The following is a 144,179-nucleotide window of genomic DNA, read 5'->3' on the forward strand; positions in this document are numbered from 1 at the left end:
GGCTGGAAGGAGCTGCAGGTGTGTATCAAATAGAATCACAGCCAACAATATATCCGATAAGGGGTTAATATCCAAAATCTAATACAAAGAATTCATACAACTCAACATCAAAAAAAGAAACAACCCGACTGAAAAATGAACAGACATTTTTCCAAAGAAGACATACAGATGGCCCACAGGCACATGAAAAGATGCTCAACGTCACTTGTTATCAGGAAAAGGCAAATCAAAACCACAATGAGATATCACCTCACACCTGTCAGAATGACTATTATCAAAAAACAACAAATAACAAGTGTTAGTGAGGATGTGGAGAAAAGGGAACCTTTGTGCACTGTTGGTGGGATTATAAATTGGTTCAGCCGCTTTGGAAAATCGTATGGAGATACCTCAAAAAATTAAAAATAGAACTACCATATGATCCTGCAATTCCACTCCTAGGTATTTACCCAAAGGAAATGAAAACACTAATTAGAAAAGATATGTGCGTCCCTATGTTCATTGCTGCATTATTTATAATAGCCAAGGTATGGAAGCAACCTAAGTGTCCATTAATAGATGAATCGATAAAGATGATGTGGTATATATATACAATGGAATATTACTCAGCCACAAAAAAGAATGAAATAATGCCATTTGTGACAACATGGATGGACCTAGAGGGTATTATGCAAAGTGACATAATTCAGACAGAGAAAGACAAATACTGTGTGATCTCACTTATATGTAGAATGTAAGAAACAAAACAAATGCACAAACATAACAAAACAGAAACAGAGTCATGGATACAGAGAACTAACAAGTGGTTTCCAGAGAGGAGGGAAAGGAGAAGAGAAATAGGTGAGGGAGATTGTGCAAACTTGCAGCTGAAAAATAAATGAGTCACAGATATGAAATGTGCAATGTGGAGAATATAGTCAATAACTATATAATATCTTTGTATTGTGGCAGATGGTAACCAGACTTACCATGTGGTCATTGTGAAATGTATAGAAATATCGAATCATTATGCTTTGTAACAGAAACTAACATAGTGTTATAGGTCAATTATACTTCAAAAACAAACAACCTCATAGAGAAAGAGATCAGACTTGTGATCACCAGAGGCAGAGGTTGGGGGGAGGGGGAATTGGATGAAAGCAGTCACAAGGTACAAACTTCCAGTTATAAGATAAATAAGTACAACATAATAAATATAATTAACACTGCTGTATGCTATATGTAAAAGTTGTCAAAAGAATAAATCCTGAGTTCTCATCACAAGGAAAAATATTTTTCTACTTCTTTAATATTGTATCTATATGATACAAATCTCTCCTTCTTATAAGGGCACCAGTCAGTGGATTAGGGCCCACCCCAACTCATTATGACCTCATCCTAACTTGATTACAGCTACAAACAATTAGTTTCCAAACACTGGGATTCGGAACTGTATGTGCCGGGTGGCAGTATCGGATCCCAGGTGTCCTCAAGAGCTAGAATGAAGGAGTGTTGATAACAGCATTAATTTTAAAAGGGGCAAATGACAAGTGCTTTACTTAGGTTCCCAAACCTCAGGTCTGGGAGGGCTGCCCGGGGCCTGAAGTCCGTGAACCCTGCCAATGGCAGGGACCTCACCGCTACCCGAGACAATCTGTGTTCCGCCTTTTTCAGCAGCTCTAATCATTTTTTTAAAAATTTTTGTCATTAGTACATTATCTGTGTCCCCGCCTCACCTTTCTTCTGGCCCTCCGACACCACATATGACGCCTTCTTTCTTCGTGCCAGCCCCCCAGTTTAAAGACAACTGAGCATCCTCTTCCCGAGGCTGAGAAGCCCCCTCCCTGCAACCAGCTGATGGCTCCTGTCACACTTTGTCACTTGCCCAAGGGACCCCATGCTTCCCAAGCAGCCCCCCGACCACTCGAGTGCTGTGATTCTATTTATTTTATTTTTAATTTTTTTCTTCCAGTTTTATTGAGATATAGTTTACATACAGCACTATATAAGTTTAAGGTATACAGCATAATGATTTGACCTGCATACATCATGAAATGACGATCACAAGTTTTGTGAACATCCATCACTCATATAGAGATTTGGACACAGACACACAGAATGTCATGGGTGATGGTTGATTTTAGGTGTCAAGTTGACTGGGCCACAGGGCGCTCAGGTATTTGATCAAACATTATTCTGGGGTGTCTGTGAGGGTGTTTTGGATGAGATTAACATTTAGGTAGGTAGATTGAGTAACGTATTGCCCTCCCCAATGCAGGTGAGCCTCACCCAGTCAGTTGAGGCCCTGACTAGAACAAAAAGGCTGTCCCTCACTGAGTAGGGGGGAATTTTTCCTGCCTGATTGCCTGGAATTGGGACATTGGCTTTTTTCCTGCAATCTCTGGCTCCATCCTCACATGGTGCAGCAGTCAGAGTCCTCCAGAGAAACAGAACCAACAGGATGTATATGCATAAAAAGACTTATTATAAGGAATTGGTTCCTATAATTATAGAGGCTGCAAGGAGACCCAGGAGAGTCGATGGTTTAGTCCAGTCTAAAGGCTGGCAGGCTTGAGACTCAGAACAGCCTAAGTTTCAGTTTGGGTCTGAAGGCAGATAAACAAAAAAACTTCCCTGAAAATAAATTCTCTTTAATATTTCAGTGACTTAGTGATTTCTCATCCTCAGCTTCATAGTTCTATTTGCCCTGGTATCTCCTTTGCTCCCTCTGTCTCTCTCTCTCTGTCGCTCTCTCTGTCTCTCTGTCTCTCTCTCTCTCACATACACACACTCTCATTGCCTCTCTTCATACATATGGCGATTTTATTTCCTGTTGAATGCTCTAATTTCACCATCAAATTCAGCCATCACCCAACTATCTCTCTTTCGCATCCACTTCATCAGAAGGCAAGAGGTAGATTGTAAATAAAATATTTATTTATTCTTTTTACACTTAGTTCTTTATTCCATATCAAAATTATTTCAGTGTATGGTAGAAGTGAGTATCTATCTTTTTTTTAGTTCAAATACTTGGTCAGTTTTTCCAAATCCCTGTACTGAATAGCCTCTCTCTTCATCTTTTGTTTTATGCACAGTACTTATATAAACCAGGATTCTTTTAGATCTGTTTCCTTACAGTAGCTTGTCTGCTGATTCTTGTACTACCATCTTATTCTTTTAATTTTTAATATTGCCTTAGCTAGTCTCATCTGTTTATTTTCCAAAGACCTTTAGAAATATTGAATCATGGTTAAAATCAGATTCAAATTGCATTAAACCAACAAATCATTTAGATCCAATGATAGTGGTGTCTAATTTATAATATTTGATTTTTTCAGCCATGAACTATTTCTTTCAATTTGTCTTATTCTTTTCAGTAATAATTTTTACTCACACATTTCTTATTCTTGGAGAGTATAGGCTTGTGCTGCCATTGTTATTTTTCCAGTACACTTTATATCTGGCCATTCTATTCATTAGCCGTTTAACAAATGTTTATTGATCACGGACCAAGTGACAGGCACTGTATGTAATAGGTGCTGATGAACAAGACAAATATTTTTTGAAGAGAGTTCAGATGTGCTCTGACATGTATAACAGGAGTGCTTACCTAATCTCAAGACATTTCTTAATGAGATGATGCTTAAACTAACTTATCTCAAATGGACCCCTAGGTGGCATTTTTGAAATCCGCATGGGTAATTGTAGTTGTCACAATAAATGGGGTGCCTCTAACATTTTGTGCAGTGTGGTTTCTTACTGACATTTTGTATTCAAGGAAGTCTAGTCACTAAGTACAAGGATGACAAAACCAGATTGGAGGCCATGAGGAGGTGTAGATAGAAGTAACTGAGGATTTCTGGAATGAGCATATGGATATCTAATATTAAAACTCAGGAAAAGCTACAGTAATTGTAAGTAGGCATCACTGGCACAGGAATAAACAGAGCAGTGAAATGACCAAGTACACAGTGCATTCCTGTAGAGTATAAAGGTGTCATTTTTAATTAGTGGGGGAAATATGATTGATCAGTCATGCTGAGATAATCATCTAACAGTATGGAAAAATTAAATTTGATTTTTCCCCTTAGAACCAAATTCATCCAAATGAATCCTAAATAGATTAGAAATTCAAATGGAAAAAAAAAAATACAAGGGCAAGAATACAGATAAGTATAATAAAATATTTTTAATTTTTGAAATAGAGAACTTATTTTAAAGCATATTATCAAAGAAAAAAGTTCAAAGGAAAAGATTGATAGTTTTGACAATTTAAAAATTTGAATGTCAAAAATACATCATATTTGAACTGGATATTGGGTGATATAAAATTGTTAATTTTATTAAGTGTAGCAAATGGTATATGGTTATACATATATACATTTTATTTATATAATTCAATATTTTTACAGATACATTTGGAAGTATTTAGGGGTGATGTATTATGATTTCTGCAATTCATTTGCCAATGGTTTAGGGAAATATGTAGAGAACACACCAAATAAATAGGGAAAATTGTTCACAGTTGTGAAGACAGGTAGAGACTATACAAGTATTCACTGTGTTAGTTCAGTGCTTCTGCATGTTTGAAAATATTAACAGTAGAGTTTTGGAAAAATACACTGTAAACAAAATTAAAAGGCAAATTATACACTGAAAAATTTTATTTGCAACTTACTGTGCCAGAGAACCAAAAGAAATCTTGCCTTAGCATGAAAAGTTTTGGCCATTTACCATAAGAAAAATTTGTCCTTCCTTCCTCCAGGAAAAAACTTGGAAACTGACATCAGAGGACTGCTATACCACCAGACTCATATAGAAGTTATAACCAACAGAAAAAACAGAAGTATGAGGTAAAAGTAATTATAGCTTGCTCTGTATCAGAAAATGTTCTCATGCTGGCTCTACTGTGTTTCTGCTGGAGTGTAAACGAAGTGCAACTTTGTACCCATTAGAGAATGAAAAAGCTGTAATTGGATACCATCCCTGGCAATCATCCCACAAACTAAAGAGGGAGGTGTGTCCCTCACCCAGGGAAAATGTAGTGACTAGATTGTGTCCACAAAGGTTTAACAACTGACCAGCCTCATCTTTGTCCTCATCTCCTAAGATACAATGGATCTAGGGAACAGATCAAAGAAATATACCTTGCCAACAGAAAGCTGTAGATCCACTGCAGATTGAATTCAATCATAACTACTATTTGTCCAGAAAGTAAAGGGGACTTAAAAATACAAAAAAAACCTCTTCTGACTAATGTCGCCCTCTTGAATTCTCTCTGGCTGTTACAGAGACTCAATGAATAAACTAAGAGAAGGCAGTCTCCTCTAATCTTTGGTGTGGAATCCCCTGAAACACAGACAGGACATAGAAAAGGTTAACTTTGTAAAAAATATATAAAGAGCTCTTACAATCCAAGAAGAAAACTATTTTTTAAGAATAGAAACGTAGGGGCTTCCCTGGTGGCGCAGAGGTTGAGAATCTGCCTGCCAATGCAGGGGACACGGGTTCGGGTCCTGGTCTGGGAAGATCCCACATGCCGCGGAGCAACTGGGCCCGTGAGCCACAATTACTGAGCCTGCGCGTCTGGAGCCTGTGCTCCGCAGCAAGAGAGGCCGCGATAGTGAAAGGCCCACGCACCGCGATGAAGAGTGGCCCCCGCTTGCCACAACTAGAGAAAGCCCTCACACAGAAACGAAGACCCAACACAGCCATAAATAAATAAATAAATAAATAAAGAGTAGAAATGTAGAGAAAAGTCAGAATCATGAAATTCACAAAGTAATAAATACAAATGCAAGTAAACAAAAAACAAGCTCAATCCTACATTATTCAATGAAAAGCAAATTATAGCAACCAAAAAATATATAATTTTTATCTATCAAAAAGGCATACATTCTTGAAAGGATGATAATATATAGCAATAGACATTTCTTATATACTATTCATATATGAACAGTTGTAGACATAAATTTGAAAAAGGCATTTGGAAAACTATCTTTAGTAGGAAAAAGTCATGAATGTGCATAAATATGCATCTATGTAAAGCAATAGCTGATTAGTGAAATAAATTCCGGTACATTCCTAAGATGCAGTCAAGAAAATAAAGTTGAATTAAAATATTTGTAATTTAAGCAAGTAAATACGTATAAACTCTGATTCTAATTTTAATTTTCATGTGTAGGCAAAGAAAAAACTTTGAAGGTAGTCACATCAAGTCCCCTCTGTAGTGGAATTCTGAGACATCACCCCCTTTTTTTGGTGTGTTTATTCATTTTCTATGAGTATGAATAACTTTCGTAATTTAAAAAGAAAAAAATGATGTGAAAACAGGGGCTCATGCAGCTACCCTCACTTAACAAAAATCAAATTGGTGATTAATGGTAAAACCAAAATTCAAACATGTATGGTTTTCCCTCTAAAGTCCATGGTTTTATTACTATGACATTTAACTAGCTAGTTGAAAAAATATATATTAAACAGTGGAGCCAGAATGTACAAGACTCTTGAAAGCACACAGGGTGGCCTTCCTGGGTGGATGGATTAGAAGTGTCCCCTTCCTCCTGGATGATCCTGCTCAGTGCCAAGGCCCCCAGCTCTGACCAGTGGATGCCCCAGCTGGCACCTTTGTGCTGTACACACTGTACCACCAGTGGGCTTGGGAACAGGAGAGACCTGCAAGGTCATTCAAAGGACACTCGATTTAAGATTTACAATCTCTTCAAGTTCCCCGTTCCCTCAGAAAATAGTAGCAGAAAATAAGTCAGAACTTCACTGGCACCAAGTAAGATTCTCCTGAACTCTGGGGGAGCAAAGTTCTTTATCGTATGAAGTGTTAATTATGTACCTCCAGCTGCACTGAGAAGTAAATCACAAGGAACAAGCAAGAGAGCAGATATTCATCAACCAAGGCAAGGATGAGGGAGCATTTCCTAATAAATAATAATAGACATTTAATAGGACCTGAAAATCAATATTTTTCTACAACAATGCTGAAGCAATTCAGTTAAGATGAAAAAGTATATAAATATGAGCTTCTTGTTTAAAGATGTGTGCAGCTGCATTCAAAGTAAGAAGAATTTATAAGAGAGATTCTGTGAAGTAACTATAAATATGGAGTTCTAATAATACAACGTGGCCCACAAAAAGTATAAGGAATCTAAGGTACTATGACTTAAACAAGGGATACACGATATTCATTTTAGAAAAATCTTTCCAACTTTAGGTTGATCATACAGTATTCTGGTTCCAAAATCATGATTCAGTCATTTCATTTCTAAGCTTCTGGCATTGTTTTAACAACATGGCCAAAATTATACCATGTGGTTTGTCCCTCTATTCAAAATCTGATTTTTTTAGTATATCTAAGGGGCTTGGGTTATAGCCGGAAAAGGTACATCCTCCAGTAGCTCCCAACCAGATTTCCCCCAATCTTCTCACATGACTTGCCTTCATTAATTCCTTGACAGCGTTGTCTGTGGTCTGACATTCGGGTGTGCATGTCCCATTCTCACCCCACTCTGCTCTATAATTAGCTTAAGAGGTGCCCCTGGATAGAACCAGACATAGGGTTCGTTATATGGTCAGCTCCCAAATTTTATCACTTACTCTCTCTCTGTTCAAGGATGATGTGATGGTTAATTTTATGTGTCAACTCGACTGGGCCATGGGGTGCCCAGTTAAACATTGTTTAGGGGGGTATTTGTGAAGGTGTTTCCAGACGAGGTTAACACTTGAATCAGTAGTCTGAGTAAAGCAGACTGCCTTCCCAGGCAGGCTGTGCTTCTTGTCCTGTATTTTTCTAAGTAATTATGTTCTAAGAGTAGCCTTTGGTAATTCTGTGAGTCTGAATGTTTAATTGAGCTTAAGAAGAAGACCCTTTGGTGGGTGTTGCAGTACCATCTGAGCATAGCACTCTTCCCCAGGATCTTAATGTAGCTCACTACTGGCACCCCTACAGACCACACTGGTGACTCTAAGTTGGTGAGTACATGCCTTAGAGGACGCTACTTCTTGCTGCCTGCTTCCACACTGTCAGCATGCTGTGCAGGCTGGTCTTTGTGCTGGTTGATGGTCACTCCAAGTCACATTTCTGCTTCTTGTGGTAGGGCTATCTCTGCTCCTGTCTGGAGAACTTGCAGCTGTCTTGAGAAATGGCCATCCCTCCACAGTGACAGGAGATTAACCACGGCTATTGTAAAATCTTTACCTAATAAGTTCAATGTCTCAATCACTTATGGTTTTATTTTTACTGTCTGACATTACTTTTAGTTATCACTCACTTGATCTTGTTTCCCAACATGCCTGGTGATTTTGTTTGAATGCCTGAACTTTCAATTTAAATAACTACATTTCTGCATTTCTAGAAATCCCACTGGCTACTTTTCAAATCTCTGTTTTTTGCATTGTCTTTTTCTTTGGTTATAATGCCCTTTCCTTCTTTTACATTTATAATTATTTAAAAATAGAGTTTTTAAATAAAATAATCAACATTACACTTATTTGACTTTCAGATTATCCTTTATTTAAAGTTCTTTAAGTACTATATTTTAAATTGTTTGTTAATAATTTCCTTGTATATTTTATTAATTATGATATGCTCAGTTATGCCACGGAAGCATATAATCTCCAAATTTAAATGTTTTTAAGATGCACATCTATCAGGCCTCAGGTTCAAGTTACTCTCTAAGACAGTGTCCTCAGTAGGAGGGCTCAGAGTTGCATCTTCATTATCAACATATACGCGTTCACAATCAATCACCAAGGTAGAATGAGAGTATTACAGATAATAGCACACACACTCTTAAATGCGCCCAGCAAGAAATGACACATGTAATCTCCACTCACAATTCGTTAGCCAGTCGTGCCATTCCCATGGCATTCAAGGGAACGGGGAAATGCATTAATACTGAATACCTAAATGGGAAAAACACAGAAATGTTGGTGAGCAGCCTTAGGAAACTACCCTCTATGGTGACTAATGTTTTATTGTTAGCTCAACTTTTGGGGTTACTTTTTTTCTGTGGGCACTCTGTGCCCTATAAATGTGAGGTGCCCGTACGGAGAAGATTTGTGTTAATTTCTGCCTGATATCCCAAGGATTTTACAGATTTAACAGTTTTGTGTTAATTTTTCAGCTTTGGTTTTCTCACAAATTATTGGCTCCATGCCCATTGGTTGCCCAGGTTTAGTGTTTCAATATTTCACTAGGTTGTTCAGGTAGAAATTTTAGACCCTTTACATGAAAGATGCAGCAGTCTGTTTCCATTCTCCACCCTTCCTCTCCCTGGACACCTTCAAACCCTGGCCTCTAGCCTTTAAAGCTTATATCCTGTTGGATGTCTTTATAAACCCCTGTAGCATCACTTTGCACACTTAACGTGCTTTAAATTTTATCCTCTTTATTTGTGTCACTGGAAATTTCCTGGCTGTGCATTCAAAAATTTGTCAAAGTTTATTCTGCATTTTTATATTTTGTCTGTGTTATTTAATCTGCCATGTTGCCAAAAACACAGGTGCTGTGTACTTGTTTAATTGTCGATCTTTTCTACAACACTATAATTATCACAAAGATAGGAACCATGTCAATTTATGGACTCCATCTCCATTTTGTTTCCCAGGGCTCAATAAATGTTTGCTATCTGAGAAATAAACAAATATTACCACTCTAGGGTAATAGATAGTGTTAATGAAACAGCCATTAATTCCTTCTGTTCATGTACATGTATGCCTCTCATCTCATCAACAAAGGAAATCTGTCTTCCCTCCCTTGAATCTGGAGTGGTCCTGTGACTTGACTTGTCCAATAGAAAACAGTGGAAGTGATGTTCTGGGGCTTCCAAGCCCAGGCCTGAAGGGGATTTCAACTTCCACACTCTTCTCCTAGAGCTCAGCCATTTGGATGTAAGGAAGCCCAGACCAGAGCCCTAAATGGAGCTTGGCCCTGTAGAAGGAGAGGGCACCTTGGATATCCGCCCCCAGACCAAGCTTTCAGCTAAATGCATATGTATAATAGACCTCATGCAGAGAATCACCCAACTGAGCCCTGGCCCATGAAACTGTGAGAAATAATAAATTGTGCTGTTTAGGCCACCAAATTTGGAAATGGTTTATTACCTAACAATAAATAACTGAGACACTTGGCTAACAAACAGTGATTGGATGTGCCACTGAAGGAGACAGCGGAGGAGAATTGGACACTTACTTAAAACTTACATTTTTTAATTTTTAAGGGAAAATTTCTAGAGAGTAGAATGACTGTCTTTAAGGTAACATGACTAAAAGAAAAAATTTGAATTTAAGCAATTTGGAAGTTTTAAAAACTTCTAAAACTCAGAGGCATTGGTCTTTTCTTGGGTTGAAAGGTAAGCAGTTAATCATTTTGACTTTGCCAACTGGTTTCTGAAAAGGTTTGCTGAATTTGAGGTTGGTTTTATTATATGTGCATCACTTCTCAGAATTTCTTAAGAAGAAGAATATAACCTACAGATTTCCAGCTGAGGAAACCCACCAAGGGCTTTCTTTTCACATTCAAGTGAATACAGTTCTTTACTGATGTGTCTTAAATCTGGCATTTTAAAATAAAAGAAATAACACCCCTCCAGAACCAATGCCAAACAAAAGCTTCAGCAATAATCACCACGAAGATTGTAACTGTTCATGCTTTTGGCAGTTCATAAATTCTCACTCTAAGTTTTAGAGAAAATGGAAAAAATTCTAAATTAACCTACTTTATTACAAATACAAAACAACACGTTTTATATTATAGCACAATAGTTTTTATTTTATGAATGTCTAGATCAAGGAAATAAAACCATTTCCACGTATCTCAATAGAACTGTCCAAAAGATGTGTCAGGTGTGTGGATGCACTCACCTTGGGCAGGGCTCACACTGAACGGAAAGTATGTCTCAGCTTTACCCTGGGTGACTGCTGTACTTCTGCAAAGTTCCTAAACAATAACAAACTGAAGCACTCTCTAAACTTAACATGCCTTGTGTGATAAAGTACATTTATCATCCATATCATTTGTGTTGATGATTGCTAAAGCATGAAATAAGAGAAAAGAGAAGAAAATTGGCTGCTACTCACTGTTAAGCCCATGTTAATGATAACCCTACCTTCTGTGTGAACTTTTTGCATAAAACTGTCCTTTGCTCTTAAACTAGCTCCTCCAACACAGTTCTTCTGACATTATCCTTTCATTAAATAATCACTCAGGTAATTGCATCCTATTGATGAAAGAAATCTACTGATACTCTATTTCCTTTTTATCTAATAAAGGTCACATGAAGCAAACCTGGCTATTAAGTAAACAGCAAATAAACTGAAGGCTGTAATAAATGTCTTCATCTGTATACACTACAGAGAGGAAGAAAAATACTGTAAATATAGGTTTTAAATGAGTTTAAGATAAATATAAAATATTGTAGTATCTTGAGGAAATACTGCATAAATGAAAGTCAGACAGCTCATAAGCAATGGATTTCAAAGTGTGGACAATTTTTCATTACTATAGAAAACTTTACTGCTAGCCCAGTAGGACACTCACACTTTTCTCCTGGTTTGAAAAGCAGATATGTAAGTTGTATCTATATAATACTAAATAACTAGAAGAATAATGAAGGATTATACAAATTTTCTTTCCTTTATCCATAGTACATATTAGGAATTTTATCTGGACTTAATTATTAACCAAGAATCTGTCAGCTGTACAATGCACACACACACACACACACACACAGTAATTCTTGAAGCTCAAAGTCAATTAAATAAAATATCGATAGTTACACTTTCTACCAACTCATGAAAAGAAGCAAAATATCTTCCTTTTAAAACAAAATATATTCAGTAATTAGAAGTGAACCTAAATTTTGAACTAGCATAAGTTTCAAGCATCAAAACAGTCCTTTAAGCAAGTCTTCAAGGACTTAAATCAAAGGTGATTATTCGAATTTCCTGATACAGGGATGGTGGCATCAAGATAATGGTACTTTTCACTAAACATTCACAAGTGTCTCATCATGTATGCAAATCTTAGAACCTCAGCATATATTTTATACAATAAAGTGACATTGGGAATGCTACAAGACAGGATCAAGATGAAACACTGCAGTAAGGAAAGAGACTGATTAACATAAGATGTGTTTGTGACAAACAGATTAGATTAGAAGAGGGATCATGGGTTTCTATTTTGCCAGAATGAGAAGGTTGAAAGACTGAAGACCAGTTTGTACTACAAATGACAGGAGAAGCAGGACTTCCATGTAAAGACTATGTTAAATTTGCAGTGCTAATGTTGAGAGACTGACTTTACAGGACACCAGGGAGTCAGGGCTGGAACACCTGAGTGTTGAAACCACTTCTTCCTCAAGTGACAATGTGGTCTTAATGAATTTGACTCAAGAACCAAACACATTGGGACTTCCCTGGTGGTGTAGTGGTTAAGAATTCCCCTTGCCAATTCAGGGGACACAGGTTCGAGCCCTGGTCCGGGAAGATCCCACATGCCACGGAGCAACAAAGCCTGTGCACCACAACTGCTGAGCCTGTGCTCTAGAGCCCTTGAGCCACAACTACTGAAGCCCGCGCGCCTAGAGCCTGTGCTCCACAACAAGAGAACCACCGCAATGAGGGGCACGCGCACCGCAACGAAGAGTAGCCCCCGCTCGCTGCAACTAGAGAAAAGCCCATGCGGCAACAAAGACCCCACGCAGCCAAATATAAATAAATAAATAAAATTTTTAAGAAAGAACCAAACACATCTAGATGTCTGTAAGTATTTTCTATTTAGGCCACAAACTAGTGATCTCCATCATATATAATTACACATGCCCCAATTATACAAATGTGTGTGGCACCTTATACAATTAAGATTCTCCCACCTGACAGGACCCTTACCTCAATGCTGCCAACAGCCAAAGGCCCTACAGAAACACTCAGGCCCTCAAGCAGCTGCTCTGAACAGGTTTTCCTCCTACTCTTAGGGGCAGCCTGGCTTTCAATATGTATTGAATAAATCAAGAAGCTAATCCAAATTTACTTGATATGCAGTAGGGAGGGAGCTCTTTCCACTGATTTTGAGGGCTTCATTTAAGATTCTGACCCATTATAAGATAAAAGTAGGTTTAAGCTTGGTATTCAAAGCTGCAGGGGATTAAAATTAGCTCAGAGTTTTAAAATTAAGACCCAAAAATCTGTTGTCAATACCAGGTCACCTGAGAGATCCATCCATCTGTGCCCCCAAAAGTGGGCAGACTGGACCTCAGAGGCTGCAAAGTAAGGGGAGTGGCAGCAGAGGCGGTGCTGGGTCAGGCACCGCGTGGGACAGCACGACCTTTCTGGCAGAGGAGGCGGGGGTAAAGGCAGTGAGTGGGGGTCTGTCCTGCCGTGTGTCCTGCAGCTGGAGGGACCTGTTCTCTCTGAGGAGAGACTTGGTGATGGGGGAGGGAAAGGAAAGGAAAGTAGGCAAAGAGATCTGAAGGGAAGCTCTCCTGCTGTCTCCCCGGATTCTGACCCAGACCTCTGGGACCCCCTCCCCACCTGAGGATCCGTTACCAGCCATGGACCCCCCACCCCCACCAAAGCTCCAAATGCTAAGTACACACCTCCCCTCACTCTGCCCCCAGACTTTCTTTTTACCATGTTCTGACCTTAGCGTCATCAGCTCCTCTAAGAGAAACCAAAAACTTGTGGACAGCGCCACCTTCTGGAAAACAAAAGGAAGGCTCCTAACTGCCAGCAGCCTGTTGAACTGTTAGAATCAAAATAAACAAAGCTTTACCTGAATAAGAAAGGCTTTCACTACTTCAAATGCAGCAGCAAAGGAAAAACTCATCAAGCAGCATAGTAATTGGTTCCACACACAAAAACTGACAATTTTCCAGCAACTAAACCCAAAGACAGAATATCACGATATAACTGATAAAGAACTCAAAAGAGCTGTTATGACAAAATTCAGTGAGCTACAGAAAACTCATAAAGCTAATACAATGATCTCAGGAATAAAATTAATGAAGAAAAGGAGTACTTTACCAAAGAGATTGAAACTCTAAAAAAGAACCAAACAGAAATTCTGGAGCTGAAGGCCTCAACAGATGAGATGAAGAATGCAATGCATTAGAACACACTGGAAATAATCAGATCAGATGGAAGAGAGAGTTAGCGAGCTGGAAGATCGAATCTAGAAATTATTCAGATGGAAGAGAGTGAACTAAGATTTTTTAAAAAGTGAAGAAATTCTACAAGAACTATCTGATTCCATTAGAAAAGCCAAAATAAGAATAATGGGTATTCCAGAAGAGGGAGAGAGTGAGAAAGCAGCAGAGAGTGTATTTAAAGAAATAATAGCTGAGAACTTCCCAAACCTGGGGAAGGAACTGAATATACAAGTCCATGATACTATTAGAAAACCTTTTATCTCAATGCAAAAGAACTTCTCTAAGACATTATATTAAAACTACCAAAAGTCAATGATAAAGAATTTTAAAGGCAGCCTGGGGGAAAAGACAGTAACCTACAAGTGACCCCCATTAGGCTATCAGCAGATTTCCAGCAGAAACTCTACAGGCTAGGAGAGAGTGGAAGGACATATTCAAAGTATTGAAAGATAAAAACCATCAGCCAAGAATACTCAATCCAGCAGAGTTATTATTCAGATATGAAGAAGAAATAAAGGCTTTCCCATCAAACAAAAGTGAGAGAATTCACCACTATGAGACCTGCCTAACAAGAAATGTTGAAAGGAGCTCTTCAATCTGAAACAAAAGGTATACAAAACTCTGATCAAGGTGATAAGTAGATAGTCAGAATTAGAAAACTGTAACTCTTTTTTAGAATAGTACATTATTAAACTCTTAACTACAACACAAAGGTTAAAGGAAAAGAGCATTAAAATATGTATAACTACTACAATTCAATAACAAAATCATAACATAAAAAGAGATAATTTGTGACATCAAAAATACAAAAGGGAAAGAGTAAAAGGATAAAACTTTTATAGGCAAATGAAGATAAATTACTATCAGCAGAAAAAGGACCATTTTATCTATGAAATGTTTTATGTAAACCTGATGGTAATTACAAAGCATAAAGATAGAGAAGAGACACAAAACATTAAAAAGGGGAGACTGAGCAAATCACCATGGGAAACCACCAATTTAAAGGTAGAGAGAAACAAAAGGAAAAAGAAACAATGGAAAGACAAAATAACCAGAAGGCAAAAGATAAAATAGCAGTAGTAAGTCCTTACATATTAATAATCACTCAACTGTAAATGGACTGAACTCACCAATCAAAAGGACAGAGTGGCTGGATGGATTAAAAAAACAAGACCCAACTATATGCTGCCTACAAGAGACTCATTTCAGCTCTAAAGACACACATAGGCTCAAAGTGAAAGGATATAAGATGATATTACAAGCAAATGGAATCCAAAAGAAGGCAGGTGTAGCCATATTTATATCAGACAAATAGACTTCAAGCCAAAAAAGGGTAACAAGAGACAAAGAGGTCATTATATAATGATAAAGGGATCAGTACGCCAAGAAGATATAACAATCATATATATAATATATATATAAATATATATTTATATTTATATATGCTCACAACACCCGAGCACCAAAATATACTAAGCAAATAATAACAAATCTTAAGGGAGAAATAGACAACAAAACAGTAATTATAGGGGACTTCAATATCCCACTCTCAGCAATGGAGAGATTGTCCAGACAGAAAGTCAACAAGGAAACATTGGGATTGAACCACACTTTATAACAAATTGTCTTAATAGACATATATAGAATATTCCATCCAACAGCAGCAGAATACATTCTTCCCAAGTGCACAGGGAACATTCATCCAGGATAGATCATATGATAGGCCACAAAACAAATCTTAGCAAATTTACGAAGACTGAAATTATACCAAATCTCTTCTCTGACCACAATGGTATAAAACTGGAATCAATTACAAGAAGAAAGTAAGAAGATCAGCAAATATGTGGAAACTACACAACACACTTGTAAACAGCATTTGGGTCAAAAAAGAAATCCAAAGGGAATAAAAAATTACCTTGAAACAAATGAAAATGGAAATATAACATATTAAATACAGTGGGATGCAGCAAAAGCAGTTCTGAGAGGAAAGTTTATAGCAATAAATGCATATATTAAGAAGTTAGATCTCATATAAACAACCTAACTTTACACATCAAGGAAACAGAAAAAGTAGAACAAATTAAATCCAAAGTTAGCAGAAGGAAGAAAATAAGAAAGATCATAGTGCAAATAAAATATAGACCTGAAAAACAATTGAAAGAATCAACAAAACTAAGAGCTGGTTCTTTGAAAAGATAAACAAAATTGACAAACCTTTAGTTAGACTAACTAAGAAAAAAAAAGAGATAAGAGTCAAATAAATAAAATTAGAAATGAGAGAGGAGACACAGTTGATACTACAAAAATACATAGAATTGTAAGAGACTACTGTAAACAATTTTATGACAACAAATTACATAACTTAGAAGAAATGGATACATATCTAGAAATGCACAACCTACCAAGACTGAATTAGAAAGAAAGAGAAAATCTGAAGAGACGAGTAATGAATAAAGAGATTGAATCAGTAATTTTAAAACTCTCAACACAGAAAACTCCAGGACCAGATGGCTTTACTGGTGAAATCTACCAAACGTTTAATGAAAAATTAACACCAATCCTCCTCAAACGCTTCCAAAATGTCAAGGAGGAGGGAACACTTCTAAACTCATTCTATGAAGACAGCATTACATTGATACCAATACCATATCAAAATACCAGAAAAACGAAAACTGTAGACCAATATCCCTGATAAATAGAGATGTAAAAATTCTCAATAAAATATTAGCAAATCGAATTCAAGAACACATCAAAAGGATTCTACACGTGACCAAGTAGGATTTATCCCTGGGATGCCAGAATGGTTCAACATATGTAAATCAGTAAATGTAATACATCACATCAATAAAATGAAAGTTAAAAATCACATGATCATCTCAACAGATGCAGAAAAAGCACGTGACAAAATACAACATCTTTCACGATAAAAACCCTTAACATATTGTGTACATAAGGAACATACCCCAACATAATAAAGGTCATGTATAATGAACCCAACAATAACATTATGCTCAATGGAGAAAAATTGAAAATGTTTCCTCTAAAGTCACGTGGCAAGGAAGCCCATTCTCACCACCCCTATTCAGCATAATACCGAAAGTCCTAGCTAGAGCAATTAGGCAAGACAAAGAAATAAAAGGCATCCAGATTAGAAAGAAAGAAGTAAAATCATCAGTATTTGCTGATGATATGATCTTATATATACATTTTTTTAATTTACCCAAAAAGTCAGTCCAAAAAACTGTTGGAATTAATCATCAATTTAAAAAAAGTGGCAGGATACAAAATCAACATACAGAAATCAGTTGCATTCCTTTATACTAATGATGAAGCAACTGAAAAAGAAATAAAGAAACCTTCCCATTCACAATAGCGTCAAAAAAATAAAATACTTAGGAGTAAACTTAACCAAGGAAGTGAAAGAGCTATACAATGAAAACTACAAGACTTTGCTGAAAGAAATTGAAGACACAAACAAATGGAAAGACATTCATGTTCATGGATCGAAAGAATTAACATTGTTAAAATGGCTATACTACTCAAAGCCATTTGAGTATACAGACTCAACACCATTCCCATGAAAATACCAAAAACATTCTTTACATAAATAGAAGAAACAACCCTAAAATTTGTGTAGAACCACAGAAGACTCTAAATAGTCAAAACAATCCCGAGAAAAAAGAATAAAGCTGAACATGTCTTGCCTCTGGATTTCAAACTATACTACAAAGTCATAGTAATAAAAAGTTTAGTACTGGCACAAAAATAGACATACTGACCAATGCAACAGAATAGAAATCCCAGGATTAAATCCCAGTATATATGATCAACTAATATTTCACAAGTGAACAAAGAATATCCAATGGAGACAGGATAGTCTCTTCAACAAATGGTGCTGGGAAAACTAGAGAAATGCTTGAAGAAAAATAAAACCAGACTTCTATCTTACCCCACTCACAAAAATTAATTTGAAATGGATGAAAGACTTAAACATAAGACCTAATACCATAAAACTTCTAAAAGGAAAGGTAGGGAAGAAGCTCATCTATATTAATCTTGGCAATGAGTTTTTTTTAACATGACACCAAAAGCCCAAACAACAAAAGCAAAAATTAACAAATGGGACTACATCAAACTGAAAAGCTTTTGCACACGAGGAAAAAAAAAAGAAATCAAATGAAAAGACAACCTACAGAATGGGAGAAAAATTTTGTAAACCATATATCAAATAATGAGGTAATATCCAAAATATATAAAGAACTCAGTTAACTTAATAACAACAAAAAAATAAACAATCTGATTAAAATATGGGCAGAAGAACTAATAGACATTTTTGCAAAGAGAACATCAAAATGGCCAACATACACATGAAAAGATGCTCACATCACTAATCCTCAAAACCACAATGAGATACCACCTCATACCTGTTAGGATGACTATCATCAAGAAGACAAGAGACAACAGGTGTTTGTGAGGACGCAGTGAAAAGGGAACCCTTGCATATACTGTTGGTATACTCGAGTCATTCCTCCCTCCCACCTTATTCCTGGAAGACTTTATTCCTGGCTTGCTCTCTCCACTCCCCTATTTCTAATGTAATTCTTGGTGATCTTAATATCCACAAAAATAATCTTTCCAATACTTTTGCTTTTTGTTTCCTTCCTCACTTCCAAGGATCTGGATTTTCACCCTACCTTAGTTGCTGTTTCCCACGGTCCTTCCAGTGTTATGACTGGTCATTATCAATAACTATAACCCCTCCATAATTTAAATTCAAGCATTCTACTTTTCAATAACAAACTCCTATCTTTCTAGTTCACTCCCTCCAAGACTTCAATTTCAACAAAGCTTCAACTCACTGGGACCCATAATCCATTGTCCCTCATCCAACTCTTGTCCTCTGTTTCTTACCTGGCTTAAATCCCATGGCACATCATTATATCACTCTCTGACATGTACCCTCAATCCACCTATTTATTTCCTCACTTGGAAAAAAATCAATTCTATATGCATATGCTCTTTCTTCCTGTTAGCAAGGATGAGGCAGTCCCACTGCTTGGGCAGTAGATCCCCTCTCTTCTCACCCCAGCATTAAAATTTTTCCCTTCTCGCCTGGACCATTCCTACCACTATAAAAACACATTACCATTTCTCTCATCTTAAAAATAAACCCTCTCTTGACCCCACTACTCCTTTCAATGGCCACCCTTTACAGAAATCTCAAAAGACTCATCCATAATTCATTTCTTGTATCCCTAGCCCCTACCCCACTCCAGTCAGGCCGTTGTCCCAACACTCTCCTAAAACTGCTCTTATCTAGATCACAAATACTCTGTACATTGCCAGATTTGTCATATCTCAACCCTCGTCTTACATAACCTCTCAGCAGCACTGACTCAGTGGTCACTTGCTTTCTGAAGCTCTTATCTTCCCTTGGTTTCCATAGCACCATGACCCCCAGGGTTGTTTCCTACCTCACTGGCTGCTCCTTCTCCCTCTGAGTCCTCAACATTGCAGTTCCCAAGACGCTACCCCAGGACTTCTTTTCTTCTCTTGCTACCTTCATTCCTTTGATGATCTTATTCCATCTCAAGGTTTAAAAAACATTTCTACCCTGATGATTCCCAAATTTATATCTCTAGCAGAACATCTCCTGGAAACACCAGACTAGTATATCCAACTGCCTACTCAACATCTCCATTTGACTGTCCAATAGGCATCTCGAAGTACCATGCCCAAAACCAAACTCCCAATTATCCTCCAAATCCACTCCTATCCTAATCATTCCCATTTTATTAACTGCAACCTCATCACGCCTATATTTGTATGGGAGTGATTCTCCAGGATTTGTATATAATTGTTCAAAAAGGAGAACTATTTTGATGTCTATGTGGTCTTCAGGTCCTTTGGGATTGAAATATAAAATATTTAAGGTTGGCAGGGCATGATTTTCAATTGGAATTCATTCCTCATTGGAGACAGGAAAGGTTTGAGGTAGATAATGCATTGACTGTTGCCTTAAAAAAGAATCTAAATTTCAAAATTTTTTATTTTACTGACCTCCATTGCCCTCTGCATGGTTACCTGAACTAAGCATTTAATAAACTCAGTGTGATAATTGCGCAGTTCTAATTACTTTAGAGGTGTCCCTATTTAGATATGGCCGTCCATACTACTGAGTTCTTACGTGAAAGTCACACCCACCCATTCACACACTTTTTTCTACTACAGAAGTTGTAATACAACAAGGTGGTGACTTCCAGCTGGGAGCTCTGGGTTTCAGCTGGAAAGATGAGCCGTACAGGCTGGGCAGCATTTCTCAATCTTGACTGATGTTGGTACCATCGAAGGACATTGTTTAAAAGGAGGGAATCCCAAGCCCAAACCAACATCTACAGATTCTGATTTGGGTAACGTAAAGTGGGGCCCCAGGATCCATATTTTTGACAGATACCCAGGTGAGTCTTAGTATTTAGGAAAGTTTGGAAAGCATTGGTGTCTGAAGATAAGACTGGGTAATCCTGTAAGAATCCAACAAATTAATAATAACAGTAAACAGATACAGGAAGTACAAACGTTAAATGAATTTATCAATATATTCAAAGATATCACCATTAAGAATTCTTTCAACCAAAGATATGATAAAATTACTGTAAATGCCTGCCACAAACAGAAGATAGGGACAACATTTAACACCAGAGGATGTGGAGCAGGAGAGTCTCTTGTGGGTGACGTGAGGAGGAATTAGCAGTCACTTCAGAAGATGATGGCCAGTACCAAGGTGGAGTGTGGACATACTTTTGAGCGTGTAATTTTACTCTTAAGTATGACCCAAAAGAAACGCTTGTACAGGTACATGTATAAGCACACCCTTAGCAGCGTTCTTCTTAATAGCACCAAAAAAAAAAGAAAGAAAGAAAGAAAAGAAACAATCCAAATGTCCATCAACAGTAAAATGAGTAAACAAGTTGTGGAATAATTTTACAAGGGACTGTTTGTTACACAGCCCTGAGTATAAATGGACTACAGCTAAGTATCAATATACATGAATATCAAAAACACTATTTTGGGTGAAGAAGGCAAGTCATAGAAGAATACAAACAGCATCTTTCCATTTACATGAAGCTCAAAAACAGGCAAACTAAACAGTATATTGTTTATGCACTCATGCATGTCGTGTACAGCCTAAAGAAAACTGAGGATAGTTATAACCTCTGTGTGGGTGGAAGGAGAGAAATACAACTGGGGAGCATATAGGATGCTTCTGCTTGGATTTGATTTCTTAAACTGGGTAGAGAACACATGGGTATGTGTGTTATTATTCTTTAAACTGTTGAATCACTTGGTATATTATGTCTGAATATAAGATTAACATTAATGTTTAAATAATAACGACCATTTATTGAACACCTACTTTCTTCCACCCACTGTGAAATAAACTCCTAGACATAATAGATTGAATATTTACCACAGCCTTGCATGGCAGGCATTTCCTCCCTGTTTTACAGATTAGTGAACAACACAAACTTGTCCTTATGGTTACTGAAAGCCCAGGGCAGGATTTGAACCAGTCTGACCCTGAAGTCTTCTGATATCCCCTTTCTCATAAGGTTAGTTACTATTGTGCTGGGAACACTTCCAAGCACTTTACATGCAACCTTCACAAGCACCCGGTTTTGAAGATGAGGGCATCAGGCACACAGAGACAATATGATTTATCCAAGATGACACAACTGGCAAGTACTGAAGTTGCCTCCCTTCACACTCTATTGCCTTCCAACTCTAACCTCCTCAATCTCTCTGTAATCCATTTCCCATCCTCTCCTTTCCTTCTGACTAGTGCTCTTCACTCAGGATAATCTCATCACCTCTTAGAACCTTAGACTGCAAACTACCTTCTGCTTTCAGTTTTACTCACTGTTATTACCCCAATCAGTATATCCTCTGCACTGCTCCTACTATGGTCTTTCTAAAATGAAATTCTAGCTAGTCCCAGCAACAAGATGGATTGACCTAATGCAGACACCTCACACTATAAATGCAAAGAAATACTGGATAATATATGAGAAAAACAAATTTAATGTACACCCTGGATTGAAGAATGATGCTGAAAATAAAGAGTCCTGTTCCCCTTTCCCACTATAGGCAGAAAAATCGCAGACAAGTGTTTTTCCCCAGACAAAATAATAATAAAATAACTTTATTCCAAAGATGGATTGGTCCCAGAAGAATACTTCCCATCCTGGTGATTAGGAGTCTCCAAACATAATGGCCAGCTACCTGCCACCATAGGTTAATTTTGTTGGTCTACAAGCTCCTAAGATTTGTCAGTAAGAATCCAGTCAAGAAAAGAGAATATACTCCATGTAGCACAGACAGAAAATTTAATACAAGGAGCTAGTTTCAAAGTTGTAAAAGTTAAAAAGGAAAGCGGGAATGGTGAGAAAACACCCAAATTAGTAAAATCAGGAAGCCACTACCATGTGTAGGTCTGAAGGAATAATGGGAGAAGGGGTGTTCCCTGAGGCTTGGAGCCAAGGCCACCAGTCGGAGCAATGTCCGGGAGCCTAAACCAGAAGGAAAATGCAGCACTGTGGCAAACTTTACCTGGAGCTGAAAGAGAAAAGCAGAAACAATCTAGGCTCTTCCCTCCTGCAGCCAGTGCCTCCCTATGGCTGAAACCAGTCACTAAGAGAGTCTGGAAATCTAGTTTGCAGAGTCAGCCACTAGGATGAATCTTAGAGCAAACAGGTAAATGATTAGCCCAAAGAACTCTCAATGATATTTTTATGCCTTATCCTTAAATATGAGCTTAAAAAAAAAAAAAATGACACAGCAGGAAAGATAATGCAAAGAATGGGAAAACAAATGTTTTTAAAATGAGAAACAGAAAACAATTCTCTTCTCAAAAAGATGTTGAGATGTTATCGCATCCATGGAACAATAATATGATGCTATTAAAAAATCAAAACAGAAAAGAAAGCTTAAAATTTTTAAATCATTGCTGAAATTTAAAAATTTAAATTTGGAAGATTAAACTCTCCCAGGAAATAGAACTCCAGGACAAGGAATTTTACTAACTAGAGTTCTAGAAAAGAAAAAGAAAGAAAACAGGGAAAACAGAGGAAAGAACATTTTCAGAAATAATTTCCTAGAACTGAAAGACACAGGTCTTCAGATTTAAAAGGTCTAGTAAGTGCCCAGCACAAGAGATAAATCACACCTAGGCAATTCTTTGTGAAATTTATCAAGGTAAAGGAAAGCCCCTAAAAGCTTTCATAATATCAACAATAATAGTAATAATTACAACTATAATAACAAAAGTAACCAACAAAAAATGAGAATCACACTGAAAATGTATCATAAGCAGTGTATTATCAGAGGCAATTATCAATCTCTTCAAAGTTCTGAGGGAAAAATATTTAAGTTATTTAGAACCTAGTTTTTTATATGCAGTTAAACTATCAGTCAAACATGATATAAGACTAAAGATATTTTGACCTCATACATTTTATTTAGGAAGTTATTTGGTGATATACTACAGTAAAATAAGAGAACAAAGCCAAGAAAGTGAAAGAGAATCAAGAGAAGAAAGATCCCAGGGTGACAGCTGTACATCAGGACAAGAAAATGATCAGTCTGAATTGGAATGGGAGGACAGGCTTTAGAGGGAGGTGGGAGGGATGCAGAAAAGGGAAAATGCCATACATTTGATATTCCTTGAGAGATGGTGATAAGGCAGGCAATGTTAAGGAAAATAGAAATAAAAACATCGACACACAAAATACATACAACTGGTCAAAAAAGGAATGTAATCGTGGTACATTACTTGGCTGGAAAATTAGTAATATTTACTTGTTATAGTAATGTAAACACCAGCTATTAATTTTTAACTTTTAGAATCTACCTGTATACAAAGCAAAAAATGACAAAAAGGACATAGCATCAAGTCTGAAAACATAAAATTAAAAGCTGAGATGACAAGAGATGAGAGGTGATGGAGAGGGGCCAACTGAAGAGAAAAGCAAGTCCACAAAATCCTCATCCTCACGGCGGGGAGTTGAAAAGATAACCTTCTACACTTGTTAGAACAAGAAATAGAGGTGTGAATATATTATTTAAAGATACAAAGGTAGTCAGAGCAATTAAAAATAGTGGTTTAGCTATGTTAGGAAGATGGAAAAGAAAAAGTGGCAGGTATGTGAGCTAAAGTATCATAACAGAATATCAAGAGTATATCTAAATAGATGAATCTAGAAATAATTTCTACGATTTTGAGGTTAAGATAATTATCAGAAGAAACAGCTAAAATAAAAGAGTATGCTTCTAGGGAGTGGGACTGCCAAGTTGAAGGAACAGAAAAGGCTGACGTTATTTATAAGCCTCTGCAACACTTGAAAGTCTTGCTCCTTATTAGTTTGATAAAATGTACGTGTGGGAGTTGCAAAGGTTTAAGTTACAGAATACCCAGGTATGAATTTTACACCATAGACTAGGATGCAAGAAATTCACATTTTCTCCTCTAATAAAAGTTAATCTGTTCCAAGATCTCATCCTACAGGTGGTCAGGAATTCAACCTCAGTGGTTTGCAAAGACCTCCCCCCAGGCCCGATGTTGCACAGGCCCTAAGGGTGCACGACGTCTTCAGCAGTCACAGTCTCCCCGGCGTTAGGTCCATCCAGCTGGCTGTCAGTAAGTTCATCATCTAACCCCTCAGCCCTCTAGAGGCAGCAAGCAGTAACCCTCTGCACTTCTACCTCATAGAGTGCAAGCCTTTGTTTTTTAAAAAATGAAATAGAATACATTTAATAGAAAATATAAGAATGCACAGTGCACAGTGAAAGGGTAAGTATTGTTACCTAAAACTTTCCTTTCACGCATATGTTCATGGACTCCTGTGTGTGTATTTTTTATTGACCCTAAACAATACTCCTTACTGACATCTTTTTCTAAATATCTTGTCTCGTTATAGAGCATTCAGATAATAGCCTAGTTTACAAGCGGAGTTTTGCGACTGCTGGTTCCAACAAAGGCTTAATCTAGTTCAAGGCACATCAACATTAAGACCTATAGTATCGACAGATAAAACATAGACGAGAGAAAGAACCCAAGCCTCCTAGGTACCCTAACTGTGCTGAAACTAATCAGGACGATCCAGGTCAGGTAAAGGCAACACAAGCAGAAGGCCAAAAAATAAATATTTAGCAAGAGATGAGTTTTCAGGATTTATTACTTTTGTTTTTAGTATAATTTTTAATAATGGCAAATTTAAAGACAATAATGAATCATAAACCATTGAAAAATATGAATCAATGAGTCCAAGTAAAGCAAGTAAATAGAAAACTGAATAAGGCAGGGCTCTTGCTCAGAGTAGAATTCTAAGGGCCAGGAGTGGGGGAGTGTCCGCTTCTATAAAAGGAGAAGGACTTGAGGATCTCCTGTGCTTTTCAACCTCTACCATTTTTCCTTCTAACTTTACGTGCTTTTAAGGTTATCTGTAAAATCTTTTAAATGAAACATGTTATTACTGAACAACAATGGAATGGGGAAAGACCAATATGTAATAAATATTGAAAATAGTCAACACGTATTTCTTTAAACATATAGCATATAAATACACACATATTATTTACGTATATATATATACACACACACACATATATAACTGTAATCGTTAAGTAGATGACTGACCTGGGTTGTAATTCATTCTAGTGAGTTATTGAACCTAAGGACGGTTGCAGAAGCCCCCCGATTTGTAGCCAACTGTCAGAAGTGGGGGTCGTCTGGGGACCCGACTTGCAGTCGGCGTCTGAAGTGGGGCAGTCACGTGGGACTGAGGCCTTTACCAGGTGGGATCTGAGGCTACTCGAGACAGTGTCAGGATTGAGTTCAACTGCTGGACACTCAGTTGGTCGGAGAACTGGAGAATTGGGGTGGAAAAACGACACATACTTGGTGTTAAAAGAAAACCATTACAGATCCAGGGAGTGCCCCTGAACTGAAGGCCAGCTTTGGTGGGGTGGGGACACTTTCAGACAACCTAGAGTCCCCTCTGAATACGCCAGATCACAGAAAAGCAACACTAAAAGACACCTGAGAAATCACCTCTAATTTCTTCACAGAGACTAAACAGGTAGTGAGTCGTGCACAATTTTTAGATGTCTTGAGGTAACTATTTTGCAGCTTCCTAAAACGACTAATCATGCGTTTTCTATTGCCTACAGTGGATGTAATTCTTTCTACCCCAGGCTGATTAGGGAAGTGGTCAGAATAAACTGCTACCAATAGGACTTTCTGCACCCTCTGTATACAGACACACTTGGGAGGTTACACATGTTCTTCTCGCTTCTTAAGAAGGCATACCTTAGTTACCTTCCTGCTACCACCGAAACAGAGCAGGACTCTGTGAGGCCTTCCCAGATACAAAAGCCCCCCCTGTGTCTCCTGTTTCTTGTTTGTGGAAAAAAGGCTTTAGTCTTCTAGGCCTTCCCTAAGTTCCAAAGAGGAGACTCTAGCAGTTACCAATCAGGGAAGTGAGGGGATGTAGAAACAAAGGAAAAGCAGTCCAGCAAGAAAAGTAATGGTAGCTTCAACACTAGTTCATCAATAAGACAGAGTCCTAGTTCTTCCTCACGGGAGAAACATAACAATCTGATGCCTATCTTTGAGGTGCTCTGCAGAAACTGAGAAGACCCCCGCCCAGGTGGAGGATGGTGACCACATGCTGCCCACAAGCACGGAGACCCCAGGCAGGCTGGAACCAGAAGGCGGATGATTCAGATTCCCGTCACCTCACCACCAACCCATCAGAAGGAAGTCCACAAGCTGATCACACACCCTGCAACTCTCACCCCTAATGTTGCCTTTGAAAGCCCTTCCCTGAAAGCCATCTTTGGGTTTGGAAACTGATGACGTGAGAAATTTTAACAGGACTGTGGACAAGCTGCAGGGACAAGGGACAATGCCATATGAAGATAATCAGCTCCACCTGTGCCAGGGAACCCTGCCGCTGAGGTGAAAGGGTCAGGGAAAAACAAGATCTAACGCTAAAATACCTATGTTCCAGGCACTGGGCCGGCTTCATTCACACATACTTTCTGACCGAAGGTAATTCAGCAACATTGAAAACTGAGCATTAATGTCTCTATTTTGAAGATGAGGAGACCGTAATTCACATGGGTTACGGAGGCTTAACCTAAGGCCACGTAAACAAAGAATGTGGCCCACCATTCCACCTCTAGGAATGGTGGGATGAAGGATTAAGTTGCAATCCACTGCAGTTGCCCACCGACAGTGCACGCTGGGAGGAATTCAGGTTGGAAAAAGCAGCAAGCACTCGGTGCTCTGGCTATATGGCCCCCAGATAGTGAAGATGCACGTGTAAGGAAGAATTTCAATAACCCGATTCCTGCATCTTCCTATACATACATAGGAAAAAAAAAAAAAAAAAGGCACTAAAATCATTCACTTGAGATGTCTGTTCTCTGTGACTAGCAGTGATCTTTTTTATGCTTGACTACGTGTGTTTCCCAGCCAAAAACACTGACATGTATGCTGGCTTCTCCCCTACCTCTTCAGAGCAGTTCCTCAGAGCTCCCTGAGAGGCTGCCTCCTGGGCTAGTGCTCAGTGAGGCCCGAACGAAACGTGGCTCACGGCTGTCGCGTCGTGCGTCTTCTCCATCCGCAGCCACACGTCACACAACACGCTGCCCCCGTTTGTGCAACTGCTGCTGCCCTTCCGCGACAGCCGCATCAGCTGGCTTTGTTACTGCCTCGGTTTGCTGTGACAAACGTCCGGACATATTTCCACTTGGCTCTGTCCTCTTGACCTTCCCAAAATACATGGTAGAAACAGAAGTCGGTTTCATGTCTACACAAGTTTAGCTTCCAAAGCCATCTTACGTCCACGAGGGTAGCACTCTCTCCTACAGGGAGGGCAGGGCCTTTTACCCCCATTACAGCTGGGAGAACGCTGCCAGAAGAGTTGCCGGTTTTCCTGCCCCTCCAATCTAGGCTGTGGGGGGTGGGGGAGGGGTGTTATTTCTTTTGTCTTTTGTTTTTTCACAAGGCCTCGAAGACATTCAAGAAAAGGCAGTGCTACCCTAGCTAGTTTCAGAATCATCTTTTCCAAGTGTAAACGCTTTCTTTCAAGGTTAGTTAGTCCTGAGCTACCTAAACAGGTGGCCCCTGGAACATCATGTGCAGCCCTTAAAGCAGGGAAAGAGCCTTGTAAATTATACTGATGAAAAGGCTTAAAATTACTTTGCCCTACAGAGACACAAGAGGGAACCCTAAAACACCACTGAAGGTGGAAATACTTTTCTATGGAGGCCAATGAGAGGGAGGCGGTAAGAAGGCACGGCAAGTTAGAAGTCCAGAACTGCCACTGTCCCAAGTATGCAAGTAAAAGCCAAAACACACACACACACGTAGGTTTATGTGTATTCTGATTCCAGAAAACTAATACACACACACACACAAAATATTAGTTTTCTGATACTAGCTTACTAGCACCAAAAAAGTTGAGAATTTGCTTAGTGTACTCTACTAAGCCAGTGTTTTAAGTTATCATGTTCTGTGTTGTACTCACAAACCAGCAATGGGCACTTCAGTCTCATTCAACATAACAGAGTGGCGAATACGTGCCAACACTGCCCTAGGCTCTTGGGATACAGCAGCAAATAAGACAGACAAAAACGTCTGCCTTTCCCTGCACTTGTACTCCAGTGGGGTGGACCATAAAGTAGTAAAATATCGCTTTGAAATGTATACAAATACCAAATCACTGTGTTGTGTAACAGGAACTAATACTGTTGTAGGTCATTTATACGTCAAAAACAAACTCATAGAAAAAGAGATCAGATTTGTGGTTACCAGGGGTAAGGGGGAGGGGTAAAAAAAAAGCAGTCAAAAGATACCTACTTCCAGTTATAATACCAGGGATGTAATGTACAACATGGTTAATATAATTAACACTGCTGTACATTATGTATAAAAATTGCTGAGCTCTCATTACAAACTAAAAAATTCTACTTCTTTAAGTTTGTATCTACATGAGATGTTGAATGTTCACCAAAACTATTGTGATCATCATTCCATGATGTACGTAAGTCAAATCACTGTGCTGTACACCTTAAACTTACCCAGTGCTGTATGTCAATGACAACTCAATAAAACTGGAAGAAAAAAAACAGAAATATCCAGGTGGGACGGTAGTGGTGGTGGCAGTGGGAAGGGTGGAGGGGTAAGTAGTAAATTGTGGATACATTTTGAAGAATACAATCCCTACATTACTTACTACACAGGGTTATTGAGAGGATCAAGTGAGAAGGAACATTAGTTTGAAAACAATAAAATCTTATATAAATTTCATTAAACCGATAAAGTATATGCTCCAATCTCTACTACTGAGTCAACATTTGTGATACTGTTTAGAAATTCAGTCAGTATTTGGTGGGAAGAGAATGCAAATCCATTTTGATTAAACTGTAGTTAGTGAAGTGTCTGATGTTCTATTTTAATGAACTTTACTAAATCACGGAATCAAGCTATCTCAGGAGCCTTTTCCAGGTGTCGTCTAAAAAGCCTACAGAAAAGCTACAAGCAAGGCTGATTTAAAAAAACAGCAAGCTCTATTAGGACCTCAAGATCATGAGATAGGCATATACACTACTATAATAGTGGTTAGGGAGTGAGAGATGCTACAGGTAAAATAAGCCTTACAAAACTGCATCCACAGAACCTAGAAAATCTGCCACAAGACTTCTTCTAGAGCACACCACTACGACATGCGTAACTTGCAGTAGATTGCAGCTCCTCTTAAGCAGGAGCTTCCCAATGTGAGGTGCACCCTTTAAACACGAAACACCATGGTGCCTCCCGCACTCAGGTGAAACTAAGTACCCTTCCTTCCAGGCAGACAAATGGGAGACAAATGCCCCAAGAGGGACAGAGTCTGGAGCAAAGCACTGCTTTCCAGCAGTAACAAAGACACTGCAATAGGAATAGGGCTTTACTTCCTACCCTCTCCTATCAAGACTCTGCCATCCTGTCTGGACCGTTAACTGCCTCCCTCTTTGACGTGTCTTTCTGTTGTTAACAGCAGGTTTTAGTCTAGGTGGCCAACCACTTGGTTGTAAGGCGTAGGGGTTCATGGAAATGCCAGAACTGCCACAAGGGCATTAGTATGTTTTGGTGCAGGTATTAAGACACCAGAAAATTATCAAGAGCTTTAAAACCTTGCCACTGTGTGTTCTGCGTACCAGAAGCATCAGCAGGGAGACAGAAATGCAGACTCTCAGGCCCACCCAGACCTGCTCACTCAACACTCTTCAGGTTGGGAAGAAACTCCCTCAGGTGATTCTTAAACTTGCTGAAGTTCAAGAAGTACTGTTTTACAAAACAAACGCACTAGTATATCTTAGATATACTAGGGGTATGGTTAGTAAGAAAAATCTAGTTATTTATTCTTTCCTATTTAAGAATTCAATTGTTGAGTGTGAAGGTTATTCTGTTTTATCACCACAATCCTTGGTCAGCCCTCACTTCACATTTATAAATACAAAATATTTATGTAATGCCTCACCTAGCCACGTGTCAGGAACCAGTAAGTCAGCAAAATAAAAAACGAGCTACGCAAATGTAGGCTATAGATAGAGATTCATAATTATCTTACATCAAGTCAATATTAATGTTCAGATCATTTTATCCTACAAGAAAATACACACATTTGCCAGAAGCAAGTCTGACATTTTAGCAAGTCTACATTTTAGATTTCTACCGTAAGTACTCAATGCATATGTGTATATATGTAAACGTGTAAATACATGTATAGGTACACTATATATGAGTGCTTGTGTAAACATATAGACAAACATACATATGCACACACGCACGTAAACACACACACTTCTGGCCTTTAAGGAGCTACATAACTCTCAAACGTAGCTATATGGTCTCCTTAAGAGCACAGATGGCCAAGGCTTTATTTCCTTGAAGACATCAATTCATTCAAGACTGAAAACAGTTATCAGTATTTCAAAAATAGGCAGAAAATCTGTTACCATCACTATGAAAACAGACTTTGCTCTCTGAACCACAGACTTTGCTCTCTGAACCATGGATCCCAAAACTGAGGAATACTGCCCAACAATACCAGTTAGACACCTGTCTACCTTATTCACTAAGAATCAGAGGACACTTACCAAATGTGTGCTGCTAAACAAATTTTTTTTTAAATATTATAACTTGAGAAATAAAGTTCAATAACTAAACAATGAATGAACAGATTAATAGTTTTATAAATAAAACTGAGAATAGACTGTCTCAATTTTATACCAGTATTTTTTTTAAAGGGGAAAGAAGGCCCCTTTTCATCTCACATTTAATTATCAAAAAAATTCTTTAAAATATTTAGAACGCCAATGTTTATGACAGTGTAACTAATTATAGTTTACCTGAAGAGGAGCTCTCACTTTAAAGTTTTTAACTATGATTTTCAGGAAGCTATTTCAAGTAGCACATAAACTTGTATATAGGAGCTCTGACTACCTACTTACACTTTCAGTGCTTAGGGACAAAACTCCTACCCCACCTTCAAGCTCTCTCTCACTATCTCTACCATCCTTTACTTGCTGTTTCTTCCTCCATGATGGGAAAACACTGATCTGATAGAGGAGTACTCAGAAAGTGCAATATTCCACTGTGCCCTTTAATTTCTCCTGTAAACCAAAATATAAAGGATTGAAGGAAGGAAAGAAGGGAAGAAGGGAAAAGAACCCATTACTTTCTACCACTAAAATCTGACCAATATCTGTGATGGAAAAAAGAGAAATTTGTCTATTTTGAAATTATTTTAATTTACAAATAGAAAACATCTTGGAAGAAAAAAAATGAAAGAAAAACACAAAACATATAGGCAAATTTTTTTTACTCCATGAGCGTCTCAAATCCTCACTTGTTCACCAAGCCCCAAGATGAAAAACACTTTTCTAAAAAGGTATTCAGCCACCACTGTAAAAGAAAAAAAGATGGTCAATTGTGAGTGTACATAAGATTTTAATAATAACAAAAATTTGAAATGCTATATGCTGTAATTTTACGGAACCAAAACCAGTTATTTGAGAACCACGCCTACGTTACTCCAAAACAGCACCAAAGGGAAGAAACTGAATTTTAAAATCTTGGAACTGAAAAGGTCCTTACAGAGGACGTGGCTGCTGGAACAGGCTTAATCTGTTAAACCTCAGAATCCTCATTTGGAAAACACGCTTAACAGTCTAGCATAACATCTTTCTCAACAAGACGAAAAATATGAATTACGTAACAGGGCGGTTAGTTGAGAACTTTTTCAATTTCATGTACAATCAGCCATCTGAAAATCAAGAGTGCAGAGTAGTGCACTGGTTCTCAACCACTATATCTTCCCATAATCACTCAAAAACCTGGATTAATAATGAAAATAAAAATCACCTTCTCTACAGAAGACCTTCCAAGTTGCAAAAGCATAAACATTAAAATTGTATACTGAGATACACATTTTAAAACTGTGATGTTAAAGGGAGAAAATAATTCCAGTACTAGATGAAAGTTATACTCCTAAAAGAAACACTCCTGCATCTATACTTTAACGTGAAGTGGTTTAAATGCTTATATCATTAAACTGTATTGCTGCAACTAAAATACCCAAAACTATAAAACTCCTTTAAATTATAACCCTGTGGATATTCTGACTGTTGTAATTGTATAGAAGAGGAAAAAATTTCATCATTAAGAAAAAAAATGTGATAATTCAGCCTAGTGAAAGAGAAGCTTGTGTTTATACTTCACTTGCTACCGTCTCAAAATGATTTAAACAGTGATTTATGCTCTTTCAAGCAGGAAAAAAAGATTTCTTTTAGTTTTACAGCTGTCATGGCGTATCATGAAAAGAGTTAAGTTTTCTGATAGCTTTTCTCACAAAATGTTTTATTTAGCCTTCATTTTAATGTAAAAACTATCTAGAGATATTTTTAACTCTTTAAACACTGAAAACAATTGCGTTACTAGAAGAAAAGTTCTCTAAGCAACTAGCTTCCAAAAGGTCATAGTTCAACAATCTCTGACTAGCAAGGTTGGCAAAAGATATATTGTGCCTGCTGCAGAAATGAGAATTAAGAGAAAGCAAATTTTTAACACGTGTTTCAAAGACCCATTGGGAACAACTGGACTAATGAATCTCAATCCCAAAAGGGTGCGCTAAGAGTTCACTGTCCTAAAAGGTACTTTAGGCCACAACTCAGATAATGAAACAAAAGATGTTTGAACACAAAACTAGGATAAATATCAATGTTGAACAGATTAAAAATGCAAAAGTCTTCCATAAGGGAATCTAGCAAAAAGGAATTTAACAAGGGTAATGTTCCATTCTTAGGCTAAAAACAAACCACACCAACTATGTAAACCCAGGATAAAGGAAATTTATTGTAGCCGTTATCTGTGAGAAACTGAAGATTTTAGCCTTTAGCAAGACAACATCCACAGTAGGCACTGGACTCTAAGCACTGGATTTTAAGAGGGCTTTAATGAAATGCAAACGGAGCCTGAGACGAGGCGCCTGGCTCAGGATGAGTAGAGGTCTCCAACCGAGCCGGAACGAGAGACGGCCTGTACGATGGCTACGCACACAGGCTCCCGAGCCTGGGCTTCACATGCTGCTTTACCACTTACAGGCACGCGACGTACGTACTTACTCTCCATGCCTCAGTTTCTTCATCTATAAAATGGAAATAATAATACTGCTACCTCACACAATTGTCATGAGGGTTAAAAGAGTCAGCTCACATTAAGCTGCGTGTCCTCGGCACACAGCAAGTGCTCAATAAATGTTAGCAATTATTATTACCATCATAACCCTTAGAAAAAGGTTAAGAACCTGACGTTGTTCACTTAATTCAACACTTGACTCAAGTGTCTTCAATGTGTACAAGAATGCACTGGACTAGGTTCTGTAGTGCATATACACAAACTACAGAATATATATATATATATATATATATACAGTGACGTATTAATATTACCTTATCAATTAGTTGACATTCCTAACAATTTAAAGCAATAACTCGGTCAGTTACACCTGTCTGACAATGGACCGGGGAGCAGGAAGCAGAAGCACTGAGCTTACGTCCCAGGCTCCACCCTCCCTCCTCTGTTTACTGGTTAGGTAGGGGCTGTAGCCCAGAGACACTGAGTTCAGGTTTCCCAATTCTACTTCAGGGTTCGCTCCGTGATTCCACTATTCCAGAAACGGCATTCCTCACTAGGAATATAATAGAGATTTCTGAACTGATGGAGGAGGTTTGAGAGACTTGGTCCTTTCCAGGTCTAACTTTCTGTGATCCTAAAATACCCCTTTGTGGCATGTCTGCATAATAGCTATGAAAACCTACTTAAGAAAGCCACCTGACAATACTCATCCAGTCTCATCATTTAAAAGACAACTTCCACCATCATCCATAATAAAATATCTAGTACTTAGAGAGACTTATAGTTTACAAAGCATCCCCACCCCATAAAATAAGCCTAAAAGGCTTCTCTCATGATTATCTCACTGGCAGGTAAGGCTCAGAGATTAAGCGAATACAAAATCACAGAGCAAATAAGTACTGCAACTCATACTAACTCTTTACACCGAACAAAATGGCCTAAAACTGACTGCTCTAATTGCACACTGCCGTAAGGTGTTCCCAACAACTTGTAATGAATCTTGCAATGAATCTAAAAAGCAAAAGCATTTAGAATAGAATAAAGTAATCCCAGTGTTCCTCTGTCTCTTCTCCTCCTCTCTAATATACCTAAAGGTATATTAGTATCAATGGCTCATTACAGTAACCACAACTTCCGTTTAGGTTCTCACCCAAATTGTTTTTTTAGGGTTTTACATGACCTAAGTCATTAATCTTTCCATAGCCCTAGTTAAGAACTATTATCCTTATTGAATAAACTGGGCACAGAGGAGCTAAGCAAGTTGTCCAAGGTCATGACAACTATTAAGTAACAAGAAAGAGAATCTAAACCTAAGCAACCTGGTCCAGAGTTTGAACTCTATCACTATAGTGATTTTCAGATGGGGAGCATTTTCTCTGCACCTTAAAAATCTTGTTGACAAGTTAATATATTGCACAAAGAGGACCTGGATTTGAATATTGGTCCTGTCACTGAATACTTGTTTTGTCTCATACTGAGTGCCTTTAACTCACTTCCTTGATCCTTTAAAATTTTACTTATTAAAAAATTAGTGCCTATCTCACAGAGTAGCTATAAAAATTATATAAGATTTAAAGTCACTTTGAATCATCTGGTACTCAGTAAACAGCAGTAGACTGTACCAACATTAAAAAGTCAAGAAACATATCTGTGTATTAACGAAATAGCAGGCTGTTAACTCAAATGGTTTGCATTTTCATTCTATCCTAGATATTGTCTATTTCATAAAGTTTACTTACACAATGATGTTATTAATAGGAATATGGATCAATTTCACAAAAAAGCCAATGAATCCCATTATAGCAAATCCTATTGCAGTTGCCATGGCAATCTTCTGGAATTCTGGATTTAAAAATACAAAATTTACATTATTTTTTGCATTGTCACTGCAAGTATAGGTGGAAAAAAATTAGCACCGACATAAACTTACTGGTGTACATTTCTCATGATAATAAGTATATAATTTTAAATAAAACAAAACACGACAGTATTAATAGTAAATAAGGTATTTGACAGATTTTTTAACTTTCATATTTTATTGATATTTAATGATATATAAAAATAAAGTGCATGTTCAGGCTAGTGATTCCATCAACCAGCAGTGACATACTTATCTTCCTAGCAAATGACCAGAATACCAAAAAGAAATGAAACATAGACAGAATACACAGTATCGGTCTTAAAAATTTTGCAACATTGCTAAAAGTATTAATTATAAAAGCACAGAACATCACTTTTTATAAATAACAGTTCAACTGTCTTTGATATTATAATGAAGCCAAAAATAAGGCTTGAAAAACAGAACTGGGTTGAGCACAATTTTATGTAAAGATTCCAGACCCTGGTGATATTTCCATTTAAGGTTATCTCCTCAGGGAAGCTCTCCCTGACCTCCTGACTTGGTTAGTCCTCCTATTACATGCTGTCAAACATTCCTCTATTTACCTTCCATAATACTTACCATAGCAGTAACTAAACATTGTAATTGTCATTATTTGTTTGACTATCTTCCCTCAAAGAATCTAAGGCCCATAAAAGCAAGGACTGCTCCTTATTGTATATTTTTATATATTATGCTATATATGTAATATAATACATCATATTATAGTCTCTATTATATTCCCAGCTCCTAACTCAGGCAGCAGTGAATAAATGAATAGAAGCAGACACACTGTGGTACACCTTTTAACACGTGAATTGTGATAAACAAGAAATTAAACTTCCTAGGTTGGCACCAACTATGCTGTTGATTTCAAGTTAAGGCCTTTTTTGCTTGGGGGAGGCTTGGGGAGGGAGTGGCATCGCAGGAAGAGCTCCAAAAGATTTTCCAGAGTAGAAATGTGAAAGATACTAAAAACTCTAAAGTCATTAAATACGACTAAGGCAAAAGCAACACAGAAGGTAAGGCTGTAACAAATAATCTTATACGATTTGAAAATACATATAAGAGAAAAATTTATAAGGTGTGCAAAAAGTATACAAAGTTTAGGAAAAAATGACAATGTTAAAAAGCAATAAAGCGAAATAAATCAATAAAAATGTTGATGAAAGACCTGCAACAATTATTAAACAGGAAGACATTAATCAAATAAAGGGCTTAGAGAATGCAAAGATTTACTTTTTTTCTCTCATTCCAAAGCTATTTACTACCTTTTCGGTCCGGTTTGGTGCATCTTTTAACCAGCCGAATCGAGTCCTTCACAAACTGCCGACTTGGCTCAACGAACTGCATTACCTGATCCATGATGCCTGTGTGAAACACAAAAAGGGAAAAAAGATACTCACTGATGTTATCTATTATAGAGCAAGGACTTGTTGAGTTATATCAAAGTGTAAATGAGACCAGCCTGATATGGGTGGGTCGGTATCATCTCACCAAAAAAACAAAAAACAAAAAAACACACAGACTCCAAGAGTAAATTGACATTATTTTTTGCAATCTCCAGCCAATCACCAAAACAAAGGCAATAAGAAAACCCGCAGGTTTTGCCCATGTTCACACCACTGACAAAGGACGCAAGCTCTTAGTATAAAAGGGCTCTCACTGCGAAAAGGCTAATGAGCACTTGACAACAGATCCGCCCCTCAACCACCCTGCAGTCCTCCCGCTGTTCCTGCTGGGGAATCAACAGGGTTGGGACCCAACAAATATTTGCTGTATTTTATTTTAAACTCCCCAGACCCCAGTGTCTCGTGCAGTGAATGGCAACTGTGATGCTTCAAGGGCCTAGAGTAGAGGTAAACGTGGACTCCCATCTGACTGTTCCAAACCATTGCCACACAACGTTTTAAGAAAAGAGTTTCTCTGCATGGGGCAGATCATCTGTACAATTTTCAAAACCACAAAAACTGGCTAAACCAAGACCCAGACTCTCCGAGGCTGTCCGCTGAAGTCTGACTCTTTAGGTCTGGACACACCTTTTAAGGAAAAGGGCTATATGTATGTCACCGATGGGCTCTCTTGTGGAACCCATCACACAGTAGAAATGTCATCCAACCTTGGCTCTGACAGTCACTGGTACAACAGCCAATGAAGCCGATTTGCTGCTTGGACTTTACTGGATTTCAGGTGCTTACAACCGTGGCCAGGCATCCAGATACTCGGTAAGCTTTTGTTGAGTTAATGCCACCCGCAAGAGGTGGTGGTTCAAATCCCTTTCTATGAAATGCAGCCTCTCTAAGCCCCGGGTTTCTCGCCCAACAACACTGAAAGGACGTCCGCAATTCTATAAACATCCCGGGCCAGGTGTGCTGGGCCCCTGCAACACACAGGAAGTAATGCCTGTTTCCTTAGTCTTGCACTTAACTCTGTTCTGCAAATCCACTGAGCCTAAACTTTACAGATGTCGTGATAAATGCGAAGGGTCCTTTCAGGAAAAAAAACACAAAAAAACCCGCGCAACACCCAAAACACTGTACTGAATGTCAGGGGAGGGAATCCAATAACCCACTATGGCCTCCTGATCCAGACTCTAGACCAACCTTTTCACCCTCACAGCACAGGGAGGAGCTCCCCGAGACACGCTCCACACACACGGCCCCAAAGCCAACCCCGAAAGGACCCTCCGTGACCACAGCACCGAGACGGGGGGAGCGTTCCCAGAAAGGCGGCCGAGGCCGCGCGGCCGCAAAGCCGGCCCCGAAGGACCGAGGCCCTGGAAGCCCTTCTCCCTCGGGCACGCGGGCCGCGGCCCCGGGTCCGCTTCCCCCGACGCCGTGCGGGCAGGCGGCGGACGGCCGGAGGGCACGCCTACGTCCGCCGCCTCCGCGAGTGACCAAACCGTAGCCCGGAGCCCCCGCCGGACGCAGCCTTACCTGCCCGCCGTCCGCTCGCCAAGGCTAAGACACGTAGCACAACGGCCGACACACAGGCGCCGACCGGAACCGGAAACCGAGCCCGCCTACTACCCGCCCACCCCTCCGTTCATTGGTCCTTCGGGAAGACGTCGGCGCGCAGGCGCAGTCCGACGTGCGTCTCGGCCCCGCTTCCGGAACGGGCTCGCGGAGTGCGCGTATACGGCGTAGGCCACGGCTTGGGCAGCTCCGTGGAGAGCGCGAGGCATGGGGTGTGGCGTTGGCCCTTCCGCGGCGTGGGCGGGGCGTGCTCCCCGCCGCGCTCCTCAGCCGCGCTCCCTAGCTGGGTCAACTCTGCTGGACGGGTCCGGAAGACAGGCTCTGACAGGCTTCGCCTTGGGCGGTGACCTCTTGACTGCCCGTGCCTTTGTACGTATTTAATTGTAGTCGTCAACAATGAACCTTATAAGCAACATAGTGTTTTGTGACCGACCTCCCTCGAAACGGTCTCCCACCCGCAAAACTTGGCCTTCCTCTGTGTCCATCTTTGGAATTCCCCAGGAATTGAGGCCATGATCTGGGTTTGCCGTGGGGACATGGTACAGTGTATACGTGTTATCCGACTGTGGGTTTTGCTGAGACTATTATGAACCCCGACATTTGGTGCTAAATGGCGAGCTTCTCAAGCTGCGATGTTATGTTTTGGGAATGAATCAGTCCTCGATTTTTTATCGAGCACCTACGGTGTATAACGCTTTACTAGGTGCTATGAATGAACTAGATATGTCATACCCTCTTACTATGTCTAGTAAGGGAATTTACAGGGTAGGGAAGGGAACAGACAAGAAAGCAAAATAATTATACGTTAATAAAAATACTATATGGCAAATAAAAAGTGTGTTGTGAAGAGAGAAAAAAGTAAAGCACGGTGGGATAAAGATAGCATTCCTTTGGATGATTACTGTAGGACTCTAAGGCCATGTCACCTGAGCTAAAGGCCTAGGGGTGAAGAATTATTTAAACACCCCAATCTGTCCAGAATTTTAAAATTCTTAAAACTAAGGCCAAGTACCCATGTGAACTTTACAATATGTACGGACCACCTGCAGTACAGTGTATGAAAACTGTTAAAAACGTAAATTCCTGACCTTTAACCCACTGAATCAGAATATTTGGACATTTAGGGATTAGAAATCTACATTTTTTAAAAACTTACCAGGAGCTTTTAGGTACTGAAGATCACAGCCCTGAGGGTTCTAACCTCTCTCTGAACTCTGCTCTATCAGCTGCTCCTGAGTTACATTTATTCCTCTGGTACCTTTGTCATGCTCCATTGTTAGGCAGAGAGAAGAAGTATGTTTTACAGACCTCTGGGCTTTGGAAAAGTTTTTACTCTGCTTCATTCCCAACACATCCTGTAGTCAAATATTCTGTGCAATTACTATTAACAGGCTCCAGTATTTTGCCTTGACATGAGATAAAAACCCATAATCATATCATCACATATTTGGAAAACCTAGGTTCTTACCGAGAAAACAAGTGATGCCCATCACCCTGACAATATATATATTACAGCAGACCGCTGAGCTTTGTGGACACCACATTGAACCATCATGCCTTGATATTTAGGTGAGACTATATTTGTATATCCACACTTGAGTAATTATAGAGTTTCTCCTTGAATTCTGAACTTACGGACATAGATATGGAAATGCCAAATGTCATACAAGCACAGTACAGCCTTTTACCATGGAAGGGGTGCATGGAACTATACTATTGCAACATTCTTATATTTCTCATGAAGTGGTGTAGTATTAAGACTATGTTAAGAATGCAACCACTAAAGAAAAAATTAAAAACTGCAAAGCTATATAGCTAAAAAAAAATCACGTATTAGAATGGCATTCAGAGAAATACACAACCCAAAACCCGAAAGGAGGAAGGGAGAAAAAAAAAAAAAAACACAAAAAACCAAACAAATAAAACAGAAAAACTAAATATAACCACATCTGTAATTTCATTACATCCAAATGTAATTTTTATGTTTAAAAACTCCCGTTAAAAAGCAGATGTCAAAGTGATTGAAAAGAAAACAAAGATTTAGCTATATGCTGATTGTATAAATACACTTTAAATATAAAGACATATAGGTTGCAAGTAAATAGATGGAAATGCAGACAATAAGAAGACGTCAGAATTTGGTACCGGGGTTTGTTGATATCAGATAATATTAGATAGTGTAGACTTTAACATAGGAATTACTGGAGATAAAAAGGGAGCATTTTCATAACAATAAAAGGTATATCAATCATAATACCTTCATCAGGAAGGTATATCAATCATAAATTTGTGTGCACCTAGTAACTGAGGTTCAAAATACAGGAAACAAAAATTAGCAAAAAGACACCTGTACAAACAAGTAGGGGATTTTAACAGTCTTTGTTCCGCAACTTACAGCATTAGACAAAAAAGAAAATCAACAAAGAAATAGAAGATCTGAACAACATTGTCAACTACCCTGACCTGATTAGTCTACAAGTGGAACACTACCCCCCAAAACTGCAAATACACATCGTTTTCAAGTGCACATGGTAACTTTACCAAGGTAGAACATATACTGGGTCATAAAACAAGTCTTATATAAGAAAAGGTTCAAATCATACATTGTTTTTTCTGACCATTGTGGAATTAAATTAGAAATCTATAACAACCAGATACCTGGAAAAATCTGGAAATGAAATAACATGCTTCTAAATAAATAATCCAAAAGGTTAAAGAAGAAATCAAGAGGGAAATTGGAAAATTATTTGAACCGAATGATAATGAGAATGTAGTATATCAAACTGCAATATATCACTACACACCCTGAGAATGCTTAAAAAGGTTGACAACATCAAATCTGGGTATAAATATTAGATCAATCAGAACTGTTAATCATTGTCAACAGGAGTGTAAAATGGTACCCAGCAGTTTTATAAAACTAGGTGTACACCACTCTATAATCCCTCAATTTCAATTTTAGGTATTTACTGAAGAGATATGAAAATATATTCACCAAAAGACTTGTACAAAAATATAGCCAAAAAACTAAAAGTTAGTCGGGTCCATCAACAAAGAATGGATGAACAAAAAGATGTATTTCCACAATGAAATACTATTCCACAATTAAGGGAAAAATATATATATATATATTTATGTAACACAATTGATTAATATCAAAAACATTGTGGTGAGTGAAAGAAGTCTATGCAAAAGACCGCATACTGTAAATAATATTTGTAAGAAGTTCTAGACAAGGCAAAATTAATGTATGTTGAAAACAGCGTTTGGGCATAGGGATTAAGAAGGATGAGGGAACTCGGGTGAAAATAATGTAACTTGACAAGGATTAGGGTTACACAGGAGTCTTAGTTCAGACTGCTGTAATAAAATACCATCAACTGGATGGCTTAAACAGTAAACACTTATTTCTTGCAGTTCTGGAAGATAGAACTTCCAGATCAGGGTGCCAGCGTGGTTGGGTTCTTAGTAGAGAGTGTGGTCCCGGTTTACAGACGGCTGTCTTCATGGCATCTGCACATGGATGCTAATCCCACCACGGGGGCTCCACCCTCATCACCTGATTACTTCCCAAAGTCTCCACCTCCAAGCACCATCACATTAGCACTTCAGCAAATGAATGTGGGGCGTACAGACATTCAGTCATGGCAGCAGGTGTGTGCATTTCTCACACCTCATCAAATGGTACTCTTAAGGTCTGTATTCTACTTCATGTAAAGTTTACCTCAAAAAATAAAACACCGTACACAAACACTGAACTCTCGCTCTAGTTAAATGATATAACCGCTGACAGGAGTGGAGTGTACAGGTACAAGTATACAGTCATTGAAAGATTCTTAGGTGTAGTTGTATGGGTATTCACTGAACAATTCAACTTTTACGTATGTTTGAATTTTTTCATAATGTGGAAAAGATCTATATGCATATCACTAAATCAAGTTTTTAAAATTTTGTTTTGACATAAATAATGTTGACTATAAATTGAAAGTATACATAGTAGAAATTTTAAATTGCCCCTCAATTTAAAAATATCAGTGAAATATTGATAGTGTTATTTGAGATAAGCTGAATTAATGCTCCATTTAGATTCCTGAATCTCTGCTTGAAGTAAGAAAGTTTAAAAACCCTTGAATAGATACAGGATTTTTTAAAAACACACCAAGCTTAAATAATACACCCTCCAAGTAGTTTAAGTAATATTTTACCCAGAGTTCTAGTCTTTTGTTCCTTAAAGTAGAAAAATATAATATTTAATTGAAAATGGGATATATGATTTTTTTTACATTTATTTTACTAACAAGCAATATCTCTGTGCTTCTCTGAAAGAGAGGTAAAAATTGTACCTCTATATCTTCTTTTTATAGGTTTTCAAAATGGGTACAGGTGTACCTCGGAGATATTGTGGGTTCAATTCCAGACCAGTGCTATAAAGCAAATATCACAATAAAGCAAGTCACATGAATTTTTTGGTTTCCCAGTGCATATAAAAGTTATGTTCATACAATATAGTCTGTTGTGTGCAGTAACATTATGCCTAAAAAATGTACATTACTTAAAAAATATTTTATTGCTAAAAAGCGCTAACCATCATCTGAGCTTTCAGTGAGTGGTCATCTCTGTGCTGGTGGAGGGTCTTGCCTGGATGTTGGTGGCTGCTGACTGATCAGGGTGGTGGATGCTGAAGGCTGGGGTGGCCGTGGCCATTTCTCCATAAATACAGCAATTACGTTTGGCACATCAATTGACTCTTCCTTTCACTTGAACACTTAGAGGCTGTTAATTAGCCCAATTTCAATATTGTTGTGTCTCAGGAATAGAGAGGCCTGAGGAGAGGGAGAGAGATGGGGAAACAGCTGGTCAGTGGAGCAGTCAGGACACACACAACATTTACAAAATTCTCTGTCTTACATGAGTGTGGTTTGTGGTGCCCCAAAACAATTACAATAGTAACATCAAAGATCACTGGTCACAGATCCTCATAACAAATATAAAAATAATGAAAAAGTTTGAAATATCATGAGAATTACCAAACTGTGTTACAGAGACAGGAAGTGAGCAAATGCTGTTGGAAAAATGGTGCCAGTAGACTCGCCCAACGCATGGTCGCCACAGATCTTCAATTTGTAGAAGTGCGGTATCTGCGAAGCACAGTAAAGTGAAGTGCAATAAAATGAGGTATGCCTGCTTTAAAACATGTAATTCTCTAATAATTATATTCTCGTTGCAGTAATTGAGCTAGTTCTATATTGGGTTACAAAATAGTAAATATCATACCACAAAATAGTAAATATGTACCACATTGGGTTACATTATAGTAAATTTCACATCTATGTATTTATATATGTCTAAGGGAAAGCCTTTAAAGATATAGATTTGATATAGATTTGATGATGTTTGCTACTTTAGGTTTGATAATGTTTAAATTTTTTTCCATTGACAATTTTTACTAGTTTAAATTTTTAAAAATTGTTTAAGTCCTGTTTTTTTAAGGTAATAAGATATTTGATAAAACAAGAGATAGTAAAACTCCACAGATGACTTAGTTTTCTAAAAAAATTGCAAGAGAAAAAGAATCTATGAGTCAAATATATCTAAAAAGCATATTAACTTATGACAGCTTATATTTATCTTGATTCAATAAACAAGCTGCTATTTTATACATACACTAATTATAATATTAAAAATTATTGTTAACAATTTAGGAGTGAAACTGTTATTGTCCTAAGCTTTAAGGTATGTGAAATAAGACTTGCTAATTGGGGAGTGGAGAGGATAGTCCACCAATTTAGTCGTTTATTCATAAAGTAGACTCTACATAATAATTAAGTCTGGTTGTACAGTTTTTGGTTGATGTAGCATTTTAATCCCTCATGTAGAGGCAGACGGGAAAGGTTAAGACAGTGATTGCTACCTAACCCCCTAAGTTATGTTACTGCCTCAGAGGGTAGAACCTGTGTAAACATGATGTCAAAAATTCCATCCATATTTGGACATATAGCTGTTATCTTAATTTTTTTGGTTGTTGAGTACATCTTTTTTAAGCATTTGTGATTATATTTTTGAAATAACATTTTTAGCAAAAATAATACATGCTATTATTTTAAAAATTCAGATAATACAGACAAGTACAAAGAAAATGTTAAAAATCAACCACTATCCTTTATCCAGTAAAATGCTTCGTTAACAGATGAACCCCACTCCAGTTCTCTCTCTGCAAACATACAGGTAGAAAGATATCTAGGTAAATAACTAGAAAAAGTATACAGATATATAATAAAAATATCATATTAAAATTATATTTAAAATATTAAGTTTCCTTTATCTGAGTTTAACAGAAGAAAAATGAACTGAAATGAAAATGAAATAATTTCCAAATTTCTGAATGTAAGATGATAAACATTTCTTTACCACATGCTATATTGCTCCTTAATTATAACTCTTAGATTAAGAGAAAACATTAGGTTGGAGTTATTATAAGATATATATTCTTGAAATGTTTTAATTTTAGTAAAATTGGTGCCGTGCTATGATGAGAAATTTAACACACTTCCTCCCTCCTTATTCCTCTCCCCTCCAATTTCTGTTAGTGTATTGGAATAGTCCCTACATAAGGAATTAATCTCTTGGTGAAGCCCACTTTAACTCTTTTAAAACAATAAAGTAAAAATTATAAGAAAAGTAAAAATTGTAAGACCCTCACACTCCTATTAACCATCATACTAGATGTCCTTACTCATGACATAGAAAAGGGGAGGGGGGGAAGGCATATAGATGGAGAATAAAAAAAACTTGTCTTTTTTCACAGATGACATGATAGTCTACGTAGAAAATCCCAAAAAATCAACAAAAAAATCTCCTGGAACTAATAAACAATTACAGCTAGATTACAGGATTACAGGATACCAAGTTAATATACAAAAGTCAATTGCTCTCAAATTGGAATTTGAAACAAAAAATACATCATTTTTATTAGCACCAAAAAAAAAAAGAGAGAGATAGATGGACAGGAAGGAGGCAGGCAGACATAGGTATAAATTTAACAAAATATGTGCAAGATCTATACTAAGAAAACTACAAAATTGATGCAAGAAATACAAATGTAAATAAATGGAGAGATATTCCATGTTCACAGATTGGAAGACTCAGTATTTTAAAGATGTCAGTATTTCCCAACTTGGTATTCAACACAATTCCTATCATAATCCCAGCAAATTATTTTGGGTATCAACAAACTGGTTCTAAAGTTTATAGAAAGACAAAAGAGTAGCCAACACAATATTGAAGAAGAATAAAGTTGGAGAACTGTCACTCCTAGGCTTCAAGACTTACTATATATCTGTAGTAATCACGACAATATGGTATTGGTGAAAGAAGAGATAAATAGATCAATTGAACAGTAGAAAATCCAGAAATAGACCCACACAGATGAGACAACTGATCTTTGACAAATGAGCAAAGGCAATTCAAAAGAGCATAGATAATCTTTTCAGCAAAAGGTACTGGAATAACTGGACATCCAGTCACAGAACTTAGACCTTTTGCAAAAATTAACTCAAAATGGATCATAGACCTAAATGTAAAATGCAAAACTCTAAAATGTCTAGAAGATAACATAAGAGAAACAGAGGTGACCTTAGGTTTGGTGATGTATTTAGATACAACACCAAAGGCATGATCCGTGAAAGAAAAAAATAAGTGTGACTTCATCAAGATCAAAAACTTCTGCTCTACATAAAGACACTGTTGAGAGAATGAAAAGACAAGTCACTGACTGGGAGAAAATATGTGCAAAACACATGTCTGATAAAAGACTTGTATTCAAAATATACAAAGAATTCTTGAAAGTCAGCAACTAAAAAAATTCAAAAAGAGGCAAAAGATCTGCACAAGATACCTCACCAAAAAAGATACACAGATGGCAAATATGAAAAAGTGCTCAATATCAGGTCATCAGGGAATTGCAAATTAAAACAATGAGATATGCCTATTAGAATTGCTGAAATCCAAAATACTGACGACAGCAAGTGCTAATGAGGATGTGGAGCCACAGGAGCTCTCATTCCTTGCTGGTCGGTATGCAAAGTGGTGCAATCACTTTGGAAGATTCTTCGGCAGTTTTTACAAAGCTAAACATAATCTGACTACACTATCCAGCAGTCACGCTCCCTGGTGTTTAACCCAACGAGTTGAAAACGTACACAGGGATTTTTGTAACAGCTTTATTTATCATTGTGAGATGTGGAGGCAACCAAGATGCCTTTCAGTAGATGAATGGATAAACAATCCGTAATACGTCCATAGAATAGAATGTTATCCAGTAATTAAAAAAAAAAAAAAAGAGCTATCAAGCCGTGAAAAGACATGAAGGAACCTTAAATGCGTATTTCTCAGTGAAAGAAGACAATCTGAAAAGGCTACACACTGTATGCTTCCAGCTATGACATTCTGGAAAAGGCAAGACTGTAAAGACAGGAAAAAGTTAGTGGTTGTCTGGGGTGTGGGGACAGGGAAGAAGGACTGTCTAGGTGTAGCATGGGATTTTGAGTGCCTGGAAACTATTGTGTATGAACCACAATGGTGGCTACATGATGGTATGCATTCGTCAAGACTCAGAGAACTGTACAACACAAAGAGTGATACCTAGTGTAAATTATGGACTTTGGTTAATAATGTATTCATCAATAGTAACAGCTGTACACTAGTACAAGTTGTGAATAATAGGGGAAACTGTGCAGAGGGAGTGGGAGGAGGAGGGTGTAGTTGTTTTCTGTACTTTATGTTCAATTTTTTCTGTAAACCTTAATAAAGTGAGTGAAAATAAAAAATAAGACTCTAGGAAATGGGAAGAAACTAGTCATTCTGCTGTTTTCTTTATGCTTTATCAAAACCACTGTTAAACAACACTGAGTGTCCTGTGCTCTTTCCCTCTACTACTAGTCAGTCCTTTTTTCCCCCAAGATCATAAGAAGTCCAGCACCTCTCCCAAGACAAAGTGGATGACATGACTTTGATCCCAAACCTAGCTATAACCAGTTGACTTATTTCAAGAAGGCAAGGGGTTCTGACCTTTTCATTGCATTCCCTGGGGCTTAAATAATGGAGCATGATGACATTCAATTGCACTTTCTTTACATCGAGCCATGGAGAGCGTTAGGGGCTGAATTGTGTCTCCCCAAAACTTACATGTAGAAGTCCTAAGCCCCAGGGCCTCAGAATATGAGTGTATTTGGGGATGGGGCCTTTAAAGAGGTAATTAAGTTAAAATGAGGTAATTATTGTGGGCCCTATTCCAGTGTGCCTGATGTTCTTATAAGAAAAGGAAGTTTGGACACAGATGCAGAAGGAAGGTGGTATGAAGATACAGTGAGAAGACAGCCATCTGAAGTTAAAGAGAGCAGTCTCACAAGAACCCTGCCCTGCTGACATCTTGATCTCAGAATTCTGGCCTCCAGAATTGTGAGAAAATAAATTTCTGTTTAAGCCATCCAGTCTGTGGTGCTTTGTTATGGCAGCCCTAGCAAATTGGGGCAAGTTTTTATTGCCTTTTTTTCTTCCTGTTTTCTAAAAGAAATAAAAGTTCAAGCAGGTATAATTTTTGGACACAGTAACATCACAAGAATATAAAAATCATGAAATGTTGTTTTCCATTGTTGCACTGTAGAATTAACCTTTTAGGAAGATGTTTATAGAGCTTTGTGAAAATTTATATTGAGAAAGGGATTGCAGATTTTAAACTATGTTTTTAAAATTATTTCTTGATCAGTTAAATTTCCTTGTCAAGTAGTTTTATTTTTTTTAAAGGTTCTTATAGACAGTACATTTCCTGAGTTCACACATGTTTGAATATATCTGTCTTTATATTTTAGTGACATGGGTGGGTATAAAATTGTCCCTTTATTATTTTAAAAAATTTGGCTGAAATTAATTACTCCATTATATCCTAGCACTAAGTGTTACTAAGGAGAAATTTAACACTAGCTTGAAATATTCCCATCTTACTTTGTCCCCTCTATGCGATTAAAGAATTATTTCTCCATTCCTGAAATTCAATGGCAAACAAGATCTGTCTCAATAAAAACTGATATTCTGTATAATTTTTTACACAGACTATTTGATTCTTACTTCAGGGAAATTTTGTAGTAAGTTTTCTGCTTGATCTGCTGGGGCATCTGTTTAAGGAAATGACCTTTTGTTAACTTTTCTTTATATATTATATTTTCTTGTTTTACCTTGCTTGTTCCTCTGTTCACCGTGATTAGCTCAAGCCTTTTTGTACTTTATTATTTCAGTTTTTAACTCTCTATTCTGTTTCTTGCTGTTTCTAATTCATTCCCTGATATTATATTGGTTCTCAATTTTTTTCTTCAGTAGTACAGTTTTGTCTTTTTTATTCTGTTTTTAAAATTTTACTGACGAGAAATCATTTCCTGGAGTTCATGTCCTTATTAAGGTTCTTTTGTCACAGAAAGTTGTAGAGAGTTTCCTTCTGTTTCTTTGAGATTTCTACTCTTTGTCTTCTTATGCTATCTTCATATCTCCTTGTATTTACCTTTCAGTAGCATGCTTGTATAATTAAAATTTAAACAATCCTTTAAAAATATTTATTATAAAAAATTTAAAGCCACAAAAATACAGGGAATGGTATAATTATGTCCTTTCTTTTCATCTTGCATATGCAGAACATAGGCTACTCTGCTTGACTTGCCCTTTGTTCTCTATAGTGTGGCTGAGTTTTCCCCAGTGTCCTTCACACTCAGAGTCCTGATTGTTTCCTTAGAACTGCAGCTTGGAAGATGAGCATTGCTCCTGTTGCCTTCTCTGTAGCCTGAGGATGCAGGGAAATGGCATAGGCCTGGCTCCAGCTATGTTTCCTTTGCTTAAGGATATGGATTCTGTTTTCACCTCTGACCCAGTGCCTTATCCTAATATTCGCTTGGCCCAAAGTGCACCCAGTTATTGTGTGGGTGATCCCTTGCTCTCAGACTGTTCTTCCAACCCGCACAGGTCTTATAGCTCTTCTGCCCCTGCTCAGTGTCTTGCTGTGGATGCTTTTACTTCTGAAGATTTTGTTACCGAGCCCAAGCTCATACTGCTCATCACATGACAGGCCAATAAATTGAGAGATGAGTTGTTGGGATAAGAAATAATGACTTTATTCAGAAGGCCAGCAGACTGAGAAGATGGTGGGCTAGTGTCCAAAAGACCCATCTTGCCCAGGTTTGGGTGCTAGTTTCTTTTATGGAACAGAGAGGCGGGAGGTGAGGAAGTAAAATTTAAAAAGATGAGGGCTTCCGTGGTGGCGCAGTGGTTGAGAATCTGCCTGCCAATGCAGGGGACACGGGTTCGAGCCCTGGTCTGGGAGGGTCCCACATGCCGCAGAGCAACTAAGCCCGTGAGCCACAGCTACGGAGCCTGCGCATCTGGAGCCTGTGCCCCGTAACAAGAGAGGCCGCGACAATGAAAGGCCCGCGCACCGCGATGAAGAGTGGCCCCCGCTTGCCGCAACTAGAGAAAGCCCTCGCACAAAACGAAGACCCAACACAGCCATAAATAAATAAATTAATTAATTAATTTTTAAAAAAAAAGATGATAAGTTGTTGCAAATATTTCCTGGTTCCCGCCAGACTCCAAGGGGGTGTGTCAATTTCTTCTTTCCTGCAGCCATTCACAGGTGGACCTGGTCAGGATGCTTCCTGGGAGCTGAAAAAAAGGGATTTTAGCTTAATGTTCAGGCATAGGAGGTGGGGTTCCCAGAGATGGGCTGTTATGTATAACAAAGGTTAAAGTAAAAGAAATACGTCCAATATGGAGTCAGATTTGTTCTTCCCTATTACAATTTCTTTTTGAATTTTACCTGAGCTTCCTGTTCAACCCTCCGACTACTTTTCTCCAAAGTAAGAAATATTTTTGGAAATTCTCAATATTTCATTCCCTCTCTTTCTGGAGCTTAGGGTTAAGGCTAGGAAGCTATGCCAAGCCATGCCAGAATATTTTTTTTTCTTTTTTCACTACTTACTGAAGTTTATGGCATGAAGTTGTATGCTCTTCCTCGTTTGGTTCTTGCTCTTGAAATATTCGCTGTGCTAATAATTATTGTTAGTTACGTTAGATGTTGGAGGAGATGAATTCTGAGCTCCTGCTTTACTTCACAATCATTGCTATTTTAATAAGAAGATTGGAGATTAAAATATCAGACCCTGCTATCTTGTGATTTTTTTTAACCCAGAAACTCTCTTTAACTGGAAATACAGAGATCTCTACACTATTACAAGAGGCTATTTGATATGCCTCTTTTTATCTTCTATTCACTTTCCTAGCACTGCTCTTAGCACCTACCCTCTACTAATTGATGCAATAGGGATCATTTAACCCTTAAGAAGATAACTGTTCTAGCCTATGATATTACACCAATTAACATGCGATAATACTAGGAATAACGGTGAGAAAACAAAACAGTAGTAAAACTCGCCAAGCCAGAAGGATTGTTAAAGGACAAAGAGTTCAATTGCCCATTTTTACAGATAGAAATGGAAGGAAGTGTGGAGGATTATAAATGCAGAGTCCTGGCCTTTGAGGCAAGCTTCCTAACTCCCAGGAAGGAATTATTTTTGCATTTTATCTCTTTCTCTACTACCCCATAGTGAATCCTCAGATTGTTACTTTCTAGCTGTTTTAAGAAATGAGAAATTTAATACTTAGCCCTCAGGTTAGTTCAACCCAACCTAAGGATTAAGTACCAAGGAAGGACATAATTTATTCACTGCACAAAAGGACCATCTATCTACCCACAACATCCAGCTCCCTCCATTATAGCTGGTGTTGACTCAGTGGATTATAATATCTCCTCCATTTCTATTATTCATAATGCATACCACCTAAGACTGATAGTGCTATTAAGAGCTCTGTCAAAGGGGTTGAATATACCAGATGAAGGAAGATTATTGGTTTGGTCAAGCGTGTATAAGAACTTCAGCTTCCAGCCATGATGGAGAAACTGGAAAAAGACATGTCCTCCCAATGTTTAAAAAAAATGAGGAAACTGGACAAAATATATGAAATAACCACTTTCACACACTGAGTCTTAAAATCACTCCAGCCTTCTGCCTGAAGGGCACTGTCTAAAGCAAAGCTGCAGGGTTGAGGGGAGGATCCCTTGCAGTGGTCTTGAGTTCAGGAGATAATTATTAGGGATCAAGAAGTCTGAGATGCTGGAATTTCTGGGGCAGACCAGCATGGAGGAGGGAGCTAGATGGAGAAAGAGCTGTAGAAATCTTCAGGGTTCTCTGTGAGTCTGTTGATAAAAACTAAGCTATGCTAACATAAGGTAAAACTCCACCAGGCTGGGCTAACAATGACCAGGTGCTCTCAGATGAATCATTCCCAGAGGACACAAGATCTAGGAAACATGCAAGTTCTGACCAGCCAAATAGGGAATCTTTGTCAACTATACGGAACATTTAGTAGAAACCTCAGGAGGGTGATACCTTAGTAATAGGACTAAATTAGCCATAGAGTAAACAGAGAGGAAGGGAGGGAAGGAAGAAGCAATCGAGGCCAAACAGGAGTTGACAGTGTTCCTGTCAACAATAACAGGGAGTTAACAATGAGTTACTTTAAAACAATTATTAAAAATATGGTCAAGGGACTTCCCTGGTGGCGCAGTGGTTAAGAATTCCACTTGCCGGTGCAGGGGACTCAGGTTCCATCCCTGGTCTGGGAAGATCCCACATGCCACGAGCAACTAAGCCAGTGCACCACAACTACTGAGCCTCTGCTCTGGAGCCCGCGAGTCACAACTACTGAGCCCTCGTGCCACAACTACTGAAGCCCACGAGCCGCGACTACTGAGCCCACGTGCTGCAACTACTGAAACCTGTGCACCTAGAGCCTATGCTCTGCAACAAGAGAAGCCACCGCAATGAGAAGGCAGCGCACTGCAATGAAGAGTAGCCCTCACTCGCTGCAACTAGAGAAAGCCCGCATGCAGCAACAAAGGCACAACGCAGCAAAAATATATATATATATATGGTCAAGGATTCAAAGCAAAACATCATGAGAAGATCAATGGAAAGTATTATAACAAGAACCAAACAGAACTTTAGAGCTGAAAAATACAGTATCTTAAATAATAAATTTATAGTATAAGGATAGCATCCAATGAAAACTTAAGAATATCAGTAAATGTGAACACATAGCAACAGAAACTACCATAGTAGAAAAACATAAAGAAAAAAAATTGAAAAGAACCAAATTTTAGTGACCTGTGGGCAGTAAATTTTAACAACTGGCTCCATGGGGGGGAAAAAGACTTGATTTATAGCATAGGCCAATTTTTATGATGTAAATACTCACACTATTGCTGACTTCAAGGTACCAATGTGACATCACTGAACACAATATTTTCCAAATTTGATTAATTATAAACTAAAACACACATCCAATAAGCTAAACAAAAACAAACCAAAAAAAACCAAGCTGAAGAAACAGAGAAACACAGCAAAGTATATCATTATCATAATCAAATTTTTGAAAATCGTGATTAAAAAGGTCATCTTAAAAGCAGCCAAAGGAAGCAATACACATATATACACAGAAACAAAGACCAAGAGCAAGCATTTCATCTAAAACTGATCACATCTTTAAACTACTGGTGCTGGTTGGGGGAGTGATCCTAGAATTCTAAACTCATTGGAAATGTTCTTCAGAACTGAAGGATTAAGATTTCTACCTTACAAAGCTAGAAAATGAGAGAATATCAACTCCAAAGTACAAGGAAGAAAAAATAAAGATGAGTTGAAATTAATAAGCCAAGGGTCAGCAAACCACAGTTCGCAGGCAAAATCTGGCTCACCACTTGTTTTTGTAAATAAAGTTTTATTTGAACATAGTTCCACTTATTCATTTACTTGTTGTCTAGTGCTGCGTTAGAGATCATATGGCCTGAAAACCTAAAATATTTATTATTTGGCCACGAACAGAAAACATTTACCACCTTTTTAAGTAGACAATAGAGATAAATCAATGAAACCAAAGGATTCTTTGGAAAATCAATAAAATTGGTAAATCTATACCTAAGCTGATTAAAAAAGAAAAAAAATACAAATTTCCAATACCAAGAATGAAAGAGAAGACATCACTATCAATCCTACAGACATTAAAAGGATAAAAAGAGAATAGTACAAATAAATTTATGCTGTTAAATTTAGTAACTTAGAAGCAATGGACAAATTCTTTGTAATATAAAAATTGATAGAAAATCTGAATAGCCATGTATATAGTAAACTGAATTCATAATTAAAAATCTTTCTACAAGGAAAACTCCCGGCCCAAATGTCTTCACTGGTGGATTTTACCAAACATTTTTTTTTAACTTTTTTTAAAAATGTATTTATTTTATTCATTTATTTTTGGCTGCATTGGGTCTTTGTTGCTGCGTGCAGGCTTTCTCTAGTTGCGGTGAGCAGGGGTTACTCTTCGTTGCGGTGTGCAGACTTCTCATTGCAGTGGCTTCTCTTGTTGCTGAGCACGGTCTCTAGGCACGCGGGCCTCAGTAGTTGCGGCTCATGGGCTCTAGAGCTCAGGCTCAGTAGTTCCGGTGCACAGACTTAGTTGCTCCACGGCATGTGGGATCTCCCCAAACACCCCTGCATCGGCAGGCGGATTCTTAACCACTGCGCCACCAGGGAAGCCCTACCAAACATTTTAAGAAGAAAAAAATAATAATAATATTCACAAACTCTTTCAGAAAATAAAGAAGAAGGAAGCCTTTCCAACTCAATTTTTGAAGCTAACATCACTCTGATACCAAAACCAGACAAATACGTCAAAGAAAAAAACCTGCACACCAATATCTCTCAGGAACTAATTAATGATTTATAAAAATCATTAATAAACTATTAACAAACTGACTCTAACTATGTATAATAAGCATAATATATTATGACCAAGTGGAATTTTTCTTGGGAGTGCCAGGTTGACTTAACATATGAAAAATTAATGTAACTCAACCTTAACAGAATAAAGGAGGGGAAAATAAATTTTCCTGCTTCAGGAGGAGAAGAAAAGGTGCATTTGACAAAATTTAGTCTGCAATTATTACAAAAACTTGCACCAAGATAGGAATAAAAGGCAACTGATAAAAGACATTTTTCTACAAAATATGTACAGCTAACATCACAGTCAATGGAAAATAATTGAATCCATATTCCCTAAGATCAGGCTCCATCCCCATCACTTTCATTTGGCCTTGCACAAGAAGTCCTTGCCAGGCTAGCCAGTACAAAAAAAGCAAGACAGCAATAAAAGGCATTTTTTGTCTTGGAAACAAAAATGTTCATTTGTTTTATTTGCAGATGACATGATTGTGTGCAGAAATTCCTAAGGAATCTCCAGAATTTACGTTAGAGCTAATGAGTGAATTAAGAAGGCCGCAGGATGCAAGGTCAGTATACAACACCACTTGTATTCCTACATACTGAAAAATGAGAAAATGAAAAGTTTTAAATACCATTATATTTATATACTGACATCGAAATCATGAAATATCTAAGGATAAATTTAACAAAATATTTGCAAAACCTATTCACTGAAAACTATAAAAAATTGGTGAGAGAAATTAAAGATGTAAAGAAAAATATCGTGTTCATGGATTGAAAGACTCAATATTGTTAAGATGTTAGTTCTCCCCAAATTAATAGATGCAACGCCAATCCCAATCAAAATCCCAGCTAGCTATTTTGTAGAACTTGACACGCAGATCCTAAAATGTATTGGGCTGGCCAAAAAGTTCCTTTGGTTTTTAAGTAAAAATAAAAGACACATTTTTCATTTTCACCAAGAACTTTATTGAACCACGTAGTCACCATTTTGTTCCACTACCTTCTGCCATTTTTCAGGCAACTTCATAATTCCATCTTTCCAAAACTTTTTATCTTTTTGAGCAAAGAACTGTTCCAGGTGCCTTTTACAGTCTTCCAGGGAATGGAAAGTTTTTCCATTAAGAGAATTTTGTAAAGACCGAAATAAATGGAAATCTGAAGGTGCAATGTCTGATGAATACTACGGATGAATCAGAACTTCCCAGCCAAGCTGTAACAGTTTTTGCCTGGTCATCAAAGAAACATGCGGTCTTGCATTATCCTGATGGAAGATTATGCATTTTCTGTTGACTAATTCCGGGCGCTTTTCGTCGAGTGCTGCTTTCACTTGGTCTAATTGGAAGCAGTAGTTGCTGGAATTCATCGTTTGATTTTCTGGAAGGAGCTCATAATAGAGGACTCCCTTCTGATCCCCCATATACATAGCATCACCTTCTTTGGATGAAGATCGGCCTTTGGTGTGGTTGGTGGTGGTTCATTTTGCTTGCCCCACGATCTCTTCCATTCCACATTGTCGTACAGTATCCACTTTTCATTGCCCGTCACAATTTGTTTTAAAAATGGAACGTTTTCATTACGTTGAAGTAGAGAATAACATGCGGAAATACGGTCAAGAAGGTTTTTTTCGCTTAACTTATGTGGAACCCAAACATCAAAGCGACTCACATAACCAAGCTGGTGCAAATGATTTTCAACGCTTGATTTCGATATTTTGAATATGTCGGCTATCTCCCACGCGGTATAACGTTGATTGTTCTCAATTAACGTCTCTATTTGATCGCTATCAACTTCAACTTGTCTACCCGACCATGGAGCACCGTCCAGCGAGAAATCTCCAGCACAAAACTTCGCAAACCGCTTTTGACATGTTCAGTCAGTCACAGCACATTCTCCATACGTGGCACAAATCTTTCTTTTTGCGTTTCAGTTGTGTTTTTATCTTTCTTGAAATAAATGAAGCATAATATGCCGAAAATGTTACTTTTTTTCTTCCATATTCGATATTAAAATGGCTACACAAAAATTCACCAATTTTGATAAGTTTTTTTTAAATGCACGCTTATATGACAACTGTCACAATACAATCTAACAAAATTGTTTCAAATGAATTTAAAGACAACTAAGGGCAAAAAACCAAACAAACATTTCGGCCAACCCAATATAAGGAAATGCAGAGGACATACTGTAGCCAAAATAATTTTAAAACAAGGACACATTTGGAGGAACTGAAGACTTATAGAATGAGAGTAATCAGGACAAGTCTAAGTTCTGATAAACAGATAAAAGGAATAAAATAAGGGGTCCAGAAATATGCCCACACAAATATGGTCAATTGATGTTCAAGAAAGGGCCAAGGGGAACGGATGGTCTTTTTAAGAAATGGTGCTGGTGCATTTAGGTATCTATCTAGGAAAAAAGAAACCTCAGTACTTCCCTCTTATCATATACAAAAATTAACATGAAAAGGATCATAGGCCAAAATATAAATATTAAAACTATAAGGTTTCTAGAAAAAAAATAGGGGAAAATTTTTGTGATCTCAGTATAGGCAAAAATTTTAGATAGGTAACAAAAAGCTATACCTATAAAAAATTATTGATGAATTAGACTTCATCAAAATTTTAAATGTTTGCTCTTCAAAACACACTTAATACAAAAAGGCAAGTCACAGACTCAGAAAATATACTAACAATGCATGTATTTGGCAAAAGACATACAGAGCATATACAAAGAACTTTATAACTCAATAATTAGAAGACAACCCAACTTTATAAAAAGAGGGAAGCAAATTAATTAAACATTTAACAAAAGAATATATATGAATGACCAATAAGCATGTGAAAAGATGCTTAACAGTATTAGTGAACAGGAAGATGCAAATTAAAATCATCATGAACTACTACCATATATCCATCATAATGGATAACATGAATGACAACACCAAATATGAAAGATATGACTCAGCTGGAACTCTCATTGATTGCTCTGGGAAAATAAAATGGTAAGGCCATTCTAGAAAATACTTTGTCTGTTTTATATAAAGTTAAACATCTATTTACCCTGAAACCCAGCTATCTACTTCTAAGTATTTACCAAAAGAAATGAGAACATTTGTACACACTTATTACACACATACTTTCGGAGCAGTCTTACTCAAAATAATTAAAAACTGGAAACAAGCTGTGTCCATCAACAGGAGAATGGTAAATAGAGGAGTAGCCACACAAAGGAATAGTACTCAGGAGCAAAAATGAATGAGCTACTGATAGATGCAAAAGCATGAACAGATTTTAACAATGTTATGATGAACAAAAAAAGCACATACTTAAATACAGGCACAAAAGAGTACATACTGTATGATTTCGTTTATATGAAATTCTAAACGTCAAAACTGATCTCTAATGATAGAGAGTAGATCAGTGGTTGCCCGGGGCAACAGCTGGGCATGGGGTTATCTGTAAATAGGCACAAGGGTACCTCTGGGAGGTGATGGAAATGTTATGCAACTTGATTGTTCAGGTGGCTGCCTGGGTGTTTACATTTTTGAAACTCATTGAAAACTGGTGCACTTTAAAGGGTGCATTTTATTGAGTGTAAATCATACCTCACTACAGTCTTTTAAAAAACTCTTCTTTAAATAAATAAATAAATAAAACTTCTGTTTGAACCTTGAAACAAATGTTCAAATTTCTTTAATTAGAGAACATTTAGGAGTGCTAAAAGAAATAAGGGTTTGCTTATTTTTATCAGCAGTATCTAAGAAAGACGCAAGATGGCGATGTTACTCCAAGAAAGCATATACTCAACCGGCCTCCTCTCAAATCAGGTTCTAGGCCCAGCACTTTCTTCTCCAGGGGCTTTCAGGAGTCTTTTCCAATATACTTAATTATTGTCTACATTCCAACTATGCCAACAGATTCTTTAAACATCTCCAGAACTTTTAAAGTTCTTCTAAGCATTTAAAATTTTTCTATTGTTGTCAAAGTCAAAATTGAAATAGTTCACAATCAGTAAGATTGTTGTTAGGAAGACTTATGTCTACTACAAGTTGTTACTAACCAATTGAACTGTCTGAGATTTGTCTTACCTCTAGAAAAAGTGCCTGCATTTCGAAAATAATACAGTCATCCCTCGGTGTCTGAGGGGATTGGGTCCAGGACCCCCGTGGATACCAAAATCCAAAATCTATGGATGCTCAAGTCCCTTATATAAAATGGCAGAGTATTTGCGTATAACCTACACACAAACTCCCCTATACTTTAAATCATCTCTGGATTACCTATAGTACCTAACACCATGTAAATGCTATCGTTATGTAGATAGTTGTCTATAAGTATAATATAAATGCTTTGTAAATAGTTGCCAGCTTGCAGAAAACTCAAGTTTTGCTCCTTGGAACTTTCTGGAATTTGTTTTTTTGAACATTTTAGATCGTGTTTGGTCGAATCGCCGGACGCAGACCCCCATGGATACAAAGGGCCTACTCTACTTTGATTTGTATTTCAGACAATCAGCCACTAGAGGGCAGTACAGAAACATAAATAAGATACCAGGATGCGATGTGGAAAACGCCCGTGGAACTGTGTGGTTATTAGTCTATGGGCACTGGGTCTAGTGTAGGAACCAACTAGATCTTCTACAAAAGGAGGCTAAAATGAGATGATGAGTGAGCACCAAAAAGCATTCATTCTATCAGAGTAAAGGGTGAAAAGAAAATGAATACATTTCTAGAAACCATTTATTTGATTCAGAATTTTTTTGTTGTTTAAAACATTATTTCTCAGTAATAGAGTATCGAGGAACTCTCCTGAAGATAACTATAATCTCGACATGATATATTTTAAACACTACATGAAGACGTAGGAGAGAGAGGAAAAGCAGGCAGATTCAGGAGGGGGGTAGACAGTGGAAGGAGAGAAGTCACTTGGTAAATTTCCCATTTTTATGACTCTTCCCCTGAGGGCAGACCCCAGTCCCAGGGGTGAACCTCGTGATAGTGGCTGAAAGAAGCAGAGGCCAGAGTTCAGGGCAGGCACGGTGATGGTGTGAGGGGAGGTGCCGTCACCTGTAGCAGCCCCACACCTGGCCCAGGAGGCGGAGCCCAGGGCTCATCCCTGCCACCGTCGGGGACACCTTGAGCTGTTCATAAACCTCTCTGAGCTTCAGTTTGTTCTTGCAGATCCTGAAGGAAAGCACGTCTTTCTCACGGGTTCTTTTTGAGGATTAACAGATAATGTGTACGGGGCCTGACACATCGCAGTTCGGTGAGTGCTGTCTGCTTCCCACTTCTCTTTTGTGGCTTACGTGGAATCTTGTGACTAATTCTCAATCTCTGAGGTAAAGTCTGGTGGCCAACCTCCCAGTCAGCTTGAGACTCTGGTCCTGAATTTTTTTTATAAAGGGCCGTGAGAAAAGAAAAAAGCTTCTCATAAGCTTAGTCTACCTTCTCATCCCCCTTCTAAAATGCAGGTTTGAAGAATAATCTGCCACATTTTTGCAGTGAGTGCTAGCTTGCGGGACCCCCTAAAAGAAGCCCTCAGATGACAGCTGCCTGTAAGGAACTGCAGGAGTTAGCACTTCCCGAGAATATTTGAGAACCACTGCCTGTCTCCAACTTCCTGTCACCCTGCACCCTCCAGTCTTTGTTCATCTTTATTTCCTGTGGCCTCCTACTTTCTGCTCGGTGGTTAATTTTACAGAATTTTGAGTGATCGTGTGCACCAGTTTTTGAAAGGGCTACAGCCCCTCTCTACTCTGGAATCGTCTGTGATTCTCCTTGTTCCCACCTCTCTCATCCCACCAACACTCACTGCAGGTTCCGTAATTAGACGAAGCAGTCTTTGCCCCTCTACCTTTCCCCACTCCCCTGGACCACGGTGGTACCCTCCTAACTGGTTCCCTGCTTCCCTCCATGTCACCTGCACGCCATTCTCCTCCAGATCCAAGAGTTAAACTATTAAATGTGCTTATCAATTTTTATTAATCCTTCACTTTAACTTCTCCCATAGCTTCTTTTTTTTTTTTCTTTTTTCCCATAACTTCTTATTCCAGTTAGAACAAAACCTAATCTCCTTACCAGTCCCCTGATTACTTCTCTGAAGTCACCCCTAATACTCTTTCCCTCATTCACTGTGGTGCTCGATTTCTTTCTGTCCCACAGACATTTCAATCTCATCCTTTCACCCAAGCCACTGTTCTTGCTGTTCCCTGTGCTTGAATGTTCTTTCTCTGCTGGGCTGCCTGCCCTTTATCACTCCTGCTTTGATTCTGTTACCATCTCTTCCAAGAAGCCCTTCCTGACTGTCCTGCCTAGGTTGGTCCTGACCCAGCCTCAGTCCCTCTCGATCCAATTGCACTGTTCTGTTTCCTTCACAGCACTTATCACGATTGGAAATTGTATCTCTATCTATTTATTTGTTGCAGCATCATCCAGTTCAGATATAGAGTTTATTGAGAAAAACCTTCAGAGAAGTAGTAAAAGCAGATAGAATCTCCTTGACTCTTGTTACTTGTCAGAGCTTAGGCCGGGTGTAGATATGACCCACGGCCAAGGTACCAATGAAGAAGGACAGTCCCCCGCAATGTTCCATACATTTGTCGATGAGGGACAGGGTCAGAGAACATCCCTGAGATCACGTAAGTTCCCTGGCTGGGGAAGTGGCTTTGATGGAAAGGAGGATGCTCCAGGTCATGGAAACTAGTAATTAGTCCATCCTTCTGTTAAGCTGGCTCAGGTCTCCTTCCCAAGCTCTCTGCTCAGCCACCAGAAGTGCGGAGGACCTGAGCAGCGGGGCCCATCGGCTCTTGTCTCCTCATAGAGCCAGGGATGGTGTCTGTCTGGTTTGCCACTAGAACAGTACATGGAAAGGCGCATAGAAAGGTAAACAAAAAATTATTTGTTGAATGAGTAAAAGAATAATAGCGTGAGTAATGATGAAGTAAATGACTGAAAAAGGAACTGAAAGTTAGAAGGAAAGGCCATATTTACTTGAAGTTATGTCTCGGTAGTGACAGAGGCCTGCTGGGGAGATGTTGTCTGAATTTACGGCAGTGCTGTAACTAGGAGCAGAGGCCACAGGTGCAGGGCAGTCACTGCTGTGACTCCAGCTATTGCTCTTAAATACGCAGCCAAGCTCACGTCATGCTGTCCATACCTCATTTATAGAATTCTAATCGTCAGCTTGACGTGCACTGTCTCTTAAATCAGCGGTGCATTCATTGGTATTGGAACCAAAGTTTCATGATCCTTTTTGTAAGAGGAACAGATCGGGATTTGGGGGGAGACATCTTCCCAGTGTCTCTGTTTCATCCTAAGACTGTTTTCTTCATCTCAAACCAAGACCACATCTGCCCTGGATTGCTTTTGGCAACAAGAGTGGTAATGAGGTCATTTCCACTACGATAGCGTCATTGTTGGTAATGCTTATTGCGTCGTGATCAGTTTTTGGAATGCTTCTAAATCAGCAAAGTTAGAAAAAAATTATTAAATGAAGGAAGAGTATACGATGAGGTAAATCCTGAGGAGTATGGCTAATAGCACAATGTAAAATCCTCATCAAGTTCTTGATTAAATTCAGGTCTTGAGGATTTCGCATTATAACAAAGCTCCCTGGGGTTTAAGTCAGCATTCTAGTTTTACTCCTTTCATAAATATCAATCCTTGGGATAGATATTATTGACTCATAAAATTAATAAGATTTACTTTCATAATGTTGATAAAAAACTATAAAGTAGGCAAAACAAATCTTTTGCAGGCTCTACCGTGACCCGTTTCTGGGGTCATTTTCCTCTACCAGTGTAATATCTGCTTTCAGAGCTCTTAGGGACTAAAGAATGACACATAATGGAGAAATTACACAAGTTATTTTGCTGCGTATTTCTACAAGTCAAGTAATCTGCTGCAGTAATTTTAAAGCAATTTTCTTAAACTAACAATTAGCTTAATACAATCATAAACTCTGAAATTTTACACCCTTGGCTGCTTTAGTCCTTAAAATTCTCTTCAACATCATCTTTCCCCGTTTCTATTCTACTCTCTTCCTGTTCCTTCTTGGACTATTTACTGATTGTTTTCTTGCTGTGATCACCTCCTAAATGTTAGTGAAACTCCGCGTTCAACCCACTGGTCTTCTCACTGGCCTCCAAGTCCCTCTGTCCCCCACCAAACCTTTTGTAATTTCATTTCAATATTGTGATAAACATCATCTACTTTCCAACCTCTCTCACTTACCACCACTTTCCATACCCAGTCATCAAGCCTCGTAGTATATATTTCCTTAGACTCTTTCCTATCTTTTCCTTCCTCTACATCTTCATTCTACCCAAAATCACTATAATCGCAGGCCTCTCTAAAGCTCAATAGTCACTCAAGGTTCACAGCCACTGGGAGGCAGCAGTGCTGAATCGTTAGGTCTCTTGAGGATTTGCCTCAGGTCCACTCAAGCCCTCTTGTATGAAGCATGACCTCTTCACTATTAATAAGGCTCTAAGTTGATTATACTAAAATTATAGGGAATATATTGGGAAGAACTCAAATGATGCTAGCAGATATTTCTTAATATAAAGAATTTATAAGAATTTGGGAATAAAAACCATGGGAATGAAAGCTGTGAGCCTGGCATGCAGAAGGAGGAGGGGATGAGTGGGAAACCACGGTTGGAGAGGCCTGGGTTCAGATTTCTGCCCCACCATCAGTTTGACACTGGGCAAGATACTTATGCGATTTTAGCTTTTCCTGATCTGTTAACTGGAGATAGTAATATCTCCACTCAAAGGGGTATTTTGACAGTTAAATAATATTGTATATAAAGTTTCCATCCTGGAAACTTGCATGTGGTAGGTTCTCATCAAATCATAACTCTTAATATTTACAGGCACAGCACTCCTGCCCTTGAAAAGTAAAATATCAATAATAGCTTTAAATGATGGCTTAAGGAAATAATAATCAAAATGCCATAAAGAAATGCACATTATCTGTCAAGGAATAGTGCTGATAGCCATTCTTAAAGGAGCCTGGAGTGTCTGTAATGGAGAGAAATTATAGGCAGGTCACCCTTACCTTAGACAGGGCAGGACCACGTACAAAATGTTGTTTGACACTTCAGCTTCTGAAAAAAAGATTTTGCCACATGTAGCAAGAAAAGTATAGAAGGTTTGCAGATTTTGATGGTCTTTAAATAAAATCAGTCTAAGGGCCAACCTCTCACCTTAAGTTTGAAAGCATTTTCCAGCCACTATCAGTTATTTAAGAGAAGCACTGGGGGAAATATAGATAAATAAACCATCCTACATTGCCACTCCCTGGACCACCAGACTCACCTGGCTGTGAGCTGGGTGGGGAGGGCAGCGACGATTAGGAGTTGCCATTTATTTGTGTCTACTGCAGACGACAATAAGAGAGATTTTCACTTGACTGGGGATTGTAGAGATCATTTAGTCCAGCATTTCATTTACTAAAGAGGAAACCCAAGCTCAGACCGGCTGAGCTGGGCACAGTCAGGCAGCTACTGAATGGCAGAGCCGGCCTGGAGCCCAGTTCTCTCAGCTCCTGGTCCAGAAGTTCCTTCCACTGCACCCCAGCTGCTGCTTTACAGCATTGAGGTTTGGGGATTTTATTCATTCAAATGCAAATGTTTTGTGTGCTTCTTTAACAGGACATTCTTTTGTCTTACTTTACTAAGTAGGGTTTGCTGTACTGAGTAAATGAGTATAGACATGGAGGTGTTAAAATCATCAACCTCTTCTAAAGCATCATTCTTTTCCCTTTGTTTCTATTTGTAACGTGGAACACTTGCTTCTTTTTTTCCTTACAGCTTGAATCGAGACAGCCATACTTATAACTTGATTTACTTGTTCTAGTGGATGATACAAGGAGTGAGGATGAAATTAATGAAATCAGTGTAGCTCACAGGAAGCTCTTGCCCATCCCCGCTCCCACCCCTCCTTTGGGAATTCATCCAGGGGATTCGTTGAGGGAATTCGTTGCTACGAAACAGTGCTGCAGCTGGGCTCAGTGAGGGGTCTGGGTGGTCGCACAAAAGCTAGCAACGTCTGCAGCTTTGAGAAGGTTGGAGATGTTAGGGGCCACCCAGTGTTACACCACTGGGAAAAGTTTCCCTGTCTGGAATGTCCCCACGGGCTCCATTCTGCCACCGCGGGCACTCTCTGACTTCCTGCCCAAGACGGAAACCCTCCTCCGCTTCCATGACAATTGGGGTCATCACCCTGGCTGTCGCACCACTACCCGCTTGCCCCCATTCGCATCTGAGGAGTAAGTCTACCTGTAGGATTCTGGTCACCACCAGGCACATGAAGTAATTCATGATCAGAGAGAAAGGGAATCACACCCAGCGCTGGCGGGGGTCGGGCGGGGCCAAAAAGAGGCTGCAGCTACCAAGCGGAAGAAGAGAAGAGGAAGAACCAAGGCTGATAATAAGTAAATGCCAACATGGCCATGCTTTTGTTAAAATACTGCAGTATTTCCAGCTGGCTGGTAAGTGGTCACTGCTCCAAGCCTTCACAATGCCCTGTCACTCCAGCCACTCAAGGCTAATGTCTGTTTCATTTTAATGATTGGTGCCTGGGTCCTAGGCAGTTGATAAATATTTTAAATATTACCCCTTAAGAGAACTAATACTGAAAATGTGGCAAAAGGACACACTTGTATCTACCTTTAATTGTTTTACTCCAGAGGGGAGTTTCCATGAGGTACAGCGTCTCATGGGAAATGGAAATACGTGGAAATACTGTTCTCGTCGGTACCTTTTATCATTTACCTCTGGTGCTGACGATTGTGCTTTCACTTTCCTTCCTTGGCAGAAGCATCCAGCAGAGAGAACTTTCAGCTCTGGCTCCCCTGAGCCATTCGACAGGGCCTGCTCCTTAGGAAGGAGGAGAGGCACGGACCACCCGGCCTCTTGTCTGGAGTAGCACCACAATGTCCCAGGATGGATCCATAGGGAGGGGAGGGAGGCACTTATAAATTCTCAGGCCCAGTGTGGCTCCTTTCCTGAAATCAATGGCTCACATATAAAAGTACGGTTCAGCCACAAACTAATTAAAAAGGCATCACTGGCATCTTGCAGGGACATCGAGAGAGACTCGGAACCCAGAGCAGCCCTTCTCCAAAGCCCCTTCCTTCACCCCTTCCTTTGCACCCTGGATCTGCCCTCTGGTGGCAAACCCTCTCCTCTCACATCCCCTTGCCTTACTTTGTAGACTGATAGCCTCTCCTAGCCCTCCTCTGTTCCTCCTTCCTCTCAGGTCTCGTTTCTCCTCTTTTCTCCATGTTTTGATGATCCATAATCCAAAAGATCCACAAGTTATCTGGCAGAGGATGTAGAGTAAAATGAAGAAATCTTACTCTGTCTGGGCACAGAGAAAGTGACAGACCAATAGAATTGGTTCTTATGGGTCCATTTTGCTTAGAGAAGATTCAGGAAGTTGTGAAAAAGCCCAAACTTTGAAAATGTCAGTTTTTATGCATTTCAGAAGCTTAGGGTTAACCGTCTTAAATTTTTATTGCCTAGAAAATGATGGTGGCGCGTAGTTACTAGGAGGGGCAGTGCCTCAGGGAGGAGACTCATCTGAGGACATTAAGTCAGTCATCTAAGCAAACCACTTCCTGTGAGTAACACAAATTAATTCTAGTGTTGGTGAGGGAATCGGGGTGATAAAGAAACCCTCTGGGGGCTTCAGACACAACTCAGAACTCCTGTGGCCTGTGTCATTAGCCTGGGTGACTTACCTGTCTGGTTTCAGCAACACCTGTAGTCCTTCCTACCTTGTGCATGTCTTCTGTTTGAATTTTCCATATAATATTTTAAACTCTTAAATAAAACTTAAAAAATAAAATCACCCATAATGCTAACACACTAAAAGAATTGTGTTAACTTTCCAGTGTGCTACTTTAGTGTTTTTCCATAACCATATAAATGTTACCATACCCTTTAAATATTATCTCAAATATTTTTTGTGTTATTACATTGTTTTCCAAATTACCATTTTAATAGCTAAATATGTCATTGAGCTACGATGTCCTAATTTCCTTAACCATTCCCTTATTGTTAGTTATTTGGTTTGTTTTTATTATTTTACAGTTACAGATAATCCTGCAATTAATACTTTCATGGACCTAACTTTTTCTCCTTTTTACTATTTCCTTAGGATAAATTTTTAGAGGTTAGAGTACTGGTCCAAATTATATGAATATTTTCATAGCCAATTAACGTTCTGTTAGGGTTGTAGCAATTTATACCTCTTGCTTTATTATACGTATGCATTCTATTTGTATGTGTTACCCAGTCTTCTGTTGCATTTTTATTTTAACCCTTCTTTGCTTACAAAAATTTTACACTTCTATGTAACAGAATCTGTTGTTTTTCTCTCATACTTTTATATTGCTTCAATTCTTCAAATGATATCAACAGTTTAAAGTTATAACAAATTCTGCCTTTATGCAAGCTCATCTGTGATTTCCCTAATATTTAGTTCTTTGATATATTCAGAGATTTTTGAATATGGTTATATATTTACTTTTTCCAAAATACTGTCTAATTTTAACCCAGTATAATTTATTAAGTTTCTGTTGTTTCCCACTCATTGTCCAGCAATATTTCAATAATCCCACACTGATCTAGGTCAATTTCTGGGCTCTCTGTACTTTACCACTCATATGTTTTTCTGTTTTGCCACCATATTTCTTTGCTTTAAACATGATATGTTATAGTATGTTTCTATATCTGGTGGAGACTCTTATCTCGTGTTATAATTTTTCTCAAAATATTCTTCTCCTGAGCCCTGACAATCTTCACTTCTATTTCACTTAAGCAATTTCTTCTCTTGGTCACACTGTGATTATCCCACCTCTGAAATAATGAACTCAGATCTCACCGAGCCTGCCGTTCTTTCTCTTTGCCTTTTCTTTTATTCCCAGTAACACTGCTCTTTGTATCACTGGGATGTATACATCATCCTAGTTTCCCAGTTCACTCTATCAGCCAGGCTGAGCGGAATGATTGACCGTTTTACAACAGTACATCAGCATTGCGCTTTTCTTCCTTTCTTATCTTTCCACCAAAGCTGTGTCGTCAAATCCCAGCTCCAAAGGAACCCAGCCGTCCACGTTCTCAGTTTCTCCTTCACTGCCTAGTGCAGCCGGATTGAAATCAAGTGATGGCGGACTGACACTATGACAAATGCTGTTCGTGAGCATTTAGGATTTGTGCAAGGCTGGTAAGAGACGGGAGTCTCAGATGTAGGTAAAGCCTTGACAAAAGAAAATAATATGCATTCTTAAGTCCACAACTTTCTTACGGTCAATGTTAAAAAATCCTAGAGCAGATTATTAGAGGCATGTCAGTCACTGAGGAGGAGACTGTGTAGATACACTGGGGACAAGACATGTGAGAACAAAATTCCTTTTTTTAAAGTAAAATAGGAAACTCTAGAAGAAAAAATAGAGGAGGGGTGATAAAGAGCAGGACAGAGACAGGGGTACTTGAGGACTCTCATCTCAAGTAGAAAAGATCTGCTAGAGTTTTTTAATACGTTATCTTTTTCAAGCCTGACAAAAATCCTTCACTGAAGTGATGACCACAACTTGCAAAAGAGGGAGCTGAGAGTCAGAGAAGTTCAGTAAACTCAAGGAAACTACACTCATGTCCATGTGGCGTGAAACCCCGTTCTCATCTCCTCTAACATGCCTTTGTGACACCTCTGCAAGATGTAGAAACAGTGACTATGATACTACCCTAGCTAGGGAAGGTTATATCTTGTTGAACGAACGCATGGGTCTGATCTCCAGGCCCGTAGATGCACTGCCTGCCGCTTCTCCTGCCTGTGGACGTCACAGGCACCTCACACCCCATCAGGCTGCCCGGACTGCTCTTCCTGGTCCAGGACTTCCCGTCTCAGTGACCGCTGCCCCTTCCCGCCTGACTGTTCACGGCGGAGGCCGGGGAGTCAGCCCTTCCTCGCAGCGCCGCCTGCTTTCCCGTCTCCCCGCTGTCCTGCTCCAAGCCCCGCAGCCCCTCTGGACTGCTGGTGCTCGCCTCCCCACGGCGCCTCTCACCTCCCTCCTGTCAGTTCTCTCTTCGAAAGGCTCGTTTCATCCCTGTTGTTGTTTAAAACCGTGGAATGGCTTTCTGTTGCGGGGGGAAGGAGGGCATAGAGTTCCAAGCCCTCCCCTCAGCCCATGCAGCCCAGCGTGCTCTGGCCTCACAGCGCCCTGTGGCCTCATCTGGACCACTGTCTCCTGCTCTCCACGTGGCCATAACAGACTGGCCTTTCTACACTACCTCAAACCCGCCATGTTCCTTCCAAGCTCAGACCCAGGGCATTTGAATAATTGATGATCCCCTCCACCCCATTCTGTTTTTCCCATGATGCTTAGCTTTTTCTAACCTATTTGAGAACTCATTTGTGGTGTTACTGGTTATCGTCTGTCGTCCTGCTCAAGAGTATAAGTTCCACCAGCACTTATATTTTGTTCACTGATACCAGAGCAATGCCTGGTACACACCAGTTACTTAACAGATAGTTGTTGAAGAAAGTGGTTCATTCACTTTAATTTATGACATATACATGAACAAAGAACATACCAAACTACTGGGTAGTATATGTACCTACCAGAGAATAGGGCACGTGCTGGGTGGTAGAGTCATGGTCCAACACTATCAGACTAATAAACGCACAGTGCAGTTTAATAGGGACTAAGTAAAAAGCCTGCCTTTGGGTCCAGAAGGTAATAGAAAAACAGGATAATGGGGTGAAATGACATGGTAGAGGGATTATGAAAACTACTTTAGGTTTTATTTAAGAGTTGGGCTTTTTTTTCTTTTTTTTTTTTTTTCTATTAACATCTAGCATTGGTGTGGTACATTTGTTATAATCAATGAACCAATATTGATATATTATTATTAACTAACATCTATAGTTTACATTAGGGTTCCTCTTTGTGTTGTGTAGCTTTATAGTTTTTTTTTCAAATTTTTATTGGATTATAGTTGAGTATAATTGCAGTATAGTTGTTGTGTTAGTTTCCGCTGTACAACAAAGTGAATTAGTTATACATATACATATATCCACTCTTTTTTAGATTCTTTTCCCAAATAGGTCATTACAGAGTATTGAGAAGAGTTCCCTGTGCTATACAGTAGGTCCTTATTAGTTATCTACTTTTTATATAGTAGTGTGTATAGGTCAATCCCAATCTCCCGATTTATCCCTCTCCCTACCATTCCCCGCCCCCAGTAACCATAAGTTTGTTTCTATATCTGTAACTCTATTTCTGTTTTGTAAATAAGTTCATTTGTACCATTATTTTAGATTCCACATATGAGCGATATCATACGATATTTGTTTTTCTCTATCTGACTTACTTCACTCAGTATGACAATCTCTAGGTCCATCCGTGTTGCTACAAATGACATTATTTCATTCTTTATTATGGCTGAGTAATATTCCATTGTATATATGTACCACATCTTCTTTATCCATTCCTCTGTTGATGGACATTTAGGTTGCTTCCATGACCTGGCTATTGTAAATAGTGCTGCAATGAACATTGGGGTGCATGTGTCTTTTTGAATTATGGTTTTCTCAGGGTATATGCCCAGTAGTGGGATTGCTAGGTCATATAGTAGTTCTATTTTTAGTTCTTTAAGGAACCTCCATACTGTTCTCCATAGTGGCTATACCAATTTACATTCCTGCCAAAGGTGTAGGAGGGTTCCCTTTTCTCTACATCCTCTCCAGCATTTATTGTTTGTAGATTTTTTGATGATAGCCATTCTGACTGGTGTGAGGTGATATCTCATTGTAGCTTTGATTTGCATTTCTCTAATAATTAGCAATATTGAGCATCTTTTCATATGCTTTTTGGCCATCTGTATGTCTTCTTTGGAGAAAAGTCTATTTAAATCTTCTGCCCATTTTTTGATTGGGTTTTTTGTTTTTTTGATATTGAGCTACAAGAGCTGTTTGTGTATTTTGGAGATTAATCCCTCATCAGTCACTTCATTTGCAAATACTTTCTCCCATTCTGTGGGTTGTCTTTTCATTTCGTGTATGGTGTCCTTTGCCATGCAAAAGCTTTTAAGTTTAATTAGGCCCCATTTGTTTATTTTTGTTTTTATTTTCATTATTCTAGGAGGTGGATCAAAATAGATCTTGCTGCGATTTATGTCAGAGAGTATTCTGCCTATGTTTTCCTCTAAGAGTTTTATAGTACCCAGCCTTACATTTCAGTCTTTAATCCATTTTGAGTTTATTTTTCTGTAGGCTGTTAGGGAGTGTTCTAATTTCATTCTTTTACATGTAGCTATCCAGTTTTCTCAGCACCCCTTATTGAAGAGACTGTCTTTTCTCCATTGTATATTCTTGCCCCCTTTGTCATAGATTAATTGACCGTAGGTGCTTGGATTTATCTCTAGACTTTCTATCCTGTTCCATTGATCTATATTTCTGTTTTTGTGCCAGTACCATACTGTCTTGATTACTGTAGCTCTGTAGTATAGTCTGAAGTCAGGGACTCTGATTCCTCCAGCTCCGTTTTTTTCCCTCAAGACTGCTTTGGCTATTCGGGGTCTTTTGTGTCTCCATACAAATTTTAAGATTTTTTTGTTCTAGTTCTGTAAAAAAAAATGCCATTGGTAATTTGATAGAGATTGCATTGAATCTGTAGATTGCTTTGGGTAGTATAGTCATTTTCACAATATTGAGTCTTTCAATCCAAGAACATGGTATAGCTCTCCATCTGTGTCATCTGTGATTTCTTTCATCAGTATCTTATAGTTTTCTGAGTACAGGTCTTTTGCCTCCTTGGGTAGGTTTATTCCTAGGGATTTTATTCTTTTTGATGTGATGGTAAATGGAATTGTTCCCTTAATTTCTGTTTCTGATCTTTCATCTTTAGTGTATAGGAATGCAAGGATTTCTGTGTATTAGTTTGATGTCCTGCAACTTTACCAAATTCATTGTTGAGCTCTTGTAGTTTTCTGGTAGCATCTTTAGGATTTTCTATGTATAGTATCATGTCATCTGCAAACAGTGACAATTTTACTTCTTTTCCAATTTGGATTTCTTTTATTTCTTTTTCTTCTCTGATTGCCATGGCTAGGACTTCCAAAACTATGTTGAATAAAAGTGGCAAGAATGGACATCCTTGTCTTGTTTCTAATCTTAGAGGAAATGCTTTCAGCTTTTCACCATTGAGTATGATGTTAGCTGTGGGTTTGTCATATATGGCCTTTATTATGTTGAGGTAGGTTCCCTCTTTGCTCACCTTCTGGAGAGTTTTTATCATAAATGGGTGTTGAATTTTGTCAAAAGATTTTTCTGCATCTCTTGAGATGATCATGTGGTTTTTATTCTTCAGTTTGTTAATGTGGTGTATCACACTGATTGATTTGTGTATATTGAAGAAACCTTACATCCCTGAGATAAATCCCACTTGATCATGGTGTACGATCCTTTTAATGTACCGTTGGATTTGGGTTACTAGTTTTTTGTTAAGGATTTTTCATCTATGTTCGTCAGTGATATTGACCTGTAACTTTCTTTTTTTGTGATAACTTTGTCTGGTTTTTGGTATCAGGGTGATGGTGGCCTCGTAGAATGAACTTGGGAGTGTGCCTTCCTCTGCATTTGTTTGTAAGAGTTTCAAAAGGATAGGTGTTAACTCGTCTCTAAATGTTTGATAGAATTCACCTTGAAGCCATCTGGTCCTGGACTTTTGTTTGTTGGAAGTTTCTTGATCACAGTTTCAATTTCAGTACTTGTGACTGGTCTGTTCATATTTTCTATTTCTTCCTGGTTCAGTCTTGGAAGGTTGTACCTTTCTAAGAATTTATGCAATTCTTCTAGGTTTTCCCTTTTATTGGTGTATAGTTGCTTGTAGTAGTCTCTTATGATCCTTTGTATTTCTGTGATGTCAGTTGTAACTTCTCCTTTTTCATTTTTAATCTTATTGATTTGAGTCCTCTCCCTTTTTTTCTTGATGAGTCTGGCTAAAGATTTATCAATTTTGTTTATCTTCTAAAAGAACCAGCTTGTAGTTTCATTGATCTTTGCTATTGTTTTCTTCGTTTCTATTTCATTTATTTCTGCTCTGATCTTCATGATTTCTTTCCTTCTACTAACTTTGGGTTTTGTTTGTTCCTCTTTCTATAGCTGCTTTAGGTGTAAGGTTGGGTTGTTCATTTGAGTTGTTTCTTGTTTCCTGAGGTAAGATTGTATTGCTATAACCTTCTCCTCTTAGAAGTGCTTTTGCTGCATCCCATAGGTTTTGGATCACTGTATTTTTGTTGTCATTTGTCTCTAGGTATTTTTTGATCTCCTCTTTGATTTCTTCAGTGATCCATTGCCTGTTTAGGAACATATTGTTTAGCCTCCATGTGTTTGTGTTTTTTACAATTTTTTTCCTGTAATTGATTTCTAATCTCATAGCGTTGTGGTCGGAAAAGATGCTTGAGATGATTTCAGTTTTCTTAAATTTACCGAGGCTTGATTTGTGGCCCAAGATGTGATCTACCCTGGAAAACGTTCCTTGTGCACTCGAGAATAAAGTGTATTGTGCTGCTTTCTGATGGAATGTCCTATAAATATCAATTAAGTCTATCTGTTCTAACGTGTCATTTAAGCCTTGTGTTTCCTTATTAATTTTCTGTCTGGATGATCTATCCATTGGTGTAAGTGGGGTGTTGAAGTCCCCCACTATTATTGTGTTACTGTTGATTTCCTCTTTTATGGCTGTTAGTGTTTGCCTTTTATATTGAGGTGCTCCTATGGTGGGTGCATATATATTTGCAATTGTTATATCTTCTTCTTGGACTGATCCCTTGATCATTATGTAGTGTCCTTCCTTGTCTCTTGTAATAGTCTTTATTTTAAAGTCTATTTTTTCTGATATGTATTGCTACTCCAGCTTTCTTTTGATTTCCGTTTGCATGGAATATCTTTTTCCATCCCCTCACTTTCAGTCTGTATGTGTCCCTAGGTCTGAAGTGGTTCTCTTGTACACAGCATATATACAGGTCTGGTTTTTGTATCCATTCAGCCAGTCTATGTCTTTTGGCTAGAGCATTTAATCCATTTACATTTAAGGTAATTATTGATATGTATGTTCCTATTGCCATTTTCTTAAATGTTTTGGATTTGTTTTTGTAGGTCTTTTTTCTTCCCTTCCTCTTTTGCTGTCTTCTGTGATGGTTTGATGACCATCTTTAGTGTTGTGTTTGGGTTGCTTTTCCTTTTTCGTGTGTGTATCTACTGTAGTTTTTTGGTTTGCATTTCCCATGAGGTTTTGATATAACAGTCTATATATATATCAAGGTTGTTTTAAGTTGCTGGTCTCAATTTCAAATGCAGTTCCCATATCCTGAATTTGTATTCCCCTCTTCTCATGGTAGCTGGTTTTGATATCATATTTGTGTGTGGATAAATTCCTCCTTTTACTGTATGTTTGCCTTTACTGTTGAGCTTTCCCATTTGTGATTTTCTTGTTTCTAGTTTTGGCATCTTTTTTTTTTCCCTGCCTAGGGAAGATCCTTTAGCATTTGTTGTAAAGCTGTTTTGGTGATTCTGCATTCGCTTAGCTTTTACTTGTCTGTAAAGCTTTTGATTTCTTCCTCGAATCTGAATGAGAGCCTTGCTGGGTAGAGTATTCTTTGTTGCAGGTTTTTCCCTTTCATCACTTTTAATATATCATGCCATTCCCTTCTGTCCTGCAGAGTTTCTGCTGAAAAATCAGCTGATAACCTTTGAGGATTCCCTTGTATGTTATTTGTTGTTTTTCCCTTGTTGCTTTTAATATGTTTTCTTTGTCTTTAATTTTTGTCAGTTTGATTAATATGTGTCTTGGCAAGTTCCTCCTTGAATTTACCCTGTATGTGACTCTCTGAGCTTCCTCGACTTGGGTGACAATTTCTTTCCCATGTTAGGGACGTTTTCAACTATAATCTCTTCAAATATTTTCTCATGCCCTTTCTCTTTCTCTTCTTCTTCTGGGACCCCAATAATATGAATGTTGGTCCATTTAATGTTGTCCCAGAGGTCTCTGAGAATGTCCTCATTTCTTTTCATTCTTTTTTCTTTGTTTTGTGTCAGTGATTTCCACTATTCTGTCTTCCAGCTCACTTATTCGTTCTTCTGCCTCAGTTATTCTGCTACTGATTCCTTCTAGTGTATTTTTCTTTTCAGTTATTGTGTTGTTCATCTCTGTTTGTTCTTTAAATCTTCTATCTCTTTGTTAAACATTTCTTTTATCTTCTCAGTCTGTGCCTCCATTCTTTTTTCAAGATTTTGGATGATCTTTACTATCATCATTCTGAATTATTTTTCAGGTAGATTGCCTATCTCCTCTTCATTTAGTTGTTCTTGTAGGTTTTTATCTTTCTCCTTTATCTGCAACATATTTCCTTATCATCTCATTTTGTCTCACTTACTGTGTTTATGGTCTCCTTTCTGCAGGCTGCAGGATCGTAGTTCCTCTTGCTTCTGGTGTCTGCCCCCTGGTGGGTGAGCTTAGTCCAGGGGCTTGTGCAAGCTTCCTAGTGGGAGGAACTGGTGCCTGCCCTCTGGTGGGTGGAGCTGGGTCTTGTCCCTCTGGTGGGCAGTTCCCTATCAGGGTATGTACTTTGGGGTGGCTGTGAGCTTAATACTTTAGGCAGCCTATCTGCTGATGGGTGGGGCTGTGTTCCTGTCTTGCTGGTTGTTGGGCCTGAGGAGTTCCAGCACTGCAGCCTGAAGCTGTTGGGTGGGGTCAGGTCTTGGTGCTGAAATGGGGTCTTCCAGGAGAGCTCATGTCGATTAATATTCCCTGGTGCCTCTGGTCCCAGTGTCCTTGCCCCCACCGTGAGCTACAGCCCACCCCCACTTCCCCAGGAAGCCCTGCAAGGCCTGTAGGTAGGTCTAGCCCAGGTTCCTGTGGAGGCACTGCCTTGTGCTGGGTCCCAGTGTATGTGAGACCTTGTGTGCACCTCCCAGAGTGGAGTCTCTGCCTCTCCCAGCCCTGAGGAGCTCCTGCACTCAAGCCCCGCTGGCCTTCAAGGCTAAATGCTCTGGGCGTTCTTCTTCCTGATTCCAGATCCTCAGACTCTCTTGGAGGACTATTTTTAAGTGGGAACGATGCTGTGTAGCCTACGTGGGTTTAATTTTTTTCTTTTTCTTTTTTCTTCTTCTTTTTTTTTTTGGTGCAAGGGCTGTTTTTAGTATGGACGTCTGCCACGACTTTTTTCAGTGTATGCTGGCCTTGATCCCCTTGACAGGGGTTTTGATGGGTGTTGTGGTGACCAGAGCCTGCACTGGGTATTGAACAGGGCTTCCCCTTTGCTCTGTGGTTGTCACTGCCCTGTCAGAGGTGTAGTCTGCTCCCTAGTTGTTGCAGTAGAGGCCCCCAGATCTGTTTCTAGCTGTGTGTCTGATCTGCGGTGTGAGGTATGTGTGACTGGAGCACTCCCACTGGGAGAGAAGCCACTGAGTATTCCTCCTCTGGAGCTGTTCACCTGTGGGTGTGCTCTGTTGTGACTCCTTTCGCCCGTTGTGTGTGCTCTCAGATTACACTGTTGTTGGCACTGCACTCGGCTCCACCTTAACTGTGGGTGTGCCGGCAATTGGCCCTGGTGTCTCTCGGGCATTGTTTACACCAGGCCACCAGCATAGATCCACTGAAGTCAGGTGCCAGAATTGCAGTAATCATGGATCTGGACCCACTGTGGGAGTTATGATGCAGCTCAGAATCCGGCCTGGCCCAACCCCGGCATGTACGTGCCCACAAAGTCCATAGCTGTGAAAGCAAGACCCGTCTCAGTTGCAGGAGCACTTGTTGTCCGTTCAGATGTCCCGCAGGCACTGAGTTTACCAAGCCAGCCGTGGGGGGGTTTAATCCAAGGTTCATGGCTGCAAGGAGAGATTTCAGCTCTTCTTCCTTAGTCACACAGCCCCTGGGGCTCAGCTTTGGTTTCAGCCACACCTCTGCCTGTGGGCTACCCTCAGGTGTCTGCTCCCTGCACAGGCGAGGGGGTGGAGGTGGCGACCGACTGGGGCTCATGTGGTCACTCAGGTGGGAGGGAGAGGAGGTGGCGACTGAATGAGGCACACGAACTTGCTCTGGTGGGAGCCCCTCCTAGTGCCTGCAGAGGCAGGGGCCGGCACATGGGGAGAGAGGCCGCAATGGCGACCCTGCCCTTCGCGCGTCACTCAACAACGGCCCTTTGCTTGTACGGCAGACCAGGCTTCCTCCGGGAGCTTTCCTGGCTGCAGAGCTCCTCTCTCCTTTCCCCTCAGGCTGTCTCTGCACAGCCAACAGCAGTCCTCTCCCCAGGTTTGCTCTCCAAACCCCACGTTCCAGCACCCAGCCCCTGTCCGTACCTCTCAGGCTGGGTCATGCAGCGCTGTGGCATGACCATCTGTGGAGGTCTCACTCTGTCCTGCCTGCCACAAACTGGGTGCTATGCTCTCCTCAGGGCCCCCAAAGCTCCCCTTCTGTCTCAGCTGACCTCCTCCGCAGTGAGGGGGCTTCCGCAGGTGCGGGAACCTCTCCGGTCCTTCAGCTTCCTGACAGGGGCGCAGGTCCCGTCCTACTTCCTCTTGTCTTTTTTTCCTTTTCTCTCTTTCGTCCTACCCAGGTACACACGGATCTTTTCTTGTCCTTTTAGGTTTCTGAGGTCCTCTGCTAGTGCTCAGCAGGTGCTCTGTGAGAATTTCCATCTGTCAACATATTCTTCATGCCCCTGTGGGAAGAGGTGAACTCCACGTCCTCCTACTCTGCCATCTTGACTCGGCTCCCCCTATAGTTTTGACAGATGCATAATGTCATTTATCCACCACCATAGTATCATACACGATAGTTGCACTGCCCTAAAAATTCCCTGTGCTTCACCTATTCGGTCCTCTTCCCCCAGCTCCCAAACACCGGCAACCATTGGTCTTTTTACTGTTTCCGTAGTTTTGCCTTTTCCAGAATGTCGTATCTTTGGAATCATATAGTATGGAGTCTTTTCACATTGGCTTAGCTACTCCTCTTTTTAATTTTTTTGAGATTTCATTGATGCATAACATTGAATTATACATGTACAACATAATGATTTGATGTAGGTGTACATTGTAAAATGATTACCTCAGTAAATTAAGTTAGCATTCATCACTGCACATAGTTACAAATTCTGTGTGTTTGTGTAGTGAGAACTTTTAAGAGAATCTCTTAGCAACTTTCAAATATACAATACGGTATTGTTTCCTACAGTCACCGTGCTGTATGTGACGTCTCCAGGACTTATTTATTTTATAACTAGAAGTGACTACCATTTGCCCACCTCTACCCCCTGCCTCCGGAAACCACCCAGATTGGCTTCTTTTACTTAGTAACCAGCACTTGAGATTTCTCCATGTCTTTTTGTGGCTTGATGGCTCTTTCTTTTATCGCTAAATAATACTCCGTGGTATGAATGTATCATAGGTTGTTTATCCATTCACCTATTGAAGGACATTTTGGTTGCTTCCAATTCGGGGCAGTTATGAATTAGGTTTTAAGTTAGTGGAAAGCATGTGACTCTGCTACTACAGCTCTCTAACTGCTCGCCCGTCACAGCTAGTACTAGAGACACCTGCACACCATGGTTCTGCTCTTCTCTGCAGAGCTCAGACTAGCGCTTTGACGCTTTTCATGATTATGTATCGAGGAATAAATGAACCTTAAATTCTGAGCCTAATATTTCTTCATAAGCTAGCACATTCAGGATAAAAGCAGCCAAGGCAATTAATTAAAAGATCCTTTGAGGAAATTCTGAAGGTACTAAGGCTATTTTGACTGAAGAAGGAGAACTCAGAGACCCTGCCAAGCATCTTCAACACTGCCAAGACATCGTAGGGAAGGGGGGTGTACCTTGTTCCGTGGGACCATGAGAAGCAGACTAGGAGCATGTGTAAAAGTATGATGGATTCAGGTTTTGAGAGGGTGCAGGGATCCCCACCCATGCTGTTGTAGATATTTCCCCATCTCTCATCAAGGAGCAGGCGTGAGTAGCCATCTGACAATCTAGTCTCAAAATATCCCATTCCTGATGAATCCCTAAATACACCCCACATAAACTTTATTCCAAAATTTGTCAGTCAAGAAATCTTCTGAATAGAAACGTTCTCAAACAATATTGAAATTGAGGCCAATAACCCATGTATTTACCTACGTCTCAAGTGTCACGAGATACCCTTGAAGCTGATTGAAGTTGATATTTTAAGTTGATTCTTAAAACCTGTAAAAGAGAACATTCACTAGACTGGGGAGTACGGTCTCACCTGTGGGAAGGCGGACCTTGCTTCTCTCTGGGCCCACATGTTTTGGTATCCAGAGTATTACCTGTGTCCTCCTAACTTCAGTTCAGAATTCCTCCTGCAGTTTTCATCTGAAGCGAAGCCTTCAGGCGGCCCCCGGGGCTTTTCACTAAGTGCTCTGCGGGCCTGTGTGCGGCTCTTTCCGTTGCAGCCCAGAGGCACCTGCCGTGCACACGCTGCCTGATGCCGGGGTCCTTCGCGTCCAGTGAGCCTCTTCTTCAGTAGACTCCCAGCCAGGGCCCAGTGCTTACAACTCCTGAGAAACATTCCTGGTTCTTCTCTGAAGCTAAGTTGCTCAGGGCCTTAGTTTCATGCCTGAATCTCACTTCATTTTCCAAGACCCAAATGTTCTGCTATTCTTCCTGATATTCTAAAACTCGATTTAGCTTATTGCCCCCTCTCTGCTTCTCTATTATTTTTATAGAAGCAGACATCAGGCACTGAGAAAACTGCGGTTCTTCCATGATGTTCTTATGGATGGATGTTCTGGTTTGAAGATCTGAGCCCCGTTCCTTTTCTGATGCCAGTGTAATCTCATTGTGGCTGAAGCCTGGCTCTGGGTTAGGAAATAGTTTTCCATATTTAAGAACAGTGCCCCCTGGACATGCCTCGACTTTATGAACTCAGCCAGAGCTCCTCATATGAGAGTCATAAAGGCCATTTTGACTCAAACCTATATTTCTCTGGGCTTTAAGGGAGGACTACATAAACTTTAACTTGGCTGTGCAGGTCAGGAAAGTAAATGTCATTGCAAGCCTCCATTTAAGATCAGACTTTATATTTACACCCTCTCTGTCAGAGTAAAGTACATAGATGCCACAAGCCATGCTTAAGTGCAATCAGTTTAATGGGTTTCTACATTCTAATAAAATAGCAAACATTGGCAGCGTCACCATTTTCTGACTTACGCCCGTCAACGTGAATGCATCACAGTGTTACCCTGTAGCTTCATGTTAGAACTTTATTGCATCATTTCACACCTCCCAAACCCTTTATTTGTTCAGTCAGTTGTGCCAAAATAATCGAGAGAGAGAAGCAGACAGAAAACACAAGGCTGGCCTCGGTGTGACTCTGAGAGTAGTGGCCATTTAACCCCACACCGTGCCTGCGTTTTTTTTTTTTGAAATTCCCCAGAGTGGTAGACTAGGGAGCCTGACAGAGGGGATTCCAGAGTTTGTCCTGAATGGGACTGTCAAGTCAGAAGTGGGTGCTTTGTGTGTGGAAGCGGTGAGGGACCAACTCAACCTGATATGTATTATTTGGCCGGGATTCCAGAAACTATGCCCCCACTGCTGGGATGCAGGGAGGAGCAGGAGGCTGGGCACCCACAGCTCCCCCTGCAGCATGGCTAAGTGCCTTGATACTGAATGAGGGGAGGAGACGGCCCCTCGTTTGCTCGGCAGGCTGGGGCGCACGTCCTGGGAAAGTCGCACCGGGGGCCCTCGGAGACCCGCCCAACCTCAGCAAAGACGTAGAGGTTTAAGAGGCCGTGATGTCCTAGGAGCCATCAGATAGTTAGAACACGGTGTTTGTGCCAAAATTCCCCAAGGCGGTGGCTGCAGAGTTATCTTTGAGGCTGATCCTCTCCCCTGAAAATGGGATACGAAGGCACTGCGTTTTGTAAACAATTTCCAGGTTTCAAGGTCTTTGAAAAGCCCACGTCCTAAGCCTCTAAGTTTGTATCCACAGGCCACCCCTTGGGCACCTGCTGATGCACTGTCCCTGCTCGCGGGGAAGCAGGGCTGGCGCTTCGCAGGTTACGATATTTTCCGCGTCAGTGCTGTTCACAGCTTGGCAAGCTGTTCGTTACCACCGAAAGCTGCGGTAATAAAACGCCAGTTAACAAAGATTAAGCTCACCTTAATACCAGAGGAACCTGAGGAGATGGGCTCCTTCAGCCTGTTTTCTCCTCAAGCAGACAGTTTTTTCAAACCATCACAGATGGATGTGCATTTTCTTCTCAAACGTACCCTAAACCCGGAAGGCCACGCTCCAGCATTTTTCTCAAATCACTTTTATTGAATGAAATCTTTTCTCTTGTATTTGAAGCCACTTGTTCTTCCTCAGTTCTCTGTAAGCGCTTAAAAATGCTGACTAGGACTTCCCTGAAAAACTCATTTATTCATTTGTCAGCAGACTCTGATGTGCGCTTGGCGCATGAAGACCAGCGTAACAGCAGCAGCGATGACTGTGCCGACACTCTGCCATGCGGGCGCATCACCTCTCCAAGAGCACGTCCCCGTGCAGCTGCCTCTAGCCCCCGTGCCTTTCCTTCTTTAGCTCTGTTTACTCAGGCCATCCCCACCTTGCACGGAGATCTCTGAGATTTTGAGTGTAAAGTGCATTTCCTCGTACATCTCACAAAGGTGAGAGTGTATTTTCTAGTACCTTTATTATCATTTTCCATAGTCATGGAAATGTTGATTTACATCTTTTAAAGCAGTAGCAAACCTAATTCTTGGATGTTTCTTTTCAAAATGTGAATGAAGAGTTTGGTTCAATAATCAACCCACAAATGTGCTTGGAGATCCTGCTCTGTGAAAGGCATCATTTTCTTGAAATGAGAAAATATTGAAAAATGTTAAGTGCACCATAAAATTCACTGTTTAGTTCAATGTTCAGATAATCTGGATATGACATGACTAAAGAATAATTCCCAGAGCTACTTCTGTGCCTCATTACTAGAGAGAGAATGTTGTTTAGTGGTGTAACCTGAGACTCACCAAGGCACTGAGAAAGCAGAGGGTCTGCTTTCAGCTTTGTCTCCAAACAGAAAATTACTTTTCACATCAGTGTTGGATTAAGTAGTAGCTTGTGGTGCCCTTCCTTTGGGTCATTAAATCATTAGTGAGCAATAATGCATCACTGGAAAGCTGGCAAAAAGCCTTTCAGGACAGTCTTATGTCGTTGGAAGAGATCCTTTGATAGGCCATGGGGTGAGACCCAAGGGGGGGCTCAGGTAACAACACTGGCCTCCCATCGGCCTCTGGGGAGGTAGGTCTGGGCCTCCACTCTTCTCTGTTCCTTCCCAAGCCGCACTTAGCCTTCTCCTGTAGAAAAGTGCTGGACAAAGAAAACACCCATTTCAGGGACACCAATAGGAGACCTGTGCTGAGCACCCACTTCAAGTTTTTTCACTGTCAGTGTCATTGGGGTGAGGCTCTCAGTGTCTGGAGGGGCTGGAACCTAGGAAGCCGTGTCCTTTGCAGAGTTCTGTCTCAGTGAGGCTATGCTGGGCTTGAGTTTACCACCTTACGTTTGTAGGTCTGTAAAAAGTCCTGTATTTGAATTGATAGAGGTACACTTAAATTTTCCCATAGACACAGTGGTGTAATATTAGGATACGTATTTGGCCAATGGCATCACACAAACTAGTTTTAGTAGACATGCAGGTAATTATGGTTATTCTCTCCTTTTACTTGCTTTAGGGTCTAGGTTCTACCTCACATATTCTTCATAAACAAGACTGTGTTATTAAGGAAACATGCCGGAACACAGTTCTAGACACTTTTCATTTTGTTTTTCCAGAATTATGCAAGCCAGAATGGCATTCCAGCGCCTCTATTTTTCCATTTTCTATCACTGGTTATTTTTAAAAGCTGCAAGTTTACTCCCCATTCCTCAACAGAGGCAGATGCCTACCTCTTACCGTTTCTGCCTGGAAGTGGGGTTTAAGACACTGTTGGAGTATCTACTAGCTTCCTTGCCCCAGTCAGTGTACCAGTGCCAGCCCCAACCAAACATCTGTGCTGGAGCATCAGGAGAGATACCAGCTGCCTCTTCCAGAATCATCAGACTGCACTCACAAACACAAATGTGGAGTATTGTCACTACAACTTTGCCCCTAAAAGACTGCGATACCTTTCAAGGCAGAGACCACTGTCTGTGTATCTTTCTATCCCCCAGGCTTGACACAAAGCTGGTGTTCAATTAAAGTTATCAAAATGAGTGAATGCAAGAATGAGGGAGATATTTGCCAGCAAAGCCTCTGGCAAACGTACTTTACCTACAGTGGATAGTTTACCTCACCCAGTCCACATGTCCTCACCACGAGTGGCAACAGCAAGCACCAGACTTTAGGGAATAGCCAATTAGAAAGCCGCTAATGGAAGGAACGGAGCCCTGGGTCGGTGGACATCACGGTACCAAGGCAAGGCATGTGTCTGCCCCAACCCAGGTAGATGCTAACCACTGAAATCGGGTCAAGACGCAAGAAGCTACCAGGCCAAAAGCTGCCTAGCTTGCCCGAGTGGCAAGGGAGGGAAGCATAAGGAGTATAGAAGTACTGAGAAAATATTCCAGTAGTTTGAATTTTTGCCCAGGGTCCTCTTGCCAGCGGGAAGAAGGCTGATGTGCAGCGTGCCTTGTCCCACGTAAAGTCAGGGGTTCATGGGGGGGAGTTCGAGAACACTTCGCAAGGCAGGCAGGCCTCTGAGGCCACTGCACACTAAAGTGTTCAATGCGATTTTAGCTCCCGATAATTCAGCTTTGTTCTCACATAGGTGCAAAATCACTTTTTTAAAAACAGTGGATTGTAGGACTACACCAATAGAAAAATGACAAATTCCCATATTAAGTCACACCTGTACTATGACATGTGGCCAACGGGGCCCTCAGAGCAGGATTGCAAATTACAGGAAAGCATTCATATGGCACCTCCTCCCCAGCATCCTGCGCTCCTGTCCTGCTTCCCCATCACTTCCTCTTTGCCCCCTGCCCCCGGGGTGGGCGCTGCCCTCCACGACGGAAGCCTCCTCTCAGCCACGCAGGACGGTTACTGCTCTGCCCGGATCTCCTCTCCCTGAGCCCATGGATCTCAAACAGTTGTTAGGAAGAAAGAGCGCTCATATTTCTAATCGATTTGTTCACGTTGAGGTGGTAACTGCAGGTTTAGACTTACTGGCAAGGCATTCGCATTTATGAAATGTCCACCCTTCAATGAATTCCTGAATTAGCACAAGGTGTTGGGGGGATGTTTCCAGAGGAGAAGTTATCCCAAGCCCAGGCCTTTTTCTCACATACAAGGGCAAAAGTCAGCACCTTAGGTTGGAAGGCTGTGGAAAGGAATCTGAACTCGGTAGAATCTGGACTATTTCCTCAGTCACTGAACTCTGAACTTGGTTTACTTTCTTCCCTTATGACGGCAGCTCTGAACTTTACTCAGCCTTCGATTTAAGAACCAAAAAGCAAGAGGAGTCACTGACCTCAAAGAAATGATCTTGAATTTCTGTCGTAGGAGGGGTAGACTGTTACATGTTGTATAACCATAGCTCATAAAACAAGAAATGGCTTGAATTACATCACAATATTATAGGATAAGTGGCTAGAAGACATTTTATATTCTTAATTAGGTTCTGTCTGGTTGCTCACATTCACCACTTTTTCAGAACATTTTTGGTGGGCAAATAGAATGGAATTGTTGTTTGTGTATCAGGCAACTTAGTGCTTGGGAGATAACCCCAAATAAAAGAAGAAGCAATCATAGATAAAAGTTTTTAGCTATGACCTGGACCAGTTCTTTGCTCAAAAAAGGTAAAAAGTTTTGGGAAGATGGAATTATGAAGTTGCCTGAAAAATGGCAGAAGGTAGTGGAACAAAAGGGTAAAATAAGTTGTTCAATAAAGTTCTTGGTGAAAATGAAAAAAAAAAAGTTTTTAGCTATGAATCAACTATGGAAAAACTGCCTAAGTTGGAGAGGTGGAATTCAAATAAGAAGGAAGGAAATATTTTCAATGAACTCAGCCCATTAAAAAGTATACCGCTATGGAGGTAAGAGGATTCTAATCCTAACACATTCTATCATGCATGCCTCTGCCTGGTTCCACCTCATACATAAACACCATTGACCAAAAAGATTCAAGGGGTTGAAGACGGATCATAACGTTCAGTCTTATTTTCTGTTTTTACACCCAGTTTTTTTCCCAAACAATTTTGCTTCCGTATGTTGTTTTCCATTATTCCAAGGCAAAATTTTAATTTAGAACCCCTTGATTAATTTCAAGGGACCAGCTTTTGCCCTGGATTTTCTACAACTTCCTGTGAAATAGCTACTCTCGTTTTATCTTCAGTCCACTCACCTTGTATAACCACGCCTCTTTCTGAAAGCAGCAGTGGTAGAATCCTTTCCCAAGGCGAGTGCTTGGCCTACTGAGCTATTTCACCTACTTCTTATCCACTTCTTCAGTCTTTTCTGAACCATGTGCCAGCAAGACCTTCTGCCCCTGGATACCTATTTCCTAACCGCACATTCGTTTTCCTTCTCTTCAAGGTCACTTAGTGTCTCTTGCCCCAAATCCAGTGGGATTTACCACTCGGTCACCTAAAGAGCCCCTGTGCTGCCGTTTCTCCATCTCTCTTACCACATCATAACTCAAACACAGCTCTCCAATCCCTCTACCTGGAACGCTCCCTCCCTTCCAGCTCTGGCTCCCGCTCTCCTGCTCAAACAAAAGCCCCAAGCTCTAGCACCACCCATCCCAGTCCAGTGAGTGTGGCCTCCCTCGTACGACCCACCTGGAAAGGAACAGCACAGGCATCGTGCTGACCGGCCGCTGGACGTGGCTTCTGGCTCTTCTCCAGGAATTGACATACCACCTCTCACATCAGCTGGGCAACTCCTGGGGGCTCTTCCAGGTAATGAGACTCTCACATCTGGGGGCTTGTCTAACTTTAGTGACCCCCCTCCTTTCCTGCAACACATCCTTACCGTAGTGTCAGTGGAGTGGGGAGTATTGTATTGTATTCTGGGGGTTGTGGACCCCAACAATGAAATGCCTGACCAGGACTCAGTCTACTGGGAAAGCAGTGATCTGGGGACCAGCAGTCCCACTTCCTCTTGACCTGTAAAAAAGGGGTGCTGGTCAAGGGAAACTCTCCTGGCTCCTCAAACCACTGATTCCAGTTTTGCCTTCCTTTACTTAAAATTCCTGTTTCAACTTCTTTGGGCTTGATGCTCTACATGGCTACATACACAGCCTCCCTTTGTCTGGGATGTGGTCTGTGATTCACCTTTGCTTTAGGCCTTTGTTTACTGGCCAGCCCTTCCCCAGTGTGACTCCTAGAACAGAGGCTGGAGCCCTGGGATTCCTCTTACTTTCAAGGGAGCTTGGAACCTTCAGCCACCCCAGAGCTGAGCCTGTGCTCAGCACCTGCAGAGAAAGTCGCTTTCCATGGGCCTCTCCTTACTCACACCAAGGCAGTTCTAATTCAGTTCTGCTTAATACATTGAGCCAAATTAATCCCGACCATGCTTCACATTTCTGGTCTCCTTTCTTAGTGTAAACCTGTAGTCACCTCCTCTATTTGTAGTCTGATCGCCTTATCACTCTTCATTCATAGGCTCACTCATTCATTCATTCATCCTGCAAATATTCACTAGTGCCTACTATGTGTCTGGTACTCTATTCAGCAGTGGGAATACAATAAAAATTCACACCCTCTGCTCTCAGGAATATAAAAATGGTAAGAATTTATAATTCAGAATTTTTCACTCTTCCCTCTGGAACCACAAATGTGGTAAACAAACTCTTCTGCATCATGAAACTCTTTGCAGAACTGACACCCTCTGGCCTTCACTGAAACCTGCCTCTCTCCTGAGGATGAAGAGTCCCTAGCAGCCAACTCGATTAGAGGCTGCTCATCCTCCCATACTCAGAGCCAGGAGGTGAGGTCAACATTCCTTTTTATCCCCAGTGTCACCTTAAGGTCATTTACTGCCCATTCTCATAGATACTTTTGCTCCTTTGAGGGTCTTGCCCCTCATAACCAACATATTTGCCCTACCTCATTTCTACCATTTACCAAATGTCTAGTAATTCTGCTGCATTTATAGAAAATTTGGTATCTGGCTCCAAGTCTTTTTTTTCCTCCCAAAGTCCTGACATCGTCCTGGGTTATCAGTACCCACCACCCCTCAGATGGATAACTATCCAGATCCTGGCCTCAAAATGCCTTGACCTCCTTACTAAAACTTAGGGAACATAAGTCATTCATTCCCTTCCCAGCAGGAGCTTCTAAACAATAAGGAGTCAAGATATGTTTGTTCTGTTATGACTAAGGCTTGGGGTGGGGCGGGGGCTGGAGAGTGCAGTTTGGAACTGAGGTTAAATTGTGGCTTCTGTCTTCCCCCACAAGTACAGACGTTGGCATGAGCACAGTCTTGACTATTCACCCAAGCACAGGCGCTGTCACCTAGCACGAGGGAGCACGAAGCAGAGAACATGGGCCAGTGTCACCCACATCACAAGACAGCAAGGCTGCCCCTGGAAATATGGACCAGTGAACCTAGCTTCCACTGAGCTCAGTGATCAAATAAGATTCCTCCTCCCAAAGAGAGCAGCGAGTAAGGAAAAGGGAAAGGGACCAAAATGTTCACCCTACTCCTGCTCCCTACCAGGGGGTGAAGGAGGAGTTCTCTCCCTTCTCATGTGAGCAGAAGAATGAAGAAAATAAGCGTTTTCTTTTGACTAATCCTCAACTCCAATAACCATTATCCCCTTTTTTCTTTACTTTCATGGCCACACAATGTAACTTATCACATGAACTAGTCAACCTCTGAAATACTAGGTTTTATTCCTTCAGTTTCCAGGGCCTCAGCTTCCTAGAGATATCTTAAATCTCTGTTTTCCAAGGCTCATAGGCCTGGCCTGGCCCCTCCTCCTTCATTCACACTAGATCCAACAGCACTCTTGGTTCCCACTCCTGTCTTCACTCAACACCTGCCTGGTAGAATTTAGTCATGTATCCATGCTCTAATCTGTCCTCTCTATTCCAAATCTGAGTGACTGAGTACAGACATACCTCAGAGATATTGTGGGTTCGGTTCCAGACCACTGCAATAGAGTGAGTATTGCAATAAGGCAAGTCCTAGTGTATATTAAAGTTATTTTTATGCTATACTGCAGTCTATTAAGTGTGAAATAGCATTATGCTTAAAAAAAACAATGAACATATCTTTTTTTTTTTAAATAAATTTATTTATTTATTTATTTATTTATTTTTGGCTGTGTTGGGTCTTCGTTTCTGTGCGAGGGCTTTCTCTAGTTGCGGCGAGCGGGAGCCACTCTTCATCGCGGTGCGCGGGCCTCTCACTATCGCGGCCTCTCTTGTTGCGGAGTACAGGCTCCAGACGCGCAGGCTCAGCAGTTGTGGCTCACGGGCCCAGTTGCTCTGCGGCATGTGGGATCTTCCCAGACCAGGGCTCAAACCCGTGTCCCCTGCATTAACAGGCAGACTCCCAACCACTGCGCCACCAGGGAAGCCCAACAATGAACATATCTTAATTAAAAAATACTTTATTGCTTAAAAATGCTAACCATCTTCTGAGCCTTCAGCGAGTCATAATCTTTGTGCTGGTGGAGGGTCTTGCCTTGGTGTTGGTGGCTGCTGACTGATCAGGGTGGTGGATGCTGAAGGCTGGGGTGGCCATGGCCATTTCTTAAAATAAGACAATAATGAAGTTTGCTGCATCGATTGACTCTTCCTTTCATGAACAATTTTTCTGTAGCATGCAATGCTGTTTGAGAGCATTTTATTGACAGTAGAACTTCTTGCAAAATTGGAGCCAATTCTCTCAAACCCTGCCACTGATTTATCAACTAAGTTTATGCAATATTCTAAATCCTTTCTTGTCATTTCAACAATCTTCACAGCATTTCACCAGGAGTAGATTCCATCTCAAGAAACCACTCTCTTTGTTCGTACATAAGAAGCAACTCCTCACCCATTAATGTTTTATCATGAGATGGCAGCAATTCAGTCACCATTCCTTCAGGTTCCACTTCTAATTCTATTCCTCTTGCTGCTTCCACCACATCTGCTGTTACTTCCTCCACTGAGGTCTTGAGCCCCTCAAAATCATCCATGAGGGTTGGAATCAACTTATTCCAAACTCCTGTTAATGTTGATATTTTGACCTCTTCTCATGAATCACTAATGTTCTTCATGGCCTCTAGAATGGTAAACCCTTTCCAGAGGTTTTCAGTTGACTTTGTCCAGGTCCATCAGAAGACTCACTGTCTATGGCAGCTATAGCCTAACAAAGTGCGTTTCTTAACTAATAAGACTTGAAGGTCGAAATTAATCCTTGATCCATAGGCTACAGAATGGATGTTGTGTTAGCAGGCATGAAAACAAAATTAATCTCATCATACATCTCCATCAGAGCTCTTGGGTGACCAGGTGCATTGTCAATGCAGCAATATTTTGAAAAGAATCTTTTTTTCTGAGCAGTAGGTCTCAACAGTGGGTTTAAAATATTCAGTAAACCTTGTAAACAGGTGTGCTGTCATCCAGGCTTTGTTGTTCCATTTTTACAGCACAGGCAGAGTACATAATCCTTAAGGGCCCTAGGATTTTAGGAATGGTAAAGGATCATTGGCTTCAACTTAAAGTCACCAACTGCATTAGCCACTAACAAGACAGTTGGCCTGTCCTTTGTAGCTTTGAAGCCAGGCATTGACTTCTCCTCTCTAGCTATGAACGTCCTAGATGGCATCTTCTTTCAATATGAGGCTGTTTGTCTACAGTGGAAATTTGTTGTTTAGTTTAGCCACCTTCATGAATTATCTTAGCTAGATCTTCTGGATTACCTGCTGCAGCTTCTACATCAGCACTTGCTGCTTCATCTTGCACTTTTATGTTATGGAGTTGGCTTCTCTCCTTAAACTTCATGAACCAAACTCTGCTAGCTTCCGACTTTTCTTCTTTTCTTCTGCAGCTACCTCACCTCTCTCAGCCTTCATAGAATCAAAGAGAGAGTTGGGGCCTCGCTCTGGATTAGCCCTTGGATTAAGGGAATGTTGTGGCTGGTTTTTTTCTTATATCCAGACCACTAAAACTTTCTCCACATCAGCAGTAAGGCTGTTTTGCTTTCTTATGAGTCACGTGTTCACTGGAGTAGCACTTAATTTCCTTCAGGAACTTTTCCTTTGCATTTATTCTCCTTAAGTCTCCTTCTCAACAGCCCTTATCAACTTTAGCAGGTTACTTTCCATCCTACCTCTTAAAGGAAGTTGAGAACAAGAGGCATGATTACTTTCAAATGTCTGTCCCCTAACTTTGTGTATCTACATCTGTGCATATTTTCACATTTTCTTTAAGATCAGATAATAAAGTCCCTACAATAAAGGCTCTGCCCTTAGCTACTTCCCTCCCCTCTAGAAACCACCTGTTTTTTCTCGTATTGATGACTTTCTGTTTTATGTTTGTTCATTTGTTTTGTTTTTTAGATTCCACATATAAATGCAACCATATGTATTTGTCTTTCTCTGACTTATTATTTCACTTAGTATAATACCCTGTAGGTTCATCCATGTTGTTGTAAATGGCAAGATTTCATTCTTTTTTATGGCTGAATAATAGTCCATTATATATATACATATATATATGTATATATATATATGTATATATATATATCACATCTTCTTTATCCATTCATCTATTGATGGGCACTTAGGTTACTTCTGTACCTTGTGAGTAATGCTGCAATGAACATAGGGATGCATATATATTTTCCAGTTAGTGTTTCCTTTTCTTTGGAAAAATACCCAGAAGTGGAATTGATAGATTGTATGGTAGTTTTATTTTTAATTTTTTGAGGAAGCTCCATACTGTTCTCCATAGTGGCTGCACCAATTTACATTCCCACCAACAGTGCATGAGAGTTCCCTTTTTTCCCCATCCTTGCCAACACTTTTTATTTGTTGTCTTTTTGATAATAGCCATTCTGAGGTATGAGGTAATACCTCATTGTGGTTTTGATTTTCATTTCCCTAATGATTAGTGATGTTGTACATCTTTCTTTGTGTCTATTGGCCATCTGTATATCTTGTTTGGAAGAATGTCCATTCAGGTCTTCTACCCATTTATTAATCAGGTTTTTATTTTTTTTCTGAAGGTGAGTTGTATGAGTTCTTTGCATATTTTTGATGTTAATCCCTTAACAGATATGTCATCCTCCCATTCAGTAGTGGCCTCCTTTTGTTGACAGTTTCCTTCTCTGTGCAAAAGCTTTTTAGTTTGATGTAGTCTTGTTTCTTTTTGTTTTTGTTTGCCTGAGGGGAGATATTCCAAAAACATATTGCTAAGACTGACGTCAAAGAGTATACTGCCTATGCTTTCTTCTAGGAGTTTTATGGTTTCAGGCCTTCCATTTAAGTCTTTAATATATTTTGAGTTTATTTTTGTGTGCAGTGTGAGTAAGCAGTCCAGTTTGATTCTTTTGCATGTAGCTGTCCAGTTTTTCCAACATCATTTATCGAAGAGACTTTCTTTTCTGCATTGTGTATTTGTGCCTCCTTTGTCATAAATTAATTGGCCATAAAAGTGTGGGTTCATTTCTGTACTCTCTATTCTGTTCCATTGATCTATTTGTCTGGTTTTTTTTGTGCCAGAATCATACTGTTTTGATTACTATAGCTTTGTAGTATAGTTTGAAATCAGGGAGCATGGCACTTCCAGCTTTGTTCTTCTTTCTCAAGATTGTTTTGGCTATTCAAAGTCTTCTGTGTTTTCATACAAATTTTAAAATTATTTGTTCTAGTTCTGTGAAAAATGCCATTGGTGTTTTGATAGGGATAGCACTGAATCTATAGTTTGCCTTAGGTAGTATGGCCATTTTAACAATATTAATTCTTCCAATCCATGACAAGTAGAAAGCTACTTGTTTGTGTTGTCTTCAGTTTCTTTCATCAGCATCTTATGGTTTCCTGAGTACAGGTTTCTTACCTCCTTAATTAGATGTATTCCTAGGTATTTTATTCTTTTTGATGCAATTGTATTTCTAATAATAGTTCTGGGGTGATGTCTTTAGGATTTTCTATGTCTATTATCATGTCATCTGCAAATAGTGACAGTTTTACTTCTTCCTTTCCAATTTGGATTCCTTTTATTTCTTTTTCTTGTCTGACTGCTGTGTCTAGGACTACCAATACTATGTTGAATAAAGGTGGCCAGAGGAGGCATCCTTGTTTTGTTCCTGACCTTAGAGGAAATGCTTTCAGCTTTCCACCATTGAGTATGGTGTTGGCTGTAGGTTTGTCATATTTGGCCTTTATTATATTGAGGTATGTTCCTTCTATACCCACTTTGTTGAGAGCTTTTATCATAAATGCATGTTGAATTTTGTTAAAAGCTTTTTCTGCATCTATTGAGATGATCATATGATTTTTATTCTTTCATTTGTTACTATGGTGTATCACACTGATTTGTGAATATTGAAACTTCCTTGCATCCATAGGATAAATCACACTTAATCATGGTGTATGACCCTTTTACAGTATTGTTGAATTCGGTTTGCTAATATTTTGTTGAGGATTTTTGCATCTATGTTCATCAGTGATACTGGACTGTAATTTTCTTTTATTGTAGTGTCTTTGTCTGGTTATGGTATCAGGGTGATGCTGGCCTCCTAGAATGAGTACAGACATCTTCAATTTGGTGGGATAGTTTGAGAAGGATAGGCATTAATTCTTTAAATATTTGGTAGAATTCATCTGTGAAGCTGTCTGGTCCTGGACTTTTGTTTCTTGGGAGTTTTTAATTGCTGATTCAATTTCTTTACTGGTCATATTTTTTATTTATTCCTGATTCAGTCTTGGGATATTGTATATTTCTAGGAATTTGTTCAGTTCTTCTAGATTGTCCATTTTATTGGCATACAGTTGTTCATAGTAATCTTCTCTGATCTTTTTGTATTTCTGTGGTGTTGGCTGTACCTTCTCCCTTTTCATTTCTGATTTTATTGATTTGGGCCCTCTCTCTTTTTTTCTTGATGAGTCTAACTAAGGGTAATCAATTTTGTTTATCTTTTCAAAGAACTAGCTCTTACTTTCATTGATCTTTTCTATTTTTCTTTAGTCTGTATTTCATTTATTTCTGCTCTGATCTTTGTTACTTCTTCTACTAACTTTTGGTTTTTGTTTGTTCTTCTCTTTCTAGTTCCTTTAAGTGTAAGGCTAAGTTGTTTATTTGACATTTTTCTTGTTTCCTGAGGTAGTCCTGTGTCACTATAAATGTTCATTTTAGAAATAATTTTACTGCATCCCATAGATTTTGGATAGTTGTGTTTTCATTTTTATTTGTTTCTAGGTGTTTTTTAATTTCCTCTTTGATCTTCAGTGATTTATTGACTATTTAGTAGCATCTCGTTTATGCTCCACGAGTATTTTTTTTTTTTTTTTTTTTTTTGGTTTTTGGGGGGTTTTTTGCAGGTTTTTTCTTATAGTTGATTTCCAGTCTCATAGCATTGTGGTCAGAAAAGATGCTTGATATGAGTTCGGTCTTCTTAAATTTGAGACTTGTTTTGCATCCTAGTATGTGATCTGTCCTGGAGAATATTCCATGTGCACTTGAAAAGAATGTATATTCTGCTGCTTTGGGATGGAAAGTTCTATATGTATTTATGAAGTCCATCTGATCTAATGTGTCCTTTTAAGCCACTGTTTCCTTACTGATATTCTATCTGGACCATCTGTCCATTGATGTAATTGAGGTGTTGAAGTCCCCTTACTATTATTGGGTTACTGTCAATTTCTTTCTTTGTGTTAGTATTTAGGCGCTCTTATGTTGGGTGTGTGTGTATATATATATATATATATATATATATATGTATATATATATATATATATATATATATATATATATATATATATATACACAATTGTTATATATTCTTCTTGGATTGATCCCTCAATCATTATGTAGTGTCCTTCTTTGTCTCCTGTAACAGTCTTTATTTTAAAGTCTATTTTGTCTGATGTAAGTATTGCTACTACAGCTTTTTTTTCATTTCCATTTGCATGAAATAACTTTTTCCATCCCCTCACTTTCAGTCTGTGTGTCTTTAGATGTGAAGTGAATCTCTTGTAGGCAGCATATATATGGGTCTTCTTTTTGTATCCATTCAGCCAGTCTGTGTCTTTTGATTGAAGCATTTAGTCTGTCTACATTTAAAGTAATTATTAATGGGTACATACTTATTGCCATTTTTTAAAGTTATTTTGGGGTTGTTTTTATAGCCTTTTTTGGTCACTGCTCCTTTCTTCTTTTGCTCTCTTCCCTTGTGATTTGATAACTATCTTTAATGTTATGTTTGGATCCTTTTCTCTTTTTTTGTGTGTGTATCTATTACAGATTTTTGGTTTGTAGTAGCCAGGAGGTTTATATATAACAATCTGTGAATATATATATATATATATATATATATGTATATATATATATATATATATAGTTATTTTAAGTGATGATCTCTTAATTTCAAATGCATTTTAACTACCCTACATCTTTATTCCCCACCCAAAATAATGTTTTGGACATCATATTTACATATTTTTGTTTTGTGTTATTTTGTTTTGTGTTGTGTTGTTTTGTTTTGTATTGTGGATATAGATGATTTCACTACTTTTGTTTTTTAACCTTCCTACTAGCTTTATAAGTGTTTGATCTACTACCTTTACAGTACATTTGCCTTTACCAATGAGATTTTCCCCCTTATAATTTTCATATTTTAGTTGTGGTCTTGTCTTTTTCACTTAGAGAAGTTCCTTTAACACTTCTTGTAAAGCCAGTTTAGTGGTGCTGAACTCTTTTAGCTTTTGCTTGTCTGTAAAACTCTTTATCTCTCCTTCAAATCTGAATGATAACCTTGCTGGGTAGAGTATTCTCAGTTGTAAGTTTTTTCCTTTCATCACTTAAATATATCATGCTACTCCTTTCTGACCTACAAAGTTTCTGCTGAAAAGCCAGCTGACAGTCTTATGGGAGTTCCCTTGCATGTAACTAGTCACTTTTCCCTTGTTGCTTTTAATATTTTCTCTCTATCTTTAATTTTTGTCATTTTAATTACAATATGTCTTGGGTGGTCCTCTTTGGATTGATCCTGTTTGGGACTCTCTGTGCTTTCTGAACTTGGATGTCTGTTTCCTTTCCCAGTTTAGGGACATTTTCAGCTATTAGGTCTTAAAATATGCTCTCTGCCCCTTTCTCTCTCTCTTCTCCTTCTGGGACCCCTATAATGTGAATGTTAGTATGCTGGATGTTGTCCCAGAAGTCTCTTAAACTGTCCTTAGTTTTTTTTTTTAATCCTTTTTTCTTTTTCCTGTTTGGCTCGTGTGATTTCCACTACTCTGTCTTCCAGTTTGCTCATCTGTTCCTCTGTATCATCTAATCTACTGTTAATTTCTTCTAGCATATTTTCTATTTCAGTAATTGTATCTTTCGCTCAGTTTGGCTCTTCTTTATATTTTCTAACTCATTGTTAAACTTCTCACTGTGTTTATCCATCCTTCTCCCAAGTTCATTGAACATCTTCATGGTCATTACCTTGAACTTTTTGGGGGTAGATTGTTTATCTCCATTTCACTTAGCTCTTCTGGGGTTTTATCTTGTTCCTTCATTTGGAACATATTCCTTTGTAGCCTCATTTTGCTTAATTCTCTGTGTTTATTAGTTTATATTGTGTAGGTCAGTTATGTTTTCTGACCTTGGAGAAGTGGCCTTATATAGGAGATGTCCTGTGGGGCCCAGCAGCACACTCCCCTCTGGTCACCAGAGCTATTTGCTCTACAGGTGCAACCCTATGTGGGTTGGGTTGGCCCTTCTGTTGTGGCTGGGCTGACTACTGTGGATGGACTCGTAGGTGGGATTGGTCCCTGGCCTGGTTGGCTTCCAGGTCCTGTCTCATTCAGAGGCTGCCATCTGCTGTTGGGCAAGGCCTTGCATTTTGTGATCTAGCAGCAGAACTGCTTGTCATCCCCAACTTGCCAGACCATTTCAAACCACTTTACATTTTTTTTATCTTGCCCCTGTGACCATTTTCCCCCTCAGTTCTCTGGCAAACTCCCACTTTAAGTCTTAATGGAAATATCATTTCTCCAGAACATTCTCCCCAGAACTTCTGTAGACCATGTGGGGTTCCCTCTATATTCCCAGGATGCTTTTTTGTATACGGACTTATGAAATTTTAAAAATCTCTCCTATTATTTTCCCTCCGAATCGACGCAGTTAATAGTAATCAAATCATTGATTTTATTCGTGTCTAGTTCCTTGGCTCCTAGACTTCTCTGCAGTTGAGCAAGGTAGCCTCCCTGCATTTGGGCACAAGGTACGTCATGTAAGTACGCACACCTCATCATTATGTGCACACCTTGAGCATTGCACTCTCCAGGCTGTACTGGAGTAACACAGGCTATATTGTAATAGTTCTTTCAGGTGTCTCTTCAGCAGTCTCTAAGTCCCTGGGAGGACTAAATATGTTTCTTTTCTTTATGTAACTCTAGCACCTGGCAGGGGGACAGTCACAAAACAGATGCTCCACGGTAGTTTGTTGAGTTGATGAAAGATTGACACTTTCTCGTCATCTCAGGTGATATCTTATCTCTGTGACAGACGAGGATGGTACATTTTGAGTTTTCAGCCCAGTTGTTTGCAATCAGGACATAGAAAAATATGTTTCCTCTTGGAACAGAAATGATCAAAAAATGTCTACAGAACCCCATTCTCCCTTCAACTTCCTGTATGTAAACCTAACACCATTTGAAGCTTAGGGTGGTGTGACTTAAGAGTTTCTCACTTGAAACTGTGATTCAACTTCAGTGTTATTTGCTCTGTCACACTGTGTGCAGAATATAAATACACTTCCAAGCCCTTTTGAATCAGGTATTATTTCTTTTTTTTTTTTTTTTTTTTTTGTTAAACCAAATCTAATATGAAACTGACTCTTTCTTGTGAGTAAATTTGAATTTTGAAACAGTAAAACAATAAGGTTTAATATAAAGCAAAATAAATTTTTTATGATCTGCCAATTTCCCAGAAAAAGTTTTGTGGTGACTTTAGTTATATACCAGATATATTAAAATCACCAATGGACAACACATATTTTATTCAGGTGCCATCTGAAAGTTTTAAAAATTTGTTGACATAATATCACTGAACTGTCCACTTTAAAATGGTTGAAATGATAAATTTTCTGTTTTGTTTATTTTACCACAATTTTTTTAAAATATGTTGTTTCAAGATTTTTAGGTTTTATAAAGGTATTGTATTAGCATAACAATGACAAATTTAAAAGACCATCTCTAATCTCATTATCCTATCAAGCATTGTTTACATTTTTTTTTTCACACACACACACTGTATTTTGGTATTATTTCTTAAGAAATAAAATTTGTAGTGGACTTCATGGGAGTAATCTGGAGCAGGAAACAGCATGTTATTTGTTCTTTCTAACTTACCTTTAAAATATCCCAGAAAATGTACAAAGCAGAGAGAGAAAACCCAGAGCAGGTCTGGCGCTAAATATAAACTCTATCACTTGCCTCCGTCATGGGGTGCTGTGGCCTTAGCACACTGGGAATAGTTTATATGAAGTAGAAAACTGCTGAGATCAAAGTAAGTTTCCTCATCAGCAGACAGTCCACGCAGGACGCGGTGCAAGCGTGAAGGCGTTTCTGAACATCTCTTTTACATTTGTGTTTGCTCTTTTTTCTCCAGTCCCCTACTGCAACTTTCCTTGCACCTAAACAAAACTCCTTTTTTTTTCTAGAATAAATTTGGAATGTTCTTTCAGACATTACTCGGTATGTAAAGATTTATGCCAGGAATAAAATTACTTGAATACTTAACCTAATTCTTGCAGCTGCCATTGGATTGTAATTGGAGTCCTGATGCCCTTCACTCAGTCTAAGGTGTGCACCTTTCTTGCTCAGATAATTATTCTACATCTTTATCTGGGTCTAGGACCATTCCTGATGTTACGAAGTCAGTAAATCTACTTTATTCACTCCCTTATGATTTTGACTGCACCTTTCCTCTGAGTGTAGGCTTTTTGATGCCCAGGTCTATCTGACCAGGATAATTTGTGCAATGATAAGTGGGAAAAACTCCTATATGTGCTTTTGTGTCCAAATTTACTCTCCGTGTTAAATCCAACTTGCATTCAGTAGCGTGAGTGCTGTGGCCTTAAAATGCTGTAGATGAGTCAGAGGAGCGGGTTTCTGTCTTTCGGTGACTCACATCTCAGCTGGGAAGCTGCTAACGGGGGAGCTACTCCCTTGTTCCTTCCCTAATTACTAGCCTGCCCTTCTGCTCTATTGGGTGGGTGCCTCCTGCCCCTCGCTGAGTCTGAGCTGCTAGGAAGGTGACGAGCACTTCCTGCAAGGCCGCTGGAGACCTTTCTAACTTTCTCTGCTAACTCAGATCAGCAGCTTTCGGGTCTGCTGCCTTTCTGCTCCTTCTCCACTGGATGGACTTTGAAAACACATTAGGATTCATGGAAAGTTTTTCTGAAATAATAGGAAACCAAACGTTGGCTGGTGAATACTTATGCTGAAAATTATTACCATAATTTTGAAATAATCTATAAAAATATGCAGGATCTTTCATAATCCAATTATAATCCAATTCCATAATTCAGTTCAATATAAGATCTGAATCCTCAGATCTGTAGACTTGAAAACATTACCAGGCACCTTTCCAAAATTCTCATGGCATTTTGCTGTGTGCTGGATAAACTGAAGGTGATGAGCTTGATGTATTTATTCCCTTTCTTTTACCTCCCTGAAAAATGTGGTCATCCCATAATAATTCTCTAACTTTTACATTTCTTCTCCTGGAGTTTGTTGCTGCAGTATAAATGAGCATTTTTTAAATAAGTGGTTGAGAATCATCAAATGAAAATATGCTATTTAAAATATGATAATGGGTAGATCTGTTTCATCATAAAACATCGTGGACTTTATTAATGTGCAATTAGTAGCATTCACTACAATATGTCAATGAATCTAATCTCGTACAGTAAGTACAAAATATATCAAACTGTGTACTTTTAGTTCTTGAAGCAGCAGGACGAAAGGCAAGCTGTCTTTCCATATCTAAACTTTTCTTATTGTTCACTTGAATTCATTGCAGCTCATTTCTTTCTAAGGGAGAAATGTCATGGCGTTATTGCTAAGATATTGGTTCACGTGAAAACATGGGCTTTTGGAAGTAAAAAAAAAAAGAAACTCTGATTTGTAGCATTTGCTGATTTCTGTGGTGTAAATATTCCAATCATGGCCAATGTCAAGCTACAAACAGTTTAACAAGCCAGTCACAGAATCCCTGTGTATTTACCAGTTGGTGCTTGGGAGCCAGAGTGAGTGGGCTCCATGACCCTGGGCGTGGTGTCCCACCCGAGATGCCCACTCATGGTGTCCAGCTGAGGGCCTCCCAACACACATGGTCACTCCTGAGACAAACCAGTCTCAGCTGGGAGCACTTCCGACAAACTCCTCTCTGTGATTTGCATATCACAGCAAATCACAGCAGAAACAGGCTTTCTCATTTATGCAACAGACTTTATGTTTCCTGTATTATTTTTCTGCACTCTTATAATGGGCAGAGACGAGTCCACACCTTCCTCCAGTGTCCACAATAAAGAGCTACTTTGTTCATCTCCACACCATTCGTTCCGATGCTGCATGGAATTCTGCACTTTAATCAAAATGCTCGCTGCTGGGCCCTGCGTTAGGGTGCGTGACACACCCAGGCTGAATGGCTTTGTGAAGACAACCTTCTTGAAGATGGGCTGCTTGGACCTCCCAAGTTAGGATTCCAAGAGGTGGGAGGATCTTGCCAGTCCAAACAGACGTACGACCTGGGAGGTTTGCTTGTTTTAACTCTTGACTTAGTGAGGAAAAGTGAAACATTTGGGAAGTATCTGTAGAAAGTCCTTAGTCTTTGCATATCTACATACTTCCCCAGAGATCCATTTAGGGTAGCCCTTATCAATACCCTTATCAATAATACCTCCAGGAAGGCTTTGTGTTCCCGCAAAATGAGTCCACGTATTTGCTGGTCGAGTGGATCTGTGTTTTGCTGTGCTGAGGTCCAGTCTGTCATCTAAGGGCGCCCCTTCCTGCCTCTTCTCCATCAAATTGACGGGGTGCGGGGGTGGACGTTTTAATGTCTTTTGAGTAAGTCTGACTTTGAAATAGATTTCTCAAGACAAGATTGTCGTAATACTTCTTGGATAGTGACATTAAATTCTCCCTCACTGACAGAGTAGTTTGAAGGTATTGCTACTTAATGGTTTCATCCCCAGTACCCTGTGGGTCACATACATTTGTTTTATAAAGTGTTCATGTGGGAACGATATGAAAGTAATATAGCCACCTCTTTCCCTACAACCCAACTCTGGAGATCCCAGGAGAGAGAGACAACACTTCATAAATTCAGAGCATTGCTCTTTTCCTAAAATAAGCCAATAAAATAAGGTGGGAGATAGAAGTGGTTGGATCCCAATTTGGGAAGAGAAGGGGTCCCTGAGTAGAAGAGGCAGAGGTCCTGCAGGGAGTGGACTTGAGTTTTTTCCGTGTCCCCTGGAGACCCTCACTCCACCTGCAGCAGGCCTCTTGCAGGAGCTGCTCCCTGGGTACAGAGAGCTGGGGCTCAGGCAAAGCTGGACAGCACCCCATCCTATGCACTGACAAAATCTTCCATGGGCTTATAGGCTGGCATGGAACTTGGGGCACTCACACCACACAGCGTAGAATACTTGGTACACACACATGCACACATTCCAAAGACTAGAAGCACAGATCTATCACCCCAAACCCAAATCCCTGGATTCTTACCCACCACATGAGAGAATGCTGAGGTTCTTCAGCTCTCCCGAGAAAAGACATAATCATAACCTTGAAACAGTGATAGGGTAATAAAAGCATAAGCGAAACTCTGAAAAAGTCAGATGTAAATGTAAGAAGAATAACAGAAGAATGTATAACTTTCAGGGATAGCAGAGAACTTTTGATCTATTCAAAGAAGATTAAAAAGAGGAGGAAAAGAGAAATAAAGTATAGCAAACCGAACACATGAAATAAGATGAAAGAAACAAACTTTTCCATAGCAACCATAACACAGGAAGGGCATGCAGGTGGCGTGCAGGCCGGGAGCCTGCTAGTGGCCAGGGCAGCTGTTGGGACCGCGTGTGGGTGGAGCCTGTGTATGTCCACCTGTGTCCGCGTGTGTGCATGCATGTGCACACGGGGCCAGGGTGGAAAGGGGAACTGGTCAGGGCTGGGGCTGCCCCTGCCACCCTCAGCTGACGGCATTCTATCACAGAGATCCAAGGAGTCTAGGACTTCTATAAACTCTGGGCCTCCACATCCTTTGGAAGATGTATTTCTCAAGAAAGAAGACTTCTTAAGCTTAATGGTTTGCTTTATACCTTTAAAATATTGAGAAATATGTTTGTGAGCCTCTCTTTGAACGTTGTGGGTAGGCCTGGAAGTTGTAGGGGTGTTGAGAAGGGAGCAGATTCTGGGTGTATTGGAAGCAGGGCCAGCAGGCCTTGCTGGTGGGTTGGATGTGGGCTGTGACAGAACGAGAGGCGTCCCCGGACCATGCAACGGATGGGCTTGCCAGCCTCCGAGACTGGGAAGGCTGTGGGTGGGGTGGGCTTGGGGAGGGGTGTTCAGAGTCTCAGTTTTGGAGATACTGATCATTAGACGTCCACATGGAGCTGTCAAATAGGCAGTCATGTGGCTCCACAGGAGCGACGTCACCAACCATGTGGCTATAGACAGAGACCAGAAGAGGGGTGAGGACAGAGCCCCGGGGTCGGATCTTCTAACCTAAAACAGCAGCTAACTCGTCCAACACGGCGGCACAGACCAGTACTTTAGGTATATCTTTTTAAGGGTCTTGTACTGAGATGTTGGAGAAAATATAATGCTATCCAACACTAACAGCCTACTGAGATTCTTGGAAAACTTCTCAAGTGAAATTGTTTCTTCTACGTTCAGCAACATAGAAGCTTGACTTCAACAAAGCATTCTTGGTTTTTAAACAAACTCCAAATATCTTTGCGTAAAATTAAAATGGCCTTGCCTGTGAGTGTCCTTATGACCCTTTGACTTAGCTGTAATGGGCTGATTGTCCATGTTCCTGAATTGTCCTAATACACTGTCAACTCTGCATTCACGTAGTCTGTCGTTTGTTTGTTTGTTTGTTTGTTGAAAATCTCAAGGACCAGAAATTCCAAATGACTCTTCCCTTTGGAGGTGGACACCTGCGTCATGATGCCACCTCCTGTTGACACCAGTGTCTCTCTGAAGCTGAGGAGGTCTGTTCACAGAACCCAGACATGGAGGGTCCCCAACCCCCGGGGACAGGGGTCAGGGGCGAAGGCCCAGCCCTGGTCTAGGGAGACAGGCTCTGTGCGGATGGGTCGCCAGCGGGACTGAGCCCAAGGGACTAGCTCGGTATTGCTTGCTGTGCTCACTTGTCTCCCTTCTCTGTCTGGCTTTTCCAGCCGCCTCACTCCTGTGACCTCGGTGCCATTCAGATCCTTATAGGGAGTTTTACTCTTCACTCCCTGTAAGGATTTGCCATGTGCCTAGTGTGGAAGGTCATCAAGTGAAAATACCTCGTGTTGCAGTACTTACCTTAGGCGTCTGCAGTTGCTGCTTCCTCTGTCCTAAATGCTGTTCCTCTAGATGTGACTTGCTTCACTCCCTCACATCCTCACGATCTTGTCCAAATGTCACCTCCTTGCTAACAACGTGTCGACCATCCTGGAAACTAACACCCTCACCTGTGCCTTCACTTCTCTTGTGACTGTTCTCCATGGCACTAATCCTCATCTGACATTCTTTATATTTTATTGTTTGTTTGTCGTCTCTCGCTCTTTACAAAAATCCAAGAGGACTGGAGTTTCACCTGTTTTGTACCTTGACGTGGGCCTTCTTCACCCACAACGGCACTTGGTACAAATAGACACTCAAAAAAAAAAAAGAAAAAATAGGCACTCAAATATTTGTTGAACACGAAACTTACATGGCAGTGGTTTTCTAAAGAATATGGCCAGGAAAATGCTTTTTCCCTTCAAGACGTTTTTAACCTTGCAATGAGCATTATAAATGTATTGTGGTATCTCTTTTGCCTTGGCTAAATTTAATTCTCAATTCGAGTAACTTTGATATCCTTTGTTTCAGCATTCGATAAGTGCTAGTTAATATTTCTATGGATGAAGATTTTCAAGGAATTAGCTGTTAACTCGACAGAGAAGAACTCAGTCAACCCAAATGAAACAGATAACATTGTGATCACCGATATGTACTTACTATTCCATTACCTTTCAGAGAGGCTAAAAAAAAAGGATTAAGTTAGCTCAGGTTCTCACAGCCTGGTCCCCAGATAAGCCCCTTCAGGATGCCCTGGGAATTTGTTAGAAATGCAGATTTTGGGGCTCCACTCCATAGCCACTGAATCAGAACTTCTAAGAGGGGGCCCAGCAACCTGTGTTTTACCAAACCTTCCAGGTAATTCTGATGCACACTGAAGTTTGAATGCTATAAAATTAGATAACACACTCAGATTTTAATGAAAAAGACTATATCAAACTCATATTTTCTCTTATGTCTTAAAATAGATTTTTGACTCAGTTTTAGTGGTCTTTGCTGAAAGGCCAGGGGTAGATGAGGAAACTTAATGGAGTAAAATCACCGCTTGACAAACATTCTCTGAACTTATGGGTGAAATCTCAAATTCCAGCCATTCTGAGGAGCAAACCCATTCACATCCTTGCTATAATATCTGAATTTTAGAATAAAGATGTTCTTAAGACACAAATTAGTATACAGTGTTCTCTAAAGTTAGATTACCGTGTCTATGGTTGATACCAATTAATGTTCTTACTGTTGAATATGGTACCATGGAGGACACATGATTTGGAGCGTGAGGTGTTTCTTCAGAGGTGATGGAGGGGTCCCACCTGCTGCCTTTTGCTAAGAACAGACTGTGATTTTTGTCTCTTACAGGTATACACATGTGGTAAAAGATTATTTCACTTCCTTACACATGCCCAATGGCGATTTTCAAGTTTGGAGAAATGTTTCCTTCTTCCTAAAAAAATGAGTTCTTATCTATCTTAAATATTCTCTTACCAATTCAAAGTGAGGCTACCAAAACAACAGCATGAATCCCTGGAGAAATGCTCCTACACAGACAGGAAAACGCCTATAATTCTTGTTGATCAGAGGAAGTCCCAGAATACACGTTAGTCTAAAGGGTTCCCTCAGGTCTTCTAAAGAGCTATTAATAAAATAATATATATACACAAAATGAAAGGCAAACAAACTTAATAAAATGTGTTTCAGTACCTCTTACAGGGCCCTGGTTCATTTGTTCATTCGTACCTTTTCACTGGTGTACTGAGGTTAATATATTTCATTTTTATCACTGTTAGTGTAATTATAATTATGTTTATGATTTCTCATTGTTTTTTCCTCTTTGTACACACATGCAGAAATTGTGCCTTCTATTATGACTGCAGAATTGACTATATATACAGAAACGTAATGAAGTACAAGAAACATAATGAAGGTTTGAAACAGGAAGCTTTTTTTTTTTGCTGCAAAGAGGAGGTTTCCATCCTGTGAGGTCTTGACACAATTATTCTATTTTCTTTCAGATAAAAAAAGTTTGTGTTTAATTCCATTTTAGTGTTTTCCTGTTTCTGTTTGTAGAGTTTCTCTACTCTCATCAAATATGGTTTTTCACAGATTTGGACTCTGTGGGTCTGTGGGAATAAGATTCGTAACCACGTATGTGAAAACAATTTCCTGTAAAGCTTCATGACTCCACGCAGATACACATATGAGTACCGATTGACATGTCTGCTCTGAAAAGCTGCAGGGCCTGTGTCTCCACTTCACCCTAAACTCATTTCCTGCCAGGCAGAACTCTTGAAACAGTTCAAGCAAAATCATTCTAAGAATATAGTGAATTAATGTGCTGATCTCATGAGGGGAGCATTAAGCTCGTCGTTTGCCAGGAGTTCATTTCTCAGTAACCCTGATACACCCCTTGCCAAAAAATCGCCGTTTAATGCTTCAGTTCAGAAGTGATTTATTTTTTAAAAGTATTTCCAGATGTTTGAATTCACCTTCAAAAAGCCACATTTTCGAAAGTGAGTGACCTTGACTCTCAGCTACCCCATCAAGTCCTGCACTTTTGTTTAACGTGTTGAAATAAAGATGCCGTCTTAGCGCAGGAAACCCCCACTGCACATGCGCTGAGAGCAGCGCGCAGGACTGCGTGGGGGGGCTGGTGCCACATCTGCTTCTAGTCTGTCCAAGCCCAGTGAGGATTGCCCCGCTGCTGCTGCCCGTGAGAACCTGGGCTCCTGCTGCCTCCCATTACCAAAGAAAGGAAGAGGCCAAACGGCTGAGTGACCTCTGTCATTCCGTACAGTTCTCTGCGTAAACACGTTTCTGGGGATGAACAGCGCGCTCAGAGTGGTGTACCTTTCCTGTCTTCCAGGGGCGGAATGAGAGCACGTGTGCATTCCGTGCACTGGAGTTTAAATCTCGGCTCTTGCTAAGACACGAAGTGGCTGTAAGTGGTGTGTTTATCAATCGTCTACTTGGTCCATGGAAGCAGGGAAAAGTCATTTTCTGTGCAGAATTGGAAAACTGTACTTTGTTTACTTACACTGAATACAGAGAAAGTCCTACCCTCCCTTTAAATTAGAGATGTATTGAACCTACTGGTTGGCAGCTGCTTCAAAATATTTTAACATTAGATGTAGGCTCTTAGAAAAAGCACGTATTTATGAAAAAAAATAAAACTTTATGAAATGATCTTTCTCGGTATACAATGGACACGTGCTGGGTCAATTATTGTCAATGGAGTTAGCAATGGACACGTGCTGGGTCACGTGTGAGTTTGCTTCTTTTTTTATTATATTCACTAGTTTGTTGTAGCACTGGACACGTGCTGGGTCAATTATTGTCAATGGAGTTCTAATTCATTAGCTTACACTGCACACTGCTTTTGGAGTTCTGTCCCAATGAGTGGTCGTCTTCACGGTGCCCTGCAGTGCCTACTGCACAGACCACAAGGTTTCTCCCGGCAGACTTGCGTGTTCAATGTGTGTGTGGGGTGTGGGCATTCTTCAGATTGCGGGCTAGAGCTTCTGTTTAGATGCTTATCTGAGCTGAGAACTCTTCTGGCACTTGGCCGTGACGATTAACACCATGGCCTTCAAATTGGCCGGCCATGGATTCAAGCCAGCTCTCCTTCACTAACCATGTGAACTCGGGAAGGTAGCTTTGTGTCCACTCATTTTTAAAATGGAGATACTCTTATCACAACCATTGTTGAGTGTGAGGCTCCGAAAGTAGAGTACTTAATTCAGTATTTGTCACAGAATAAGTGCTATGTATCTACTTTTTATATATATATAAAATTGTAATTATTTCTATTATGGTTATGACCAACTATATGCCATCTTGAATGTCTCTTGTGGGATTCTAAAGCAGAGCTCCTTGAATGAGAATGACTTACAGAAAAAAAGCAAAGCCAGTATTCCTTTCTTAAGCGATATCTTGATTCAGTCATTTTTGAAATGTCATCGTCACCTTAATTATCTTAAGAACATACTCTTTCTTTTTTGTTTATGGATCATTTTTATCAGAGAACTTCGTGTAGGGAGAAGATTTGTTTCTTCCTGTGTAGCAGGCAGAAGTCGGTCTGTGACCCCTGCTAAGCACGGAGCCTTCAGGGGGCAGCTGAATAGAGCTTTCTTGCAGCCTGGCTCTGGTTTTTGTACATGTGTCCACGGCCCTAAACTTTACCAATTCCAGCGCGTGTGTAAACCACAGAATAATGGCTATGAAATTGGAAAGCTCGCACCCTGAAACTCCGTTGCCAGGGAATGCGTAGCAGTGTTTATAGCAAGTAAATGGTGCTGACAACACAGTATCCACTTTCAGCTCTGATGTGGAGCAGGAAGCAGCTCTTCCTGCCAGAGGGGCCCAAACGTCCAGCTCCACTCTCCTGTCTGCCTTCAGCGGGGCGGGTGTGCTCTGTGTGCACGTTTCCCTGCATCTTTTTGGGGACTCCAGGCGGGTATGTCCCAGAATGTCCCTCCTCCTCAGAGATGCATTCTCCTAGATCGGATCATCGTTGGTAACCCTTCCCTTTCCTTTGGTTCCCGGCTTCTTTTCAATGGGTCCAGACTGGCTTATTTCTGTTACGGACTTTGAACTGAGGGGGATCCATCAGGCGCAGTCTCAGTAGCTGACCACTTGTCCCGGCGTGCTGGGCTACACCGCTTGTTCCCGTAATTAATACGAGTGCCCCCTTTCACTTGCAAGGTGACCCGGTTTAGAAATAAGCTGTAGGAGTCTCAGTCCTGAGTCTCAGACAGTGTGGGCATAGCGTTTGCACTGCTGCTTTAGCCTCTTTCCCTCTGAAGGAGACCGGTGTGCCTCTCCCTGGCTGTGTGTCTCCCTGGCTGGGTAGGCTGCAGTGCAGTGGGGTCTTGGCCAGTCCCCACTTTGCCAGGGTCCCTAACTCTGCTACTGATTTCAAGGCAGCCTGTAGTTCTTTGACAGGGGTTGGAAGCGGAAGGCTGGCCCCAAGGGCATCCTTGGGCGGGAATATACCACACCCCATTCTGTGCCAACCCATCTTCTTGAATATGGCAGTCGTATTGCCTTCGGCAGATCTAAGCCAATGGGGCCGGCATGGGTGGAAGAAGTCATGATTATGGCCAACTCTGGGGGCTGCTCTGAGCAGTAGGGGGTGCCTGCTTCGTTTTCTGTTCAGTGAATCCTGGATATTTGGGCCTGCAGGGAAACACTAACATTTTTCCCTACCAGCTTTGCCACCCTCTGCGTTATATCGGTTCACAGAGTCCAGTATATAACTCCAAAATGTATTTTTCTATATATCCTCATTGATGATGCAGTTATTAAAATTTTTCTAACTTTGGCATATGATAATCTCCATTTTCTAAGTAATGTTGCTGATTTTTCTCTTGTGTGTGTTCATGGCCATACATCTCTCCATGGGACTTTAGTAGAGGATAAATCAGGCACCAATAAATTGACAAGTTAACTCCAAATTCCCAATTCAATTAATACCTGGTTGAGTTATGTCCTTTAATATTTCATTTAAGATGTTTTATTCTGTATTCAGATGCGAGGTGGTTCTATGATTTTTTATTAATACTGTTTACATGGCAAGTAATAGAAACTGATACTGGCCTGAGAAAAGGAGAATTTATTGGAAAGATACTGGAATATCTCGCAGAACCCAGGAAAGAGCTCAATAACCAAGGCTTGAGGAAAGGGAACAGGAAAGCACTGAGGTCCTGGCAGCAGGGGTCCAAGGCAGCATGGGGACAGCAGCATCTGCTGTGTAATCTCCAGATTCTCAACCCCAAATTACACATTCCTGGCACGAAATCCGATGGTCCTGTTTGACTGTGGCATGGGGGTAGGGTCACTTAACACAGACATGACTGTTGGACAGTGTTCAGAGCAGGCAGACTTGGAGCGGGTCAGCCTCTCTAAGTGGTGTCTACTCCAGTGTTCTATGCGGGCTATCTTGGTTACATCTTTTGTATCAAAACTATTGAAATATGAAATGTTCTCTCAGCATTTCCCTTGGCCATCTCCCACATTTGTGCATCCAGGACATCTGTACTCTAAGGAAAGGCATGTGATAGCTAAAAAGAGAAAAATTGGATTATTTTAGAAGGAGTGTTCTTATGAGATGGTAAGGAAATTATTAACCCAAGCCTGCTCTACCAAGATTATTCCCTGACTTGGGGAAGGGTATAACATTAGAAGGGAAACTGTGAGAATGAAAATACCATTAGATCTCAGCAAGAGTGAGCCGGCATCCTGCTCCCGAGACCATGCCCCAGGCGGGTGACAGAAGCCCCGCCTGATCTGTGGAGCTGAGACACTCAGGGGTTCCTGGAGAGACAGTGAGACCCGCAGAAGAAAGGAATAATTCCCAAGCACGTAGGAGCAGCGTGGAGTGGCAGACAGCCACCGAACCCAAGAGTTCATGAAGATGGGGAAGACAAACGACCCCACACGCAATCAACTGCCTGTATCACGGGTCAGATGGGGGGATGGACATGCCAGCAGATGCCTGGAATGCAGCAGAAAGTGCACAGATGAATGAATGAATGAGTGACACTGTGGCCGTTGGTAAACTCCCTAGAATTTAGACACAATCCTGGTGAAATTTTAGGTTAAAATTCTGCCATCCTGAATTGGAAAAGGAAAACAAAAACAAAGAAAATTTACATTTCTGCAGTTGCTGGGGTTGTAAACTGATATATCTGCAACATTTACTTGCTAAAACTGAACTGCATGCAATTGTAACTTTTTCTGTGCTGGGGGACTTTTTATATGGGCTTGGGTTCATTTATTTCTTGAAAGTTTGAGAGCCTCCACCATCAATCCTAGCTGTACACATACAAATGTAGCTTTTGTGGAAATGGACAAAATTTTGACATTATTGACAGTGGTTGTTTTTTGAAGAAATGAAATTATTTACTCTTCCCTCTTGCTGTGTCAGTATCTTAAAGTACATTTCCCTTTGTTAAAAAGTGATGTATCCATTTGTATACGATTTAAAAAATTCAAGTCAAGCAAAGGGAAGACATCTTAAATTATCCGTAATTTCACTACTCAGAGAAAAAATACTGTTAAGAAATTGGTGTCTATTTATCTATAATTCTTAATATATAATACTTTACATTTTAATCAACTTTATTTTCCATTTCTTTTAAACATTTAAATTCATTATAATTGTGTAGTATTTACTTATAATTTTATTTTAAAATATTTTATAATGTTATTCTTTTTATTATTTTAATACTTGCTCATTGTAAAGGATTTGGGAAACATACTGAAATATAAATAATACAATAAAAACCATCACACAACTTTTAACATTTTGGTGTTTTTTCCTTTCACGTCTTCGTGTGTATACACAAACATACACAGGCAAATTTCAATTTTATGTATATTGTTTTATAATTTATAAATTTAAAAATTCTCATTTATATACTTTTTTCTTTTTCACTGAATAAATTTGTCTCAAATTTATCTATTTCAGTTATCTTCTAAAATATTTTTTTCTTGGTGCATCCACTGTGGAAACCAGTATTGGAGGTTTCTCAAAAAACTAAAAATAAAACTACCATATGACCCTGAAATTCCACTCCTGGGTATACATCTGAAAAAAGCAAAAATGCTAATTCAGAAAGATACGTGCACCTCAGTGTTCATAACAATGTTATTTACAAGAGCCAAAACATGGAAACAACCTAAGTGTCCATCAACAGATGAACAGATAAAGAAGATGTGGTATAAATATGTGTGTGTGTATATATATATATACACACACACACACACACACAATGGAATATTATTCAGCCATAAAAAAAATTTGCCATTTGCAGCAACATGGATGGATTTGGAGGGCATTATGCGTAGTGAAATAAGTCAGACAGAGAAAGACAAATACTATATGATATCACTTATATGTGGAACCTAATAAATACAACAAGCTAGTGAATATAATAAAAAAAGAAGCAAACTCACAGATACAGAGGACAAACTAGTGGTTACCAGCAGGGGGAGGAGGGACACTATATGGGTGGGGGAGTGGGAGGTACAAACTTTTGGGTGTAAGACAGGCTCAAGGATGTGTTGTACAACATGGGGAATATAGCCAATATTTTGTAGTGACAGTAAATGGAATGTAACCTTTAAAAATGTATAAAAATAAATTTAAAAAATAAAATAACATAGCTTTTTCTTAATTATATATTTTTAATTATTTCTAGTTTAGGTTCATTATGCCTGTTCTCTTAAGAGAACTTCTTTGTTGCCACTCTTTTCTTGATTGTTTTATTTATTTTCTCCTCTTTATTTGGAATTATGATTATGGTAAAATTTAGGCTAAAGTATGTGATTTTCTTGTTATTTTCTAAATGTATATTCTTGTGTGTTTATTTTTCCTCCTTAACTCAATAGTTATTTGAGAGATTGATCTAAAAAATAAATATACAAATTGATTTATTTTTAAAATAGCATTTTATGAGATTGCCACACATTAGAGAAAAATATGAAAAGCACAATTAACTAAAAATAACTTTATTCCATGATTCAGAGATAACAATTATTAACCTTTAGTTGTATATCCTTTTTATTTTTCTTCTAAGCATAGGCAGAATACATTAAACTAAGGTAATATTGTAAATAATGCTTTATGAAATACCTTCTTCCACTTCATAATAAACATGAATATTTTACCACAGTGACCTGTAGAGTTGCACTGTATTAATACAAGATAATTTATGTAACTGACACCATTTTATTGAATGTTTGGAGTATTTACTCCCTTTTTTCCTGTAGCAGATACCCTGTACATAAAATCATTATGGATTTCTCTGATTATTTGTCTAGGAAAATTCTGTAAGTTGAATTATTGGGTCAATTTTTAAGGGCATTCTAAAGCTTTTGATTCATATTAGCAACTAGTCCTACAAAAAAGTCACACAAAATTATATTCTCATTAGTGAGAGACAAGAATGCTTTTTCCCTTTATTCTAAAGCTTTTGATCCATATTAGCAACTAGTCCTACAAAAAAGTCACACAAAATTATACTCTCATTAGTGAGAGACAAGAATGCTTTTTCCCTCTATTCATGTCCTCAATGAAGATTATTTAAACAGCTGTCCATTTTATTTTCATTTTACAATGTTTCTACTACCATTTTTTTTGTACTTTGATGCCTATTTGTGTTTCTTTTTTAATGAATAACTTCACTTTTTTATTCATTAAAAATTGTTGGTTCCATTTCTTTTTGTTTATTTATTATAGCTTTTATAAGTTTATTATCCCTTTGTGGACCATATGTTTTTTCTAGTTTGTCATTTAAATTTGTTTTTGCTGGCTTTTCCTATTTTAAATGTTTAATTATTAATTTCCAATTTTGTTGTGTTGTACACATGAGTATGACTGTCTCCTAGTTTTAATACATCTTATCTTTGTGTGGTTATCTCCCCATTGCCTTGAGAAAGGCATTCTCTGCTTACTTCTCTGGTAATATTCTTCTCTGTTCCTTGTTACTTCTATAAGAGCTCTCACATTTAATTAATTTTCTGACTCTCTTGCTCTCTTACCTGTTCTCAAGTAAATAGCTTGATGACAGTTTGATGTTTCTTCATGCAATATTCAGTCTCTTGTAGAATAATAAGACATTCTAGTGACCTAGAATGTCATGATCTTTCCAGTTGAGGACATTTTAATTTTAATTTTATGAGGATGTGTTATTTGGTGTCTGATACTCATATAATATTCATACATGTAATATATGTATATACCATATATACCAGAATGAGTATGCCAGAATATAAACTATGACTGTCCCAACAAGTAAAATCAAAGTGGTGTTTATAGAATGAATACCCCAACAGGATCTGGGATTCCAGTTTCCTGGTAGATGAGCGATGAAGGGATTCTTGGTGCGATGCTTTTATTTACAAGTAAATGGTTGGCAATCAATAAATCAAAGGGAAAAATAAGTATTTTTCAATAACCTCAAATTGTTGCAATTCCATTCCATTTCCTTCTGCAATTGTTCTCTCTCCTGAGTCATCTACTTCTTTTTCTCTCTCTCTTTACCACCTCATCCCAATCTACAGAATGGTATCTCCAATCCTAGAATGAACAAACAAACAAAACATAGCAAATAACAAAGAAGTTCACCTCCCTTGATTCCGTATCACCGTCTGCTCCATTTTCTGCAGTACTTCAAAGCAAACGCCTTGCCTCGCATCCGAGAGAACTGGCGTTTCCACTTCCTCCTCTGCCCAGTTCCCCAGGGCAGCAGCTCTTGCCAGGTCACCAGTGCACCCCACTTGGTGCTGTCCTGTTTCCCTGCTGGCTCAGCAGCAGTGCAGACAGATGAGATTGCCTCCTCCTCAAAACGCCCTCTCTGCTGGTCTCCTCCTAGCCCTCTGGCTGCTCCCTCTCAGACTCCTTTTTTGGATCCTTTTCTCCTTGGTTTGAAAGCACTGGGGGACTCTAGACTCTGGACCTAATATCGGGCTCACTCTCTTCTCTGTCCACGTAATCTCCCTTCAAGGCTTGACCCTGTCCTGTGGACTAAAGGCTTTTTTTATGTCTGACTTCTTTTACTCAGCAAACTATTTTTGAAATTCATCCATGGAATTGCATGTATTGATAGGGTTTTTTTTTTTCATTTTTATTGCTGGTATTTATTTATTTATCCACCTATTGGTGGACATTTGGGTTGTGTTCAGTTTGGGGCTATTATAAATAAAGTTACCATGAACATTCAAGTTAAGTCTTTATGTGGACATAGTTTTCATTTTGGGGGTGTGGGTGGTAAATACTTGTGCTGAGTCTTTTGGTAAATATATGTTTATAAGAAACTGACAAACTACTTTCCAAAGTAGTTGTGCCATTTTTGCGTTCCCAGCAGCCCAGTGGGAGGTTCCCTTTGCTCCACATCCTCACTATCAGTTGTCATTGTCAGATTTTTCTTTTAATTTTAGCCGTTCTAGTTGGCAAATAGTGATTTTAATTTGCATTTATATGGTGAGTAATGATGTTGAGCATCTTTTCATGTATTTATTAGCTACACATTTTGCCCATTTTTATTAGGTTATTTGTCTTCCTCTTATTTAGTTGTATGAATTCTTCATATATTCTAGATGCACATCCTTTGTCAGATGTATGCACCGAGAATATGTCTCCCAGTTTGCATCTGGCTGTGTCCCTCTACCTAAGGGCACTGTTCTTTTGAAAATGACCAACTGTACAGAACCCTGTTTCTTTCTGGATTCAAGTAATCATGCTCTCCCTACATCCCTATAGGCTCATATGGTGAGAGCAGGGCTGCCCCCAGCTGGGATACTGCACTAACACATGCTTCTGTGAACGTTTCCTTTGAAAATAAATTCTCCTTGAGCCATATATCTCCTTTAGGGCCATTTGTTTTCTCTCTCCTCTCTCTCTCTCTCTCTATCTTTCTGATTATCTTCTCCCACTAGAATACAAACTCCATGAAAGACATGATCAGTGTGTCTTACTTGCCATTGTATCTTTAAAAAACTACCTCGCTAAATAAACATTTGCTGAATGAATAAATACATGAATAAAAAGCAGAATTTTGCCTAGGCAGAAAGCCAGGTTTGATTCTAGACTAATAAATGGTTTCAACAAACCTAAAGAAACATAGGAAAGGAGAGTTTCTTGATCAACAAACTCAAAAAGCCTTTGGGATGGCTTCTTTGGCAGGGTATTGTCACCATGGGACTCTGGGTGGCTGGGCAGCCCCCCTCTAGAAGGTCTGCCCACCAGAACTGCCCACAAAGCTTTTATGAGTACAGATTCCGACAATCCATCCAGGACCTACCGAGCCAGGGTCTCTGAATTTCTATTTTTAAACTCTCTGGGTGATGGTAGCACAGCTAGTTGCCAAAAAGCATGTTCAAGCTTCTCTCTAGGGTATATCCCCCCAACAGTCTCCACTGCTGCATCCCCTCCCCTCACATCACACCCCCCAAAACTACACATTTCTCTTCATATCAGGATGAAGGTCAGGATGTGCATGAAGATGCACAGTTTTAAAATAAAAGAAAAACACACTGTATGTTTATTTAAAAAAATTAAAACTAATAGTGTTTGGTTGAGGGTTCTGTCAGTCTTGGTCCTTGAAAAACAAATAGCAGTCTATCATTGAATTCAAAGGCAGGGTTTGGTCTTAAATCTTGGCAAGAAGCTCAAAACTTAGAAACAGTTATAATCTAAGCAATGAATTCACAGTTTTCCTGAAGCAAACTGAATTGTTTCTACCATCATCCTGCTTAAGAGATGTTCTAAAGGATCCCATTACCGGGCAAAATGATCCTTTAAAGTCTAAAAGAAAATCCTTATAAAAATGGGTCTGTACGTGCTGTTGCCACCGTAGAGCGTGGTTAACATGACTGTTTCTTAAAGAAAAACTGAGTGCCGTGGTAGCACAGGTAACTGGTGGGCCTTCCCTACATGACCATAACAGTCCTCTCTGATCTGTACTTTCTTTCCCACCCTTGTTCATATTGTAACTACCCAGATTCTTCTAGAAAATTTTTACACCTTCAAACGATTTCAGTCTCTATCACACCCCAAACTTTCCCTGCTGTAACCCTAATCCTTCTAAAGCACAGCCCTGCTCACATGCCTCTGAAAGTTTAAGTCTCTTGACCGAGTTTACTAGCATCATCAGCTTCACCATCCTCCAAATGCATGTTTCAAATTCCAGCCTCGGTGCCTCTGTTTTCGAGTATTCCCGCCTGTTCAATAGCAGTTCCAAATTTCCTAAAAGGGGGAACTCTGGGACAGCCATCCGATTGTAAGGGCTGAGGGCTGCTCTCAGAGGAGTTATTCTGAAGCTACAGTTGAAAAGATAGCACACTGGTTTTATTTAGTTTGTAGCTTCACTTGTTGGGGCTTCGAGGCATGGTAGAGGGTAACTTAACGGTTGTTACGATTATGCAGTACGGGGATGGGGTGGCCAGAGTCCCTTCCACTCCATCCCATGGTGTGGCTACTGAATTTGTATCTCCCCAGATGTGTTCCAAGTCATCACCTGTCTGTGTCTGCCCATCTTACAGAGCTGACCTCAAGCCCTCACTTCTTACAGTTACTCTCAAAAATCTTTAGTAACTTCCTTAATGCTCTTTGTTTTAGCCTCACATTGTTAATTATGTTTGGGAATACGTCTGCTCCCTCAGCTAGACAACAGGGACATTGAGTAGGAGGAATACATCTTACACCCAAGTATCGATCTAGTATTTAACACGGAGGCAGCAGACATTTGATCTGCATTTTCTGTCCATTCACTTAAGTAACTAAAATTTCAATGCAAAGAAAAAACTTAAGTGTGTGCAAGAAAGTAATGATCAACACAAGAGCATCCGGAGGTGTAGCGCTCTGATCAAAAGACGGGGTTCAGGTCCACCCCCGCGAGCTTTGCTGAGTCAGCCACACTCTCACTCAGTTTTCCAACACCTCAGAGGGAAGGACGAGGACCAGGAGTAAGGACCAAATAGAAAATGGATGTGAAGATGCTTGGTAAACCGTGAATCTTCACACAAATGATAATCCACAAGACAGCCAGGACCATTTTTTCAAATATGATGATCTTGTTGTATCATTCTTTTTTTTATCTTTTTTAACATCTTTGTTGGAGTACACTTGCTTAACAATGGTGTGTTAGTTTCTGCTGTATAACAAAGTGAATCAGCTATACATATACATATGTCCCCATATCTCCTCCCTCTTGCGTCTCCCTCCCATCCTCCCTACCCCACCCCTCTAGGTGGTCACAAAGCACCGAGCTGATCTCCCTGTGCTATGCGGCTGCTTCCCACTAGCTATCTATTTTACGTTTGGTAGTGTATATATGTCCATGCCACTCTCTCACTTCGTCCCAGCTTACCCTTCCCCCTCCCCATGTCCTCAAGTCCATTCTCTATGTCTGTGTCTTTATTCCTGTCCTGCCCCTAGGTTCTTCAGACCTTTTTTTTTTTTTTAGATTCCATATATATGTGTTAGCACACAGTATTTGTTTTTCTCTTTCTGACTTGCTTCACTCTGTATGACAGTCTCTAGGTCCATCCACCTCACTACAAATAACTCAATTTCGTTTCCTTTTATGGCTGAGTAATATTCCATTGTATATATGTGCCACATCTTCTTTATCCATTCATCTGTCGATGGACACTTAGGTTGCTTCCATGTCCTGGCTATTGTAAATAGAGCTGCAATGAATATTGTGGTACATGACTCTTTTTGATTTATGGTTTCCTCAGGGTATATGCCCAGTAGTGGGATTGCTGGGTCGTATGTTAGTTCTATTTTTAGTTTTTTGAGGAACCTCTATACTGTTCTCCACAGTGGCTGTATCAATTTATATTCCCACCAACAGTGCAAGAAGGTTCCCTTTTCTCCACACCCTCTCCAGCATTTATTATTCGTAGATTTTTGATGATGGCCATTCTGACTGGTGTGAGAACACGCCCAGGGAAACTGCCGGCAGTGCCTTTCACCGTGGCCCGAGGGGCGGCTGACACGGATCCTGACCCAGCGACCCCCGGGGAGGGTCTCAGCCTGGGCTGCAGAGGGATCCTGGGGCTGCAGGGGTTCTCACACCCGAGTCCAGTTCTGGGCCCCAGGTGGTCCGGGCACTGGGATTTTCCAAAGCTCCCCAGGACTCAGGCAGCAGCTAAAGCTGAGACCCCAGGTCAGACTCATGGCCTGTCAGCCTCGCCAGTGTGGCCCCTTGTGGTTGAGGCCACTTTAACACGGCTGGCTCCCTGCGGGGCTGGGATTTCTGGGGGACAGAAGTGAGGCTGCTTCAGGGAAGGCTGGAAGAAGATGAAACTCGACACCAACCACTGCTTCCTGGGTGCCGTGTCATTACCAGGGTGTCACCTGTGAGCCACAGCAGTGGGTCCCTTCTGCCCCCTCCTGCTTCCCAAATCCCCTTCTAGGACCCCCAGTGGCAGAACCTAGGAGGACCAACTGGCAAAGGAGAAAGTTTGCACATGTCCCCAGAAGTCACAAAAGCAAGGTGTAGACAGGTGGGTTTGGAGGCAAAAGACAATGTTTTAATAGCAGGCAGAGTCTCATAACTGATTTACCTATACGCCCTTTAGTCATTTCAGAACCCAAATCTAGTTATCCACTTCACCCAGCCTGCTCCCACGCCGACGTTTGGATGAAATTCAGAGCTCCTCCCCTCAGCCCCACATCTGCCCCGTCTCCTGCCTCCCCTGTGTGCTCCACTCAAGGGACTTTCTCTCCATCCGCAGGCTCGCCATGCTGCCCTCAGACACAGAGGCTCTGCATCCACACCTCTGCATCTGCCCTCATCTCTGCTCCTGGTTATCACCTCCTCCTCCTTCACATCCTATTTCAATTCCCACCTCCTCCCCTCTCTAAGTCAAATCCTTTCATCATACAGTCTCATAATGCCACGCGGCAATTCTTCATAACGTTTATCACAGGTGGAAGTTACAGACGTTTACATCGCACTTGTGAGATCTCTTTGGTTGCCTCTCTACTAGACTAGAAGCTCCAAGGGGCAAGCTCCAGTACCCAGCATCTAACACCTTGTCTGGCACAAAGTAAGTCCTCAAAAATAGGTGTTGAATGAAACTTGCACAAAGCACTAAGCAAGACTCTTTGCCTAAAAATATTTTTTAAAAGTCACAGAATTTCTAGAGCTAGAACCCAGCTTCTGTGAGGGTAAGGATCTTCACCTCTTTTGTTCACTGATGAAACCCCAGTGGCTCACAGGGTTGACACGCCCAGACTCACACCTGTTCACTGGGGGCAGCTGACTTCCCAACCTGCCTTGGGTTGGGAAGTTTTTTCAAGCACATGATGAATTTTGAGTTTCTAATAATCTATGTGCCAGCAGGTTCAGAGTGATGAGGTCTGTCTTGCTTTAGTTGTTTCTTTGCCTTTTTATAATGCTAAAGATTAAAGTCAGCCAAATATTTGGGGATTTTCCACTGAAATAAATCTCTATGCTTCAAAATAAAAACAATATATACTTATTTTTTACCACTTGAAGGAAGCTCGTGCATCCTTGTTTCCCAAAGACGGTGCTTCTCTGCAGAACCGCCTTGCACTGCCCTCCCTTCCATGCATGTGGTGGGTGTCACAGATCCTGACCAAATGGATTAGGCATCCAGGCCAAGCTGGAGTTGAAGTTTCCAACCACCCATTCAACGGTTGGCATGGAGTAGAGTTTCATGACTTATAAGAAGGATCTTAGGTGAGGGTGCTTCTGAGCTACCGCACTCTTCAGTGTGTCCTGGGTGTTACGTGGAAGTTACGACAGAGTTAGGGATTTGAAATAGGGCTAACTGAACCCGCCCCCAAGTGAATGCCAATTCCCAAATCAGTTCTGGGGGCCTGTCCTTGGTCAACATCCCACCCTGCTCTACAGTACAAAGTGAGACACCAGCAGCCATTGCAAATTATCCCTGAAATTCAAACATGTTTCTGCCATCAAAAAGACCAGTGTAATGTCATGCATCACCAGAAAGTATCTTGGAAAAAATTGCAGACCAAATTAGTCCAAAATTGTACAAAAACCATTGCACATCTGCCCTTGGATAAAGCAAGATAATGCATGTAAAACACTTGTCAATGCAAAGAGCTACATACATCTTAGTTATTATTACAATCAGCAGAGGTCTAGTCTTGAGTCATAAGAACTGTATTTCATTCTTTCATTCAACAAAATAAGTGCCTACCACGTGACATGCCAAGCAGCATTGTGGGCCCTGATATAGAACAGTGAGCAAAAGAGACAAAATTCCTAACCTCCTGGACCTTCTAATGAGGGAGCAGGAAAATAAGGAAAATGAATAAGAAAAATAAATTTCATATTAGATAATTAGAAGTTCAAAGAGAAAATTAAAACAAGAAGGAAGGGTAGACAGCAGGGGGAGGGTTGGAATTTTCAGTGAGGTGACAGGGAAGGCCTTCCCCTGATGTGCCATTTGAGGAAGGTTGAGAGGCCAGCGTAGCTGCAGCATCTAAGTGAGGAGAAAGAAGCAGGAGGGCAGGGGTAACAAGGGCCAGATTCTGTAAGGACATGGTTTAAAGGGCCTTTTCAAGGATTTGGCTTTTACTCTAAGATGGGAAGTCACTAGAGGATTCTGAACAGAGGAATGGCAATATTTTAACTTTATCACCTTGTCCACTGTTTTGAACCCTTTCTTGGCCTGAGTTGTCTTGTCTTTAAAAGAAAAAGTGATGTAGTTGTGTGCCTGTCATGTGCCAGACCTACCATGTACATGATACCGTTTAATCCTAGTGATGGATTTTATTATCTCAGTTTTATTCTAGAATCCAACAAGAGTAAATGACCATCCCAGGGTCACATAGAAAGTAATTAACTGGCTTAGGCTTAAACCAGCCTATCATAGTCCAAAGGCCAGGCCCAATCTAATAACCACACTACCTTTCACAAAACAAATGAATCTTTCAGAAGACTGATCATCTGATCGTGGGGGCATAGGTACACAATATCTAGTCACTGAAGGCCTAGTAAACAATAGTAGACTACGTCTGTATAGTGTGCAGTTTGCAAAGGATTTTCACATCCATTATATCATATTATAAGCACAGCAGGACTTCTCTGGTGGTGCAGTGATTAAGAATCCACCTGCCAATGCAGGGAACATGGGTTTGATCCCTGATCCGGGTAGATCCCACATGCCACAGAGCAACTAAGCCTGTGCACCACAACTACTGAAGCCCACACGCCTAGAGCCCGTGCTCCACAACAAGAGAAGCCACCACAATGAGAAGCCTGTGCACTGCAACGAAGAGTAGCCCCTGCTCACCGTAACTAGAGAAAGTCTGTGCACGGCAACGAAGACCCAACACAGCCATAAATAAATAAATAAATAAATAAATAAATAAAAATTTTTTTTTAAGAAGCACAGCAGTAATAAAAGCAGTAGTACCTTAATGTTGAGAGGTGACTTGTTCAAGTACAGAAAGCAGAATTGCAAATTACCAGTACTCTTTACTCTTCACAAGCTTTACAATTCTTAGTGCTGGAAAACTAAGGGACAAATAAAGGACCCAGTGACAGAGATCAGGGGCAGAACATTATGGCAAAACCCTGCCCCAATATTACCTGTAAACTTAAGAATTAGAAATACAGGTCCTGAGCCTCATCCACCAAAAGGCAGACAGCAGAAGCAAGAAGAACTACAATCCTGCAGCCTGTGGAACAAAAACCACATTCACCGAAAGATACACAAGATGAAAAGGCAGAGGGCTATGTACCAGATGAAGGAACAATATAAAACCACAGAAAAACAACTAAATGAAATGGAGATAGGCAATCTTCCAGAAAACGATTTCAGAATAATGATAGTGAAGATGATCCAGGGCCTCGGAAAAAGAATCGAGGCAAAGATAGAGGAGATGCAAGAAACGTTTAACAAAGACCCAGAAGAATTAAGGAACAAACAAACAGAGATGAACAATACAATAACTGAAATGAAAACTACACTAGAAGGGATCAATAGCAGAATAACTGAGGCAGAAGAATGGATAAGTGACCTGGAAGACAGAATGGTGGAATTCATTGCTGCAGAACAGAATAAAGAAAAAAGAACGAAAAGAAATGAAGACAGCCCAAGAGACCTCTGGAACAACATCAAATGCAACAACATTCACATTATAGGGGTCCCAGAAGGAGAAGAGAGAGAGAAATGATCCGAGAAAATATTTGAAGAGATTATAGTCGAAAACTTCCCTAACATGGGAAAGGAAATAGCCACCCACGTCCAGGAAGCATAGAGAGTCCCATACAGGATAAACCCAGGGAAAAACATGCCGAGACACATAGTAATCAAACTGGCAAAAATTAAAGACAAAGAAAAATTATTGAAAACAGCAAGGGAGAAACGACAAATAATATACAAGGGGACTCCCATAAGGTTAACAGCTGATTACTCAGCAGAAACTCTACAAGCCAGAAGGGAGTGGCATGATATACTCAAAGTGATGAAAGGGAAGAACCTACAACAAAGATTACTCTACCCAGCAAGGATCTCATTCAGATTCGATGGAGAAATCAAAAGCTTTACAGACAAGCAAAAGCTAAGAGAATTCAGCACCACCAAACCAGCTCTACAACAAATGCTAAAGGAATTACTCTAAGTGGGAAACACAAGAGAAGAAAAGGACCTACAAAAACAAATGCAAAACAATTAAGAAAATGGTAATAGGAACATACATATGGATAGTTACCTTAAACGTGAATGGATTAAATGCTCCAACCAAAAGACACAGGCCTGCTGAATGGATACAAAAACAAGACCCATATATATGCTGTCTACAAGAGACCCACTTCAGACCTAGGGACACATACAGACTGAAAGTGAGGGGATGGAAAAAGATATTCCATGCAAATGGAAATCAAAAGAAAGTTGGAGTAGCAATACTCATATCAGATAAAATAGACTTTAAAATAAAGAATGTTACAAGAGACAAGGAAGGACACTTTGTAATGATCAAGGGATCAATCCAAGAAGAATATATAACAATTATAAATATATATCCATCCAAAAGAGGAGCACCTCAATACATAAGGCAAGTGCTAACAGCTCTAAAAGAGGAAATCAACAGTAACACAATAATAGTGGGGGACTTTAACACCTCACTTACACCAGTGGACAGATCATCCAAACGGAAAATTAATAAGGAAACACAAGCTTTAAATGGCACAATAGACCAGGTAGATTGAATTGATATTTGTAGGACATTCTATCAAAAAACAGCAGATTACACTTTCTTCTCAAGTGCGCACAGAACATCCTCCAGGATAGATCACATCTTGGGTCACAAATCAAGCCTCAGTAAATTTAAGAAAATTGAAATCACATCAAGCATCTTTTCAGGCCACAACGCTATGAGATTAGAAATCAATTACAGGGAATAAAACGTAAAAATCACAAACACATGGAGGCTAAAAAATACGTTATCAAGAGATCACTGAAGAAATCAAAGAGGAAATTTAAAAAAACCTAGAGACAAATGACAATGAAAATATGATGATCCAAAACCTATGGGATGCAGCAAAAGCAGTTCTAAGAGGGAAGTTTATAGCAATACAATCCTACCTCAAGAAACAAGAAAAATCTCAAATAAACAATCTAACGTTACACCTAAAGGAACTAGAGAAAGAAGAACAAACAAAACCCAAAGTTAGTAGAAGGAAAAAAATCATAAAGATCAGAGCAGAAATAAATGAAATAGAAACAAAGAAAACAATAGCAAAGATCAATAAAACTAAAAGCGGGTTCTTTGAGAAGATAAACAAAATTGATAAACCATTAGCCAGACTCATCAAGAAAAAGAGGGAGAGGACTCAAATCAATAAAATTAGAAATGAAAAAGGAGAAGTTACAACATACATGGCAGAAATACAAAGCATCCTAAGAGACTACTATAAGCAACACTATGCCAATAAAATGGACAACCTGGAAGAAATGGACAAATTCTTAGAAAGGTATAACCTTCCAAGGCTGAACCAGGAAGAAATAGAAAATATGAACACACCAATCACAAGTAATGAAATGAAAACTGTGATGAAAAATCTTCCAACAAACAAAAGTCCAGGACCAGATGGCTTCACAGGTGAATTCTATCAAACATTTAGAGAAGAGCTAACACCTATCCTTCTTAAACTCTTCCAAAAAATTGCAGAGGAAGGAAAACTCCCAAACTCATTCTATGAGGCCACCATCACCCTGATACCAAAACCAGATAAAGATACTACAAAAAAAGAAAATTACAGACCAATATCACTGATGAATATAGATGCAAAAATCCTCAACAAAATACTAGCAAACAGAATCCAACAACACATTAAAAGGATCATACACCATGATCAAGTGGGTTTTATCCCAGGAATGCAAGGATTATTCAATATATGCAAATCAATCAATGTGATGCACCATATTAACAAATTGAGGGAGAAAAACCATATGATCATCTCAATAGATGCAGAAAAAGCTTTTGACAAAATTCAACACCCATTTATGTTAAAAACTCTCCAGAAAGTGGGCATAGAGGGAACCTACCTCAACATAATAAAGGCCATATATGACAAACCCACAGCAAACATCTTTCTCAATGGTGAAAAACTGAAAGCATTTCCTCTAAGATCAGGAACAAGACAAGGATGCCCACTCTCACCACTATTATTCAACATAGTTTTGGAAGTCCTGGCCATGGCAATCAGAGAAGAAAAAGAAATAAAAGGAACACAAATTGGGAAAGAAGAAGTAAAACTGTCACTGTTTACAGATGACATGATACTATACATAGAAAATCCTAAAGATGCCACCAGAAAACTACTAGAGCTAATCAATGAATTTGGTAAAGTTGTAGGATGCAAAATTAATGCACAGAAATCTTTTGCATTCCTATACACTAATGATGAAAAATCTGAAAGAGAAATTAAGGAAACACTCCCATTTACCATTGCAACAAAAAGAATAAAATACCTAGGAATAAACCTACCTAGTGGGACAAAAGACCTGTATGCAGAAAACTATAAGACACTGATGAAAGAAATTAAAGATGATACCAACAGATGGAGAGATATACCATGTTCTTGGATTGGAAGAATCAATATTGTGAAAATGACTATACTACCCAAAGCAATCTACAGATTCAATGCAATCCCTATCAAATTACCAATGGCATTTTTTACAGAACTAGAACAAAAAATCTTAAAATTTGTATGGAGACACAAAAGACCCCGAATAGCCAAAGCAGTCTTGAGGGAAAAAAACAGAGCTGGAGGAATCAGAGTCCCTGACTTCAGACTATACTACAAAGCCACAGTCATCAAGATAATATGGTACTGGCACAAAAACAGAAATATAGATCAATGGAACAGGATAGAAAGCCCAGAGATAAACCCACGCACCAATGGTCAACTAATCTATGAGAAAGGAGGCAAGGATATACAATGGAGAAAAGACAGTCTCTTCAATAATCGGTGCTGGGAAAACTGGACAGCTACATGTAAAAGAATGAAATTAAAACACTCTCTAACACCATACACAGAAATAAAGTCAAAATGGATTAGAGACCTAAATGTAAGACCAGACACTATAAAACTCTTAGAGGAAAACATAGGCAGAACACTCTTTGACATAAATCACAGCAAGATCTTTTTTGATCCACCTCCTAGAGTAATGGAAATAAAAACAAAAATAAACAAATGGGACCTAATGAAACTTAAAAGCTTTTGCACAGCAAAGGAAACCATAAACAAGACGAAAAGACAACCCTCAGAATGGGAGAAAATGTTTGCAAACGAATCAACGGACAAAGGATTAATCTCCAAAATATATAAACAGCTCATGCAGCTCAATATTAAAAAAACAAAGAACCCAATCCAAAAATGGGCAGAAGACCTAAATAGACATTTCTCCAAAGAAGACATACAGATGGCCAAGAAGCACATGAAAAGCTGCTCAACATCACTAATTATTAGAGAAATGCAAATCAAAACTACAATGAGGTATCACGTCACACCAGTTAGAATGGGCATCATCAGAAAATCTACAAACAACAAATGCTGGAGAGGGTGTGGAGAAAAGGGAACCCTCTTGCACTGTTGGTGGGAATGTAAATTGATACAGCCACTATGGAGAACAGTATGGAGGTTCCTTAAAGAACTAAAAATAGAATTGCCATATGACCCAACAATCCCACTACTGGGCATATACCCTGAGAAAACCATAATTCAAAAAGACACATGCACCCCAATGTTCATTGCAGCACTATTTACAATAGCCAGGTCATGGAAGCAACCTAAATGTCCATCGACAGATGAATGGATAAAGAAGATGTGGTACATATATACAATGGAATATTACCAGCCATAGAAAGGAACGAAATTGGGTCATTTGTAGAGACGTGGATGCATCTAGAGACTGTCATACAGAGTGAAGTAAGTCAGAAAGAGAAAATCAAATATCGTATATTAACGCATATATGTGGAACCTAGAAAATGGTACAGATGAACCGGTTTGCAGAGCAGAAATTGAGACACAGAAGTAGAGAAAAAACGTATGGACACCAAGAGGGGAAAGCAGCAAGGGGTGGGGGTTGTGGTGTGATGAACTGGGAGACTGGGATTGACATGTATACACTGATGTGTGTAAAATGGATGACTAATACGGAAAAAAAATTAATTAAAAAAAAAGAAAGTTCTAAGGATAAAATGTTGGAAATGATTCAAATTTAAGAAAAAAAAAAAAAAGATAGAAAGAAACACAGGTCCTACAGCTGGTCTTAGGAGCCTCATAAGGTGATCCCTGAAGAGAAAGCTGTAGCAGGTCTGGCTTGGGTCCCAAGTGCATCCTTCAATCATGACTGTGCTTTGTCTGATTAGCTGACATCTATGTATAATTTGGTCTCCTCTTCAACTCCTCCCCCTCTGCTTCCACTGATCCACCCACTCTCTGTGTCCCCAGCTTGACCTGGCATCTGAGTAATCCAGGCTCCACCCTGGGGATCACCTCCCTCTGGAATCTGATCTGCACTTGGCCGGGGACATCCTTGGCCAGAGCCTGCTGGGTGTTCCCCTTTCCCACTCGGTCCGCCTCTGCTCTGCTGCCCTTTGCTTCCCTCTGGTGGCACAGTGGTCCACCTCTGTTAGCTGGGCTCCGTCAGGACCCAAGCAGACCTGCTGAATCAGACTCCTTGGGGCCTCAGGTGGGTCACAGTCACCTGAGGAGCTTCTTAGAATGCAGCTTGTCAGGTCCCACCCACGGAGGCTTTGATTCAGTCCGTGTGTGGTGCAGTCTGTGCATCTGTGTTCCTAACACGTTCACAGGTGCTGCCGAGACTGCAGGCAGGGACCCCATTGGGAAACCACAGCTCTAGACCCACCAGTTAACAGAAAGGTGCTGCAGTGAGGGAGTGTTTAAGAACTACTAGGGCAGAGACAGAAAACTCATTTCTAAAGGTGAAGTTAAAGGCATCCCTTTATTTAACAAATGTTTATTATGTACACACAATGCTAGGTGCAACCAAGTGGGGACCAAGAATCATGACCAGGGCTCTTGGACCTTACAGTCACAGAGTGTCACAGGCCATCGAGTAGGCAACTGCAATGAATTGATTTCTGCCCCATCAGGAAGCTGTAGGACCACAGGGAAGAGGGGATACCTGATCCAAACTCAGGGAGTCTGGACAGTTTTCTGCAGGAAGTAATTTCTAAATTAAGAGGTGAAGCAAGGAATTTTCCAAGTGCTTCATGAGCTTGAAATTGTGGTAACTCTAAAATTTGATATTATATGTAACTGCAGATTCCTTATAACTTATAACTACAGATTCAATGCAATCTCTATCAAAATACCAATAGCATTTTTCTCAGAACTAGAGAAAATAATTTTAAAATTTGTTTGGAAACACAAAAGATCCTGAATAGCCAAAACAATCTTGAGAAAGAAGAACAGAGATGGAGGAATCATGCTCCCTGGCTTCAGACTATATTACAAAGCTACAGTAATCAAGACAGTATAGTATAGCACAAAGACAGACACATAGATCAATAGAACAGAAGAGAGAGCCCAAAAACAAACCCACACACTTATGGTCAATTAATCTACAACACAGGAGGCAAGAATATAAAATGGAGAAAAGGCAGTCTCTTCAATAAGTGATGCTGGGAAAACTGGACAGCTACATTCTAGTAAAAGAGTGAAACTAGAACATTCTCTAATCCTCAAACTCAAAATGGATTAAAGACCTAAATGTAAGACCAGAAACCATAAAGCTCCTAGAGAAAAACATAGGCTGCACACTTTCTGACAAATAGCAATATTTGTAGCAATATTTTTTTGGATCTGTCTCTTAAAGTAAAGGAGATAAAAACAAACAAAAAAAAACCAGATGGGACCTAATAAAACCTAAAAACTTTTGCACAGCAAAGGAAACCATCAACAAAATGAAAAGACAACCTACAGAATGGGAGAAAATATTTGCAAATGACATCTCTGATAAGGGGTTAACATCCAACATATATAAACATCTCATACAACTCAACATCAAAGAAACAAACAACCTGATCAAAAAATGGGTAGAAGACCTGAATAGACATTTTTCCAAAGAGGACATGCATATGACCAACTGGCACATGAAAAGATGCTCAACATTGCTAATCATCAGGGAAATGGAAATCAAAACCATAATGAGATATCCCCTCACCCCTGTCAGAATGGCTATCAGCAAAAAGACAACAAATAACAAATGTTGGCAAGAATGTGGAGAAAAGGGAACACGTACATTATCGGTGGGAATGTAAATTGGTGCAGCCACTGTGGAAAAAAGTGTGGTGGTTTCTCAAAAAAATAAAAACAGAACTACCATATGACCCAGCAATTCCACTCCTGGGTATATATCCAAAAGAAACAAAAGCACTAACTCAAAAAGATACATGTGCCCCAATATTCATATCAGCATTATTCATAATTGCTAAGATATGGAAGCAACCTGACTGTCCCTCAACAGATGAATGGATAAAGAAGATGTGGTATATATATACAATGGAATACTACTCAGCCATAAAAAGGAATAAAATGTTGCCATTTGCAACAGCATGGATAACCTTGGAGGGTATTATGCTAAGTGAAATAAGTCAGACAGAGAAAGACAAATAGTGTATGATATCACTTATATGTGGAATCTAAAAAATACAATGAACTAGTAAATATGACATAAAAGAAGCAGACTCACAGACACAGAGAACAAACTAGTGGTCACCACTGGGGAGAAGAAGCGGGGAGGGGCAATATAGTACAAACTATTATGTATAAAATAAGCTACAAGGATGTATTGTACAACACAGGGAATATAGCCAATATTTTATAATAACTATAAATGGAGTGTAACCTTTAAAAATTGTGAATCACTATAACACGTAATATTGTATATCAACTATACTTTAATAAAATTTTTTAAATAATAATAATACTAATTCTGTCATAGCTAACATTTTCATACTACAGACCATGTTCTGGATACTTTCAACACATTGATTCATCTATCCCAAACACTAGCCTATAGAAGTAGATTCTATTATTTTCCCTCATTTTACAGACGTTAAAACTGAGATACAGAAGGGTTAAGTAACTTATGCAGGATCACACAGGAAGGAAGTGGAGAAGCCAAGATTCAAACCCCAGTGATCTGGGCTTCACAGCCCATCCACACAATGATTGTGATATATTTAAAAGTTAAAATATGTTTTCCTGTTAAAAATTTAATATAAACAAATGTATAAAATATGAAAAAAATGACAAAAATATTTTTTTAAATGCAATCATATCGCCACCACACAGAGAGCTACTATTTACCTTTTGGTATATTATATGGTATCTAACTGAGATATATAAAATTGTCACGATATACATTTTATATGACAATGCTTAGAAATACAATCTACATACAATTACACAAAATGCATGTTCATTGAAACAACTGAAATAAAACAAAAGTGGGGAAAACAAAATAAAAATCATTAGTACTTCAAGTTTATAAATTCATACTCCAAGAGATAACAAGAATAAATTTAAGAACATCTGTATAGACGCGAGGTGACGGGAAGAGGAGCCTGGTCCACAATGGCATTTTCTGCATTCTTGATTTTGCTTCTTCATGTTGATATTTCTATTTTGTGCCTTTATGTTATCATTGAAGATGTGCCTTGAAATATTTTACTTAGCATTTTAATGGATTTAGTGTGGTGGAGACACCTTGAGAAGCGCAATCTTCCATCATCCAATAATATTTTACTTTTCACCTTAACTCAGGATAAAAAGATACAAAGTTTGTGATTTTAGAAGAAGGATTTAACATAAAATTGGCAGACATGTGGATTAAGTTCTCTAAAGAATCATAAGGGAAAGAGATATTTTAAGTGAGTTTTTTACACAGTTAACCCAATGCTTTGTTATATGTCTTGCTTTGACTGTTTCTCCTGGAGATATCTAATTTCTTGAAAGATTAACTTAGAGGCGCATTTCCGCGTTGGTATTCATTTGTGTTTAAGGTTATGCATTCTGATAACAGTGTTTCCCAAAGAATATTCCTTGGGCATTAATCCTTCATGATACTCCACATGAAAAGGACGTTGGTTTGGGGGAAACACCACGAATTCTCTTCTAGATACTTGCAATGTCTAAGAATTTCTATAGAGGAAAAAAATAAAGTCACTAGTATACTAATGCATGATCATTTAGAATACCTCAATTCGTTTTCACTCCATTTTAAAATAGTTTTTTATCTGTCATACACATGCTATGCATTTTCAGGATTTCAAATTATAACTGTTGCAAATCAATCATTCACACTGAGATTTGCACTTCACACCCACCGGAGGGCTGCAGGACAAGGTCTTGGGAGTCTTTGGCTTTTGTCTGCTGAAGCCTTAACAGAAACACTTTCAACTCTCTTTTTTCCATTTCCTAAGTGTACTGGGGACTCAAAGCAAACCAGGATGTCTGCCAAAACTTAAAGGGCGCCAGGAGGGTCTCAGGCTTCCCTGCAGGAAGAGGGAAATGGCTATTCTTGGAAATGAGACTGACTTTTTCAAAGGATAACCATCTAGCAAAAGCAATACTGTTTGCGCGTCCCTCTCTCAAATTGCTGGTTTTTCACAATGAGAGGAGCTTGGCTGCAACAAGATGAATGAGGAACCAAGGCTGCCTGCAAGGCTGGGATGACATAAAAGTCTGGTTGCTGCCACCGAGTTGACTTAAGACTTCCTGCGTTTTAAAACTCAAATCCATTTGGTGAGGCGGGCTAATCATCTAAGAGAGCCAGGTAGGTAAAGAACAGGATGCTGTGTGTGACTGATGTGTAAGAGCAGCGAGTGCTGAGTTGTCGCCCGTGCACGGGACAGGCAACAGCACTTTACTTATTCCCATTTCCTTTCGCGGTGTACAGCCATTCCCACACTGCAAAATATGCCTTCAAAATCCCACACCCTGCGTGAGACAGAATTCCTGGCTTTTGAAGGGCCTGAAATTAATTCCCAACAGCAGTTCCTCTGTGGCTTTGTTCAAACAAACTTGGAATCTTTTGGCTCACGGCACCACCAGTAATTAAAAGAAGATCTCCACCGTGATGCTCTGCGTTACAGCGGGTCTCCTAGGACGGGTGTGTTTTCTTTCCTGATCACGATTTTACTGTGCTGCAATTTTCTTTGGCCCCATATAAGCGTATTAGTCATTCATAACCATCATTTTTGTTTTTGTTTAGCTATTTTCCTTTTTTTATTATTCAAGAATAATTTCAATAATATTGCTAGATATATAATGACATCTTATATATAAACATGTCAAAGTCTGTTATGTTATATCTAGATATTTACAGCAGAAACACAGTTTTATATGTATACTTCGGAATTTCCAGGGAATTTAAATTTTTCAACCATATGTAAACGTGTGGTCTCATTAAGAGTTTTCTCTGCAGTTTGGGGTGAACAATATTTATGCAACCAGAAAAAAAACTTTTAAAAATTTACAACTAATTCTAATATGAAGAAGAGTCAGTATTTGCTTTGTAAAGATTTGTTTTCTCTAGAAATATTACTTTGACCTGACAAGGTTTGAGGAAAGAGTATTTTCAAAGGGAAGGCAAATGTGGAACTAGGTAGAAAAGAATGACGTAGGAAATTATGGGCCTCTGCAAATTTCTTGTATTTTTTTTCTATTAACTAGGTTCCCTAAAGGGTTTTTCCCGCTATGGAAGAAATACTTGTTTTGACACTCACTAGAGTTATGACTGCAATAGTACTTTTTCTCCAATATATGTGTAAAATAGTCTCGGTGATAGGGAAATTTTTCAGATATTAATAAATGAATTGTAACTACCAAAATGTGGCTGGGTGGCTTGGCCATAAGTCCTTTCAGCTTAGGACACTACTAGTAACTGAAGGAAGAAGTAATTGACTCATTACTGCATTAATGTTACATTGTGCATTAATGAGCATGCTTTCCTTGAAACTTCCAGTGTGACCTTATAATAGCAATAGCACTCATTGAACATTTACTATTACCATGCTCTACACCAATACTGTACAGGGACAGACTCGCTCGACCTTAGTGAGGGCGTGGTTAGTAGTAGTAGTAGTAGTAGTAGTAGTAGTAGTAGTAGTGGTAGTAGTAGTAGTGGCACCTCCCTTTCTCAGAAGAAGAAATCGAGACAGAGGTTAAGTAATTTGCTGAAGGTCACAACTAGTAACGGTATAAGGATTCAGATCCTAGTGGTTTAATTCCTGGAATTCTAAATATTACTTTTCATACTCTAGGTCCTCTCTTCAAGTGAGATGCTCATTAATTAATTCAAATACACATGGAGCTCTCCTTTAAAAACATTCAGAGCAAAGATGAACAATTAAATTATGTATTTACTGCCTTTGACATTGAGCAATAGACATTCCTCTAGACAGGGCTAACAATTTCACTTGGATTTGAGTAGATGTAAGAATTGCTGACACCTCAATTTAAAGTCCTAGGAAAAGTGCTTTATCAGACTGAAATGTTTCCTAGATCAGTTGGCAATCACATGTATGTAGTCATTTACTATCTAGCTCAGTTGTGTCCTAAGACACATTCATTTTAATCCGTGAATAACGTAGTGATGACTCATTGAAAGCTATTTACCAGTTCCTATTGCTTTCAGACTAGCTACTTTTAAATGATTCCAAGTAGAGCACTTCTGAAAGTAAGACAATGCAAGTGGAAAGGAGACATTTCACTTTTATTTTAGGGTGGGTGACATAAAGCAAGGATGATTTAGTCATAATCAATTACTCTATGATACCTGGAATTATCCCTTGGTGAAACTTGGTGCCATGGCTCTACCTTTAATACATATCCAGTATGCAGCCACTTCTCACCACTTCTAAAATCAAACCCCTGGCTCTGAACCTGAATCTTGGTCCACACCACCTGGACTTCAGCAATAGCCCCCAGACTGTCTCCCCGATTTCTATCCCTGTGTTATTCTCAACTTGGAAGCCAGAATGAGCCTTTGAACATGTAATTCCCTTTAGAAAGTGTAAATTCCCTTTCTCAAAACCCTACTGTTATCTCACTCAGAGAACTGCAGGTCACCTGGTTCCCTGTGACATCTCTTTCTTTTTGTCCTCCCACCCTCCTCCTCGCTTACTCCAATCCAACCCACTAGCTTCTCGTTGTCGTTAAAACATGCCAGCGCCACCTCACCACCTCTGCCCTCACACGTAAAAGCCCCTTCAGCCTGCCACGTTATTTCCATAGAATTTAGATCCTCCAACATCCTACATGATTTATCTATTTTATTATTTCTTGTTCACTGTTCATTATCTACATCACCTGATTAGAATGTCAGCTCTAAGCAAGGTACTCAGTAAATGTTGATTGAAGGAACAAGTGGGTGAATGAATGCTTTAATGCCAATAGCCAAACCACGCTTCTATGATTGAACATGAACATTCAATTTAATGAATATCTGCACAAGGCATTGGTCTAAAGGTGAATGATGATCATAGATAATGAACTGGCATTCAGAATCAGCACTTTTGGCTTTAAAGGAGGTAAGATACCATGGTAGAAATGGGCCCTGGCTCTGAAGCCCACTAGGCCTAAGTCAGAATCCCTATTGCACCATTTCCCAGCCCAGTGACCTTGGACAAGGCACTCTGGCATCTAATCCTCAGTTCTCTCACATAGAAAATCGTGAAAGCTGTGGTGCCTGCTTCATGATCGTTGTCATGACGATTAAATGAGTTCGCACATGTGAAATGTTCAATACAAAATAACTGCTCAATAAATAACAACTATTTGTGGAAGTAAACACAATTTTTAAAAAACACGTAGAGAGCCTGAGAACTATCTGAAAGACAAGGCATCCCCCCCCTCTTAGTTATTATAAACAACTAGTTTTGAAAAATGATGTCTGATGAACATTAATTTTTAAAACATGGGAATGAATTGGCCTTTGGTCTTTTAGAACCTCAGGGGTGGAGGCTGCATAACTATCTACTATTTAATACTAAGACTGACGCTTTGGTCAGTGGTCCTCAAATTTTTTGGTCTTAAGATTCCTTCTCACTCTTAAAAATTATTGAGGACTCCAAGGAACCTATACTTAATGTGGGTCATATCTATCAGTATTTTTGGTACTTAAAATAAAAACATAACTTTATCAACTTAATTCATTAAAAATATCAATAATAAATCAACTACACATTAAAATAAAAAACATATTTTTATTTTTAAAAGCTATATTTTTAACAAAAAAATTTAGTGAGTAGTGTTTCACAATTTTGCAAGTCTCTTTAATGTCTTGCTTCATAGAAGAGAGCTGGATTCTTTCATCTGCTTTTGCACTAATCTGTTGTGATATCACACATCATGCAGACTTTGAAAAACTCCATCACACACTCATGAGAAAATGAGAGAGAAAAAGTCCAGCAACATCGTAGTGCTATTATGAAAGTTATTCTCACCTTGTGGACCCTCTGAAGGGGATTCAGAGGAGTCCCTGACTCTTCCAGTTTCCCTGGAACACACTTTGAGAATCAGTACACAGGACTGTGGTCTTTTTCTTCTTGAGGTATAATAAAAATAGAATATTACATAATTTTCTTTCAAATATATTCTCTAACTTTTTGTTGCTTTGACAGCCAGTCTGATAGAGAAACTTAAAAGATGAAATTTAAACCCTTTAGCCCATCCCTTTCACCCTTTACTTGAGAAAACTAAGAGTTAAGAGTCTTACAACAAAGATTAGAATTAGGTCGCCTAATATAACGAGAAGTCTTTCCGCTAGTCGTCAGCTGCCCAGGATTCAACCCTTGCCTTCAAATAATTGCTAATATAATTGTACAAAGCACTGAGAGTTCTCTGAAAAAATACATTCAGAGAAACCAAATTCAAAAGCAGTAGATTTGTTTCTTAGTTGTCATTAAAAAAAAAAAAAAATCCTAAGAAACAGAAGTAAAAGGTGTCACTCAACTTCCATTAAAATATTCATGAAAACAAATAGGAAAAGGTCTGCATCAGTATAGAAAATTAAGGAGAATAGTCAACATATACCAAAAATCGGAGGCCATTTTACTAAATAAATCATCACTGGGACCAGATTTAAAAACACAGTTAATGGATAACATATGCTCTGCTCCGTGAGCCAAAGCAGCGCGCTTCGGAAGAAGGAGGAGCCCTGACCAAGCCCGTCCCTCCGACCCCAGCTCCCGCCCTGGGAAGCAGGCAACCACAGCCCAGTCCGCGCCCCCTGGGGCCTCTTTCTGTCTCCGCAAACTACTGTCCTAAAAACCCTGCCATCAGTATAAATGTAGGAAAATTCTTGAAGAGCAGAACCGAGCTGAAGCAATCTGAGAACTAGACAGTGGGTCTAAAGAGAGACCCACGTGGACATTATTGGAGCTGAACTAACAGAGGAGGCGGAGGGGGCGGGAGGCCAGTGGGGAAGAGGATGCCGGGCAGTTCTGCAAAGCTCGCCCTTGCCTTTGCGTAGCTGGGGGCGGAGGGCGGAGGTTAGGCTCGTGGTGGAGTTCCAAAGCCTGGACACGGCCTGGATAACGTTCGCCTGCCTCTGTGTCTCTGAACCACCGCCCAACTGCAGTGCCCTCCCTCCCTCAGACGTGAGTGGACCTGCTTGCATGCCTTAAGGGACCCTTAGACACGTGGTTAGTACTTGCCAGGGTCTCAGCCACATCCAAGTACTCTCCGAGGGCGCTAAGGAGACTCAGTGTATGACAACTGTTAAAAAAAAAAAAAAGGTCTGGAAGAGTTTCTCTTCATTCTCGGATAAATAAACCTAAATAATCAACATGCATGTCTAGACAAGACTGGTATTTCTAATAGCTTCCTTCCTGCCCCTGCCAGGGCTGCCAGCGCTCCGTGAAAAGTCACTGCTGACAAACTCTTTGGCTCCGGGGAACTCTCCAGGCTCCGCTGCCCACTTTCTGTTGCTTCTTCCTTCTGGTCTCTGCCCCAGAGGCTCATAACCGGATACACCTCCTTCCTAACCCGTGGTGCTGGACCCATTTCATCACGTGACTTCTCACATGTCTCTTCCCAGATGGCTTCCCGCACTACCGTCTGTGAACAAGAGAACTTCATCCCGGGGATTTTCACAGACTCCTGTCTGCGTCCAGCCAAGGTCCAGAGCTACAGACCCCGTTCTTAGGAAGGCGGGACAACACAGAGCGAGCCAATAAGGACAGATCTGCTACATTAGAGAGGGGGAACAATGCCTCAGGACTTGAATGGAAAACTTTCCCTGAAATAGATTTGCTGCAGGCAACAGAAGAATATTTTAAAATATATTTGTTCCATACTCTTAAAAAAAACAGAAACTTGAGCTGAGGCAAGGAGAGACTGCATGGAAACTAAAATCACAAGAGAGCCAAACTGAAATGTTTGTTGGAGAGAGAACAGCAAATCTGATACTGCAGACCGTCCTACTGTTGACATGGGGAAGGCATCTGAGAAGTGATCCCAGGACGTGGAGGGAAGGAATGAAAGTGCTGACCAAGGTATTAGAGAGAGTCACAAAGCCAAATTGTGAATAATCAGCCTCCCCAGAGGAGAAAGCCGCACAAAAGAAACAGAATAAATAACTCAAAGGAAAATAGAGAAAAGAAAAGAAGTTAATGTGTGCTGGAAGAATCTTTCCCCAATATTTAAAAGAAACCTGAGTCTGGAGATTTAAAAAGCAAACTCACCACGTTGTGCAGGGATGAGAAGGGATGTCCCTGGGGAGGACTCCCTTTCCCACCCCTCTTCCTCCTCCTCCCACGCACCTCCCCCCCAACACCACAGGCAAACCCACTTACAAAGCCTGAGTCACATCCACCTCTGCCAGGAAGCAATTTCCTGATTTCCTTAGCTGTTGCAATTCTCTCTTTAAAGCTCGCAAAGAAGTTTGATCATATTCTGCCGCTAGTGATTATAACAACGAAAGTTTCTTATGTTAGTCTAAATCCTCTAAGAAGCAGATGCCAAGAAGGGATGAAACGTGCAAGAATGTTATGATGGGGAAACACCTGTGAGAGAACGCGGGGAGGGGGCGGGGCGGCTGGGAGTGTGGGCAGACATGACGCAAGTCTTACTCAAAGTGAAGGAGAAGGCGGGAGGGGTGGAAGCGTCCCAGAATGCTGCGCTGTACTTGTAAGTTTTGTCAGGGTGCTGGGGAGTCCTAGAGACAACGTTGGCCAGTAGAGGGGTCCGGCATCTCCCAGGAACCGGCCTGCACTAAGTCATGGGCTGGGGGGAGTGCATGGGAGGTACGCATCTGTGTAAACTCAGCAGTAAATTTCAGAGCATGGCAGCTAAAGCCCTTGGGTCAGTTACATGGTCTGTAGCTGGTCTGTCAGCTACAGTCTCATGGCCACCACAATGGTCAATAAATATGAATTCAGCAATCAATTATCAAGCAACTAAGCACCAAGTGCCACACTCCGCACACAAAAAAGTACACATGCTCCAAACACCAAAATGGTAAAGACTGTATCCTTACATTTACAGAGTTCAAAATCTAATGAGAAGACAAACATGGAAATATGCAATTACCACAGAAGATGAAAGTGTGAGTGTAGAGGCATGTCCCAAATGCTACAGGAACAATAAACTCTACCTGCAAAGTCAGAGATATAAATGCAGAGGAAGTAAAAGTTAAGATATGCCTTAAAGAATGTCTAGGTGTGAACCAGGCAGAGATTCCAATCAAAAGCAAGTCACCTATGTGTGATGGGCTCTTATTGTTTATCTCAAATATCTGCAGTCCCTCCCTGGAGCATTGGGTGTACTTCCCTATCTCACTAATGCCAGACTTGACCACATGGAATGTGAACAGGAATGGCTCGGGGCACTTCTGGGGGAAGCTTCAGTAGCCTGGCTGGCCGTGGTGTGTTTGCCCTGCTCTCTATTTTCTCCGACCAGAAAGGATCCCGAGAGGCGGCCCCATCAGCCTGCATTCCAGAATGAAGATGACATGAATCAGAGCAGCAGCTGTCTCTTGATGGACACGTAGCATGAGTGAGAAATAAACCTTCGTTTCTATCACCCATTAAGATTTGTGAGCACAGCAGAACCTAGCACCCCAGCCTGTATCTGACTGATGCACTGACGGAGGTGGGATAGAATCCTGTCATCGAGTCTCCTAACCCATAGGCAGTGGAGTCCCAGTGAGGGCTTTTAACCAGAGAGCAGAAATGAGCAGATCTGGTTTATACAGTGTGGGAAGGAAGCCTACAGGGATGCGTTGTAATTATCCAGAGAAGAGTCTCTGAGGACTAACTCAGTGACAGTGAGGGGCAGTGAGGGTACAGGAGGGGTGGATTTCAGTGACCTGCAGCGGGAGATTGCGGTCAGTGGGAAGAGTTGGGGGTCAGTGGTAGCGGCACACCCCCAATGCACAGGGGAAGAGCGGCTTCAGCGGCTTCAGGAGCTGAGAAAGTGTTTGATTTTTGAATCAGAAGTTCCTTCAGGACATCCATGTGACAACAGGCAGTAGGTTCTTGGAAATATATGTTTGGAGTTTGGATAGCACTGAAGTAAATCGCTTTAATAGCTGAATCTTAGAGAATGTTAATCTTTTCCTTTTCCCTAAATGGCCACTGTGAGTAAGTTTGGCCCATTAAGAAAAAGGTAGGTGGGGGGGGATGAATTGCCACACATAGTCGGCCGAGCTCCCTTCCAGACCACGGGGACCCCGTCACTTGCACAGTCTTTCCATATGCTCAATGGCCTTGATCATGAACTTTTTTTTTTTTAATAAATTTTATTTATTTATTTATTTATTTTTGGCTGAACTGGGTCTTCGTTGCTGCGCACAGGCTTTCTCTAGTTGTGTCAAGCAGGGGCTACTCTTCCTTGCGGTGCGCGGGCTTCTCATTGCAGTGGCTTCTCTTGTTGCTGAGCACAGGCTCTAGGCACGTGGGCTTCAGTAGTTGTGGCTCGCGGGCTCAGTAGCTGTGGCTTGCGGGCTCTAGAGCGCAGGCTCAGTAGTTGTGGCACACGGGCTTAGTTGCTCCGCGGCAATGTGGGATCTTTCTGGACCAGGGCTCGAACCCGTATGCCCTGCATTGGCAGGCAGATTCTTAACCACTGCACCACCAGGGAAGTCCCGATCATGAACTTTTTGTTAGCTTTTTTTTCTCCTTAACACAGATGCAGAGGGATGAGAGTTCATCTTAGTCCACATTACCATCATTGATCCTTGAATGTCCTCTTCTCTTGTGTCTTTTGAATTTTCTTTTATCTCCATCCTCCACTGCCACTTGCCAGCTCCCACTTTCCCCATGATCAACCATTCTAATTTATTTAACATATACATTTTCATTTGTTCGTATTCTTTCAAGACATGTATTTTCGAGGGCTTGTGATTTTTGAGGTAAGCAGTACTGTACTATATTTCACTGTGTTTCACACGTGACTCTGCATGGTATAGACAGCAATTTTCCCGTCTATTTTTTGGTGATGTCATCCAGGTTGACTCCTACTTCCTACTATTGGAACCCCACAACTCAGATTGGGACTTCAATTCATGGGCCGGGACTCGAACCCAGCCAAAACTCAGATTAGGACCTGAACCCACTGTCTTTTAATTAAAATCACACACCTGGTCTGAGGACCTATTGAAGTTCAGGCTCTTTATGCACAGAAAGAATGCAGTGAGAGACAAGCGATAGGTAAGAAGTGGATTTATTTAGAGAGATACACACTCCAGAGACAGAATGTGGTCCATCTCAGAAGGCAAGAGGCCCCGAAATATGGTGTGGTTAGTTTTTATGGGCTTGGTAATTTCATAGGCTAATGAGTGGGAGGATTATTTCAACTATTTCGGGGAAGAGGCAGGGACTTCCAGGAATTGGGCCACTGCACACTTTTTGGCCTGTTATGGTCAGCCTCGTAACTGTCAGGGCGCCTGTGGGTGTGTTATTTAGCATATGTTAATCCATTACAATGAGTGTATAATAAGGCTCAAGGTCCACTGGAAGTTGAATTTTCTGCCATCTTGGACCTAGTTGGTTCTAGCCAGTTTATGTCATATCCAAGGCTACGTCGTTCTTTTAACAGTTGTGCCCTGCCCTCTTCCTTCTTGTTTCACTATCACAATGAACTCTGCACACACCTCCCCTGTATCCTTTGCAGTAATTTCTTTAGAATGTATAGGTAGATGCATAGTATACATACCGTACACATTCTTCACCTGACGTAGCAGATGGCCCTGAGGTGGGTACCAGTCTACCCTCCATTCACTTGTGCATGGACGCTCCCAAACCCTCACATCTCTGCCAACACTTGGCATTATGCAGCATTCTAATTTTTGCCAATCTAGGAGTATTAAGTGATACCTCATTTTTTTTTAAATTTCTGTTTTAATGATTTTGAATGAGTTTAAGCATCTCTTCATATCCTAGCTTGTCTTTGTTTTCCTCTTCTCTTTCTAGTTTCTAGAATTTACTGGTTTCTTGAAAATAGAGATTAATGTTTTATTATTATTGCTGTTTTTACTGATTGGCAGTATTTTCTTTTGCATTCTAGATAGCAATTGTGTATCACCTTTACACCTTTTAGAATTATCCCACAGTCCTTGGATATTCTGTTGTGTGGTTTTTTTTTTTCTCTCTCTCTCTTTGTTTTCCCATTTGGGAAGTTTCTTTTTTTTTTTCTTAATTAATTAATTTATTTATTTTTATTTTTTTGGCTGCGTTAGATCTTCGTTGCTGCACACGGGCTTTCTCTAGTTGTGGCAAGCGGGGGCTACTCTTCGTTGCGGTGCGTGGGCTTCTCATTGAGATGGCTTCTCTTTGTTGCGGAGCACAGGCTCTAGGCACACAGGCTTCAGTAGTTGTGGCACGCGGGCTCAGTAGTTGTGGCTCACGGGCTCTAGAGCACAGGCTCAGTATTTGTGGCACGCAGGCTCAGTAGTTACGGCACACAGGCTTAGTTGCTCCGCGGCATGTTGGATCTTCCCGGACCAGGGCTTGAACCCATGTCCCCTGCATTGGCAGGCAGATTCTTAACCACTGCGCCACCAGGGAAGTCCCCTGGGAAGTTTCTATTGCACTGATTCTTTCCTCAGATGTGTCTGGCTGCTGGTGAGCCCATGAAAGGCAGTCTTTATTTTTGCTTCAGAGTTTCTAATTCTCATATTTCCTTTTAATTCTTTCTAAAAGTTTACATGTTCTCTAATTACATTGCTCACCTATTCTTGTATGTGGACCATTTTCCCATCAGAGTTCTTAGCATATTAATCATAGTTATTTTAAATTCTCAGTCTGATTATTCCAAAATCCCTATCCCTGCCATATCTGAGTCTGGAATTCTTTCTTTGCCTCTTTGGATTGTATTTTTTCCTTTTATCAAGCTGTGTAATTTTTTGTTGAAAGCTGGACATGAAAATAGCTGGGTAAAAGAACTAAGGTTAACAGGACTTTATATTTATATGTATATATAATATAAGGTTTTATATTTATCTGGGTAGGAGGTAGGCTGTGTTTAATGTTTGTAGAGGTCAGAAACTTAAATCTTCTCTGAGAATTTTTAGCAAAAAAGCTGCTCACCTGTATTCTTTGTGTTTTCCTAGATACTCCTTCTAGAGGCTGAGCCTCGCAGCTAGTTCAGTTGTAAGCTCCCATTATTACAGAGGAGAGCTACTGATGTGGCCGCCTGGTGTGGTGGTGTGGAGGGGGGAGAGGATTCTAGAATTCTATTATCCCATCTCAGTCTTTTTGTGAGTCTGTGCTCCTGGGCTGTGACCTCCACAAGTGACTCTCAGCTTCCTGCCACCGCCCCACCCTTAAGACCTTAAGTAAGACAGGAAGGCTAGAAAGAGGTAGAATTGGGTATATTCCATCCCGATGTGGAAGGCTGGAGAAGGCTGGAGTTGGGTATTTCCCTCCCCCGCAGTCCCCCTTGGTTAGGCTGTGGTAAAACCCAAGTTGCTTAGACTCTGTCAAAATAGTTTTTCTTGAGGGCAGGTCTTTGTTAAGGAGAATGGAATGCCCTGGGTGTGTTTCAAAATGGTAACGTTTCCTCTCCCCCCGAGAAGCATGAGGGTTTTTTCTCCTATCTTTACCCTGAGAACCTGGTAGGGCTTCTGGAGGTAAAACTAAAGCTGGGTCTCCAGGAGTTCTTATCTTGCAAGCTGGCCCAGGCTTAAGCTCCCATTTCCAGCTGCTCTTTCCAACAGCAGCTTTGCTCTCAGTGAGCTGTGATTCTCTGTATCTGCCCAGCTGTCTCTCTGGTTTGGGGCATGCTAGTTTGCCCTGAGGTCAGTTCTCTGATAGATCTGAGAAAAGTTGATTTTTATTTAAGTTCTTTTTCTTGTTCTGAGAATGGGAGTTCTGACTTCCAACGTCTCTATATGTTGGACTAGAAACCAGAGGTTGCATGTCACTTTTAGATATCATAAATACTTTTCTAATTCTGTCATGTTTCAATTACCCATAGTTACATTTCATGGAATGAAAATCTTTAATTTGTCTGTCAAAACATCACCAGTATGTTTGCCTTTGAGCCTGCCTTTTAAAATTTTGTTCAAGGAGACTTTTCCTGTCCCTAGTTGAAAGAATATCCTTTTATATTTTTCTCTATTGACTTTGTAATTTTACCTTTGGCACTTGGTTCTTTAATTCACCTGGTGTCAAGGAATGATTCAGTTTTGTTTTTCTGCATAGAGTGAGCCAGTTTTCCCAATAGAATCTATGAAACAGTCCATTCTTCCCCATTTGATTTATGGTATATTAAGTTCCCATTTATACAAATGCCTTTCTCCCAGGTCTCTGTTAAATCGCCTTGGTCTATTTGTCTGTTCTTTTGCCAGTTCTGCTGTGTTTTAATGCTGTGTCAATATCTAGTAAGACAAATCCTTCTTCTTTCTTCTTTCAAGTTGAATGTATTTAAATGTACTCTTGAAGTAAATTTATTCTGGGTTTATCTTTGAGGCTTGTTTCTCCCATCTTTAATACAAAAGGAAAACAGAGATTCCATTAAGGCAGTGTTTCAGACAAACAAACAAACCCTTTCCTTTCTGTATAAGGACATAGTTATTAATCCTGTGTTGTTGGGACCTGTACTCCAGGCTGTTTTTTGCAGCAGTTCCATTATAAGCCTGTCACTCCCTTTCCCCCAGCTCACTTCAGAGCAGAGGACGTACACTTTTGACAGAGCTGACTGAGGTGCTGATGGTAAGAAGACGGCTTTTCTGTTGGGACCACATCGTGGATTCATCAGTGTCATTCTTTACAAAAGCTAGTCAACCTAAAGGATGGCCCCACTCCTAGAGGCCATCTAGCATAACTAGCTTGTTTTCTGGGTGAAATAATTGAGGGCCGGTGAGGTGAGGTTATTCACCAAGACCTTCCAGCTTCCTCTTCACAGGCCAAGCACCAGACCTTTTCGATTCTGAGTTCATTGCTTCACCCACATTCCCCACACCACATGGCTTTCTTCAGCGAACAGGGCAGATAGAGGCTCAACATGATAAATTCTGAGAGACATCCAAACATAAGCATGCTGTTCATTTTATATACGTCTGATGGGTGGCTGGGAATGCAACACATTCTTTGAGTGAGTCATGAAACGTGAATCAGGACCTTGCTTCCAGTCACAAGATGGAATTTCTTTTCTTGTTTACTGATAACTTCAGGCCTCTTGGGTTTCAGTATTTAAGTAAAATAAGGTAGATTTCAAGGTCTATTGCAAATATTTTGAGGACAGCAAAGCTCTGACAGCAGGAAAGGGACTGAATTAGAAGCTGCAGTGACCTAATTGCCCTACCATTGACAAATGACTAATTGATTCTGTACACACAGCTGCTAGAACTACAGTATGGAGATAAGGCTGGCCTGTATCGTTAATATAAACCATGTATCATTAAAAGTTAATTTGTGGTTTCCTTTAAACTAAGAGGCTACTCTTGGATGACAGAGGTATTCATCAACCAGTAGTTGCAACAGAATAAAAGATTATCATATAGCTTTCTATTAAGAAAAAAAATTAATTTACCAAGAAATAATAGCACATAAGGTAATATATATTGTGTTTATTAGAAGTTATATTATTATACTATTTCAAATGTTTTATGATTCTTCCACCCTAGGAAAACAGCCATTTATATTTTTGGTTTTTCCTTATTTAATAGGAATACATATTTTACATGGTATCAATGATATTGTTAGTAAAAAATATCGCTCTATGAATTAACCTTAGAACTTTTTTTGTGTTTGAATGCTCCTTGCAGTTTGGTGAGATAATTTTTTTGCACCTATATTAGAGCTGACCAGAACCACAGACTGGACTGCAGAGCTGACTTTGGCCTGGACAGAGACGTCTTGGTGTTGGACAACCTTCCCTTCTGGGCAGACAGCTTTTTGAGTTAGCCAGCATGAAATCAGTAATTTCATTCTCTTGGTTCAGATGAAATGAAACTATGCAGGAAAGCTACTTGGGGGCTTATAAGGTAATATGTTTTGAGGTCCCATAGAGAGCAGTTTGGTGATTCTTCTCCAATCTGTAAGCTGAGAAAAGTCTGATAATAAGAATGTGGCAAAATCTATGTACCAAGGTCTTCATTACAGCATTATTTATAGTAACGAATAATTAGAAACAACTTAAATATTCAGCCATACAGAACATACTATTCATTAATATGGTATTTTAAGCAGCTACATAAAAGGTTGCTTTTAAAGACAAATGACATAGGAAATATTTATGTTGAACAAATAAAGACATTTGAATGTGTCAACCTTAAAAATGAAATAACATTGTTTTTTTTGGT

At 39.8% G+C, this 144,179-nt stretch overlaps 1 protein-coding gene and 1 long non-coding RNA gene across 3 annotated transcripts; one reads left to right on the forward strand and one right to left on the reverse strand.

The window, feature by feature from the left end:
- Positions 1-32,051: 32,051 nt before the first annotated feature.
- Positions 32,052-38,779, reverse strand: SEC61G (SEC61 translocon subunit gamma). Its single transcript, XM_061197545.1, has 4 exons — positions 38,698-38,779; positions 37,033-37,131; positions 35,622-35,724; positions 32,052-32,151 (listed from the first exon to the last, which is right to left on the reverse strand). The coding sequence occupies exons 2-4, from the start codon at positions 37,124-37,126 to the stop codon at positions 32,142-32,144; spliced, it is 207 nt and encodes a 68-aa protein (XP_061053528.1). The 5' UTR covers positions 37,127-37,131; positions 38,698-38,779; the 3' UTR covers positions 32,052-32,141.
- A 133-nt stretch (positions 38,780-38,912) lies between these two features.
- LOC133096085 (uncharacterized) lies at positions 38,913-105,304 on the forward strand. Of its 2 annotated transcripts, none has more exons than XR_009701739.1 (5): positions 38,913-39,105; positions 43,779-43,911; positions 55,089-55,177; positions 59,794-59,878; positions 105,243-105,304. It is a non-coding gene; the product is annotated as an uncharacterized LOC133096085 (long non-coding RNA). The 2 variants fall into 2 exon arrangements; XR_009701738.1 differs by lacking the exon at positions 105,243-105,304 and adding an exon at positions 81,078-81,533.
- The last annotated feature ends 38,875 nt before the right edge of the window (positions 105,305-144,179 follow it).

This window comes from Eubalaena glacialis, chromosome 8 (genome assembly GCF_028564815.1).
Source record: "Eubalaena glacialis isolate mEubGla1 chromosome 8, mEubGla1.1.hap2.+ XY, whole genome shotgun sequence".
In the NCBI taxonomy this organism is placed as follows: Eukaryota; Metazoa; Chordata; class Mammalia; order Artiodactyla; family Balaenidae; genus Eubalaena; species Eubalaena glacialis.

Excerpts from the sequence above, each read along its gene's own strand:
- SEC61G (XM_061197545.1), bottom strand. The coding sequence starts at position 37,126 with ATGGATCAGGTAATGCAGTTCGTTGAGCCAAGTCGGCAGTTTGTGAAG. Across the intron at positions 35,725-37,032 it reads CACCAAACCGGACCGAAAAG|AATTCCAGAAGATTGCCATG; the intron begins GTAGTAAATAGC and ends TTTTAAATCCAG.